Source organism: Crotalus tigris, unplaced genomic scaffold (assembly GCF_016545835.1).
Source record: "Crotalus tigris isolate CLP2741 ecotype Arizona unplaced genomic scaffold, ASM1654583v1 scf7180000018958.179846, whole genome shotgun sequence".
Lineage (NCBI taxonomy): Eukaryota > Metazoa > Chordata > Lepidosauria > Squamata > Viperidae > Crotalus > Crotalus tigris.
The window spans coordinates 4125-147549 of NW_024097297.1; the positions used below are offsets into that span (position 1 = coordinate 4125).

Below are 143425 nucleotides of genomic sequence, written 5' to 3' on the forward strand. Positions count from 1 at the left end.
TCCTGCGGCCACTTCGCAGCAGTGCTCCATGGACTCCCCTCCCTCCCCCCGCCACTGACCCTCTGTCTCCGGCTCTGCTGCTGCTTGGCCAACGGTCGCAGTGGCTGGGCCTCGGAGGGGCTGCTCTCCCTGGGGCCGCGGTTTGTTGAAGGGCTGGCTCGCTCAGCGGAGGCTCGGCAGGCCGCTCCCAGAGGGGATCTTGGAGCTTCCCTGCACGGCTCCCCAGCCACATGCGCCTCAGATGGGGCCAGCCTGGGAAAGGGACTTCCTGGCCGCCCTTCTCCCAGGGGATGGGGCACCCAGGCGCAGGGCCAATCAGGAGCTCTGCGTGGGGGTAAGTCCACATGAGAGAGAGAAAGAGAGAGAGAGAGAAAGTGCCTCTCTCTCCTTGTCTCTCTCTGAAATGGCAGGGGAAGGCTCCGGAGCTGCAGGGGATGGCTCAAAGAGCCGCATGCGGCTCCGGAGCCACGGGTTGCCGACCCGTGTACTAGGGTTAGGTCCTCCTCTAGGCACCAAAAGAATATCAACAGCATCATTTGGTTGGCCACGGGTGTAACTGATTACCTCCAGCACACTGACTTAAGCTTGTCCTAGCAGATGATCTCTCCCAGTGATTTTAGCTCCAGGGAATAAAGAATGAAAATGGAGAAGGTGGGGGGGTGTTCCTTCTTCTCTACATTGTGCAAGGATGTGTTCGTTTCACTGGTCTTTCAATATCGAAAAAATGATTTTCTTGCTATTGATCGGTTTGCAGACTGGAGAAACTGACTGTATAATCCTGATTGTGTTTTTAGTTAATCAAGTGAAGCTTGTCAGGGTTATGCTCAGACAGTTTATAGTCTGACTGTTTTGGGGGGGTCTTCTGGAATGTTTTTGACCCAGATATGAAAAACTTCATGCAGAATAATCGTGTCCATGTTTACTCTAACGTAAATGTCAGTTTTCCATATGACTTATTCCAAGGCAGATATGCATGGAATTACAACAGTGCTATTTAAGCCTGAAAAGGAAGACTGAAACAGAAATCAAACACAGTTGCAACTTTTGGAGTGAGGGGGTGGGGGGGACAACACTTCAGTCCCATTGTTGAAAGGAAGGAATTATTCCAGAGCTTCTGCTGTCAAGAAATGTGATTGGGCAATTAAGAGACAGGACTTCTCCACACTCCTGGGTCCGTTTTCAAGCAGCAAAGCTGTTCTGCGGGTAGCTGTGATTATCAGTTGTGGAAAAGGTGCAGGACCTCTTGCCTTGGGACAGGGACCTTTGGACTCCAGTCGATGAACCACCCATCAGCCAGTCTGTGTGTGTGTGTGTGTGTGTGGGAATGGACAATCTGGCACACACACACAGCCAGAAAATCTATACCACCCTAAAATGTATTCATTGTGTCACAATTTGTGCTGTCTATTATTATTTTTCTTAAAACAAAGTATGAGAGCAGAGATCTACAAGCATACAGGTAGACGTGCACACTCTTCTTCTGCAGATTGTACATATTTTCTTAATATCCTTCTCTTACTCCTGCAAAGTTTTATACATCTGTGTATATTTATTATGGCTTTGCTAGTCACAAGGAAGGCCTGGATTTCTTCAGGTTGTTCCAGTTTGCTTCCTGTCCTTTTGAAATCTTGGGTGTGGTCAGCACTGGCCTTTCAACCAGAGGTTCACATCCCTTTGGAGCAGAACTTTCAGAAGAGGCAGGACGACAAGGAGCATTTGGTCCATTCCACTAGAAAGTACCAACAAGTTCACCACTGGCTGGAGATACACTTGTGTGAAGTAACAGTGTTGTGCCTGTATCAACACTGTTCAGCACAGTGACTGATAGAGTGCTACAGCATCCCGACCAGAAATTGACTAGCTTCCCCAAAGGAGAAAGAGAGAGGGCCATACCACGGGAAAACACCACTGGTGTAAAGGCGCTACAAGCTACCCCTTCCCATATCTAATGTATAAACCAGTGAAGTGAGAGGGCCTTAAAGAAAGGGAAGAGGAAGGAGGTGCACCCTGAAGGCACCAGGGCTGTCTTTTGATGCATGCCTCTGCCTCCTCCTCCCCCTCCCCCCTCCTCCTCCTTCATAGCTAGGGATCAGGGCTAGTTGACTGAAGGCCAGCTATCTCTCCTGGAGCCTTTAAGCAGAACTTCCCATGACGGGCAAATCATTTCATGACATGAAGCCACTTGGTGTAATGACCGATTTTTATTCAGGGACTGGACAGAATTGAATTTACTTCCTAAGATGAGCACTTTTCTCAGCTAAAGTTCTTTCTCAGAAATGGTTGAATGGTTAAAACAGACCATCCTCCAGCTCTCAGCAATATACTTTATGGGCATAGAGAGGGACTCCTCCCTCTGCTCTATTCAGAACTTCAGAAGTTGTGGGTGCTCTACCCCTGGAGGTTTTCAAGAAGAGACTGGACAGCCACTTACCTGAAATGATATAAGATCTCCTGCTTGTGCATGGGGTTGGTATAGAAGACCTCCAGGGTCCCTTTCAACTCTGTTATTCTGTTATTTCTAATGATATTATTTCTAATGATAATAGAGCTGGTCTGGACCAAGAGGATTACATGCATCCAACTGGAAGGGAGTGAGCATGTCTTTGGGATAGATCATAAAGGAATCATTATGTGAAGTGGCATCACAGCATGAAATCAACTGTATTTGGCATATAATAGACAAATCAGCTTACAGGGATGTGTTTGTATAAATGGAACTGTTTCTGCTTGTGGGTATTTTTATCCCATTCTCTCTATTTCTAGACAGTGGAAGCTCTGCCAATAACCGGGCTGGGAATTCTGCTTGGGGAACAGGACAGGTAGGTTTTATTACAAACAAACGATCCAAAACCCTATTTTTTAAAGCATAACAATGTGGAAGTATCTTCCCAAATTCAAACTTTGTGACCCAAACCTTTCTCTCTCTGAAATTGGCTGTGCCAGAAAAGCTCTCTGCTTCATTGAGGCATCTTGTTCTTTAGGAACCGGCTGAAGCTCTTCCGGAAGGGCCAGAATGTGAGCCCAGCCGACATGTACCGGTGGAAGCTCTCCTCCCATGAACCTTGCAGTTCCACTTGCACCACAGGTGAGCAGCCCCTGAAGGGCTTGCATGGGGAGCCCTTGGCCAATCTGCTTGGGAAGGGAAGCAGGTCAGGCTAGCCTTTCCCCATGAAGGGGGGGGCTGATTTCATCCTTCGCCTTTAGTTGCGCAGGCTTTCAAGGAGAGCAGGTGCACCATGGCAGATTCCAAGCATGGAAGCAGCCACTTCTGCGTAGAGCTTGCGACAGGACAAAGGCAGGCAAAAGTTCTTGTGGCCCTATTGCCCAAGGCGGTACACATACACAATTGCATTTTTCTATTAAAAGCCAAAGCATCCATTGTATCTATAACATTATATAGGCCAGTGGCCCAGAACATGTCTATATACTGGAAATGGATCCAACACAGCCACTTGATCTGAAATAATTCACTGTATAAGGAACAGTACTTGGGTCATGCTTAGAGGCAATATTTTCTCAAGTTGTAGCAGCTTGAGTGAGTTTTTATCAATTATCTTAAGAGATGTTAGATTTAAGAAATCATTGTCAATTTCAAAAAAGGCAGGCACAACCACACACCTCTGTATGGTAATGATTCACCTGTGAAGGTGGTTAGCAGCTTCAAGTTTCTGTTGTGCAGCTAGCATGGTCACTCAACAGGGAGATACTGATGAAGTGTGCACAGCAGTAACTGCATTTTCTGCATGAGAAAAGCACATCTTCCTTCCCCTGTCCTGACCACTTTCCATAGAGGGACGATCGAGAGCATCCTATCATATTGCATTACTGTCTGGGTTGGAAGCATCACTGCTTCAGACAGGAAGGCGGTGCAGAGAGTGGTGAGTGTCTGAAGTAAAGTCTTCATCCTGATTCATCCAAGCCGGGAATAAATAAGCAACATGGCGGCTGCTTTGGAAAGAAGATTGCAGTTTATTGAAGAGGCAGAAGGATGGTTCTTACAAGAAAGAGCAGAGGAAAGAAGAAAGGCTGAGCACATGGGTAGTAGGTTTTTATACCGCCTCTAGCCTTTTGTTTGGAATAGTTTCCTGTTCCTGTGGCATGAACTTTGAGGCTATTTCTGAGTGTTTTTCTAGGCCTTGATATCTGTGGTTTAATCCTAGTATCATATCCTGCTTCCCTGGTGATGGGGCTAATGACTCCTAGAGTTTGGGTGGGGTATGCAGATTTTCTCTTTGTCTTCTTGAGTTCTTTGGCTCCAACTTTCTGATGGTTTTACATCTGCATTTGTATAGGGCTGTCTCCTGCTTGGGGCAAAGAGATTTGAGGCCAGGATTGGTTTCTGGTTTTAAAAATCCTTTTGAGGAAAAATATATTTTTCTGCCCTTTTAATATTTCCTTCTCTGGGCTAACTTCCCTCATGACGATGGCAGAAAAGATGATTGACAATTCCCTCCCTTCTATCCAGGACATGGCATTATATGGTGATGCTTGAGCAGGGTCTGCAGGATTGTCTGGGATGCTACACATCCTCTTCACGACCTGTTTTCCTGGTTACCTTATCCTGCCTTATCTTATCTTACCTTACCTTACCTTACCTTACCTTATCTTACGTTGTTTTCAGACAGAACTGAGGTCTGTGAATAATTCTACAGATCAGAAATGGTGAATAAATTTGGTTAGAGTACAAACCCAGCCTCAGAATTGTTTTCAATGAAGAATTTCTGTTTCCTGTTCTTAAGAACCTCAAGAACAGCCCACCTGAGCCGGCTAAGACCCAGACTGTTGTCTGGGAACTACCAGATGCCTCAGGAGCAGGAAACAAGCCCCCCTCTTTCTGACTTTCCTTGCAACCACGATTTAAAGACAAACAGCCTTTAACTCAGAAGTCCCATGGAGTCTTTCAGACAAACAGCTTGTGGAAGATGTCCCTTTCTTTAATTCTACCAGCCCCCTTTTAAACCTCCAAGTTAGTGGCCATCATCATAGAATGTGGGTTAGTTAATGCTGGTCTTCTGTTCTATGCCATCCGCAGGCCCAGAGAGGACACAGCTTCTATCTATCTGCATTCGCCATGTCATGCCATAGAAGATTTAAACAACTCAGCTTTTGCCCAGGCTGGAGTCTCAAATACCCTCCCTCCCTCTTCCTCTCTTCCCTATGCTGGAGCTGTCAAGGTTCTGACTAATGAAACACTTCAAAGAACTTCCAGGCATTGTTTATCCTAAAAAGTCTTTAATTGTATAACAGAATGTCGACACAGCATGGAGGAATGCCAAGATCTGAATTTCCCTCCCCTGAGCACATATTTTGCTAGCATATTTCCTTCCCTTAATTTGCTGTTCTAAATCACATTCTCCAATCAGTTTGAAGGGCAAAGGTTCCCTTCCATTTCTGTAGCAGGGCTTCTTATCTAAAGTAATCCCCACAGACATTCTTTCTCCTCCCAGCATCATTTAAATTAACTCTAAAAATACCACACAGCTCTGCATTTTTTGTCAAAGCAAGAACATCCAATGTTTGGCAGTGTTGACAGGAGCAATGTGGACCAAAGCAGGCTGTTTGCTTCTAAGGGGCTTTGATCCTTGGCAGGTTTAATGGATGAGGGAATGGCATCCTCCTCTACCTTTACCTGTGCAGTAGCCTAGCTTAGTGGTTAAGATGCTGGGCTTGTCAGCTGGAAAGCCACAGCCTGGGTTTGAGACCTGAGTGTTGCATAATGGGGTGGATTCATGCGATCCATATAGTGACAGAAATGTCTCTTGGGTAGCAAGAATCAGAGACGAGTACCGTCCCTCTGAGTCAGTCACCACTCCCAGTGGGATAACATAGACAGGCCTCGGAAGACTTGAGAGGGAATGTTGCGAGGGAACACTTTGGCAGGACAAGACTCTGGCAAAGAAGGCTCGCCCCCCCCCCCGGAACCCCAGATAGCATGAATTCTCTTGGCAGATGGGACCCACAGCAAGCCTTCTCTACCAAGCCTGATGTAATTAGGGAGAGGCAGTCCCTCAGAAAACCTGGTCCCAATGCCACGAAGGGCTTTAAAAGTCAAAATCAACACTATAAATTAGACCTGGAAGCAAACTGGCCTAGTGGTGAAGATGCTGGCCTAGTAACTAGGAGTTACTAGGCCTAGGTTCTCCTTAGGACTCATAGAGTATAATCTGGGCTTCAGGAGTTTTGCCCCAGGCTTGAATTCTATGGCACAATCCATGGGTCAGTGAGGGGGGGAGCTCATCTGACTCTCCTCACTGAAAACTTCAGCAAGGTCTCGGTATTCCTCTGGTATTTTGGGTAGCCCCTTTTCTTCTCCCATGGATGCCTTTTCTGTTCTCAATTTTGGTAGGATTCCTTTGGGATTTAAGTCCGTAGGGTCCCCCTTTGGGAAATTGATTTCTGGCATTCTCCAATTTACCCAGGGGTTCCATTTATTTAACCATTCCAACCCTAGGATCACTAGGTATTCACTACAAATGTTATGTCTTTCTCATGGTTCCCCAGGGATAGGTGGACTGGTAAAGTGGCTAGGGTAGCTGGCACCCCCCCTGCGATGGACCCATTTAACTGGCCAGATGAGATTGGTTGTTTCAGCTCCTTACTGGAATGCCCAAGTTCCCCACTAGCATCAGGCTAATGAGGCATGAGTGCAGCCAGAGTCTATTAAGGCTTTCACTTTGACAGCTTCCGAGAGATTCCACCACTGCCTTAATTAGAGGGGCTGAGTGTATTCATGCCAGGTGATAAAAGGAGACAGAAGGTGCCTTGACTTTTATTGATGCTGCAGTTCAGAGAGTGCAGCGATGGATAACATCTGTGCAGGCAAACAGTCGTGGCAGTAAAGGACTGATTGTATTGGTCTTTCTGAATGCAGGAGTGATGTCCACATATGCCATGTGCATCCGCTACGATGGCACGGAGGTGGAGGAGCCTTTCTGTGATGCAGCCACGCGGCCAGAGCCCATCCATGAGTTCTGTGCGGGAAGAGAATGCCAGCCCAGGTTTGTCTTCTCTGCTGCTTGGAGAACCAAAGCCCAGAGGCAGCTGGGTAGCTTATATTCCCAGGAGCACTCTTTCTGCACTTGGAATATTGCCATAGTGCCCATCCCATTCGGTGAACGGAAAGGGGACTGCTGGAATGCCGGCTTCCTGCCTGCCACCCTAGTGAGAATCTAGAGATGGGCCACTGGCAGGAACAGTGAATCAGGGCAGAAGCTCTTTATAGGGACCTCTTGGCAATAGAGGCAGGACTCACGGAGGAGGACACAACCTAGTTGGTGGCTAAGACTGACTTTCCTGCGTGAAGGCAAGAGGCTCTCCCTCTGCAGTCTCAGTGGAGGCTCCGGTGCTGGACAGCCACAGCGCCACCATGAAAAGGAGGGGGGAGGGAGGGAGAGTTATTATAGTCCATGAGTGCAAAGCAAAGGTAATTAGAAAAATAAAATGCCATCCCAACTCCCAAATTATATCCTTTTGTTAGTAATACATTTTACTAATACATTATACACAATTTTATGTAATCCATCTCATGGATGAATGCAACAAATTAAAAAAATAATTAAATTAAATTAAATTAATTAATTTAATTAAATTAAATTAATTAAATGTAAAAATGCCAAGGTTTAAAATTTGCTCCTAGGCTTCAAAGCAGACTTTGGCAAATTACTTTACTGTTAAAATGGGCAAGAGAACTGACATATAGACTTTACTGAAAGGATAATGTATAATAAAGTTAGTAACCTAGCCCAGATGAGCCGCAATTCAACTGTTTGCAAAGGCTAGGAATGAAAATTCTTTGCAAAGAGAATAACTGCCATTCCAATAAAGTTGGAGGCAAAGCATTGAAAGGAGCTAGGGCAGACATGTCAAACAAAAGGCCGGCGGGCTGGATCCAGCCTGGGGAGGGCCCAGATTTGCCCCCCGGGGCTGTCCCAGAAATGGCAAGGGACTGGCCCCCGCTGCCCCAGCCCCAGCCCTGGCCCACCCCAACCCAACTGGGCGCCCTGGCCCATGCACAGAAAACAGTGAGCACTCAGTGGCTGGTGGTGTGCAGCAGCAGCTGCAGCTCATTTGCCTCAGCCTGCCCTGCCCTTCCCAGCTTAACCCCGTCACGCCCAGCTATGCCCCACTTTGCCGGGCTTCTTGTGTGGCTCTGCTTTGCCACACTGTGCCACGCCTTTCCTCACTTGGGCCATGGCGTTCTGTAAGCCTAGCACCCCAGGGCATGCCCAGCCTGTGGGATGAAAGGCGCGGAGATGTGAGTGTGCGGTGGCACAAGCCGAGCATCGGCCAGCTCCCAGTTGCCCTCTCCGCCACGTGGTAGGGCCAGAGAGGGGAACGCAACAGTCATGCAGAGCCGCAGCCTCGAACTGCCTGCAGCTAGCAACGTGAAACTCTGTGGTGGCTGGAGAGAAAGGGTGAGAAGAAGGAGAAAGCAGGAAGGGGGTATGTGTGTATGTATGTATGTATGTGTATGAGAGACAGACAGACAGATAGACAGGGAGCCAGGAGGGGAAGAGGAGGAGGAAACTGAGGTGTTACAAAAAGGAAGAGCTTCCCCCGTTATTCCACCCCTTTTCTCTTTTTTTAAACCTCCTCCCGCTCCATTCAGGTGCAGTTGGAGGAAAAGGACAAGAAAGCAGGAAGGGTTTCTGTGTGTGTGTGTTTCTGTTTAAACCTTTAATAAAGAGTTGTTTGTTCACCTGCTGCCTCGTCGATGCCTCAGAGAACACCAAACATAACAGTGGTGACGAAGGTGGGATGTGCTGCCAAACTTGAAGAGCTGAATCACTAAGGGGGAAGCCAAGTGACGATGCCTTGGTTGGGACCACGTTCCCCCCCATTCCTGCCAGTACGAAAACGCTGGAGGAAGAGCGCTCCCAAGGAATCGTCCCTGGGAGATTAGAAGAAGCTTTGGCAGCACAAGGCATCGCGAGGCCGAAAACAATGAAAGCAACTCACCACGGCCAAACTCGGAAAACTCTCAGAATTCGACATCGCACATCCAGAGAGGTGGAGCTCATACATTGCGAGAGTTGAGAATTACTTTAGAGTCAACCAGGTTCGTGAGGACAGCTTGAAGGCCACAGCACTGCTGTGCATTTGTGGCCAGGCGATGTTCGAGATCATCAAAAATGTAATAGCTCCGGCGCTGCTTGAATCTGTTACTTATTCCAAACTTAAGAGAATGCTTAAAGAACACTTTGAGCCGAAGCTAGCAGTCATTGCCTGGAGGCACACCTTCAAAAGAAGAGACCAACGACCGGGTGAATCAGCTGCTGAATTCATTGCTGCCCTTCGTCAAGCGGCCCAACCCTGCGAGTTCCAAGATCTTGAAGAGAGGCTGCGAGACCGCTTAGTGTGCAGGTTAAGAAGCAGGGATCTCCAACAGAAATTGTTCACCAAAGAGACTATTTCATTTCAAGATGTCCTAAGAGAAATCACAGCCAAAGAAGCCTCCGGGGGAGCTGTCAAGGCCTTACGGATCTCCAGGAACGTTCCCTGCGCAGAGGCGGTCCACCAGAAGGGCGCTGAGAGGGTTGAAGACTCTGAATTGGATCGAGAGATCGATCAGTTATAGTGGCCACCAGAAAGGCCACAACGCCCAGTTGACTAGGCAGTTCCCTTCTCTCGATGTGCGGGGTGTGGAGGCCAACACAAGTACACGGACTGCAGTTTCTGTACAGCAACGTGTCAGGTGTGTGGCAAGCAAGGCTACATCGCCGCAGTCTGTCAGGTCGTCAGAGAGAGAGTCCACCAGAAGAGTTTCCCCAGAAAGATACCGGGGCCCCAGGGCAACACAGGGTGGGCTATTGCACCACTAGGAGGAGCGTACTTAGAACAGGTGCCCATCACCCTCTTAAGGAAAAACTGTGGCTCAAAGTCAAGCTGCAAGGAGTTCCATGCAACATGGAACTAGATACGGGGTCCGCATTATCCATAATTTTCCAGGGGACTTTCAAACACATTTGCAGTTGCAGCAGCAAAAGAGTTCAAAGCTCAAGCCTTTGAACCTCGTATTAACCGATTTCCAAAACTCCTGAGTAACAGTCAAGGGGGAAGCTACACTCAGGGTGCACTTCAAGGGATTTGAGGCCCCCCTGGAAGTCGTAGTAGTTGAGGGCAACCGCACAAGCCTCAGGGGCTTGATTGGTTTGATGCATTGGGAATCAATGTAACTGGAATAAACAGCACACAAGCAGTGGACTTAGTGGCAGTTTGCCAAGAGTTTACTGATGTTTTTAGCCCTCACTTAAGGAAATATAAGGGTCCTCCCATAGCTGTTCGGCTTGATCCTGCCATAACTCCAATATGGATCAAGCCACATAGAATGCCCTTCACCCTAAAGCAGAAGATCGATGCAGAGCTGGACAAGCTGGTGCAGCAAGGCATCTTGCAGCCAGTTGATAGCAGTCAATGGGAAACCCCCATAGTTACGCCACTTAAGGCCAATGGAGCGGTGCAAATATGTGCAAATTACAAGTGCACTATCAATAGAGCACTCCAACAACACACATATCTGGTGCCTGTAGTCAGCCACATTTTGGCATCACTATAGGGAGGTCACATCTTTGCCAAGTTAGATTTGGCTCAAGCCTATCAGCAATTGCCAGTGGATGATGCCATGGCAGAAGCTCAAACCATAGTTACAGACGAGCTTTCAAGGTTAAGCACCTATAATTGGGGGTCAGTGTTGTCCCAGGCCTCTTCCAGGGAGTGATAGAGCGCACACTTAAGGGTATTCCAGGCATATGCCCATATTTCAATGATGTCCTCATAGCTGGGGAATCAGTCAAAAAATTGACAGAACGGCTCAAGGCCGTCCATCAGCGCTTCCGCGAAGTGGGGCTGAAGCTGAAGCAGGAGAAATGTAAGATTGGGGTAGCTTCAACTGAGTTCCTCGGGTTCCCAAGGCATTCATCCTGCTGAATCCAAGCTCAAAGCAATTCAGCAGGCCCCAGTCCAAAATCAAAGGGGGAGCTCCAAGCGTTTCTTGGACTGCTCAATTTTTATCATGCCTTCCTACCTCACAAGGTCGCAGTGGCAGAGCCGTTACACCGGCTCTTGGACAAACATGCACAGTGGAAGTGGACCAGCATCCACGATAGGAGCTTCTCAGCAGTCAAATCACTGCTGTCTTCAAATTCAGTTTTGATGCATTTTAACAAAAAGCTGCCTATCTGCATTGCTTGTGATGCATCTCCATATGGGGTTGGGGCTGTGTTGAGTCATTTAATGGCTGACGGAAGGCAAATTCCAATAGCCTAGTACTCGAGGACCTTGTCCTCTGCAGAACGTAATTATGCTAAAATAGATAAAGATCCCTTTTTGGCAGGGATCAAAAAGTTTCATGACTATGTATACAGTAGGCCCTTCATGGTCTTCACAGACCATAAGCCACTCCCGAGGTTGTTCACAACGAACAAGCAAACACCCCAGATCACATCCCCTAGGATGTTGAGATGGTCAATTTTCCTGTCAGCGTATGATTATAGTTTGATTCATAAACCAGGTAGAGAAATGGGCCACGCAGACGGCCTTAGCAGACTGCCCCTGCCGCAGTTAGAGCCCAACCCTGCTCCAGCCATGCGCATCCTAGCTGTTCGGGACCTGCCTGTGTCTCCCCTTAACGCAGGGGACGTGGCTGCAGAGACAGCTTCAGACACGACGCTGAGCTATATGCTGAACTGGGTACTCACAGGATGGCCGGAAAATAGTCCTGGTCCTAATTTTCAGAGTTTCAGCAGGAGGAAGGACAAGTTGTCAGCCCACAGGGGCACATCTTGTGGGGTAGTCAGGTGGTAGTCCCGAACTCACTGACTAGAATCTTGGAGTCTCTGCATGAGGGACATCTGGGAATAGTCTGGATGAAGGCACTCGCGCGAAACTACCTTTGATGGCCTGGGCTGGACAAAGATACTGAGGCTCGGGTACACAGCTGCCATATTTGCCAGCAATCTAGGCCAGAGATGCCCCATGCCCCTGTCCACCAATGGGAAACCACACACGCCCCCTGGTTCAGGATCCACATCAATTATGCAGGGCCTTTCTAGGGACACCTCTTCCTCATTGTGGTGGACAGTCACTCCAAGTGGTTAGAGGTCGCACCTCTCCCCACCATGACTGCTGCCAGGACCATACAAGAACTGTGCAGGATTTTTGCCACACATGGATTACCCGGTGTGATAGTTTCTGACAATGGGGCCAAGTTTACTGCTTCAGAATTTCAATCCTTTTTAAAGGCAAATATGATCAGACAAGCCACATCAGCCCCTTTTCACCCGGCTTCAAACGGCCAAGTGAAGCGCATGGTTCGAACAATGAAGGAATCCTTAAAGCAGATAGTCTCAGGTAACTGGCAACACAGACTGGCAGATTTTCTACTCTGCCAACGTACAACCCCATGCACTTCTATGGGCAGAAGCCCAGAAGAATTAAGATTGGGCCGGCGTTTGATCACAAAGCTGGATCGCCTACATCCAGATAGAGTTGCCTCACAAGCAACACAGCCAAAGGCACCACGGTACTTGCAAGTTGGCAACCTGGTCTGGGCAAGGGGCACTGTGGGTGGTAGCTGTGGTTTGCAAGGTGACTGGACCACTTTCTTACGGTGGTCCTGGAAGATGGTCGTGTGCACATTGACCAACTGCGGCAAAGGTTAGCAAACCAGCCAATAACTCATGACTCTAGTGACAGTCAAACTCAGGAGCAGCACGATGGCAGTAGTGCATCAGACTAGTGACGGTGGAGCTCTCCGACTAAGGGACGAGACTCAAGCGTCTGGTGAGTCAGTCCCAACCACTGATACCACAACCAATGGACAATGCCAGCTGACTGCTCCATTTTCAGGATTGGTGAACTCTGTTCCACCTGTGGACACTGGCTTGGGCCTACCAGGACAGCCCAGCCACAGAGACTTGAGTCTACCTGTGATAGATGGGTCCCATACCCTGGTCTTCCAAGCCTGGCAGGTGAGCTGACAGACCAGGCGACTCCAACAGTTTCGAGGCGTTCAGAATGGGCAAAAAGGCCACCAACGTATTTAAGAGACCATGTTCAACATATGACCTTATGAACTATCTAGGGGAAAGTATTGAGGTGAATTACTTGGAATTGTTGAAAAAACGGTCATAAGACTCTCTCAGTTAAGAGCCAGACTTGCTGTCTACATGCTAATTATCTTGTGTTAAAGCAGGAACTAATACTTGAATCCTATTGGCTGCCATCTAGTGGTTGAGTGTATAAATAGGGGTGAAGCTGCAGTTATTCAGGCTTCTGTTTAAACCAGTGGTTCTCAACCTGTGGGTCGGGACCCCATTTGGGGTCGAATGACCATTTCACGGGGATCGCCAAACAACGCAGTCAGCCATTTTTTCCCCCCTTTCCTTAGCTGTGCTACTCCCTTTTATTCTATTGGCTTTTGAAAGCCAATAGAATAGACTCTCTTGAATAGAGTCTAATTCTATTGGCTTTCAAAAGCCAATAAGAATTGTCCAGGCTGTCTCTGCCCTGCTGAGCCCGCCAAAAGTCCCATTCTGCAAACGGTGCTGCACCAGTTGAGTAGTCCTCAACTTACGACTGGTTGGGGGTCGCGGCATTAAAAAGGTTGAGAACCACTGGTTTAAACCTTTAATAAAGAGATGTTTGTTTACTTGTTGCCTCGTTGATGCCTCACAGAACACCAGACATAACAGTAACTATTAACCATCTTTATAACAGTAATCTATCTTTCACGCAGAAAGTCCAAAGTGGTTTCCAAGTAACCATAAAACTATTTACATTCTTGGTCCCTCATTAGTGCAGTCAACTTCGCCATCTCCACCAGTTCCATCATCTTTTCAATCCATTCCTCCATTATGGGGATTAAGGCTTCTTTCCATTTCTGCACATATAGAATTCTTGCAGCTGCCAATATGTATAGCAACAAAGTTCCTTTTTTATCTAATAGTATTGGAATAAAAGTTTCCATTGTAAATCTATTTTTAAAATCTTCTGAATTAAAACATGAATCTGTTTCCAATATTTCTTTGCCTTATCACATATCCACTACACTTCCATTTCCAAGGAACATTTGAAACAACCTTATGCTTCTTTGGTAACTTATCTGGCATTAAATACCAGTCATACATCATTTTATGAAAATTCTATTTAAGGTAATAATTCAGTGTGAATTTCAGTCCTTTAGTTCATATATTTTCCCATTGCTCTAACATCATATTATAACCAAATTTTCTTGCCTATTGAATCATATAATGTTTAACATATTTGCTTTTTAGGTTTAATTATAGAATCTCCATAGATATTTAACTATAATAGCATTTTTTAAACTTTAGCTATAAGATATTCATTTCAATTCATTTTTAGTATCTTCAAAAGCACAATTTGTCTATCCAAAATAAACCTTTCTTTCAATTGTGGACAGGTAAACTAATGACTGTATGACCTTTTACTTCCAAGTCTTCTTTTGTGACTCACTGGAATCTCCTTTCTAAAAAAAGGCTTCTTGGGCAACACCCCCCCCCCCCCAAAAAAACCCTTTGCATTTAGTCCAAACTCTATAAATTTGCACAATCTTACAAAATGATTCTTGAAATCTGCCTGTATTTTAGCTTTCTCATACCATAGGCCAGTGTTTCCCAAACTTGACAATTTTAAGGCATGTGGACTTCAACTCCCAGAATTCAACAGCCAGCAATGCTGGCTGTGGAATTCTGGGAGTTGAAGTCCACATGCCTTAAAATTGTCAAGTTTGGGAAACACTGCCATAGACTACGGTATAGTGCTATCCAAATCCAGTAACCTCTTAGTCTTCGGGGTCACCCATTCCAGAGGAGCCAGGCTCCTTGGAGCAGGTTGCCAGTTTAAAGCAGGAAGCTGTCTTGTCTGGGTCTGCCACTGAAAGAGACCCTGTCCCAAATAAAATACGACATTGGGGACCCAATGAGAGACCACAGAGGTAGCCCTCAGAAACCTCTACTGGGTTGCCTCTGAGAGGATGGAGAGTGAGTCTGGGCATGGAGTCTGGTCAAAAGGCAGCTTTGGCAACTGATACCAAATCTCTACACTTTGCAACAGAAGCAGGCAAATCTGAATACTGCCAACATTCTCTGAAGCTGGAGGTCCTGGATATTTTTTAAAAACACCTTTTGATTGAAATGTCATTTTGAGCCAACCTCACTTAAAGGGGCCAAGGTGCTGCCGTCCCTTTTGGGAGATGAAGAATAGCAAAACCAAACCTGATCACAGTCCTGGTCATCCCTGGAGGGCCTGGCCTAGCTGTCCTCCCCCACTGTTCCTCATCCTGAAACACCACCTTGCTTTGGACAGGTGGGAGACCAGCAGCTGGAGCGAGTGTTCCAGGACCTGTGGAGAAGGTCATCAGTTCCGCATTGTTCGCTGCTGGAAGATGCTCTCACCAGGCCTGGACAGCTCTGTTTACAGCAACCTGTGCGAATCGGCCGACATCACTCGGCCAGAAGAGCAGAAAGTCTGCAAGAACCCAACCTGCGGGCCACAGTGGGAAATGTCTGAGTGGTCTGAGGTAAATTCTGGCTGAGGGGTCTCTGGGCTTTGATCCCAGCAAGCTCTGTGGATTGCCTAGCTGCAGGGGCAAGCTTTGTGGGAGAGTTGGCAGGAGCAGGGGCCAATGTCTGGGAGCCTTTTCCAGCAGCTGTTCCCACAAGTGGTTCCGAATTCAGGTGGCCAAGCAACCTTTTGCTCAGGTGTGCTGGCCATGGCTCACAGGATGCCTCCTGAGTTGAGTTCCTAAAACAGTGGTGGCGAACCTATGGCACGCGTGCCAGAGGTGGCACTCAGAGCCCTCTCTGGGGGAACACGTGCTGTTGCCCCAGCCTCATCTCCCCCCGTGACTCCTTCCTCACCAGCAGCCCCCCTGGAGGAGTCACCCCTGGAGGCAGTGAGTGACCCTGCGGGCAGGTAGAGCGAGGGACGGGGGGGGGCGGAGCAGGGGCGGGGCCAGTTTTTGGGCACTCGGTCTCTAAAAGGTTCGCCATCACTGTCCTAAAAAGTTCTAGATTTACTCCAGGCAGGGCTAACACTAACCAGCAGATCCCTCTGGCTTTTGCCTTCTCTCTTGTCCTTTGTGGAAGGCCCTTCCCCCTCTGAGGAACAGAGGCTATTTACCATGATTCCCAAAAATAAAGCCTAGTCTGATTTTTTGGTGTGCTCCTAATATAAGCCCTACCCCCAAAATAAGCCCAGCATGGGGGCATGTCCAGCACAGGAGGTGGAAAGTTCGTGGGGGCCGATGGTATCCGGCAAGTGCCGCAGCCTGCGTAGCCCAGGTAAGTCCTAGCACAGAGGCAGAGGCAGGGCGGAGGCAGGTGATCCAGATCCGCTGCGCAGCCGCCTGGCTCACAGAAGGCTCATGGGAGGCTCACTCAGCAGCACTGGCAGCAGACAGGGGCAGAGGCATGGGGGGAGGCAAGCTATCCGGACACGCTGTGTGGCTGCCTGGCTCGTGGAAGACTTACACAGTGGCACTGGCAGCAGGCAGAGGCAGAACCACAGAGAGGAGGCAAGTGATCCTGATGCACCACCCACTCCATCCCACTGTCTCTCAACTTGCCCTTGGCTGCCTTTGCTTGCTGCTGATGCTGCCGTGTGAGCCTCTCGCGAGCCAGGTGGCTGCACAGCACGTCCGGATCACTTGCCTTCCCCCCTGCCTCTGCCTCCACGCTCAGACTTACCTGTGCTGTGCCAAGGGGCCGGCAGACTGGGGCTGCTGCTGGACACCATTGACCCCCAAGCGCTCGCCACCTCTTTGCTTAGATTTCATTCCAAATCATTTCCTCAGTTTTATGTTCACTTCCCTTTCTGCTGCTGGAGACTTGTTAAAACCTCTTCACTCACTTCCTAAACATGTCAAATGTCTCTCCCAGGCAATAGCACCCATTCCCACTGGAATTAACTCCTGGCACCCCTGCTATTGCCAATGGCCACCCAGGAGCCAAGAAGCAATAGGCAGATGAAAAACCAGAAAGGATTTATTGAATAAGTATTCAGAGGGTTCCCAGAAAAAGGTCTGATTCCTGTCCTTCAGCTTGCAAAGAACCCCAAAGCGAAAGGCCCCCTTGGAGGTGAACTGGGCCTTCAGGTCGATCCTGGGATTCAGCTTCTGGGGGAGTTGCTTTTTTACGCTTCTTCTTAGGGGCAGAGGTCAAGCCTCTCCGGCCTGCCATATACCTGACTCTCCCTACCCTTCCCCCTCCAGTGCACAGCCAAGTGTGGTGAGAGGAGTATGGTGAGCCGAGACATCCGCTGTTCTGAAGAAGAGAGGCTGTGTGACACCAGAACCAAGCCAGTGACCGATAAGAACTGCACAGGGCCACCCTGTGACCGGCAATGGACAGTCTCTGACTGGGGACCGGTAAATCTTTTGAGTAGAAAAGGAACTTGCTGACCAGGAGACAGGCCTGGGATATTTGCAGGAGCTGCGAGGGGGAGGCTGGTGTGGGTCACAACATGTGGAACGGGCCTGCCTTCTGGATCAGAGCAGGGGCTGGTTAATTAGCATCCGGTTTGCAGCCCCAAAGTGCTTCCTTCCTTTTTCCACAAAACAAAGTCATTTGAATTTTGGCTTTGGGGCCAGGCAGTCTCCATGCATCAAAATAACTCTGAGGGCCTCAAACATCCTGATCTTCTAGCATTTTTTATAGCATCCCTTTTGAAACATTGGCATTTCTTCCCACAGGAAAGCAGATTCCCAGCAGGCCAGGAGTTTGGCAGTGAAGCCAAGAAGCCAACAAATGGGGGAGGGGGGGCAGCTGTCCTGTGATAAAGCAGATGGTCCTGGATTCCTGCCCCGAGGGGTGCACTGGATAGCCTCAAGTGTCCCTTGCAGCACTAGGATTTTATGATTCAGCCCTGCTACTTCAATGTGCTGCATGCAGCTGCCTGGGTAGCACTTATCTTAGCTCAGGAGTCCCCAACACCTGGGCTACAGAGCAATACTGGTCCATGGCCTGTTGGGAACTGTGCTGTGCAAGCGGCAGGAAAGCGGGTGAAGCTTCGTCTGCACATGCACAGGATTTAGGTTCCATGCGAAAACACACACACACACACACACACACATCCCTCCATGGAAGACAGTTTTTCTTCCAAAACCAGTCCCTGGTGTCCGAAAGGTTGGGGTCTGGTGTCCTATGTATCCAAGTTTCTCTGAATAGCTTTTTTCTTTCATCCCATTTATCTTTTTCATTCTGCGCAGGCACGCAGACACAGAGAAAGCTTGGGGAAACTTACAAAACTGTAAAATCACCTTTTCAGTGGCCAAGAGGGCCTTGAGTTGTTTCTCTTGCTTCTCTGCCAGGGCAGGGCCGGTGGTGGCTGCCCAGCTGGCTGCCCTCACAAGACACGTGCCTAAGTATGCCTCTGCCCTTCTCTCTCCCTTACAGTGCAGTGGGGGCTGCGGGCCAGGCCGAATGATCCGGCAGGTCTACTGCAAGAGCAGCGACGGGCGCGTGGTGCCAGAGTCCCAGTGCAACCCTGAAGCCAAGCCGCTCGCCATTCACCCCTGCGGGGAGAAGAGCTGCCCTGCTGGCTGGCTGGCCCAGGACTGGGAACGGGTAAGAGATCCCTGGAGAGGGTTCTTGGGGCTTTCGGCTGCCCAGGCCAGGTCTGGATCCTTCCTTCTTCCGGCAGTGCAACGCCACCTGTGGCCGAGGGGTGAAGAAGCGGACGGTTCTTTGCCTGGAAATTGTCAGTGGGAAGATCAAAACCCGCCCACCTACCGCATGTGACACCACCAAGAAGGAGGCTGAGGAGGCCACCTGCTTTGAGCGCCCCTGCTTCAAGTGGTACACCACCCCTTGGTCTGAGGTGAGAGCCTGGAGGCTTCTGGTTCTGGTAACACTAGCCTCCTCCTCTAGAGGATTGTGAAAATACCTCCGTGGCACACAGGACCCTAATGTGAGATAAGAATGCCATCAGCAACCAGGAGGTGGTGGCCCTTTGGCCGAAAGAGGATCAACCTGTCCTGGGGTGACTCAATTTGTGGGATACAAAGCCAAAGGAAAGGGTGGCTGCGATTGATCTGCTGTGGCCAAACCAGCCAACTGGATTCTGGTTCTCCCCCCCCCGGATCCCCCTCCCCCAGCGAACCATACTTCTTCAGAATGCCTCTACGGGGTTCTGCTGTCCTGTGCAGGGCAGAGCTAAGTGGGGGGCTTTTTAGTAGCCATGGGAATTTAAGAACCAGGAAAGTTTGCAACTGGCCACCCCAATGCCCCTCATGTTTCAAGACTAATGAACCCCTGGACAGTTCCCTGCCCGGAACCTGATGTCCACTCCCACCCTCAAGGATCTCACATCTCCGGGGTTTCCAAGAAAGCACAGCTGGTTTTATGCCTAATGCTCCAGACTGTGAGAGGCTCACCTTGGCCCAGCGGCTGCAGTGGCTCACTTGGTCACTGGCAGGCGCTCCCGCAGCTCTCGCCAGGCTGCCCAGAGGCAGGGAGGCTTCTTGACAGCAGAGATGCCCCCAGCACATCCCTCTCCCCCGGGTCTCCTCTGCCGCAAATGCTCCTGTGAAAGCAGGGCAGGCCTTGCTGTCAGGGCCCACTTCAAAACCTCATCCTAAGAAAGCAAGACTCGTGACAGCAGTTTCTTCCCAAAGGAACTTTTATTAGGAGAAACTGATAGCAGGCATAATAGGCAGGATCTGGGGGTTTCCCGCTCAGACCAATAGGTTAAAAGAGTCCCAAGCAAACCCCACCCCAACAGTTCATCCAGTCAGTTTGAAGGAGCCAATTCTCAGGTGTTAAGTCCGTTGTGAGAAAGGAGGTGATAACACAGGTCTTTCCCAGGCTCGCAGCATTGTTGTTGGGTCTTCGCACCTTCCCTTCCAAAACGGGAGATAAGCCAGATGGCCAGAGGCATATTCCTTTCTCCCCCCCTCCGCAAGGTAACATCAAGGGAGAGACAGTTCAAAGAGTAAATATGCAGAAGCACCGGGAGAGAGACATTGTAGTGAAACAGAGACAGCCCACAGCGTCTTCCCCCTTCCCCTTCAGGAGCATGGCAGAACCCGTAGTAAGAAAATAGGAAGAAATAGAAGAGAGTCCCCCACCTCAGTAATATGGGTTCTGACATTTGCTATAAATAGGTAGCGCAAAGGGGCAGATGGTCCCTGTTGTCACTCACGACTGTCGCCCCTCCTCCTCACTGCAGCATAGAGGAGGAAGCTGTGGGGTGCTGAGTCAAGAACATTGAGAGCAGCGAGCAAATTTCTTAGATTCCCATAAAATAAATGAAACTCCTGAGAGATGAAATGTGGAGATGCACCTCCCCTCCCCCAGGTGGTTTGGGTGGGGCTAGGGGTGGGATTTTTCTCCTGGGCTCTCTGCATTAGGACACTGCCGATTTGAAACCAGCGCCCATTGACTGCAGCCAAGAACTCAGGAGATGGGATGTTGGCTCAACTGCAGCATATTTTAAACAGCTGCAAAACTACTAGTTTCCTCCTCCTCTTTCCTTGGTCTGCCAGCTTTTCTGAAGGGCTGGAACTCCTTTTGAATAGTTCTGGTTGGCTTAAATGGCTAAAAGAGCTTTTGTTCCCACCTCCCAGTGCACAAAAACCTGTGGAATTGGCCTGAGGATGCGGGACGTCAAGTGTTACCAAGGGGAGGATCTTGTGCGTGGGTGTGACCCACTCCTGAAACCAGTTGCAAAGCAGACCTGTGACCTCCATCCCTGCCCAACCGAACCACCAGGTTAGCTGGGATGCCTGGCAGACAAGGGGGAGGGGGAGAGCTTAAATGCCGTGAGAGAGCCATGCCCGGTGATGTTAGAGCCCCAGTGCTGGGAAGCCCCATGTCTGTCTTTCCTGGTCCTCACGCTGATCTGACTGCACCACAACCTTCCATGAGTCTCTCCTTTCCAGAAGAGGATCCAGAAGTCTGGCTGGCCCCCTCCAGAAGGCCTTCCTGGAAATTTGTGGTGGAGAGGGATTTCTGAGGGGCCAAGTCGCCTGAGGGGGAGGGAGGGCACCCTCCTTTCTCCCTGAGGAGAGAGCAGCTGAAAGGAGGCAGACAGCCAGGAGCAAAAGCAGACTAAAGCTGACCTCAACTGGAGGAAGCGGGGACACCCAGCTCCTCCGTGGAACTTGGAATTCTTTGGGCAACCTCAGTAGGAGGGTTGCTAAGAGCTTTTCTTTTTCAGGAAGAAAATGCACCTTCCCCTCAAGGAATGTTATTTTAGCGGAAATATTTTGTTTGCATCATTTTGTCAGTGTGGGTGCAAATCAAAGGTTCAGGAAAGCCTCCAGTTCTTTGCCCCATCCCACCCTTCAAGCAATGTGGTGGGGTTGATTCTGTGTGGGTGATTAAGGTTGATGCGGCTGCACTTGGGCAGACAGGGTGGAGGCTGGCTCTGGGGCAGGACTGGGGCTCGGCGCGGCTCTCCCTCTTGCCTTGGATGACCTCCCTGATCTTGTGGTCCTCCCACAGATGACAGTTGCCAGGACCAGGTGGGGACCAACTGTGCTCTAGCAATTAAGGTGAACCTCTGTGGCCACTGGTACTACAGCAAGGCCTGCTGTCGATCCTGCCGAGTGCCCCGTTCCTAGGGGGCGTAATGGCGTGGGGGTCCCGTGCCCGAGGAGCAACTGGAGCTCAGCACCATTAGGTATCACCTCGTGGTCCTCGCTTCTCATCTTCCTCCAGCCGCGATGGGTTGGACCACCAACATCGCCTGCAGAATTCTGGATTTTTCTTTTAATTCATTTAGCAAATTCTTGATCTACCTATACATGACTCCCCTCCTGCCAGTGATTTTGTCCTCCCCACTGTTCCTCGCACTTGCCTCCTCTGCTTGCCAGTTCAAATCTTGCCTCCTCTGCTCAGTTCAAAGCTTGCCAGAATGGCTGAGGGAGGGGCAAAACTCTCGCTTTCCTGTTAATGATCACATCGCTCATTGCAGGACTGGGCCTAAATCAGAATGCCCCCCCCCCCACAGCCTTGGCTCTTTCCTTCTGCCTCTCTCCATTAAAAGTCTCATTGTCCCCTCAAGGCAGAGAGATACCCCAAATAAAAGGTATGCTGAACCCTTCTCTCCAGCTGCAGTTAATAATTGCCACAGGTATTACAATGAAGAATATTTGAGGAGGAGACACATCCATTTTACACTTTATTGAAATAAATGAAAATTGGTGGGAATGAAGTCTGCATCAGTTTTAAATACCAAAATGACAATAAAATCATTAAAGGCAGAAAAACCCTATCATTTCAAGCTTAGGCACTGTATGTTTATTCTCACTCAGCAGTAAATATAAATTAACAAAGGACAGGTAATAAAGTCTACTAAATATAACATGTAAGTGCACATCTGGCAGAAGTGTTTTATCTCATAATCAAACTCTTAAATACATAATGCCAGCATATTGTATAGGATAATGAAAACATAACTGCACTTTATAACCCAAAAGGGCCCTGGGCTCTTTTTTAATGTATTTGTTTACAAAATAATAAACTTTATCCCTTTTACTGTTGAATGGTACTTGTAAGTGTCTGTTAAATAAGTTTTCTGATATTTATGGTGACAGCTCAATCCTTGTTAAGTTTTTTCCATTTGTTTTGGCAAATGGGAACTATTCTCTGACTTTATTTGACAGCACAGTATCAGCAGTAGAGTCCTTCAAGTTTTTGGGTTCTATAATCTCCCAGGACTTGAAATGGACACCTAAAATTAGAACCATCATTAAAAAGGCACAACAAAGAATGTTCTTCCTGCATCAGCTCAGATACACATTTACAGAGGAATTATCACTTGTACTTCTATAAGTGTCTGGTTTGGTACAGCAACCAAACAGGACAGGCACAGACTCCAATGGATAGTTAGGACTGCAGAAAAAAACAATTGCAACCAGCTTGCCTCCCATAGAAGACTTGTATATGTCAGAAGAAGGGCTGAGAAAATATTTACAGATTCCTCACATACTGGACAGAAACTGGTTTAACTCCTCCTCTTGGGATGGTGCTATAGGGCATTGCATGCCAAAACAACTAGACACAGTTTTTTTCTTTCATGACATTATTCTGCTGAACATCTAATTCTCAGTACTGTCTAATGTCCATGTAGAAGTATTACTATTCTTATTATTGAAGGAGAACTCATCAAATTTCCAGATGACCCCAAGCTGTCAGGAGTAGCCAAACACCCCAGAGGACAAACTCAGCATGCAAAAAGATGGGCATTTCTCCACATTGAAATGAATTTCAATGTGGAGAAAAGCAAAGTCTTACACTTAGGCAGGAAAAATCAAAGGCACGAATACAGATTGGGCGAGACCTGGCTCAAAAATAGCAACTGTGAGGGGGATCTTGGACTCCTGGTGGATGATCACTTGATTATGAGCCAGCAATGTACAGCAGCAACCAAAAAAGCTAATACAATCCTGGGTTGTATAACAGAGGCATAGAATCAAGATCATGCAAAGTACTAGTACCGCTTTGGAAAGCCCCAGTAAGACCACAACTGGAATACTGCAGCCAATTTTGGTCACCGTATCACAAAAAAGATGTTGAAGTTTTGAAAAAATTCAGAGAATGGCAACTATGCCACAAAGAAGAGGGGGTCAAGTTGTTCACTAGAGCACTAGAGGGAAAGACGAGAAACAATGGCTGGAGACTGATCAAGGAGAGAAGCAACCTGGAATTAAGGAGAAACTTCCTGACAGTCAACCAGTGGAACAGCTGACCACCAGAAATCGTGGGTGCTCCATCATTGGAGATCTTTAAGAAAAGACTAGACAATCACCTGTCCGAGATGGTGTAGGTTCTCCTGCTTGAGCAGGGGGCTGGATTAGATGACCTCCGGGGTCCCTTCCAGCTCTATTTCTATCTTCTTTACCACCCCCTCTTATTGGTATCATTAAGATTATTATTATTCTGTTTTGCATGCACACTGAAAGCTTCTGCACCGGAGACAAATTCCTTGTGTGTATAATCACACTTGGTCAAATAGAGTGTCAGAATCCAATTATATTTCATCTTTAATCATCAAATATAGAAAACCCCAATTCTGCCTTCTCTGGCTTCTGCCATAAGAGGGAGAGAAGGGGGAGAACAAAGGGGCTTTATGGCCCTCACTTCCTTCAGTATACTTCTAAGGAATTGAATGTGTTTATTGCAACCTCAAATAGTTTGAATGTAAATAGCACCAAAGAACCTTACCATAACAAAGGGGGCTATTTACCTTTCATGTAGTTTATCTGAAGTCTCCATCCAGAAGGAATAAAGGGGTGGAATTGTGATGCCTGAAACTATCACTGGAAGGGGGGGTGATTGGGTGGGACTGCTGGGGAACCCCTTAAAACCTTGAATGGGAGAGCTTGGACCCCAAGTCCTGTCTAGCATGCCTGCAACCACTTCTTCTTAATAAAGGATTCCTGTTGGAAGAATTATTCCAAGAGTTCTGTCTTCTTAAGATGCAAAGTGGGGTGGGTCCTTACATAGAGTATTCAATTCAATTCAAAAGGAAACCATCCTGAGAAGGTGCCACAGAAAGGGGCTCCACACTGGGCAGGCTGTGGCATCTCAAGGCCACGTTCCAAAGGAGGGCCAGGCTGGGTGGGAGAGACAGGAATTTTAAGAGGAGAAATTGGTGCCCCCATTCCTTAAATCCCCAGCTTTAAAAATCCCGCTTTTGCCCCCTTCGTGTTTGTGGGCCATAAAAAGGACAGAGCACCCGCTTTTTCTTAAAGGTGTTAAAAATTTTTCTTAAATACCATGAAAGAAACACTCCTTTTGGTAACAAGTCAGGTAAGTTTTTTTTTTTATTTTCGTAATCCAGAAGTCCTATACATGTTTATCACAAGTAAAGGTAAATGAAAATTCATGAAATAGTTTGAATTTATTTCAAATATATATAAAGGGGAAAATAAATAGCATACTTAAAAGCAACAAATTGTAGCATTTTTAAGAGTGCCACTGAAACCAATACAAATTTTAAGAATTATACAAAATAGTTTTGTGGAAGCAGCAACTAGTACAGATCACTGAAGACCAACATGAATGCATTTTATTGGATGCAGCCAGAGCAAGACATGAAAATTAATCTCCAATTAGATGGAAGAAGTCCACCTGGATCCCATTTCATGGGACAGGCTGAGCCATGATGCTACTGGCTCGTCTCTGCTCCTTTGCCTCCTGGGCTCTCATGCCCTGTGCCCGCTCCAGAGGAGTTTGAATAGGTTGAACCCAAACTTGCCACAGGTCTGTTTTCCCTTCATCCCCAGTACGTGACTTGGGAATGCCAGTTTTACAAGCTGCCTGAACACACTGTCAGATCCTACAGGGGAATCATTTTCCTTTGGGCACCATGGGTGGTCTCCATCCCTCTGCTGCCTCCAGATCCAAAAGCCTGGGGGAGCAGTGGGGTGGACTAGCCTCCTCCATCTCTGAAGGCCGTCCAACCTGCTGTCTTTTAAGTCTGTCTCCCAGCTGATATCCCATCTAGCCAGACTTTCCAATTTTGAGGAAGCTGCCTTCCCTAATAGGTCACCATTATGAACGTCGCTCCACTAAATTTTAATTCTGAGAGCTCCAAGCTGCAGCCTGTCTGTCCCAAAGAAAAGGAACGCCTCTGGGCCCGCAGGAGCCTACCCTCCCCATGCATCTGCCTCCTGGACACTCGGGGGGGAAGCTGGAATAGAAGAAAGCACAAGAGGCCTGGGGCCCAGAGCACTGCAGTCGTCTTCAGTTTGGTTGGCAAAAACACTGATGCTTTTGGTTGCAGGTGAGATAAAGGAAGTCCTGCAGCAGGCAACGTCATGTTCAAAAATGGGAAAGTCCTCCCCCCCCCTCACAGATGCCACCCAAACACTTTCATGGTCCTCAGTTGAGCAACAAAAAGTAGGCTAGGACCAGCACGGCAGAGGCAAGCAAGAATCAAACTAAAGCTGAGCTCATCTCAGCTGAACCTAGTGGACAGCAGTCCTTGCCACATTTCTGGTACGTTTCTTCTGTCATATTAAAAAATACCTCTTCGACAGCAAGCGGGGAAAGGAAGGCCTCGGGGTGGATTTCATAGACTAGACTGAATGGATGGTGGGGACACTGCAGAAAAGAGGGGAATAGTTGGATTTGCACTAAGCAATTTGCAAAGACACATCTGGCTCTGGCTCAGTTCCAGCCTCCTACACCCCCACCCCCACCCCAATCAGGGAAAGCAGAGGCAACACCTTGCACAGGCTGAAAAGTGGCAAACCAGTTTGCACATTCATACAAAAGGATGTCCTGTATCAAAAAACCCACCTACAGGAAGAAAGGAAGAGCTGCTTTTACCGGGGTTTAGAAAACTGATATCTCTACTAAGACAGCCGTGCTCCTGGCCCCATTTATACAAGACTAGAGAGGAAGAGGCTGGGAAGCAGAAGTACCTTCAGCCTTTGGCCAAGCCTGGAGCTGAGGGGGCCAGGCCGATCAGACATCCGTGCTGATGCTGCGGCTGCGGGAAAAGGCTTCACGCATGGCGGAGAGTCGGTTGGGGTTGAGGGCCTGGAGGCCGCCGCTCAAGCCGATGGGCAGCTCCAGGTCTTCTTGGCTGATGGCCTTGTAATTGACCAGGTCGCCCCCATTGCGGACCTCCTCTTCGGGCTCCTGCAGGAAGAACGTTGGAGGCTCATACTGGGAGCAGTTGGGGCAGCCAGTCCGGGACTGGGAGGGCTCCTTGTAGGGGGAGCGGTACAAGGAAGGGCCGTTGGTCAGAGCCACGTTGCGGTTGCAGTGCAGGGGGGGGATATGCGAATCTGCAGGGAAGTCGGGCTCGTCGCCGTCCTCTTCCGACTCATCCTTCTTGCAACAATAGTACTGGAAGAGAAACAATTTATGTGGGCCGCCACTCCTTCCCCAGGCCAAGATGTGCTTCTCCACGACATTCACAGAAACCCTTCCCAGGGAACTGGTTCACACACGGTACTTACCCAGAAGGCAGTGGGTTTGGACTGGGCTTGCTACAATGGGCAACTCAGACACTGGCATTTGCAAACTGCAGTTTCTACCGTGTGTGAACTTGGCCTGCTCATGTTGGATAAGCAAACTCTGGATTAGTTTGTGGAAATCCGCAATCATTGTCACTCTCACACATTGACACCATGACAAAGACATTTTAAACAATCGCAGCACATTATAAAGCACAAAACAATTTTTCTGCTCCCAACAAATTAAATGTAAGTGCCTTTTTTAAAAAAAGAGCAGACTAAAGAAAAAAAAGGGACAGTATCTTCAAAAATAAAGTGGTTGCACAAAAACTCTGACCAATGAGCTGAAAATGAGAAGCCATCAATCTAACCAGAAGGAAAGAGAAGTTTAAATCCCTCTTAGGACACCAGCAGGACAGTTAAGTGCCAAAAGCCATAAAAGGTTTTTTTTCAGCCACTTTCTAAGTCAGCGAAAGAGAAGGAGGTCTCTCATCCCAGGGATGAGCATAGGAAGGCGTCTTGCTTGCCTAGTGCAGCAGGAGCCAGAGAAACGGGGGGGGGCGCTTAGGCAAGGTGGGGGATTGCAAAAGGGGACATCTGCTCCTTTTTCTTGCTGTTTGGGTTCTGTGGCACAAACACCCCCTCCAAGCATTCACCAAGGACAAAAGTGCCCGTGCTCTGCTTCAATGGGCTGTTTCCTCACTCCTTCCACGGTCTGTCTTGAATAATTTCAAATTATGCTGGGTCAGGACTCAACTGCCTCTTTCTACTAAGTGGCGCAGTGCAGGATTTGGGTCTGGCTAGTCTAAAGGAAAGAAGAAATAGGGGCGACATGATAGCAGTATTCCAGTATTTGAGGGGCTGCCACAAAGAAGAGGAGGTCAGGTTATTCTCCAAAGCACCAGAGGGAAAGACAATTGTTGGAAACTGATCAAGGAGAGAAGCAACCTGGAATTAAGGAGAAAGTTCCTAACAGTGAGGACAATTAACCAGGGGAACTGCTTGCTTTCAGAAATCATGGGCGCTCCATCACCGGAGGTGTTTAAGAAGAGACTGGATGGCCACTTGTCTGAGATGGTATAGGTTCTCCTGCTCGAACAGGGGGCTGGACTAGAAGACCTCCAAGGTCTCTTCCAGCTCTATTCTATTCTATTCTAAATCTGAGGGAGATGCTGGGTTCAAAAATGTAAAAAATAAACAAATCAAATAAATAACTGCTCACAATCACCTGCTTAATAACACATCCCAGAAGGGTGTTTAGGGTCTGCGTCAAGAGGACTAGTCTGCAGTGGCCCCCTCCTCTTTTCCCAGGAGGCCCGGCCTGGCAACCTCCCTAAGACTCTCCCCTGTAGCCTCCTCCCTTGGGGCAGCCAAGGCCCTCAGGGTCCTCCCTCGGCTACAATTCTTGCATGCAGCCTCCATACCACCTTCCTCCTCAGCTAGGCCTTTTACACCTAGTAGACCAGGGTCACTTTGAGCTTTCATCCCATCAGGTTTCAGTCATGCCCATTAGACCCCATCCCTGTACCTTCCTACACTGAGACCTCTCACCTTGGGGTCCTTGGGGCTCTCTGGGACCTGTCGGACTCTCTTGCAGCCATTTCATTACCAAACTAGGTAACATCATCTCCCTTTTTGGGTTGGAAAATTCCTGTGGATAATTTTCAGTTGATTCCAGAAGATCCAGATCAGAGCAACGTCAGGTCCCACATTGTGCAGCCAGTAGAAATAGAGCTCTATCTATCTATCTATCTATCTATCTATCTATCTATCTATCTATCTATCTATCTATCTATCTATCTAACCGCAGCAGGCAACCCAAATTGGCAAAAGCAGGTCTTCCTGGACCCACCGGGGCTAATTTGCAGGGCAGCAGCCCTTGGTTTTCCAACTTAAATCTGTTGGCCATCTCAGGGCAGCTAACAGCATGGGAGAGGAGGGAGGAGGGCTTTACAGGGAGCCTCCTCAGTCCTTCACCGTAAAGCTCACGGTGGATAGGCTGAGGGATCTCAGTCTTACCCACTTGCTCCAGGAATTTGCCCTGCAATTGAACCCTGTTCCTTTTTCTCTTCTCCCCAGTTTTTGTCATGCTCTTTTCCAAGCATGAGCCTCCTGATTGCAGCTTTCAGCTGAACAACCTGCAGACCGAGACTGCTTCCAAAGCAGTTCTCCTGGCCAGGTCTAGCCAGGAGGTCCTCCTTGCAGCAATGGGGCACACAATTAGACCTTACGTCACTGGCACCCCAGCCCTGCCAGTAGAGGACCTTGGGGTTCTTCTTATCCAACCCCCTGCTCAAGCGAGAGGGAAGGGGAAAACAGTCAACTCATTTATGACGGTTGCAGTGTCCCAGGATCACCTGCCTTTCTGACAACTCGCACAGCCAACTTACTACAGCCAATTCACCACGGCCAACTTGCCATGGGACAATTCACTGCAGAACAATTTAATTCTATGTAATTATTTTAAAATAAACAAAAAATATTTTAATTTTTGTCAATCACATTTCATTCTATCCCTCCTTTTGCATTCCCTTTTTAATGATTCTACTCCACCATTTATTTGATATTAGTGTAACTTTTGTCCAGCAACTAGTTGTCCTGTGATGTGTTGACCATGGCGAGTTGTCCCACGGCAAGTTAGCCAAGGCAAGTTGGAAACCCTAGTGAATTCTTACATTGGCAAAAGGTGGAATCCCATCAGATTGTAGGATCAAGTTGAAATCAATCAAAGCTGCAATCTTAGCAATTCTTAACTAGAAGACAGTTGAAGGCTGTATTTATGCAATGCGCTAAAGCAGAGTTAATTTAAATGTCATAAGGAGCTGTTATTTGATGCACAAAGATTTTATGTTTCACTGTATTTAGCAAAACCACAAAATAGGCTAATTCAGTCACTCTACCATGAGTTTTTAGAAATTTTTCATGGGATTATGTTGTCAATTAACCATATTCTTTCAATATTTAGTATTCAGTATTTATTCAGCCAGCATTCCATCTAATTGCTTTTAGTAATTAAACACATGTTTTTTACCTTTTTTTAACTGAACATCTTTGCATGCAGGTGATATTGCTGGTGTTTCCCCCCCCCCAACACACACACACACAAACCAGCTGATGGGTTTCCTGACCCTAAGAATCTCAACCTGCTTAGTTTATACATCTGTACATGAATAAACTTCCTGACAGTGAGGACAATTAACCAGTGGAACAGCTTGCCTCCAGAACTCATAGGCGCTCCATCACTGGAGGTTTTTAAGGAAGCTAGACAGTCACTTGTCTGAGATGGTATAGGTTCTCCTGCTTGAGTAGGTACCTGGACTAGAAGACCTCCAAGGTCCCTTCCAATTCTATTCTACTCTACTCTATTCTACTCTATTCTATGCTATTCAATTCTGCTCTGCTCTGCTCTACTATTATATTATATTATATTACATTACATTACATTATTATATTATTACATTACATTACTATATTATATTATATTATATTATATTATATATTATTATATTCTTGAAGCCACTGAGCTATATTATATATTCTAAATGCAAGCATTACACATCAGTTCCTGTACTGTGGATACGCCTAGGCTTTAATTTAGCGGTTCAGAATGTTCTAGATATTTTACTGCCATTTTACTGCCTTGATCTCTTTTTTTTCACTTTTGAGGATAGGAAATGAATGAGCAAATGAGGAATTCTCTACCTCAAGAAGATGAACCTCAGGAATCCTCCCTAGAAAGGTTCCAACTTGGAATATTTGCTCTTTTTGTATTTTGCCTTTCCTGTTGGGTGCCCATTTTTCTGCCCTCCAATATTTGGACTTCCCTGCAGTTGATCCATTGCTTCCTCCCTCCCCTCAAACTTGGTAAACTTCTGCATTATGCATAGCACATCAATAGATTTTCTTTAGTGCTAAATGTTTGCTTTCTGCTTTTTTCTATATGTTTTCAATCTTTTGTAGTTTCATTCCTAATTTTCCCCATTTGGAATTTGCCCATGCTCAGAGACTACTTCATGAAAGGTTGTAAGACTCTGACATAGAATAACAGGATTGAAAGGGACCTTGGAGGTCTTCTAATCCAGCTCCTTGCTCAATCTGGACACCCTATACCATTCTGGACAAATGGCTGTCCAGTCTCTTCTTGAAAACCTCCAGTGATAGAGCACGCACAACTTCTGAAAGCAATAAACTTGCCATAAAACCACAAATGCCATGGCCCAAGTGTGTGAAGAAATTACAGTTTATATGGCTTGATCTGACTCCAATCCCAGATTTAAATGCGTTTAGTGCAAGGTCCTTGGTGCCAGCCATGTTCCCAGCCTGTCCAGTCCTGAAGACCAAGCCTGGCAAGGCAAGACCTCCAGTGAAGCACCTAGACGGAGGTTCTCTGGCTTCTGCAGTTGTGGATAAAAGCCTCACGTGTCCTATTTGGGGATCATGGCTGACCCCAGCACATCCCAACTTTCCAGGATCCACCCCTGTTCTTAAATTCTAATCTGGAAGATCAAATCTCCTGAAGTGTCTGCCCAGAAGTGGCCTGAGCAGCATCTCTCTGGGGTGGAGTGGTAGTCCTCTTACTGCTGGAGGCCCCCACTCACCATGGGACAAATCTTGCTGGTTTGGGCATCAACATGATTTCCACACAGAGAGCTTCTTCTGATTGCTGGCTTCTAACTTATCATTGCCGGAGGATGTTCCTTGCACATGACAAATTTGCGTCTCAGGCAGTCAGGGCACAAAAAGCACCATGGAAGAGAAGGAGGCCCAAGGTGCATCAGATGTGCTGAGAGGCCCAGGGAGCACTGCAGGATGCTTGGAGACCTCTTCCAGACTCAAAACAGCTGACTAATTCTAGAGCAGTGTTTCTCAACCTTGACAATTTTAAGGCATGTGGACTTCAACTCCCAGAATTCCACAGCCAGCAATGCTGGCTGTGGAATTCTAGGAGTTGAAGTCCACGTGCCTTAAAATGGTCAAGGTTGAGAAACACTGTTCTAGAGGATGAGAATCCTCTGTTGGAGCTGGATCCTGGTGAATTCTCCTCTCCTCATCTGGGAGCCAAATATTCTCCACCAGCACACAGTTCTTGCTTCTTCCTCCTCTCCCCTCCCTTCTTGACTGAGCTGGCCCAAGCTATTTATATTATTGAGCAGGGCACCAAATGTCCTTTTTGCCCAACACAAAGACTGGTTTTCATAGTAACACAGGATTCTCTATTCCATGCCCTTCTCTGAGATTTGCTATTAACTGCCGACTGCATTCTGTGGTCTTCCCAGGGATTGTACTGGGCCTTCTGGTCTCTTCGCTAAGGTCAGAGTTTGCTTGGGAAGCATCTTTTTTTGATCTCTCGCCTAAGCCTAGTCATCTGGATTGCTCGGCAGAAACAAGCCACATCTTTGGGCCCTATCATCATATGCCTTCAGCTTTATCCAAAAGACTCCTGCTCTGCCTCAGATGTGAGATGCAAAGGCCACAAGGAACAGCAAGGATCTGATTATTCCAAGTCATTTGTCCTTCTCTCTGAAGGTATCTGACCCCAGCAGAAGAAACTTAATCAAAGAAGCACTTTGAGGGTGATGTAGTGGGCCTTCTTAGCTCCAGATTATTCTGGAAAACTATTTTGCCCAGCTGTAAACCATAAGTACAAATGCAGTTTCAAAAACTACCAAGGTTGACCAGTTTGTCTTCCATTTCTAAGTCTACCCTCCAGGGTCAAGGATTTGGCGATCGTCCTTCCCCCGTCACATCCACTGGCCTGAGGGACTCTCTTTTTGTGTATTCTGAGAAGCAGGCAAATTATGTGGCTGCATAATTGTAATGATAAAAGGAACTCCCCAACTGACCTGCCTCAACAGAGTCTTCTAAAGGTAGCACCTTGTACAAGATCAGAAGAGACCACTGGAAGAGAAGCATCTGCCTTGCACCAGCCGCTCAGGGGCAGCTCCTCCATCGGATTGTGCAAATGAAAGAGGGAGCAGGGAGGCGACCTGGGATGCTCTGCACAAAAAGGGTTTGATTTTTTTCTGATGTGGTCATTTGACTGTGAGCGGCAGCAGCAAATGCCAATTTTCGCATTCCTTAGACTGCCAGAAGTGCTCCAAAACAAGTCTCACTGTCAAAATCTTGGCTTTTGGCAAGTGTGCAAGACCTTTTGGCAGCTGGCAAGTGAAGCACATGGGCAGACGGTTCCACAGGGAAAGAGCAACTCTTACGATACAATAAATGTATGAAATCACATTCCTCAGCAGCCCCCACTCTCTCAGACACACATCCACTACACAAACATAGTTTCTGACCATGCAAAATCGTGGCCAAATGGACCAGTCTCCCCCAAATCCCAAGAAAAACAGAGAGAGCATGTTTGTAACACAACAGCTCCTCCCTATCCCAGGCACAGAAGTGTAATAAAAAATAATTTAAAAAACTCATGTTATGAAGTAAACCCAGTACCTGGAGCCTGCAGTAGCAGAGAACAGCTATAATGCACAGTAGTATGACAGTTGCTAATATTCCGCCGGTGATGACCACAGTCCCCGCGGTCATCCGACCTCTTCCCCATCAACACCTGGAAGGAAAGCAGAAAAAAGCATGACAAAGTCTGTTGGGGGGGGGGAGGCAAGGGTTGCAAGAGCTCCAGACTGCTCCTCCAATCGCTGGAATCGCATTTCAGCAATCGCCTGAGTTCGCATCCAGTTGGTCACTTACGATGTCTCGGCAACCTTGTGAAAGGTCTTGCAAACTTGCAGGCACTGTGTGTGAAATCTCACTTCTGTGATTGCTTGCAAGAATCTGGGCATCCAAACTGTGATCCGTTGACCTTTTAAACCCGAGCTTGGAAAGTGGCCCACTTGCAGAGTGGGGTGGATCCCTGCCTGCCTGAAGCACTTCAGTTCCAGTGAAGATAAATCTGGCAACAGACCAGGTTGCCTCAAAATTGGCTGCCAAAGAGAATTAGGGCTAAAGTTAAATTAACACCCTTTCAACAGTTAGTTTAAAATTTGCTCTTTTAATATTGATTTTTTTCAAAATCTATCACACCACTAGAATTTTTACTTTGTGAACAAGCACAAAAGGATATTACGAGTTTGGGTTCAACCTCACAGAATTGCAATGCAATTATCACGATAAAGCTATATGTTTTGATGGAACCGAAGGATACCTAGGAAATCTACACAAGATGTGTGTTAAAACACAGCTGAGACTGAAATGATATGTTTGCCAAAAGAGATGTGCAAAGAGGATGCCCATTTGTCTCCATGGGAAAACTAACTTCCATCTGCCAATTGCAGCGTCTACCTGTTAAGCCACTTGTGGAACTGACCACCTGCTGGACAGTGAAGAGCTTTGCGTTCCCTGCACCGAGAGCTTTTCAGACATGGAGAAGAGGAATGTCTTCTAGGAATGTCACTAGCCCCACTGGGGTTGGGGACACAATGGGTCAAGCAACGTGTGGGGTATCAGGGACCTTAAAGCAACAGGGCTCCCTGCAGCTGCTCAGTATGGTATGGAAGGAGCAGCTAAGGGACGGGAGGAAAGGTCAAACCCAAAGATTGCCTTTGACGTGCAAGGTGCCACAGACCTCAACTTACTCGTTCTCGCCTTCTTCTGCTAAGGGAAGAGGTTTCTTGACATAGGGTCACTTATCCTCAGTAAGCGGATGAAACTCAACCTTGATCCCTAGTTCACCAAGTGAGACAGTCATGGCCTTGTCGCCAATCGATAGGAGGCTGAATGGGAAGAACTGGCTTGAGCCAAACCCAGACAGCCCTGGGTCTGCCAGTGACCGAGATTCTTCAATGGGGTGGCCTTGGGGCATGATTGGGGGCCTTCCTGGTCTCAGCTTCTGTCCAAAGAGCACAGGAAGACTGTTGCCCAGATCCATCTAGTGCATCAACTGTACCCTTTCCTGGAGCAATGGTCTCTTCTCAGAGTTGCCTGCAGGTAAGCAGTGAGCTCTACGACATGATGCAGCCTTGGAAAACCATTCGGAAGCTACAACTGGACCAGAAGGCAATGGCAGAGTTACAGATATGCCTCAGTACAACACCCTGTAACAAACCTGCTAAATGGGCTACAGTGTTTATCAGTGAGTTTCCAGATGAAATTCAAAGTGTTGGTTATCCCGTATCAAATTCTTCATGGGTTTGGTGATCAAAAGGTCCACCTTTTTCTCGTTGTTTCTATCCATCCAATAAATCCAACGGAGGGGGTTGCTCTGATTGATCCCATTGAATGATGTAGATTAGCTGATAAAGTGCTTGATTTCCCCACTTGGTTATCTTTTTTTCTGATTTAATAAGTTCTATATTCTATAATATATTCTAGCTTTGATTTTAAATAAAGCTGCTGTTCAGACGGGTAGCCTTAAAATCTTATAAATAATCTATTTCTGAACAACCTTCTGCTTGACCAAATTATGCCAACTTGATGACAAGTGAGGGCCAATTAACAGCTAAAACTAGGACTTCAATTTTCCAAGAATTATTTGCCACCACTGAGAAACTGGATGGGCTTTCTTCCTCCCTGGATCGCTTGACCAAGCTGATGAGTCTGTGACAATTCACCAAGGCCCCCTTGCTACGGTCAACTTGCTGTGGTCAGTTTGCTGTAGGATAACTCTGTGGCAACCAGCTCACCACAGGACTAATATCAAAGAAATAATGGAATAACTGAAGAAAGAATGCAAAATGATAGACAGAATGAAATGTGAATGGCAAAAATCAAAATATTTTTTATTTATTTTAAATAATTAAATAGAATTGTTAAATTCTCCCACAGCGAGTGTCCTATGGCAAGTTGTCCGGCAATGAGTTGGCTGTGGTGAGTTGGCTGTGGCAAGTTGTCCGCAAGCTGACTAGGGGGAACGTTTCCACCAGCAAGAGGAAGCCTCCCCAATTACCCCATGGATTCCCGGATCAAATCTGAGGGTCAAAGCTCCAGGAAGAGCTTTGGTTTTGTGACCAATTTAATAAAGCTGTCCATTAAACCCTCACATGTAAAGGCTGCTGGGCATCACAGGAGCCTTGCCGATCTTTGCAGCACAAAATGGCTTAGCAATAGCAAGAACAGTTACTTATAAAGCACTTCATAGTGCTTTACAGCCCTCTCTGAGCTGTTTACAGAGTCAGCATCTTGCCCTCAACAATCTGGGTCCTCATTTTACCCACTTTGGAAGGATGGAAGGCTGAGTCAACCTTAAGCCCGTGAAACTCAAATTGCTGAACTGCTGGCAGCCGGCAGTCAGCAGAAGTAGCCTGTAATACTTCATTCTTACCGCTGCACCACCACAGCTCTTAGCAGGGAAAGGGTTGGGCATTGCATTCTGCTCAATTTGAAGCCTGTTCCTGACCTCTTTTGAACTCTACCCAAGCCATGTTGCTTAAGACCTGAAGTTAAGTCACTCATTACTGCCTGACCACTCCAGAAAGCAAACAGTTTGACTCTCAGCACAGCAACTGATAAAGCAACCCTGTAGAACAAAAGGGAAGAATGTATTAATGGCCCCAAAGAAGAATTTGATTAATACTTCGCAGCGAGAAGGTCAACCAAAGGACTCTTTCAAAATGCTGCCAATTGAAGAAAAAGTGGAACTCCTCAGATCTGAAGCAATGTCTGAAGCCACAGCCCAGTTGGCAAGAGCAGTGGTCTAGGTGGGATGATCTGACTGAGGCAAGATTAGATGCTACAACTATTTTTCATCCTGTTGTCCAAGCTGAGAAGCTGGAATGGGAGAGAGCATTCAGCCCTGCTAGACCCACATCCATCCAAGATGCAGCCGAGGAAATTAGTTTCATAATGAGTCGGCCCCAAATTCCCTTACTGACCAGCCAGTGTGATGGCGTGGAGCTCTTCCACTCTTTGCTACTGATGAATACCATGTACCAACAAGCAGACACAATGACAACCCTGATCTCTCTGCCCACATTCAGAACACAGATCAAGATCAACCCCCAATCATAGGGAGAGCCTAATAAGGGTTCAAAACAACGTTCATAAGACAAACATCTCCATAAAAGGCTCAGCTTCTTGATGTGCTACTGAAAAGCTAGGGAAAGTAGCCATGTTTTCTTCTGCTCCCACCAAGCTGACTGTCAGAATCCAATTATATTTCATCTCTAGTTATCAACTATGGAAAACCCCATTCCTGCCTTCTCTGGATTCTGTCATACGATGAAGGGAAGGGGGTGAACAAAGGGGCTTTATGGCCCTCACTTCCTTCAGTACACTTCAAAGAGACTGGATGTGGATACCACCAAAAGGACTAACCATAAGAATGGGGCTATTACCTTTCATGTACTCCTCTCTGAAGTCTACCTCCTGTCAGCAGTGAGAGAAAGGGGGTGGGAATGTAATGCCTGGGACTGTCACTGGAAGAAGGGGATGATGGGGTGGGCTACTGGGGAAACCCTTAAAACCTTGAATGGGAGAACTTGGACCCCAAGTCCTGTCTAGAATGCCTGCAACCAGTTTCTCAGAATTGTGATGGGAACTTTAACTCAAGAAAGAAGTAATATCTTCTCCATTTATTACTTTAAAAAAAAAAAGAAGGGAGGAAAAAAATGGCGGAGGAATCTTTTCACTTTCACTTTCACTTTCATCTGGCAACAATGTTTAAACTTGTAACAGACTTTACTTATTTAAAGAGTTAGTTTCTCTTTTCTTATGTATGGGGGATTTGTTTTTATTATCCCCTTATTTTATTTTGCTATAAGAAGTGGCTTTTTTTTTAAAAGAAAAGTTGGAAAATGGCTTCAAAACGCCATGGAATTTCTTCTCTTCCTAAAAGCTCAATCTCTTCTCCAGTTATCCAGACTGTTCAGCAATCAAAGCCTAAGTCACCTCCACCCTCCCCCCATCTCAGGCTCTCACACTTAAAGATATATAGGATGTTTTACAGGATGCTTTGGAGAAAACTGCACAAAAGAATAAACATGAGACAGCAGAGCTTTTGGAGCAGAAAAATAATGAGATGAGAGAAGATATTGTGCTGGCTCTCCAGGGACTTGCAGCTCATGTAGAACGCCTCAACGACCGTATGGATGAGGTGGTGGGAAGTGTTGAAAGATTAGAGGACAGAGTTGAAAAAGTTGATGCACCACAGAATGAAATTATAATGTCACAATACAGAGATATGGAATATGCTTTGAGAATAAGAGGGTTGAAGGATAATGTGCAAGATAATTTGAAAGAAGAAATTGCAGCAGAATTAGCCTCCATTTTGGGATGTGAATTTGAAGAAATGTTGAAAGAGATAGAAATTTTTTTTAGAGTTAATTCATGGATTGTGAGGCAGAGGAATTTACCAAGAGATGTGGTTATTTATTTTTCCAGAAGATCACTTCGTAATGAAATTATACAGGCTTTTTATAAGCAAAGATTTCAAATTGCAGCTCAAGATGTTATAATTCTAAAAGAAATACCTCTAAAAATTCTTAGAAAAAGAAAGGATTTTGCTTTTTTGGCTGAGGAGCTTAAGAAACGACAGATCCAATTCAGATGGGATGTACCTGTTGGAATAGTGGTGAATTATGTTGGTACACGTTATATACTTAACACAATTTTAAAAGCAAGAGATTTTTATGTTTCTGTTTTGAAGGCAGGTGCACCACAGTCTCCACGATCTAAAAGAAATGAAGGCAAGTCTGAAGGACAGTTGGCTGTAGGAGCAATGTCATTAGTAGGAGAAGAATTGTTGGTTGAATCTATGCAGCAGAGTTTGGAGATAAAAGAAGACCGAAGGGAACAGAGAATGACTCGTGCAGCCCATAAACGTAGAGAAAAAGAACAACAAAAGGTAGAGGTTGGAGTTACAACACAAGTGGCTACCTCTGAGCCAGTGGAAGGAACAAGACCAAAAAGGTCATCGACTGCAGACTTACATGCAGTGTTCCGAAGGCTTCAAGTTACTAAAGATGGCAAAGTTCCTGACATGGAATGTTAATGGTTTGAATTCACCACAGAAAGAAAGAAAGTATTTCATTATTTGAAACAACACAAGAATGATGTTATATGTTTGCAAGAGACTCATATTGCATTAAAGGACCAAAAGTATTTGATCAATTCTCGACTGGGAATACATTTTGCAGCCTCTGCTCCGCAGAAAAAAGGAGGGGTAGTTGTTTATGTGAGGAAATATTTTTTTCCGAAGTTAATTAACTCTGACCCACAAGGAAGATATGTTATTATTGATTTATTATTAAATGGTAAGAGATGTCTTATCATTGGATTATATGCTCCTAATCAACAACAAAAACATTTCTATAAGATTATATATCAGAAACTAACTCAATTGGATTATAAATCAGTTATTATGATGGGAGATTGGAATGGTGTTTTAGATTCAAATAAGGACAAGAAGGGTTCTTTCAAATCTTCCAATCATGCAAAACTATCTCAATCTTTTTTTGATTTGAAGGATGATCTGGAACTTAGAGATATTTGGCGAGAACGGAATATTGAAGAAAGAGACTTCACTTTTTTTTCAGACAGGCATTAATCGTATTCCAGAATTGACTTTTTTTAAATTACTAATGGTCTTTTTTCTAGGGTGAAGAATGCCAAGATATTTCCTAGAATATTCTCAGATCATAGTCCTGTATGGTTGGAGTTATCTATTGGAATAGAAGGACTTGGAGATTTAATGAAAATTTATTTAGATATGAGGAGAATTTAAAGAAATATAGAAATTATTTAAAGGAATTTTTTCTTTTAAATATGCATAAGGGTACTTCGATGCCAATGGTGTGGGATGCAAGTAAAGCATACATGAGAGGTGTTTTGATTTATATGAACAATGCGTATAAGCGCAAACAGATGCAGAAACGTAAAGACCTGGAAGAAGAGATTAAATGTAAGGAGAAGGCTCTTGTTTTAAATCCACTGGACAATAATTTAAAGGTTTCTATAACTATGCTTAAGGAGCAATTTAATATGTTAATAACTGATCAGATTGCAATTAATTTGCGGTATATGAAACATAATACATTTTGTAATGCAAATAAATCTGGTAGGTGGTTGGCTTACCAACTACGAAAGAAACAGAAATTAAGGATTATAGAGAAAATAAATTACAAATGTAAAGAAGTATATCAACAAAATGTGATTAAAAGGAGTTTTTTAGATTTTTATTTAAAGTTATATGCCAGCGAAGGTATACAAGTTTCAGATATAGAAAAGTATTTACAGGAAGCACATTTTTCTAGACTTTCAAATGATCAACGAGATGAGATGAATGGTTTAATTACTTCTGAAGAGATCATTTGGTCAATTAAGCAATTAAAGGTTGGTAAGGCTCCAGGTACAGATGGATTAACAGCAATTTATTATAAAATGTTATCTGAAGAAATGATAGAACCATTGAAGGAACTTTTAAATAATATTCTGTTAGGAGCAGAGGTACCTCCAATTGGAGAAGGGCATTTATATCATTGATCCCATTATCAACAACAATCTGCACAAATTATAGTTAATGGGGGATTAACAGATGCATTTAATATTGAAAAGGGTACTAGACAGGGATGTCCTTTATCCCCATTGTTATTTGTTTTAACTATGGAGATTTTACTTATTAAAATTCGAGAATCATCTAGAATTAAGGGAATAAAAATAAATAAGAATGATTATAAGTTGAGAGCTTTCACTGATGATTTGGTTGTGACATTATCTCAACTGACAAGATTCGGTTAGGGACTTGGTTGAAATTTTAACTCAGTACGGCAAGGTTTCTGGCATTAAGGTAAATAATACTAAGACTAAAATATTATCGAAAAATATGTCTATGAAGGAAAAGGATATTTTGGCTAAATTAACAGGTTTTGAAATAGTGAGAAAGGTTAAATATTTAGGAGTATATATTACAGCTTCTAGTGTTAAATTGTATAAAAATAATTATGAGACATTATGGGCAAAAGTTCAAAAGGATTTAAATGATTGGAAAAAACTACAGTTATCTTTGTTGGGAAGAATTTCAGCAGTTAAAATGAATATTCTTCCAAAGTTTCTTTTTTTGTTTCAAATGATACCTATTTTGAAAAAAGATGCTAACTTGGAGGAATGGCAGAAGGGGATTAATAAGTTTATATGGGCAGGGAAAAAACCAAGAGTTAAGTTTAAGATTATACAAGATATACGGGAAAGAGGAGGACTTAAGGCGCCTAATTTAAAACTGTAGTATGATGCGGTGGCTTTAACGTTGACTAGAGATTGGCTCAATTTAACAAATAAAAATATCCTTTCTCTTGAGGGATGGGATTTAGTATATGGATGGCATGCTTATCTAATTTATGATAAAAAGTGGACCAGGTTTTTAAATCCCATATCTTGAGAAGTGCTTTGTTGCATGTCTGGAAGAAGCATTATTATAGGTTAAATTATAAAATTCCAATTTGGGGAGTTCCTGGACACGGGATAGAGGGAATATCTAGGGGTGTGAATTTGGACAGGATTTCTTATAAGGAATTGCTTAGTTTGGTAGGGAAGGATTGGAAATTAAAGTCTTTAACTGAGCTGAAGCAAGAAAATATTGTATACTCTTGGTTTCAGTATAATCAATAGTTAGGGAGGTGGACTCTAGATCAAAAGGTTGGAATTACTTTAGAGGATGTGAATTTGGTAAAACCGATTAAAGATCAAACTCGAGCCCAAATAAAGAGAATTTATAATGTTTTAATAGAATTAGATTCTGAAACGGAGTTAGTTAAAGATTGTATGGTTAAATGGGCTCAAGATATTCAAGAACCAATTTTATTGGATACATGGGAGACAATTTGGGTTAGAAATGTAAATTTTACTCAAGCGCAAAATTTAAGAGAAAATTTTTATAAAACGTTTTATAGATGGCATTTGGAGCCCCAAAAGTTGTCCCGCATGTATCCTAATTTACAGCCCAAATGTTGGAGATTCAGATGCAACTCAGCTCAGATGCAACCTATTTTCATATTTGGTGGACTTGTAGAGATATAAAAGCTTTTTGGATTAAGATTTGGTGGAATATTCAAAAGATTTTTAAGAGAAAGATAAAGTTTACTCCACAATTGTTTTTGTTGGGTATTACGGTTGATTTTGATGTTAAAGAAATTAACTTGATGTTGAAGAAGAATGGATACTTAAGGCGTCTAACTTAGCAGAAATGGCAAAAATTTCCGCTTATTTGAAGGACCATTCACAAGAAAAATACATTTTGGTCTGGAGAAGATGGATTAATTATATTCAAAAAAAATATGAGACTGAAAAGTATTATTTTGCTTACGAGTAGATTTTAGGTTATTATTAATAGTTTAATATGATTGAATTTATACTATGTTTAGCTTTGGTTTAACTGTATCATTATTTTTATTTTTAATTTGTTAATATTTGTTTTGAAAAAGGAGTTAAAGTATGTTATGGATTTGATTGTTAGTAGAGTTGGGTAATGTTAGTTAGATTATGATTGTTTATTTGTAACCCTGTAATCAGCTCTGGGAAGTGGGGGAGGGGGGAGGGATGGGAGGGTTTTGGGTTATATATTGTAAAAAATTTCTAAAACTTTTAATAATAAAAAAAAGAAAGGTGACCCTGAGACGGGGGGGCCAAGCAACCAGAATGGAAGTAGGAGATGGAGAAATCCCTGCACGCAAGTGAAGAGGAAGGGAGCTGGGCACCGTACTCGCACTGGATCCTAGAGAAAGCTATTGACCTGATGAAGAGAACTCTCAGCTCCCTAGGAGAGGAGAATCCTGAGCCCTACGTCTGCCCCAGCTCCTGGAGCCGCAAAGGGAGAGACACCGAGGGGGACGTGGAACCTGCAACCCCGGGGACATCTGCTGATCCAGTAGTCCCCACCCCCTACCGGACCACAGATGGCAATCTGGACGGAAGACACTACCACCAACAACGGAGGCACCGATCCATTCCAAGACGTCCACCGTTGGAGGTGAAATTCAAAGGGGAGCCAACACGCTTGGGGTTTTTCCTAACCCAAGTCCTCAGCTACATGGAGAAACAGGCAGGACATTCCCAGCGACAGAGCCCGCATCCGGATCGTGCAATCTGCCCTGGACGGACCGGCTGTAGATTGGGTGGTCAACTTGCATGACTCCAATGCCCCAGAACTCAGTAACTTCAACCGTTTCATGTCCTCTCTGAGAAAACGATTTGAAGACCCCCTGGCTGATCGCAAAGCCTGTGAAAGGATAAAAACGATGAGGCAAGGCAAACGCCCGGTGGCTGAATATACACAAGAATTCCGGGCCATTGCCAGCAAACTGAATTGGCCAGAAGACATCCTCCTTGGCCATTTCAAAGACGGACTAAACTATGATCTATATGACGCTTGCCTGCCCCGAGGGGACCCACATCGACTTGAGGAATGGTACGTCTTGGCAGAGGAAGCAGAGATCGACATATTGAAGAGGCATCGCTGAGGAAAACAATGGAACCGTTCCCCGCCTGAGTTGACACACGAACCAGTGAAACCATTGGCTACAGCCAAGAAGCAAATGGGGTGTTTCAAGTGCGGAAGAGAAGAGCATCGAGCTGTAGAATGCCGCTCAAAGGCCCCCCAGCACAACTCAGACAGATTCCCAATCAGCAAATCCGGAAAGTCTCCAGCTAAGCCAAAAGAAACGGCCATGAGAATGATGGAGGTTGTGGAACCCCCCACCTCTGCTCATCAGGGGGAAAGAACTCCAGCCTACACCGCAGGGCCGGTGGACACCTCAGACGACAGCTCGGAGGGCGAACCCCTGGTAAATGGACGCATCGCATCCATCCTCAAGACAGTGACTATATTAATTCCCCCCATGCCCGAAGCCGTGAAGGTGAAAGCCTTAATAGACTCTGGCTGCACCCGCTGCCTCATTAGCCCAACACTAGTGGGGAATCTGGGCATCTCATCCAGGAGACTGGAACAACCAATCTCATTTGGCCAGCTAGATGGATCCATAGCAGGGGGGGTGCCAGCTACCCTAGCCACTTTACCAATACACCTCTCCCTGGACAACCATGAAGAGGACATAACGTTTGTGGTGACCTCAGGTATGGAATGCCCAATGATCTTAGGGATGAAATGGTTTAAAAAATGGAACCCCTGGGTGAATTGGAGGATGGCAGAAATCAAATTCCCTAAGGGGGACCCTATGGACTTAAAACCCCAAAGGGGACTACCAGAACCAAGAACTGAAAAAGCATCCATGGGGGAGGAAAAGGGACCACCAAAAATATCAGAGGAATACAGAGACTTTGCTGAAGTTTTAAGTGAGGAGAGGGAGAATGAGCTCTCCCCCCCACCGACCCACAGACTGTGCCATTGAATTCAAGCCTGGGGCAAAAGCCCAGAAGCCCAGATTATACTCCATGTGCCCAAAGGAGAAGGAGGAAATGGAAAGATTCATAAAAAAAAATCTAGAGTGGCTGCCCCGGTCCTCTTTAGAGAGAAGAAGGATGGCTCTTTATGTTTATGCGTGGATTATAGGGCCCTGAATACAATCAGTGAAAGCAACCTATACCCTCTGCCCCTCATGAAAGGCTGTCACACCTATCGAAAGGGAAATTTTTTTCTAAACTAGACCTAAGGCAGGGGTAGGCAACCCAAAACACTCAAAGAGCCACTTGGACCCGTTTCCCACCAAAAACAAAACACTGGGAGCCGCAAAAACCTTTTTATATCTAAAATGAAGATAACACTGCATATATCCTTTTTTACCTTTATTATAGGTGTGTGTATGTGTATGTGTGTGTGTGTGTGTGTGTGTGTATGTGTATACACACACACACACACACATACAGACACACACACACATATACACATTAAAAATAAAAGTAAAAATATGACTCTTGGGAATATCCATACTATTAAAACAATGATCACCAAGAGAATGCTTTAAGAGAATAAAATTACATACACACACAGGTAAAAAAAGGATATATGCAGTGTTATCTTCATTTTAGATGTCAAAAGGGTCTCTCTCCCTCCCTCTCTCTCTATCTGCCCTTGGTCTGCCACTCCTCTTCCCCCACTCTCTCTCTCTCCCTCTCTCTCTCTTTCTCTCTCTCTCTCTCTCTCCCCCCCCCTCCTATCTGCTGCTCACCTGGCAAGCCTCAAGCTGTTGTCCAACAACCTCCGGGGTAGGCAACCTCATCTCTTTTATGACTCATGGACTTCAACTCCCAGAATTCCTGAGTCAGCCTAGCTGGGCTAGCTAGCTCTCTCCTGCCCTTCCTGCTTCCTGCTTCCTTCAGAGACGCAGCAAAGGGAGGAGCTCCGCCCAGAAAGCTTTTCAGCTCCTCGGAGAACACTGTGAGTGCACTCTCTTTTACACACACACAAAACACACACACACACACACACACACAAAACACACACACCCAGACACACACACACACACACACACACACACAGAAGCAGGGAAGTGCAATTGCCTCTCTCTGTCTCTGTCTCTCTCTGCAAAGGCAGAGGAGGCTGGGAGCCACAGGGGAAAGCTCAAAGAGCCGCATGCGGCTCCGGAGCCGCAGGTTGCCGACCTGTGACCTAAGGGAAGCTTATTATCGCATGAGAATTAAGGAAGGGGATGAATGGAAGACCACATTTAATTGCCCCATGGGGTGCTGCCAATTCAAAGTCTTGCCATTTGGATTACAAGGAGGCCCCGCAGTATTTATTTTATTTTTAAAATTTATAAACCGCCCCACTCCTGCAGGACTCTGGGTGGCTAACAATAAAAAACACATAAAACATAACAAACAACAATACAAAAACAATCATCCAGGGGTCAGATTTTATAAACCCCAGGCCTGCCGGAAAAGCCAGGTCTTAAGCAGCTTACGGAAGACCAACAGGGTGGGAGCGGTCCTAATCTCCGGGGGGAGCTGGTTCCAAGACGTGGGCGCCATCACAGAGAAGGTCCTCCCCCGCAGCCCCGCCAAATGGCACTGCTTGGCTGACAGGACCTGAAGGAGGCCCAGCCTGTGGGATCTAACCGGACGAAGGGAACTATGAGGTAGTAGGCGGTCTCGCAAATAGCCTGGCCCTGAGCCATATAGAGCTTTAAAGGTAATAACCAACACCTTGAATTGGACCCAGAGACCAATAGGCAACCAGTGCAGCTCACGGAGGATAAGTGTAACGTGGGTGTACCGAGGAGCACCCACTATCACTCGCGGAGCTGCATTCTGGACCAACTGTAGTCGCCGAATACTTTTCAAGGGTAGCCCCATGTAGAGCGCATTGCAGTAGTCCAGACGTGAGGTGACAAGGGCATGAGTGACTGTAAGGAGAGCCTCCCGGTCCAGGTAGGGTCGCAACTGGTGCAACAGACGAACTTGTGCAAAGATCCTCCCAGCCACAGCTGTCAATGATGTTCCAATTTCAGCTGTGGATCAAGGAGGACACCCAAGTTGCGAACCCGCTTCGAAGGGGATATATTTTCCCCTGCTAGAGTCAACACTGGACAGTTAACATGATCCTGTGAGACAACATCCAAAGCCACTCGGTCTACAACCTTCCCCAAAAAGGGGAGATTGGAGACTGGACGGAAGTTATTTAAGTCAGCCGGGTCCAGGGTAGGCTTCTTGAGAAGGGGCCTCACAACCGCTTCCTTCAAGGATTGCGGGAAAGACCCCTCCCTCAACGAAGCGTTGATCAACACCTGGAGCCAGCCTCGTGTCACCTCCTTAGTGGCCGAGACCAACCAGGAAGGACACGGGTCCAATAAACAAGTGGAGGCGCTCATCGCTCCCACCGCTCTGTCAACATCCTCAGTGGTCACAGACTCAAATTCATCCCATAAAACTGGGCTAAGACCTGCCCCGGTCATCTCAGAAGGCCCTGCCCAATCGGAGTCTAGGTCTGTCTGAATCCGAGCGATTTTGTCTGATAGGAACTGCACAAATTCTTCCGCCCTACCCTGTAAGGGCTCCCCGGCTTCCCGAACATTAAGTAGGGAACGGGTCACCCTAAACAGGGCGGCGGGGCGAGATTCTGCAGACGCAATAAGTGCGGAAAAATGCGAACATTTTGCCGCTCATATCGCCACTAAATAAGTCCTAATATAGGCTCTTAAAAGTGTCCGGTTGGATTCAGAGTTACTAGCCTTCCAGCGTCGCTCTAGACGTCTCTTCTGATGCTTCATCTCCCGTAGCTCCTCGGTAAACCAAGGTGCCCTCCGGGATCCACAATCACGGAGAGGTCGCAAAGGCGCGATCCGGTCTAACGCCCCTGATGCCAGCTTATTCCAAGCAGCAACCAAGGACTCAGCTGGTTCGTGGAGGAGGGAATCAGGAAAACCCCCAAGCACTATTTGGAACCCCTCCGGGTCCATTAAACGCCTGGGGCGGAACCACCTAATCGGTTCCGCCTCCTTGCGGTGGGGGAGTAGGACCAAGAAATCTAACCCCAACAGGAAGTGATCCGACCATGACAAGGGAGAAGTAACTATACCTCTTAAATCGAAATCACATCTCCACTGCCCCGAGAGGAATACCAAGTCGAGCGTGTGTCCTCCCCTATGGGTCGGACCCTGAATTATCTGGGTCAGGTCCATGGTTGTCATGGAAGCCATGAACTCCTGACCCACACCGGAGGATTCACCGAGTGACGGCAGATTGAAATCCCTCAGCACCATAAGCCTGGGGAATTCCACTGCCAACCCGGCTACCCCCTCCAGCACCTCGGGCAGGGCTGTTGTCACATAGCTGGGAGGCAGGTATGTCAACAACAAGCCCAACTGAACCCTTGAATCCAACCTCAAGAGAAGGGACTCACACCCAACAACCTCTGGGGCAGGGATCCTGCGAGGTCTATTTATGCAATTAATCAATGACATTCTAAGGGAGCACCTGTTTAAGTGGGTCCTTGTTTACTTAGATGACATTCTTATCTTCACCGAAACAAAAGAGGAACGTGTCAACCTAGTTAGAGTGGTTTTAAAGAAATTGCGAGCCGCCCACCTATATGCCAAATTCTCGAAATGCAAATTCCACCAGGAAAGGATAGACTACCTAGGTTATCGCATATCCCCCCAGGGCATTGAAATGGACCCTGAGAAAGTCAGAACAGTATTAGATTGGGCACCACCCCGCACAAGAAAGCAACTACAAAGTTTCCTGGGCTTTGCAAACTTTTACCGCCAATTCATCCCCTCATTTGCCCCTCACTAACTTACTAAAAACAAAGGGAGCATCCTCAGTAAAACCTAGCCAGCCACTAACATGGACAATGGAGTGCCAAGCAGCGTTTGAGAGATTAAAGAGACTTTTTTCTGCCGAACCAGTACTGAGGCACCCAGACATGGATAGGCCCTTCGTAATACAGGCGGATGCAAGTGATGTGGCAGTGGGGGCTGTTCTATTACAAGAAAACGATGAAGGGGTATTGCAACCCTGTGCATATACATCCAAGAAACTCACGGAAACAGAACAGCGCTGGCCCGTATGGGAGAAAGAGGCATACGGGTTATGTTGGTCATTACTCACGTGGTGACAGTTCCTGGAAGGCAACAAAATGCCCTTCCAGGTGTGGACTGATCACAAAAATTTGGAAGCCCTGAAAGCACCCAGGAAGCTCAATCCCAAACAAGCCCGCTGGTCCCAGCATTTTCACCAGTTCCAATTTAAGCTCAAACATTTACTGGGGATAAAGAACTTCCTCGCATGCCCCAATATAACAGCACGTGAGCCACAGACTCTAAACCAATGATGGCAGAGTCACAACTGGCAGCACCAGTAACCACCAGAACCCAAGCTAAATTAAAATCACAACTGGACAGCCAAACTGGAATTGAATTCCGGAAAAGTTTGGAAACAGATGAATGGTTCCAGAAAAACAAAAATGTGTGCACAATGAGAAACAGGTTACCTTGGGTAGGGGAAAAGTTATATATACCAACAACCCAAAGAGTCACATTCATGCAGCTTTGCCATGACACAAAATCAGCAGGGCATTTTGGATTTGTAAAAACTTTACACTTAATTAAATGGCAATTTTGGTGGCCATCCATAAAAAAGGACATAGAAAGCTACGTGGCCAGCTGTCCAAAATGTGCAACTGCAAAGAGGTTGCAAGGGAAATCGCCAGGACTATTACAAACAGTGGCAAATCCCTCAGCTCCCTGGAGGGAAATAGCCATGGATTTTATAGTGGAATTGCCAGAAAGCAATGGGAATGGATGGTCACGGAGTTGTTTTCCAAAGAGGTGCACTTTATCCCTTGCCAAAAGATTCCCTCCACAAAAGCCTTAGCGAAACTTTTTGTCCAGCACATTTACAGATTGCATGGGGCACCCCAACGCATCATCTCTGATAGGTCAGTGCAATTTACATCTGCATTTTGGAAGGAATTTTTATCCCTCTTAGGAACCACTCAGGGACTGCCATCACCCATAAGGAAATGGGGGGGCTGAAAAAATGAACTCAGTACTTGAGCAATATTTAAGATGTTTTCTTAATTTCCAACAGAAAGGGACTTACTCCCTTTTGCAGAAGTTGCCTACAATAATGCAATCCACTCCAGCACAGGTTACACTCCTTTTCAAATAGCCACCAGTCAAAGTTTCAACCCCATGCCAGAATTAACTCCAAACGAACCGGCGATCCCATCACTGAAAGAATGGATGGAACAATTACAAAACACCTGGCCAATAGTTAGAAAAGCACTAGATGAAGCTGGGCAGGCATACAAAGCACAAGCCGATAAAAAAGGGTTGACTTGGTGGTTACTTTGTCGCAACCTACTTATTCTGTAGTAAAGTTATTACAGTTGATTTATCATTATGGTTTGGTTTCGGGTTTTAAGATTAATGTTAATAAGACTAAAATCCTACCTAAAAATATGACTATTCGGGAGAAGCAGATTTTGGTTAATTTGACGGGTTTTGAAATTGTTAATAAGCTAAAATATTTGGGAGTGATTTTATCTGTTTCTAATGCAAAATTGTTTAAGAATAATTATGAAAGGTTGTGGGTTAGAGTACAGAAAGACTTGAGGAATTGGGAGAAGTTGCAATTATCTCTCATGGGAAGAATTGCAGTGATAAAAATGAATGTTCTACCCAAGTTTCTTTTTTTGTTTCAAATGTTACCGATTTTGAAGAATGAGATTAATTTAAGTGAATGGCAGAAAGGTATTAACAAATTTATCTGGGCAGGGAAAAAACCAAGGGTAAAGTTTAAAATCATGCAAGACTCCCGTGAGAGAGGTGGACTCAAGGTACCGAATTTGAAATTATATTATGATGCGGTGGTTTTAACATTAATTAGTGATTGGGTAAATTTAACAAATTTGGAGATACTCCATTTGGAGGGATGGGATTTACTTTTTGGTTGGCATGCCTATTTAATATTTAATAAAAAAGTGGACCGGGCTTTTAAATCTCATATTATAAGAATCTCTTTACTTAGGGTTTGGAAAAAATATTATAAAAGTGATTTTAAAATACCACTATGGGCTATACCTTGGCATGCGATAGAGGGGATGAAAAGAGGTGTCAAAATGGATACGGTGTCTTATACACAGTTACTTAGATGGGATGGACAAAACTGGCAGTTAAACTATTGGAAGAGCTAGCACATGAAAATATTATTTATTCTTGGTTTCAATATAGGCAATTAGTAGATAGATGGAAGATGGACCATAAGGTGGGTTTCCTCAGAGAAGATGAAAATCTTATTAAGCAAGCGAAGGATCAAAGACAAACTCATATTAAGAGAATTTATGGGGTTCTAGTGGAATTGGATTCAGAAACAGAATTAATTAAGGATTGTATGATTAAATGGGCGCAGAATTTTGGTGAACCAGTTCTACTGGATACCTGGGAAACTATCTGGGTGAGAAATGTTAAATTTACACAAGCACAGAATTTAAGGGAGAATTTTTATAAAATGTTTTATAGATGGCACCTTGATCCACAAAAAATGTCTTTTATGTACCCTGACCTACAGCCTAAATGTTGGAGATGTGGTTGTTTGGATGCCACCTATTATCATATCTGGTGGTCGCGCAGAAATATAAAAGCTTTTTGGATTAAGATATGGTGGAATATTCAGAGAATTTTTAGAAGGAGGGTAAAATTTACTCCACAATTATTTTTATTAGATATAGTTACTGATTGTGATACAAAGGAGGTTATATTGATGTTGAACTTGATCACAGCCGCAAGGCTGTTAGTAGGACAATATTGGAAGAAGGAATCTTTGCCTACTTTGCAGGAATGGTTTCTTAAAGTGTCTTATTTGGCGGAAATGGCAAAGATTTCGGCTTTCTTAAAAGAACAATCGCAAGAGAAATTTCTTGCTGTTTGGGATAAATGGATAAAGTTTATACAATTTAAATTGGATATAAAAAAATATCATCTAGCCTTTTTATAACTTTTATTTTTATATATACACATATATTTTAGTGTTATATTCTTTTTTTTCATATAATTTTTTTAACTTTTTTTAATTAAACCTATATTCTGCTCTGGGAAGCTCCAGGGGGGGAGGGAGTGGGGGTTTTGGGGAGGGTTGGGGAAGGGTTGTTTTGTTTTGTTTTGCTTTGTTTTTGTATTGTATTGTATTGTGTTTTTTTTGTCTTTTTGTAAAAATTTATAAAAATTTTTAATAAAAAAAGGGGGGGTTGAGCCTACACATTCATTATAGGAGAAATGGTGTACTACAAAATACTTAAAGTCCCTACAACCCTGTAAAAAGCTTGGACCAAAATATATAGGGCCTTTTCCAATTAAAAGAATCATAAACCCAGTAACAGTAGAATTAGAATTACCAAAAACTCTCAGGCAAATACACCCAATTTTTCATTGCAGCTTGCTGAAAAGCGAGCATCAGTCATCTTTACGGCCAAAAATCCCTCCCACCACCACCTCCAATCATGGTGGAGGGCGAACAACACTTCGAAATAAAGGAAATCCTTGACTCTAGGAGATATCATGGAGCGACTCAGTACCTAGTTGCATGGAAACATCTCAACTAGACAACTGCCTCACAAAACGAATGGGTCCATAAATGTCATGTCAGAGCCCCGAAGCTATTAAAGAAGTTTCACACAGAGTATCCTAACAAGCCCGACTAACTTTTATACCTGTTTTGTTTTCTTTCAGGTGGATCTATCTTATTTTTAAGGGGGCAGGATGTCAGAATCCAATTATATTTCATCTCTAGTTATCAACTATGGAAAACCCCATTCCTGCCTTCTCTGGATTCTGTCATACGATGAAGGGAAGGGGGTGAACAAAGGGGCTTTATGCCCCTCACTTCCTTCAGTACACTTCAAAGAGACTGGATGTGGATACCACCAAAAGGACTAACCATAACAATGGGGCTATTACCTTTCATGTACTCCTCTCTGAAGTCTACCTCCTGTCGACAGTGAGAGAAAGGGGGTGGGAATGTAATGCCTGGGACTGTCGCTGGAAGGGGATGATGGGGTGGGCTACTGGGGAAATCCTTAAAACCTTGACTGGGAGAACTTGGACCCCAAGTCCTGTCTAGAATGCCTGCAACCAGTTTCTCTTAATAAAGATGCCTGTTGGAAGAAAGATTCCAAGTGTTCTGTCTTCTTAAGATGCAAAGTGGGGTGGGTCCTTACACTGACATTTCAGTTTCACAACAGGGAATTTAGTTCTTCCTTTCCCTTTAATTATTTCATGTGCCCCAAAGACTGATGGGGGGGGGATAGACAGAATCACCTGTTCAAATTCCAGGGATACTTTTATGAGTAACACAACACAAAATCGTGGATTATTCCACCCCACCCCCCCATGCCCACTAATCTTGGGTTGCACCATGTCCCAGATGTGGATGGCAGAGCAATGTGACCAGAAGGCCCACCAGGCCCTTCCTGGCTCTTTGCTTGATGTTCGTTATGGCTTCAGCTCAGCTCAGAACCTGCTAGGTAGCCACAAGCACCCTTGCCCACTCACGCTTTCTCCCTAATCCACCACACCTCCTACCAACTTTTTCTCTCCCCACCCCCCAGAGCCAGAGATTATTCTCATCACAGAAACACATTTCACACATGCACAGAATTCAGCTGGGAACATCTTTTTATTTTCTTCCTAACAGATTCAGAGTCCACCTTTTTCAGATCAACCAAGTGTTTATCCATTGGCTGCAACAGGAATTTACACTTGGGCTGAGTGAGAGAGACTGGTACAAAGTTACCAACCATTTAAGGCAGGACTAGAACTCACCTTCTCCTGGTTTTTAGCCAGGAGTCTTAATCCCTAGAGCAGTGGTTCTCAACCTGTGGGTCGGGACCCCATTTGGGGTCGAACGACCATTTCATGGGGGTCGCCAAACAACGCAGTCCGCCATTTTTGTCCCCTTTTCCTTAGCTGTGCTACTCCCTTTTATTCTATTGGCTTTTGAAAGCCAATAGAATAAACTCTCTTGAATAGAGTCTAATTCTATTGGCTTTCAAAAACAATAGGAATTGTCCAGGCTGTCTCTGCCCTGCTGAGCCCGTCAAAAGTCCCATTCTGCAAACGGGGCTGCACCAGTTGAGTCGTCCTCGACTTACGACCAGTTGAGTAGTCCTCGACTTACGACCAGTTGGGGGTCGCGGCATTAAAAAGGTTGAGAACCACTGCCCTAGAGCAAACTTGCTCTCTACTGGGAACATCTCTGCTTGGCAGAAGTTCAAAAACAGAACTTCCTGTCTAGACTTTTGGAGGGGGGGGAAGGCGCTTTATTTGGGACTCTGCAAGCTTCCAGAGCGATTGTGCACTTCATTGGACATTTGTTCACTGGACCTCACCAAGACCTTTGAGGCATATGATAATACACCAGACAGGAAAATAAGTTGAAATAGAATCCCTTCTACGGATCTCTGATTGCCTTATGCATCCAAAGAAGTGAGTTCTGTCCAATCAGAGCAAAATGTATTCTGTTACATCTCAGCTTCACTACCTCACAAAGTGTGTCTGAAGTCTTGCCAACTGTTGGGCTCTTGCAGAGGTGGTGGTTGCAGTTTTCCAAAGCTCTCCAAACAGGCCAGCCTGGAACCCGTTGCAGGGAACCCGGGGACTGTGCTCAGGGCTCCCCCTTCTGGGGCTGCCGGGATTTGTTTGGCCTGAAATCCAGAACAACCACCAGGTGGGTGGGGTTCAAGGCTTGGTCTCTGCTAAGGTCAAGCTCTTGGTTTGAGCCAAAAGCTCTTCTCTTTCCATGGAAGGATTCCTTCAAAAGATGAAGACTAGAGAAGAGCAGCTTCTCTTCCTCCGCAATCCCCCTCTCCTCCTCACAAGACGCTCCAGTCGAGATAATGGGGGGAGAGAAATAAGTCTTTTTTCAGTTAAACACAGCAAAAGAACACACTGCAAACAGGGAAGAGAATTTACAGTAACATTTCCTGCATTAACTCTGTAGACCTAGAAACTTGAAACTCTAAAGCCCAAGGGGAGAAATTCAAAACAGGAGACGTTCCACATGGAGAAATTCAAAAACAGAATTTCCTGTCTAGACTTTTTTTTGGGGGGGGGGGAAGCTCTTAATTTGGGGCTCTGTAAACTTCCAGAGCGATTGTGCACATCATTGGACATTCGCTCGCTGGATTTTGTTTTGGCTCCTTAGCTCTGCACCCACATTTTCTCACACTGTGTCATCCCTTATTGCTCCAAACCAGATTTCATGGTTAGTTTGGTTAGTTTTCATGTTGTGTCTAAAATTACAGGTGAACAATTTAGAGTCGTGTGAAAAAGTCAGAACACCTGATGTAAAGTGTTTTCCTTAACATATGTGGACATATCGATATTTTATCCTCAAACAGCACAGAAAGATAAAGGTGATGTAATTGAACAACAACAAAAACCCTTTGGAAAATTGCCTTTGCAACCATTCATTTAACAAAAAACTGACAGGCATACCACTTCCTTCTGTGGAAAAAGCAAGTAGCATCCCCTTGACTGCCCTGCCTGGTATCGTGTCCCCCCCCCACACACACACAGACATCTTCTCCAAGAGCGCTGCTGCTGCTGCTTGTAAGGGCCAGTCTGGGAAGGCCTTTCCCCCCTCCCCCAGGCAGAGGGTTTTCCACTGGGTGATGGCTGGGGGGGGGGCTTCCTGTACACACAGCCCCTTTCCCACCTGCCCCCAAGCATCTCCATGGAATTGAGACCTGGATTCTTCCCAAACCCTCTGGTTCTTTTCCTTCCTAGGAGGATTTACTGGCACATTTAGAAGGCCTTCACTGGGTTGTAAGGTCTGCCCTCAACAAAGCCTTTGAAGCTGATGCCCTGAGGATGAACTGCCAGGTGTTGGGGGGGGGCAGCCTCATGAGCTTCTTCCAGCGAAACGCTGCCTTTAGTTAAAAGGTTTGTCTCCTCATCCATCTTAACACAAATTCTGGGCAGCTTTCAGGCAAGAATAAAATCATCTTTGCACAATAAAAACTAAAGGTAAAAAAAAAAAAACAAAATTAAGGAAAAGCTGAAAAATCTGACAGCACAGCCACACTCCCAGTCTAACCGCCCCATCCCAGGGTTTGGGGGAAAAGCCAGGGCAGGTTAAAGGAGGGAGGGCTGCCAGATCCCTGGGGGGAGAGTTTTTGGTCTTAGCCAAACATGATTCCTAATACCATCTCTGCCTCATCTGCCAGAGCACCCGGATGCCTTTTGTGGGCAGCCGAGGCTGCCTCCCTGCTGATTTTATTTGTGCAACTCCTTTCTTAATGGCAGACTCCAGTGCTTGGATAACAGTAATGGCCACCAGACATCACAGGGTGGCATTCTGGGACTCTTAGAGACTTGGGTCAGCATCTGCCTCCACTCCTCAAGCTGAACTGACTGCAAGGGCCTGTCCTGGGACAAATTGGCACTTGTTTCAACTCTTGTCCTCTTTAGACAATGATGATGATAATAATAACAGTGGTGGTGGTGGTGATAAAAAGTTGGAAGGTACCTTGGAGGTGATCTAGTTCAACCCCCTGCTCAGGCAGGAAACCCTATACCATTTCAGACAAATAGCTGTCCAATCTATTCTTAAAAACTTCCCGTTGGAGCATTCACAGCTTCTGGAGGCAGGTTGTTTCAATTATTAATTGTTCTGACTATCAGGAAATTTCTCCTTGGTTATTGGTTGCTTCTCTCTTTGGTTAGTTTCCATCTGTTGCTTCTTGTCCTGCCTTCTGGTGCTTTGGAGAATAGCTTGACTCCCTCTTCTTTGTGGCAGCCCCTGAGATATTGGAAGGCTGCTATCATGTCCCCCCTCATCCTTCTCTTCGTTAAACTAGACACATCCAATTCCAGCAACCGTTCTTCATATGTTTTAGCCTCCAGTCCCCTGATCATCTTTGTTGCTCTTCTGTACACTCTTTCTAGAGTCTCAACATCTTTTTTACATCGTGGTGACCAAAACTGGATGCAGTATTCCAAGTGTGGCCTTACCAAGGCATTGTAAATTGATATTAACACTTCATGTGATCTTGATTCTATCCCTGTTAATGCAGCCTACCTGTGTTGGCTTTTTTGGCAGCTGCAGCACACAGCAGCTCCCTCTCACAGTTATTACTATTGAGCAAGGTACCACCTATACTATACCTGTGCATTTGGTTTTTCATCAAATCACTGATGAAGATGTTGAACAGCACTGGGCCCAGAACAGAGCCCTGGGGCACCCCACTACACACTTCCCTCCATGTAGTTGCGGTTCCATTGAGGACCACATGCTGAGTACAGCCGGTCAGCCAGCTACGAATCCATCTGGTGGTGATGCTGTCTAACCCACATTTTTCTATCTTGTCAAGTAGTAGGTTGTGATCTACTTTATCAAATGCCTTACTGAAGTCCAAGTAAATTATATCTACAGCATTCCTCTAATCCACTAATTTTGTCACCTAGTCAAAGAATGCAGTAAGATTTGTCTGGCATAGCTTCTGATTCCGGTTTGCAGCACTAGCAGATGCATAGGGACAGTCTGCTCTCCACCGTCCGGTTTTCCTTCGCCAAAAGACCCTGGAAAGGGTCGAAAGTCGCCCTGGAGGGGTGAACACTGCTGAGGAGAACCCTCACATGAGCGTGGAAGGGTGGCAGCCCTCCCACTCGAGCTGAGGCAGCTCCTTTGGATCGACATGGAAAAGACTGGCCATCAACATCTAGCTGCGCCAGCTGAAAGCCAAAAGCACTATTAAGCACAACGAAGCACCGTGGAAGATCTGGTGAGACCCTTCCTTTCCTCTCTTCTACCCTCACTACCTTCCTGTAAAAGTCGCTGAAATTTTCCCCCCACTCTTAATACAGCGGCGTTTATATGTTTTGGGAATTTAAGCTTGGAAACTAAAGAAAAGAATAACTATTTTTTTTTTAACCAAATAACTGTTTTTTTACATTTTGGATACTTTGGGGTCCTAAATGTTTTTACTATAGAGACTGAGCATTTTATCTATCTTAATTCCGAAAAATACCCTCCTTGCTTTTTCTTTTTTAAACTATATAAAAGCATAATTGCTGTTGTGGAAAAAACTTTACAGCCTACTGGGGACATCTTGTGGTGAAACTTGGTACAGCAATTGAATTTCTCTGTTAAGCTTGTTGGCTCTCATGATTTGTCCTTCATACTATCAGAAAAGATAACTGGAAACAACTGAGTGGTGAGAACAACTTCTAGAAACTGTGGAGATGGAAATTGGCTGATTTTTTCTAAACATACCCTCCTCTAAAAGACTATCCTTAATTACTATAGAAATGGAGGAATCCTACCCACAGCTTAACTACAAACTTATACTTGAAAAAATTCTTGAAGCCACTGAGTTAATGAGTTCTACAGTAAAAGCCAAAGGTGTTATCCCCAAACCACAAAGTGATCTTCAGACTCCAATTGACCAACTTGTAACCAAAAAAACAACAGAAGAGGAACAACCCATCATTAAAGAGGACTTTGTGCAACAACATATACAACCTATTGAGAACCTTGATGACCAAATACTGACTCTAACCAAAGCACCAGCAATTCTCAAAGCAACAGGATCTGAACAATAACTACAATATACTGAGAACCTTGACAATCTAGATAAGCAAACAACAATGACAACACTGGATATGACTTTTCACTTTACTCAGAGTAAACTGGAAGAAGAAGAACAAGAAGACCAGACTGAACTGAATATAAACACTCTAAACCAAACATGGAAATTTTTTTTATAAGAAATTTTATTGTTTTTTTTTTCATTTTTACATCAAAGTGCTTAAGAAACAACATGGTGATGGGGATATCAATTGTTCAAAGACAAAATCATACATATATAGCTCAGGTTAGTTCATTAGAAGTTCCCTCTGTATTTCCCACATATAATATTATATATTCATATTAATACATTTCTAAATTGAGTTCAATTAATCAAATCAATCATCAATCACATTTCAGTTATAAAAATCCAAGTCCTGTTTTTAAGCTTTACTAATTTACAATTACCATTGCTTGAGCTAGGAGTTGGACTAGAAGACCTCCAGGGTGCCTTCCAGCTCTATTCTGATTGAATGGCTGATCTCTGAGGGTTTGGCAATTTTCTTAAATCACTCTCCAGGCTCACAGGCACCCACAAACTCTCTGAGGCCTCAGCATTGCTGATCCAGGCCTGGTGATACTACCTGCTTCAACCATAAAGAGCCAATCAGACTAAATGTCTGACTTTTCAATAAAACAGCCTCCTCACTGATAATAAATGTTCTGATCGTTTTCTGGTTTCCCTGATTCTAATTTTAGGTTTTTGAGGTAGTGATAAATATAAGAGAATACTTACTTTTTCTACATACAAAATTTGCATTTATGTTTAGAGAGTGTAAAGCACGATGAAGCGGTATATAAGTGCTATTGCTATTTAAATTATAAAATGAAGCAAATGTAAATGGTGGGTCAAATTTGTTATATTAAGGTCAACTATCCCTGAGAAGTTAATCTCACCTGGATTCATTTCACCCCTTGGCGCCAGCTTTCAAAACTGGGGGTTTTGGTGGAGGCCGAGGGCAAAGACAGAAGATCCAAAACAGCTCCAGCCCTGATGCCCTGATTACCTTATGTGTATTTGCAGATACACAATAATGGTGATGCACTAGAATGATTGTGCACCACTTAGAGCTTAGCAGACTCCAGATCAGCAGGACCACCATGAAGACGGGACCTTCTCACAACAGACCACCCTCCAGTTATCCCAACATGCACCAAGTTTAGCTGAGCATCTGAAACCAAAGCTCTAGTTATGCATTATCTAAATTGTTACTTTTTCAAAATTCCCTAATAATTGGCTAACCATAGTACAGATACACAACATAACCTACATACACACACCACCTGATTCAAAGAAATTCTTCATGGCTTACTTCCATCCTGCTCCTACTTCAGACTTTTATTGTGTTTTAAAGCCACAGAATAATTTTCCTTTTTACAGAATTTTATTTGTTAGGCTGTTGTGCACACAAGCAGCTCAAATTTTTGTCCCAAACTTTTCATCTGAGGCTGAAGAGTTTGGGAATTTTGTTCTGAAAGACAACACAGAATGCAAAAAGTTGCTGATTTGCCCACCAGTCCTGATGCTTTCAGAACATCCCTTCAATGACCTTCCATCTGCTCTGGAAGATAACCCAGGTATCATGCTGCTGCCAAGGAGCACATTTGCGCTCAACAGAAACCGCTTACCAATGTTTTATTAATGCCTCCAACTATGTCTTCTCAGCCAATTCCCACCTTCTCTAGATGTGACTGAAGGTCACTATATTTTATCAGTCAGACACCAGCTGCCAACTAATTGGTGAACCATTTAATCTAGCCAGGCACTTAGAGGGACTTCTATAATGTAGTTTCATAATTGGTGCAATCACCACATTGTGAGGGCCAGCATCCACATTGGTGCTGGTTTTGCTCCCGCTCCCTACAGCCTGGAGAGAATCATGTTTTATCTCCAAAAAATAAATGTAACATTTTCACTTTGCAGTTGGTTTGCTAAGCAGCCAAAGGACTGTTCTCTAACTAGTGTGTGCATCACCGTTTTCTCCATGGACTCAGAGGACCAAGGCAAGAGAGAAGTCTAGCTTTTGTCTATCCACTGCATGATGAAGGCCTCTTCTGCATGTTTCCAACCAAGACAGTCCCGAGCTTTCTTTTGCCAACTGGGCCCACAAAACTTGCTGATGTCATCAAAGGGGCTTAAAAGCTGCTATTTCTAAGACAAAGCACTGACTTTTGGAGGGAACCCTTGCAGGAACTCCCAGTCATGGCACAGAAGTCCCCTCTGCCACAGGGCACCAATGCTCCAAAGTCTGAGCTGCAGCAGGACCCCAGGAGAACTTCCTGCAATGGCACATTTGGTAGATTGGTAATAGGTAAGTTGGGATGATTATTTTTTAAATTTTGTTACTAGTCAAATAAGGAAGAATTACACCAGTTCTGAATAGTTGACCTATTTATTTATTTATTTATGAGACTTATATACCGCTTTAAGTGCAAGCACTCTCTAAGCGGTGTACACCAGTAAGCAATGTGTATATATATATATATTTACACATACTCGGCTCTTACACATACACCTCTTTTTTAACAATCAAAAATTGACTGGTTTGATTTATCCAACCATTCCGAAATACCGTTGCTGCTGCTTCATGCAAGGCCTATCTACAATAAGGCCTACCATGTCAATGATTTAATTATGGTTATGAGGCTGACCTGGGAGGGGGCATGGCACAGGAGGGCCATGAAGAGACCCTCTTGGAAATGTTACCACTAGGGTTTATGTGGCATCAGCTGCAACTCCAGGCAGGAGCAGTGGAGCAACTCCATTTGCACAAGCAGCAGGCACAGATGGCAGTGGGACAATGGCAGTCGAGCCCTTCATGATCGTCTGGACAAAGAAGTCCCCATGCCTCTGCAGCTATACTTCTCTTCACACTATTAAAAGGCAGATTATGGGAATATGTTTGACTCATCTGGGTTAAGCCAAGAAATGCTTCCTCTGAAAATACTGGGCAGTGGCGGTGGCAGCAGCAAACTGCTCACAATGAGTAAAAAAAGTTGCATCTATCAAGCAGGAGCACCTGACTTCTCTAAATGGCTTTTGAGATGTTTAGGCACAGCCCTGCAAGATCAAGATGGTCATTGCACAGCGCTTTAGGCGGTGCCATTTAGGCTGGGATTATGGCAAGAGGATGGTGAGTGCAGTGGAAAACACACCTCCATAGGACAGCTGAATTCCACCCAGCACAACCGTTTCCCTCAATCCCCCTCCCAAATTATGGCACCCTCATCAGTGACAGACATACAATTGAAAAGCAGTAGAGATTCCATCATCTCTAAATATAACTTAAAATTAACTATAATAATAATAATAATAATAATAATAATAATAATAACCCCTGCTCGGGCAGGAAACCCTACACCATTTCGGACAAATGGCTGTCCAGTCTCTTCTTAAAAACTTCCAGTGTTGGAGCATTTACTGCTTCTGGAGGCAAGCTGTTCCACTGATTAATTGTTCTCACTGTCAGGAAGTTTCTCCTTAGTTCTAGGTTGCTTCTCTCCTTGATTAGTTTCCACCCGTTGCTTCTTGTCCTGCCTTCAGGTGCTTTGGAAAATAGCTTAATTCCCTCTTCTTTATGGCAGCCCCTGAGATATTGGAATACTGCTATCATGTCCCCCCTTGTCCTTCTCTTCGTTAAACTAGACATACCCAATTCTCGCAACGTTCCTTATATGTTTTAGCCTCCAGTCCCCTAATCATCTTTGTTGCTCTTCTCTGTACTCTTTCTAGAGTCTCAACATCTTTTTTACATCGTGGTGACCAAAACTGGATGCAGTATTCCAAGTGTGGCCTTACCAAGGCATTGAAGAGTGGTATTAATACTTCACGTGATCTTGATTCTATCCCTCTGTTAATGCAGCCTAGCACTGTGTTGGCCTTTTTGGCAGCTGCAGCACACTGCTGGCTCATATTTAAGTGATTGTCTACTAGGACTCCGAGGTCCCTCTCACAGTTACTACTATTGAGCATGGTGCCACCTATGCTGTACTTGTGCATTTGGTTTTTCTTGCCTAAATGTAGAACCTTGCTTTTTTCACCATTGAATTTCATTTTGTTAGTTAGTGCCCAGTGTTCAAGTCTGTCCAGATCCTTCTGTACCTGAAGCCTGTCTTCTGGAGTGTTGGCTATTCCTGCCAGCTTGGTGTCATCTGCAAATTTGATGAGTTCCCCATCTATCCCTTCATCCAAATCGTTGATGAAGATGTTGAAGAGTACTGGGCCCAGAACAGAGCCCTGGGGCACCCCACTACACACTTCCCTCCATATAGATGCAGTTCCATTGAGGACCACTCGCTGAGTACGGCCGGTCAGCCAGCTACGGATCCATCTGGTGGTGGTTCTGTCTACCCCACATTTTTCTATCTTGTCAAGTAGTAGGTTGTGATCTACTTTATCAAATGCCTTACTGAAGTCCAAGTAAATTATGTCCACAGCATTCCTCTGATCCACTAATTTTGTCACTTGGTCAAAGAATGCAATAAGATTTGTCTGGCATGATCTATTTTTGACAAACCCATGTTGGCTTTTAGTAATGACTTTGTTTGCCTCTAGGTGTTCGTTGATTCGTTGTTTGATTATCTTTTCCAGGATCTTCCCAGGTATTGAGGTCAGGCTGATAGGTCTGTAATTTCCTGGATCCATTTTTTTTCCTTTTTTGAGGATGGGAACTACATCAGCTCTTTTCCAGTCCTCTGGTAGTTCCCCTGTGTTCCAGGATCTTTGAAAAATATAGTTCAGTGGCTCCGATATCACATCTGCCAGTTCCTTGAGAACTCTGGGGTGTAATCCATCTGGTCCTGGCGATTTGAACTCATCTAGGCTGGACAGGTGCTCCCTAACCATTTTCTTGCCTATCTTAACTTGTGTTTCTGTTTTGTTTTTTATGGCACTATTTTTGATAGGTTGGTCTGTTTTTTCCCTTTGTGTAAAGACAGATGCAAAAAATGAGTTAAATAGTTCTGCTTTCTCCCTGTTGCTTGTCACCTTCTTGCCACTTCCACCCACTAATGGACCAATCATTTCCTTCACTTTTTTCTTGTTTTTTACATGTTGAAAGAAGCTTTTTTTTTTTTTTTTTTTTTGAATCCTAGAGATCCTGAGGGGGGGGGAAGTGCGTGTATATTGTATTAACAACTGAATAAGCTACAACCATTGCTAAAATCGGTAAACAAAATTCAAAAGTGAAAACAATGGTTGTTGCTTCTTAATTTCATGTGCCCAGCTTTCCCTGGTTTGGGCACTGGCCACTGAGTACGTCAAGGTTGAAAAAACGTTATCCTGAAAAAGCACAAAAGGCAGAAATGCAGACTTAATGAGATGGAAGCTCTCCCTTGGATCTTTTTTTACCCAGGGAAAGGGCACCATTCTAGCTGCCTGCTGGGCCTCATGGGGAATGTAGTCTTCAGAAGTACACATCCAATGTTGGTTATTCAATTACATGAAGCCAGACGAGAGTGTGACTGAGAAGAAGCAAAGGGAGACACCATGTTTTTTACAATGAGAAGGGAGACCCAGAATCACAAGGCAGGAGGTCTTCTGCTCTTGCCCAAGGCAGAAGCTCTTATATCATCCCGGCCATATGGGATTTCTTGCCTCCAATGAGGCTACCTCTGTCCCACTGCTTACTTATTCTCACAGTCAGAGTATTCCTCCTTAGTTCCAGGTTGGGTCTCCCTTTAATGAGCTTCTACCCATCGCTTCTTGTCCTGCTCTCCGGCACTTTGGAGACTAAATTGATCCCCTCCTACCTCTGAGAGCTCTTCAAGGATTGGACGATGGCGATCATGTTTCCCCCTTAAGTCTTCTCTTAGTTAGGCTAGACAAACCTGGTTTTGTTAGCTATTCATCATAGAGTGTGCTTTAGCCTCCAGTCCTCTGATCATTTTTGCTGTTCTCTCTGCACTCTTTCCAGAGTCTTGGCATATTTTTTTGTATTATGGCGAACCAGAATTGAATGCAGTATTCCAAGTAGAGGCCACACTAATGTAGCATAGAGCAGTACTATCACTTCTCATGATCTTTTATTTTGACTTATTTTGCTAAACCCTGGATCAGATTTCCGGTTTGTTTTCCTGCTAGGCTGTCTTGCCAAGGAAGCCGAGCATCACCAGAATTTCAATCTTTGCAATGCTGAGTCACAGAATCTCAGATTTAAATGCATCTCCTCCAGCTGCACGCTCTGTCTTCCCCATCCATGCACTCTGCAGCCAGGAATCAGGTCAGTGCTGGGGCGGAGGGGCAGGCTATAATACGGAGTGGAGATTCCTGCCAGGCACCACCAGAGAGAAGGGAGACATCCGAGAGGTAGGCTAGCTTGGGGTCCTCAGAGAATCACCAGCTGCAGCTGTGTTACAGCCCACCCACCCCCCGAGATTTTTATTTATTTATAGTGACTTTTAGAAATAAATTAAGGTACACATACAAGCACTCCCTTCGTCCACATACAGCCATGGAGGAAATGAAAAATTAAGATGGAAGAAGGCATGCTGACTGAAATAAGATTCAACAGTAGCAGCAAACAGATCAAAATGGGTTGATTTCATAGGAATTAAGTATTTTTCTGCCAATGACCTTTAGAGATAAAAAAAATGGGTCGGAGATGCAAAGTGCTCCTCTGTTAATGTGATTGCTGATTTTGGGAATTCAGGGAATTCTTCTTAGCCAGGTTTAAACACCCAAAAACGCTGTCCCTGCCTTCAGAAAGAAGCTGCAGCATCTCTTCCCACTGAGGGTAGCTGATAGGCTTCTCTAATTTGGAACAGCTGCAACTTCTGGGCCCTTCTCAAAGGAAACTAGTTAAAGATGACATGGAATCATCAGGATGGGTTCAGCAATGGTGTCACCTTTGCCTCGACCTGACTATGACTCCATTTTATGAGAAAGAGTCTTTACTAAAAGTCAAGTGCAGCGTGCAGTACAGTAAGGCCTTTAAAGCCAGATCTAAGGTACATGCGCCAAATTTCCAAGCATAATTTCCCTTTCCAAGGACCCTCCACCCATTAGTCCTTGACTGTCCAATCATATTCAAACTAGATGTTGTTGGAACTTCTTGGTATACAGCTACATTCCTTTCTGAGCAGTTGTCCTTGAATTTGAGTCCCGCCGATACAGTAAAGTATGGGCGTCTCCTTCCCTCCCCTCTTAGTTGACTGGCACCGAAGCAAAGGTGTAAGGTGAATGTGAGGTGGCAGTTCTGATGAAAGGGACACAAAGAAAGTGGGTCCTCTGAAGACAGATCAAAATAGATGAGTATCCTGAGCCCCAAGAAGAGATGACTCCAGGAAGACTGGTTGGTTTCTAATCAGACACCTGCTGGAAAACTCAGCTGACCAGGACCATAAGTCCCAACATTTGGTCAGATGTTTTGCAGAAAACCTGAAGAAAAAACCAGGGATCAGCTCTCCTAGATCTTTACAAGGGCTGCTTAAAAAGATCAAAGCACTGGAATCTTTGGGAAGAAGTAATCACGTTACCTTCCGATTCGTGTTGTTAAACAAACAACACTCAGAAACAATGGATTTCAGGAGAGGCAATTTCAACAAGGGCTACTCAGGATCTCACGGGCAGAATAAAGGCAGTGTCATAGTTCCATTAGATGAAACCCATCAAAAGAACTTCAAGGCAAAATTCTTCCTTAAAGAACATCTATTCAGGAAACAAAATATTGACACTGCATAGTTGCACATTCAAGGGCTGTTGCCACCCCCTCTGCTGCTGCACTCCCAACTGGTGGCTGTGGCATCCCCAGTTGCTGCAGGCCTCCCAGCGGTCCCGGCGGTGGTTGCTGCAGCCTCCCCAGTTGCTGCAGGCCCCCCAGCGGTTCCTGCCAGCCCCACTGTTGCTACATTCCCACCTGTAGCTGGCCTCCCGTCGGTGGCTGCAGCATCCCCAGTTGATGCAGGCCTCCCAGCAGTTGTTGCACATTCAGGGGCTGGTACCAGCCCCATGCTGTGGCATTCCCACCTGTGATTGACCTCCCAGCGGTGGTGGCTGCAGCATCCCCAATTGTTGCAGGGCCCCCAACAGTTGCGTTGCTCTCACCTGTTGCTGCCCCGCCAATAGATCGCACAGCTTTTGCATTATATTATGTTGAACGCTCACATCTGAGTCTTCCCCCTGTGCAGGCTTGGGCTTGGATGGTGCCAACAGTGAAGCTCTGGGCTGTGGGACCGAAGGTAGCGACAGTCAGGGCTTTCATGGTACCTGTGGCAATCTGGGCTTCTAGAGGAGCAACAACGTCTCGGGCCACCGTGTTCAGATTGGCAGCCGGGACTGTCCCTGCTTGTAGGGCTGGAGGTTAATGTTGGTGGCTTCAAAGACGGGGAAGCTTGCTTGTGCTCCATAGGTGGGGCTGGGGCTCCTTTTAGGCACAGATTGGTGTCTGCTCCACCAATCATCATGATCACTTGCATGGGAAGAGTGAGAGATTTGTTCTCCACTCTTCATCTCTAGCCCCTCGAACCTCTCCACCAACTTCTCCACCGATGGGCTACAGGCTGCAGACAGGTACTTCCTCTCTCCTGAGTTCTCAGTAGTTGTTGATTTCCTGACTCTCCAGCGCTCCGGGGAACACGATTCTTGAGAGGTCCCCTCTTGCAAATCAACTTCGGTCACTTTCGAAGAACTTGATTTTGGTAGGATCGTCTCGAGGGGCTTGGAGTCTCCACTGGGCAAGATCCACTCCGATGACCAGATCAGCTCCCACATTTTGGGTCTCTCCCCCAGCTGTAAAGTCTGAGAAGGTTCCTTCTCCACCAGTGTGCTGGCTTGCGCTCCCTCCGCTGAGGCGGCAGCCATGGCTGGGGTGCTGGATCCAGGCACTCCTTCCTTCTCCGTGTTGAGATCTTCCCCGAGTCTTTGACAGCTTATCTCTCGACTTAGGGACGGTGACTAGAGCTCAGGACCCAAGGTGGTTAAGGTAGAAAATGTTAGTTTTGGGGTTAATCTCTGTAGTGCCGATACTTTGTTTCCCAAATAAATGTTCTTTAAGGAAGAATTTTGCCTCAAAGTTTTTTGATGGGTTTCATGACAGGCAGTGCAGGATGGTTGGCTTCTTCTCCAAAGCCCACACAGCCACCAACCCCGAGAGGCAGCACTTATGCAGGGACAGCTCTCCACTGAGCTAAGGCACATATATGCAAAAGGAGTATTACCTGCAGAGAGGAGTTCCAGCAAGTAACAAATACCTGCAGGGGGGGGGGAAATAAGTGAAAGTGCAATTCAGCAAATAACCTAAAGGCAACAAAACACAGCTTTTTGGGCTCCATCAGTAGAAAATCAAAAGAAAGGAAGGAGAGGAGAGGAGGTAACAGGCAGACTTTACCTCATTTGCTTTGATCTTGTCCTCAAAGGGAAGCTTGTTCAAAAGGATCTACTGTAAGCAGGGCAACTGATAAAAAGGAGAGGGCAAAAAAGCTAATTGGGAGATGGTGATGTTCCAGGGGTATCTTAACTCACAGTTATATTGCAAAAGCTTGAAGGAGCTGTCACCTCAGAAGCTGTAATGATATGTGGGAATGGCTGGACCCAGAGAAGCTGCCCAAGGAACAGCCAGAGAGTCTGCAGCTGCCCAGTGGGCACAGCCAGAGGCTCAGCAGGGACCCTCTCAGTGTATAAAGGAGACCACAGCAGGAGAATTGTGCTTCCAGGCTTGCACATTTCTGCTAACATAAGCCTTACAATTGGCAATCTGGTAAGGTTGACAGAACCTCTTTTTGTGGCAATGAAAGCACCAGTGAACAAGAAAAGGGCAAATGATGTTGCTCTCCTCAAAAAGGAAAAGAATTTGGATAATTAAAGACCAGTCAGTCTGACATCAACATTAGGCAAAGTTCTGAACAAATTATTAAGCAGCAGATTTATCAGCATTTAGAAAAGGGACAAGTCATGAAAAGAAACCTCACCCCTTTTAAATACAGCGATCTGCTTAATTGACCATCAGAAGGCAGTGAACATAATGTACCTTGATTTCAGCAAACCATTTAAAAAAAGCCTCTCATGAAATTCTGATACAAAAGAGGAGAGGATGTGGGTTCAACAGTGTTACTACTCATAGTAACTCAAAGAGACCTATCTGATCAATGAACAAGAATTAGCAAGTGGCAAGCGGCAGCCCCACACCCTCACCCTGAGGACTGTGTGCTAAGACCTGTGCTTAGGAAGGCTTTGCTGAGGTCCAAAACGTTGCGTCTAGCATTGCCCTGATCTACAAGGGTAGTACTAGGTCAGAGAGGGTAGGTTTTTTCCATGAGATTTGTTCCTATCAAAGACATATTAGCTGCAGCATATCTGTCCAAGTCCTCCTAAATAGGTTGACTGTTAATCTGCTCCAACACCCTGCCCAGTGCAGACATCAAACTTCTTTTCACTCTTGAAAAAGGGATGTTATCTTTCCTTCTCCCAATAGATTAACAATAGAATAGAATAGAATAGAATAGAATAGAATAGAATAGAATAGAATAGAATAGAATAGAATAGAATAGAATAGAATAGAATAGAATAGAATAGAATATTTTTTATGGGAGAGACACTCTTTGTCTGACTCCTCTGATGAGACCTGTCTAGTATGGTTGAACCTCTGGCATAGCTCTCATCTTCCTCAGAGTACACAAGCCCCACAACCACGTCAAGGTAGTGCCTCACTACTACTACTATTATTATTATTATTATTATTATTATTATTATTATTATTATTACTATTACTATTACTATTACTATTATTATGGATTATCGCACAGTCAGCCAGATGTTCAGACTGGATTTGGCATTTTGTCTACTTATCGAGTCCTTACTCAGGACCTGGGATAGGCAGATGTGGATGTTTGATGGTATTACAGATATCGTCGCAGGATGGAAGCAGTTCCTAGTAAGGCCGCCTTTTGCAATTGACTAATATAGAATAGAATAGAGGACTGGGGGGAGATGGAGGAAACTGCAGCAGGAAAGAAACAGCAGGTAGAGGGTCTTTGGGCATGCTGGAAGCTGGTTTTTGTGACCCTATTCAAATGGGGGGGGGGAGCAAAACAGAAAGTCCAAGAGGGGAGTGACAAGAGACCTTGGGAGACGATGCTGAAGGAGGAGGAGATCTGCTCGGCTTCCAGGGATGAGATGCCACACCTCCCTTCTGTTTGAGACGCTTAATGTGCCAATTTCCTAAAATGACTTTCAAAAGTGGCACCTTCCAGGTGCTGGATCAGCACAGCCTCTTCCCCCAGTTTTGCAACCTGGCAAAGTGAAGCAGCTCCAAGATCAACACAGTGCCAGCCAATCGGATGACCTCACAGTCCCCAGGTTCCCAGTGTGGCTGCGACAGAGTGGAGTCCACCAGGGCTTCTCGACAGCCTGGTGGCTCTGCTTCTGCAGCTGGCCTTCCAGAAAGGAAGAACTCCTGCTGCAACTCCTCCCCCCACTGTCCTCTTGTGCCGTATGGCCTCCCCCCCCCAGGAGGTAGGCAGCAATAATTGCAGATGGCTGACTGACTCTTATGAAAGAGCAGAAACTGTCCAGCCAAGTTGTCAGAATCCCCTTCAATGTTTCTTTTTGGGGGTCTGCCATTCTAATGGGAGGGGGAGACTTTTCTCTGCTGGGAGGGGAGCTTGTGGATGCATTTAATCGACTTTGTTCTTTCTCAACTTTGATGTATCTCTTTGGGTGCGAAAAGGGGAAAAGAGTGTTGTCTCCACTCAGTTGTGAAATCTAGTGAAGCACCTGGGAAACGTCCCTTATCAGCTCCGGTTCTTTCTTTCTTTTTCAATAAATATTTTATTAGGTTTTACAAGGTAAGGAAAGGATGAGATCAGTATAGGTATTAGGTAGGGTTCAGGGGTGGGGCTAGGGTAAAGGTCAGTACAAAAATGGGGTTGCCCCCAAGGATAATTCCACACGTTGGCAAGCAGATTGTTGTCTGGATACAAATATTAAGTAACAGTAATTAATATAATGGTAACTAACTATAATCAATAACAATAGCGATAATCCTAAAAATAATAACTAGTCAATAGGTATCATTCATCCTATTAATTTTCATAATCCTTTCTCACTAGATCGTGTTGCTAACCATTGATAAAAAAATTTCCCATGTTTTAAAATAAACTGATTCTTCTTTCTCTTTGATCTCTAAAATTAAATCTATCCATTTCTTCACATTTTAAAATTTTTGTAATTATAATCTGATCAGATGGTAAATTTTCATTTTTTCAAAATTGGGCAAATGCTATTCTCGCTGTTGTCAATACATGTAATTTTTTTTTTTAATTTATAAGCCGCCCCACTCCCGAAGGACTCTGGGTGGCTAACAATAAAAAACACATAAAACATAACAAACAACAATACAAAAACAATCATCCAGGGGTAAGGTTTTATAAACCCCAGGCCTGCCGGAAAAGCCAGGTCTTAAGTAGCTTACGGAAGACCAACAGGGTGGGAGCGGTCCTAATCTCCGGGGGGAGCTGATTCCAAAGCGTAGGCACCATCACAGAGAAGGCCCTCCTCCGCGGCCCCGCCAAATGGCACTGCTTGGTCGACGGGGCCCGAAGGAGGCCCAGCCTGTGGGATCTAACCGGACGTAGGGAACTATGAGGTAGTAGGCGGTCTCGCAAATAGCCTGGCCCTGAGCCATATAGGGCTTTAAATGTAATGACCAACACCTTGAATTGGACCCGGAGACCAATAGGCAACCAGTGCAGCTCACGGAGGATAGGTGTAACGTGGGTGTATCGAGGAGCACCCACTATCACTCGCGCGGCTGCATTCTGGACCAACTGTAGTCTCCGAATACTTTTCAAGGGTAGCCCCATTTAGAGCGCATTGCAGTAGTCCAAACGTGAGGTGACAAGGGCGTGAGTGACTGTAAGGAGAGCCTCCCGGTCCAGATAGGGTCGCAACTGGTGCAACAGGCGAACTTGTGCAAAGGTCCTCCCGGCCACAGCCGTCAAATGATGTTCCAAGTAATATTAAATATTCATTCTCTTTTCCATAGTTAAGTCTTAGTATTCGATTCTCATAACAACCTCACACCTGTGAATTGGCTGGACACAAACTGGACAGTTGGACTCTGGGATGTGGTTTTGTGAACCAAAGGTTTAATGTAGCAATTCGCATGGGAAATCTTTAGATCTTGCTTTGCTCTCCTGCTATCACTAACTAACTCTCAATAAAAGTTCCTGTTTGAGACAATGCCAATTTGTTCTACTTTCTTGGGAGAATTAGCTGAGGCAGGTCCTTACATGTATCAGTACTTAATTGAAACAAATTTAAAAGAAAAACTAACATAAACACAAAGCGCAACTTTGAGAGTGTAAATACTAGAATGAATTGTAACTGAGATTGAATAATTATTGGGATAATTTTCAGTCTGGGATTCATAGCTGCTATTAGATACCTATGTTAATGGTCATATTTTTCTTGGTTCCTTGTAGAGCGAGACAGATTTTGAAATTAAAAGCCAGAATGAATTAAGATGTGCAAATGTATGGATTCATCAGTATGTTAATCCACTGCAAACACAATTGGAGGTGGAAAAATTCCTCTGTAATGCAGCAGCAGCAGCAGCAGCTTCCACAAGCATATCTTACAAAGATGATTTCGAAGACAAATCAAGTTAAAGGGTTCCAAAAATGCAACAGACCCTGCCTCTATTGCCCAGTGCCACTCTCCAATGTGAAGACAGTCCAGAAATTCTGACTGCCCCACTCCATTTCTATGACTGGCTTCCCTTCTTGTCAGCACTGCCATATCTACAGTAGGCTACAAAAATCCATACTTCTGTTGCTATCCAGGTGCTCTTCCTTGCCCAGAAAGCCAGCATAGTGTAGTGCTTAAGGCCTCATGCTAGAAACCAGGAGACAAAGCCAACTTGGGGGGGGGGAGGAAGAGGAGGAAGAGGAGGAGGAAAATTTCAGACCAGCCTATTGATCCTGGTCTGGTTGAAGGCTCCCATCCTTTGGAGGCAGGTTCCCAAACTGACTCCTCAAGAGGCAGACTGGCGCTGGCTGTATTCAGAGCTGAATGAAGAGAATCCATAAAGCCTCAAAAAGAAACCCAACGTCTCAGAAAAGAAGGCTAAGATAGGCTTCACCCCCGACCACCTGGAGAGCCCCCTCCACTCACATCACCCTTAACCTCTCTCCTGAGGATGTGGTGGTGAGTGGTCTTGGGATGTCCGTGAGTGGACAGAGGCTTTGGTCGGCTTTCCAGCTGTCCTGAATGACCATTCACCAACCAATGCAGAAGTTCTCCAGTCCAGGGGGGTCACCTGGGCTTTTTCTGAACACTCGTCTATTGTTCTTCAGAAAGAGTGCTAAACCTATGCCCCAAAATAGCCTCAATGGCAGGCCCAGGGAGGAGAGGTACTAGATGAGGGAAGGGCTATGCTTCCTAGAAGGCTGAGCACCAATGTGGTGCTTTTCAAAAGCATGGAAGACTCATGCTGGGAGAGAGGAAAGTGCCCCCCCCCCTGGAATAGCTCAGAAGTTAAGCTGCCTCCAGATTAATGGTTCTGCGAGGCTGCCTCACTGTGCCAGGTCAGCGCAGGAAGAACACAGCAGCAGGAGGCACCAAGAGCAACAGACTCCCAGAAGGGCCCCCCGAAGGGGTGAAGGTCATCCCAGCTGCCCAGCAAACCCAGCAGGCGCCTCGGTTGAGCAGCAGCCATGGAGGAGCATGCTGGGGGCAGAGGCTTTCTTTAGGGACAGGGGCAAAGGTGTCCGTGCGCATGCTGGACTTCTCCAAGAGAGCCACACAGAGAGAAGGTTTATATCTCTACTGATGGAGCATAGACTGTCAGACGATGGCACTCAACCTGTGAATGAGAAAGGCCGAGGACCCCTCAGAGCACTAATGGCGTTCACAACATGGCTACCTGAAAGTCTTCTGGAGGTCTGGGTGCTGATGACCAATTGACGTAGTCTAGGATCAGGCATTTCCAGCCAGAAAATCACAGGGTTTATTACTAAGGGCATGAAAACAGGCCCCTCAAAGGAGCAACGTTGCTTCCAGAGGAAAAACAGCACAATGCAATCACTGACCAGATAATAGCAATTAGACTTCACGGACAGCCCTTTAATAGGACAATGATTCAAATTTATGTTCCAACCATGGAAGCAGAACGGGAGGAGGTCGAGAGTTTTATCATCAGGTTCAATCTGAAATCAGCCAACCATGAAGGGAAGAGAGGCCACTTGTTGCTCGAGATTGGAACGCCAAAGTTGGAAACATTATGGAAGAAAACCTCAGCCAGGGCGAGGTGGGAATCCAGCAGATGCTCTGGGATGGTTGCTCTGGGGGGCAACGCAAGGTGCAGTTTGCTGGCCAGCACTAGTGTTTGTTTTTATGCTGTGAGCTGCCCAGGGTTCCTATATGTAAAATGGGTAGGCATATAAGTCTCTTATAGAAATAAAAAAGTAATAATTTAAATTGGATTACACGCTACAGGAAAGCAAGATACAGCAGGAGAATGATTTTTATTTTTGCACATCCCACGATTCCTTCCTGGTTAACCATTGTCCGAAAGTATTTCCTGGCCACCTTGTGACTTGACTACTGCAATGCGCTCTGCATGGAGTTACCTGGAAGCCTCAGCCGGCCCAGAATGCAATGGGACCAGCAGTGCTCAGGATGCTCATCTCTGCTCCATGAGCCGTACTGGCTGCTAGCTTTCTTCCAGATGCAATTCAAGGTACCAATCGTTACCCTTCATGGCATGGGGTCTGAATACCCAAGGGACTGCTTGTGCCCTGTAGTATCTTCCTAGCCAATTGGATCTGGCAGGGCTGGTGCACTCTAGGTTCCTTTGATTAGGTAATACTATCTGTCTGTTGGGCCCCCAGAAGTGGTCCTTCCCTCTGGTAGCGCTGTCTACCCTCTAGCTTTCTCCCCACCCCACATGCCTCAAAGGGGCCTAAAGACCCGGCTCTCCTGAGCAGTGCAGGTTGCTTATTGTTGTTTCCTGGTTTTCAACATCTTTTGCCTTTTGCTTTTATTGTTTTATTGTGCTCTGAAATTGCAAATTGCCCCAATCAATCAATCAATCAGAACAACACTGAAAGGGACCCTACCTTGGGGGGTCTTCTAGTCTAACCCCCTGCTCAAAACAGGAGGCCCTATACCATTTCAGACAAGCAGCTGTCCAGTCTCTTTTTAACTGTCCAGTGATGAAGCACCCACAACGTCTTAAGGCAAACCGTTCCACTGGTTAATTGTCCTCATTGTTAGGAAGTTTCTCCTTAATTCCAGGTGGCTTCTCTCCTTGATTAGTTTCCATCTGAATCATGCAGTGTAAACATTTAATTATAAAGAAAATTAAAAACAAAAACAAGCTCTATATGTTATGAATGCTACTGGCCAGTAGGAGGCACTATGCGACTGGTTTTGTCTTTATTGAAACTTAACAGGCATAGGTTCAAACTTGTTTTCCAGGATTTGCCATGGTGGCGCAATGGTTGGAAGGCAGTATTGCTGGCAAACTCTGCCCACAGCCACAAGTTCAGTCCAGATGGGCTCAGGGTTGACTCAGCCTTCCATCCTTCCAAGGTTGGAAAAATGACCCAGACCATTGGAGTAAATATGCAGAGAATGCTGTAAAGCAGTGTTTCCCAATCTTGACAATTTTAAGGCATGTGGACTTCAACTCCCAGAATTCCACAGCCAGCTTTGCTGGCTGTGGAATTCTGGGAGTTGAAGTCCACATGCCTTAAAGTTGTCAAGATTGGGAAACACTGCTGTAAAGCACTGTGGAGCAGTATAAAAGTCTAAGTGCTATTTGGACTCTAGGCTCTCAGTGACTCCACAGTGTATCAAGTTTTTATCCTGTGTCGGCTGTGAAGTTGGGGCTGGGACATACACAAGGTCTCAAAAGCCCATGAATTACTGGTCACAAATGAGCTCCTACTAGTCAGGAGCAATTATAATACCTGTAAAAGCTAAATAAAAACCTCTTAAGGGGAAAGATTTTAAAGCTTCCAGCACAATCTGACAGCATGTAATAAATAAAAAAAAAAGACCGTAAGAAGCCTGTGTACGTGGACTTCACCAAATGGAGCACCCAGAAATTGCATTAACCATATTATTGGGACACAGAGATGGAAAAGCTCAGTTATATTAGCAAAGACATGCCTTGAGGCTGCCTGTGGACCAGACCACACACTGCACGTGTGCAGTTCCAAGTGAAGCTAACGTGTCTACAATTTGATCTTGAACAAATGTTATCAGTGAGGAATAGTTGTGAAGTCCTGAACCTCCCTGTTAAGGAACCAGAGAAACTGTGGAATAAAATCAAGACGTGGACAAGGAAGGAACCTGAACAAAACATTTGAAAGACTGTTAGAAGCCTCAAGAAGCAATCTTAGAACAAGGCTTACAAAGACAGCTGAGATGGAAACGGATGCATACAAACCAGGATAACTTTCCAAAGCTCTCCAAACTCGGAAGGAGGCTGCACACTCAAACTGGTGTGCTAAAAGACACCAATCTATAGGTGGAAACCACTTCAAAGAATATCAAGCAAAATTGAAAGATGAAATTCTGTACAGTAGAGATATCAACATCCAAGAAACCTCAGAGGATCTTCCCTGTTTACAAGAAAGTTTAGAAGACAAAGTTAGATCAATATTCTGGTCATTACAAAGTCAGAAGCCCACAGGAATTGAGGGAATAGGGACAGAAATTCAAGGTGCAACAGAAGAATAAAAAAAGGTGCTAACTAAACCAGGGGTCCCCAACCCCCGGTCTGTGGACCAGTACCGGGTCATACATGCCAGCAACTGGACCGCACAAACAAGCAAAGCCCCATCCGCGGGATGCAGGCAGCACACAAAACCACGCACCCTCCTGTCTGCAGAAAAACCTCTCTCCACGGAACTGGTCCCTGGTGCCCAAAAGGTTGGGGACCTCTGAACTAAACTATGAGGGGTCCTTGCTGCTCTCTGAGCTCGGTTGTTTCCTCACAGAAGTTTCATTACTCAAACTAGTTAACATTATCAGTGACTCGCATTGATGATGTTGCATAGTTTGGTAATGAAACGACTGTAAGAAAACCAAACTCAGAAAGCACCAAAGGCCCTTCATTTCGACCCTGAGCTACAAATGTTCTCCTTTATTGGTAACTAAAGTATGCTAGCAAATCTGTAGAACAACTCACTGGGCAACAGTTGAGGAACTCAGATACTTATCAATGCCAACAACAAAAGAAGCAGCAGTCAAAAAGTATGCCAAAGACTTGGTAGGATAACTTTGGAAAGATATTCAGATTTTTTTTTAATTTATTCAATTAGGCACCGCCTATTTCCAAACTGACTCAAGTGCATTGTTCAATAAAATCAAATAGATAAGCTCTATGGAAGCCAAAATTGGTCTTTGAAGAAGCAAGATAGAATGCTGATGCTTTTAAACCTTGCTGATAAAGAAAATTCCTGAGAATATCACGAATAGCCAAGAAAACAATGAATGGATCAGTCCAAAAAAACTTATTTGAAGCATAAATTACAAGGGTCAAATTATCAATATGCAAACATCCAGGAGAGACTGGGGGGAGGATTTGATATTGTGGTTAAGGCACAAAGCTAGAAGGGTTTGAGTTCTAGTTCTGCCTTAGGTACAAAGCCAGTTGTATTAGGAAGAAAGGAAGGAAAGCCACTTCCAAAAATGTTGCCAAGGAAACTGCTGTGACTTGTCCAGGCAATACCCAGGAATCAACACTGACTTGAAGGGGCAAAAAAAAAAAAGCAAAGACTCAGCTCCCTTGAGGACCAATCATAATGCTGGTCTCAACTGCAACAGCGATGGGTGCACATTGGAAGAGCCCAAAGGCCAGTCTGGAAATCGATGATACTAAACATGGTTAAGGGTTGGCACTGACACAATAAACACGCAACACAGTCCATCATAAATGAGGCCAAGGCAAAGTCTGGACTGGGAGTGTTTCCCCAGAAGCCTCATGGGCAAAGTTGGTGAGGTCTCCCCACTGCACTGTAATTCTCCAAGTCCAGGTAGCAAGTGGCTGCGGTCTTGAAAGATGCTCCCTCTGAGTCCTGGGCCTTTGTACTCTTTGGAGGTACAGCCTATGGATATACCTGTGCAATCTGGGCTGCCTGCAGGACTGATGCCCAAGCTCCTGGCTCTTATCTCACCGTCAAGTTGGAAAGAATAAAAAGTGTTGACTAAGAGCTGAGTGGGGGGAAAAATGCAATTGAATAGACTTGAGAGGTTATCGCAGCATAACCTGCACAAAGCTCTGGTGAAACAGCTTGATCTGCAAGTGAGCAGAATGATGAATCTGCTCCCTTCGGAGTAAAGCAGCCACGGGGGCTCCACCTGCAAAAGGCAAAGGGCTGCTTCTCCTGGGAGTTCATTTTTAGGACTCTCCCCCAAACCCAACCTGTTCTGTGCGCATTCATGCCCCCCCCCCGGGGGGGGCAGGCAACATGCCCCTCCCATCTCAGTGCCAGCACACGGTGCCTCTCTTTTGCCAGATTTTGGACTGTTTTCTGATTGTTTTTCTCATTTCATATTTGACTGTTGGCTCCCCTGAGGGCTCAAACTGAGTAGCTCTGAGGGCTGCAAATGACACAAAGAGAACCAGATAAGTCAAGGCAATGGCCTCGTCTATTTTTTCTTTTCCTCTCCAACATGAGATCTGATTTAGCCGGCATTGCTCAGAGAAAGAGGCAAACTAAACAGGGGAAACCAATACTCGGAAAACATTTTGATCTGAAACTCAGAACAACTTTAAAAATTGTGACATTTGGATTACATTAAATATGTTTGCTTTATTTCCCCCCAACACACACTATGTTTCATTAAAGCGGTTTTCAATACTGAAACACAAACAACTGAAATATGACAGCAATGGAGTAGGGAATACAGGGACTGTAACCTGAACATTACATTCAAACACGCTCAAAATTTTATCAGAAGATTCTGATTGAACAAGCTTGTCAATATTTTAGTTCTGTAAGACATCACATTTGCATTTGATAGTATATTCTATCCTATGAGGAGTTTGTGGGATTTTATTTTGGGGACCAAAACCAAACTATCTAAGAGACCAAATTTTTCCAGGCTGTTGCAGGGAACGAAGGCTGGTCTCCTTTACTCCGGTTGCCAGCTAACCAAAGAAATCTTGGTATCAAGAGGAGCCCTATAAAGAAATTTCTGCTTTTTAATGCAGAATATCGCAGGTGTTGCTGGTACTAACTGGCATGAAATGTGATAGAACCTGACTCTTGGCAGAATACACACACACACACACACACACACACACACACACAAAGAGCCCATCAAACTGGCTGGAAAAGGCCTTCAGGAGATGACCCCTCAGGCTGAAGGACAGGTGGGAAGGAGCCTGCTTTGGTCCCCCCCCCCTCAGAAACCCACACATTTAGGAAACTATTTTGGCAGGAGGGATCTTTGGGCCTCTTTGAGTCTCTTGGGATTTAGAAACGTGGTAACCTATTTCTCTTTCACCAAGCTCTTAAGGGCTAGTTGCTTTAACAAGGATTCTGGGGATTAATGTGTATAGCTTTAATATTGTTATGCTTCATGCTTTTTATTGTTGTTAGTCAACTCGGAAGATAGAAAAAGCAAAAAATTAGGCACAGGTAAGCAACAACAATTTGTGTTTTAGCCTGAAACTTAGCTTGTTTGGGTCCAGTGGAATAGTGGAAATGCCGTACATGCACTGGATTGGCCACCATCTTGCCACTGCTGGGCTGGCATGGGTCATGGCTCTGGCTGCAGCATGGCTGTGGACCCCAAAACTGGATGTGCTCCGGTGCCAGGAAATAGTTCTGGAATGGATGCTCAAAAGAGGTGGATGCCAGAGAAGCACGAGTTCAAAACAGCCTACTAAATAACAAGGCTGATTTCATCCAGCTGTGACCTTGGTTGCCGCTTCTAGGACTTACTTTCTGGGTGAATGGGAAGAAAATCCCCTGGTTTATGATCTGAAGAGACTTCAAAAAGGTCTACCTGAATTTAAGGGCCAAAGGGATTTTATGCTCATGCTTTTTTCCAACTTCCCCGATGTTTAGTTTGAGCACTGCAATATATACACATTTATTGTGCTGTCACTTTGTTTGATTAGGGGACTGGAGGCTAAAATATATAAGGAACGGTTGCTAGAATTGGGTATGTCTAGTTTAACGAAGAGAAGGACAAGGGGGGACAGGATAGCAGTATTCCAATATCTCAGGGGCTGCCATAAAGAAGAGGGAATTAAGCTATTTTCCAAAGCACCTGAAGGCAGGACAAGAAGCAACGGGTGGAAACTAATCAAGGAGAGAAGCAACCTAGAACTAAGGAGAAACTTCCTGACAGTGAGAACAATTAATCAGTGGAACAGCCTGCCTCCAGAAGCAGTAAATGCTCCAACACTGGAAGTTTTTAAGAAGAGACTGGACAGCCATTTGTCCGAAATGGTGTAGGGTTTCCTGCCCGAGCAGGGGGTTGGACTAGATGACCTCCAAGGTCCCTTCCAACTTTACTACTATTATTATTATTATTTAACAAATGCACAGTTGAATGTATTTATGGAACCAAACAATGGACTAGCAACCAAACTACTTGCCTGTGACAGTCCAGCCAGCCAGGCCTGTCACAGGCAAGTAGTTTGACAGGGTCCATGGAAACAGAAGTAAAAGCTCAGTTCCCCCCCCCCCCCCCAACAGACAAGCTCATGAGGGACCTCGAAATTCCCAGGATGAATAAAGGAGGAGCTGCAGCTGTAACAAGCACAGCAACACAAAACCTAACCTCATAGCGACTCTCCTCCTCCTCCACACTTTGCATAGTCTGGAGAGCAGGCACCAAACACGCAGTCCATGTTTTGTGGGCAGCCATTAAAATGCAGATGCAGAAACAAATGAGCGAATCATCGTCAGACTCTGGTGCTTATTGACACCCAACCCTATAACAGTGTTTCTCAACCTTGACCATTTTAAGGCATGAGGACTTCAACTCCCAGAATTCCACAGCCAGCATTGCTGGCTGTGGAATTCTGGGAGTTGAAGTCCACATGCCTTAAAATGGTCAAGGTTGAGAAACACTGCCCTAAAAGGACCAATTTGGGAGACTCTTCCCCCTCCCCAGCAGAGGAGGGCTACTGCTTTCCCTGTGTCCGGCTCCTTTGTTTTGTTTGATCAAAACATTTTCTGACCTCCTATTCCCCCCCCCCCAAATAAAGTTGTTCACCTTCCCATCCAGACAGAAACACACAAACCGGCTGTGAGCTCTGGTCAATTCCTACTCCCCTTCTGTCCTGAGAGGCTGCCTGGTCAGTCTCTGCATTGCCCTGTGGAGAATCTGCCCTCCTTTCCTGGAGCTGCAGAGACGGGCCAGGGCTGTTCCCCACAGAAGGCCCACAGGTGAACCGCTTGCCAAAATGGCAGGGAGGGGGCTCTAAGCCCTTCTCTCACCAGGATTGAGGCACAAGCCCTTCAGGCCACAAACGGGAGCCCACCTCTTCGCCTCCTGTCAGCCCTGAGGGCCACTGCAGTTCTCCTTGAGGGCTTCAGGTTTGGGGCTTCCTGCTCACCCAGAGTGCTGCTGCTGCCCTCCTTGCTTCTCACCAGCAGGCAGACCAGGGGTAGTCAACCTTGGCTCTTTTATGACTCGTGGACTTCAATTCCCAGAATTCCTGAGCCAGCTTTGCTGGCTCAGGAATTCTGGGAGTTGAAGTCCACGAGTCATAAAAGAGCCAAGGTTGACTACCCCTGAGGCAGACCAAGGGAAGCCGGACTAGGAAGCGCCTGCTGGGCCAGGTCAAGGCGAGCCGAACCCCTCCCCGCCCTCTTGCAAGGGGCCCCCTCCAACCCAGCAAATGTCCTCAACACACCTGTCCTGCAGGTACCCGTCAGACACCCCTGTAAAGCCACCCAGGCACGCTCCCGTCCCCACACCTGCGGCAACAGATCGTGGCCCAATGCTGCTGGGCCTCTCCTGCAACGGCTCCAACCGGCTTCCTCAGGGCATAGCAGGGCGCTTTGTCCGGCCTGGCCTGATTTTAGAGGCAGCCTTTTCCTTTCTCTTCAGACCCGGAGAGCTCCGCGGGGAGGAGGAAGCGACTTCAGGGCGATTTCCCGCTCCTCCCAAGAGGCGCCCGTCTGGAGGGCGGAGGTTGAGTCGCTCACAGGCAGAGAAGCAGCGGACAGCCTCCCTCCGAGGAGCCTGGCGGTTGCCTCTCGGCCTGGGCCACGTTCCGGGCTGCTCTCTGCCTAGCTCCGGAACAAACCGAGGCTCCGGAGAACCGGGCCGGCCTCAAAAGAGAAGCGGCGGGCGAAGCTCCGCAACCCGAACTTCTCTGCTGCTCTGCCCGGCGCCGTAGAGGCCGCCCGGCTCCGGCTCCCCACGGCAGCGCAGCCCGGAACGGTCAGGCCCGGGCCGGGCAACGGCTCGCCCCCCGGCGCCCTCCGGGAAGCGGCTCTCGCGGCTGCGGCTGCTGCTGCTCCGGCTTGCAACGCACGAGCGGGTCTGCCGCACCGGGGCTCCCCCCGGCCCTCTCTCGGCCGCGTTTCGGGCAGCGGCGCTGGCCGCGTCTGGCGGCAGGGAGCCCCGCAGCCTGGGCGTCCGACGTGCCCCCCCCCGCGCCTCCCCCGGCGTCCCCGCCCTCCCGTGCGGCGGACCCCGAATCCCGCGGCAGGAGCGCCGGGACGCGAGGCCGGGCTAGGAGGCGGACGGCGCAGCGGAACCTCCGCTCCGGAGCTGGCGGGGGGGGGGGCGGCCAGGGGCGCCGCCGTCCATTTCTTACCTCCGATGCCTGGAAGATGAGCGGGACTCGCCGGCGCAGCTGCCCGCCTCGTTCAGGCGCGCACCGCGGCTGGCCGGGGCTTCCGCCGGGGGCGCATCCGGGCGCGGGGAGCGAGGGAGGCGGCCGGCACGACGCCCCGCGAATTGGCGGCCCTTGGCCGGAGCTGCTTTCCCGCTCGCTGCGCCGCCGGGACCCTCCCGGGAAGAACCGCCCGCCAGTCGCGGCCGAGCCTGGAGTCGCGCCACCGCGCACCTGCTGCCCCGGGAGAGCTCGGCTAGCAAGGGAGGCTCGCGCGGCACCTCCGGCCGCGGCTAACGGGCTGAGCGAAGCGGCGGGCTCGGACGCTGCCGACGGCGGGAGCGGAAGGTGCGCGCCTCCGCTCTCTGCGATTGGAGGAGGAGGAGGGGGCGCGCACGCGCGAGGCGGCCCCGCGGGAGCGCCGTCGCTCCTCTGATCCCCCCCCCCGCCGCGGCCGGACACGCCCCCTCAGCCGCGTGCGCCGGGCCGCAGGGCCGCCTCCCTCGGCGGGTGCCGCTCTGGCGCGGAGAGGGGGAGCCCCGGGAGAGCCCCGCGCGAGCGCCTCGCCGGCCGCCGAAGCCTGGCTTTCGAGCAGGAGCGGCCTTGCCCTGCTTGTCCTTGGCCGGCGCCGGGAGCAGCAGCCGCCGCCGGCCGCCCCGCTTCTCGCAAGCCGCCTGCGCCGCTTGCCGCAGCCTTCCATCAGCGGGAGGCTCCGGGACGAGCCGGGGCTGCTCCGGCGGGCCGCTTCTCTGGCCGTGGGGCCTGCTGGTGTCCTGCGCTGCGCTCCCTCGGCGGGGGCCGCCCTGGGAAAGGTGGAAGCGCCGCTCTGGTCCGGGACGGTCAGCCGCGACGGCCCCAACAGGGCTCCGAGCCCTGCCTGGCCGGCTTTGTGCCTCCGTCCGCCAAGAGCAGCCGGCTGCGAGTTGCTGCCGTGCGCTGCCCCGAGTGCGCCTCGGCCCCGGATCCCCCCCCCCCGGGACTCCGGCCGCGTCCGCAGAAGACGAACGGGGCGAAGGGCGCTTTGGCGCGCCTTCCATCCCTCCCGTCTGAAGGGCGCCTTCCTGCCCCGCGGTCCCCCGGCCCACAGCAGCATTGGTGGTGCGCGTGGATCGACTCTGAGCGAATGCGAGGTGTTTCTGTTGCTGGATAAAGCTTATTAAATCAGCTGGCAACCTCCGAGTATCGTTGGTAGATCATCCCCAACTTTCCTCCGGTGCTTCATAAAGAGATCTCCTGCAACCTAAGTTGCAAGTTAAGCCTCCCAGAATCGTTGATCATGTACAAGTTTAATAAATGATGGTTCGTCCCACAGTCAACTGGATGGTTAGATTGGACTTGGCATTTTTATCCTCCTATCAAGTCCTTCCCAAAGACCTGGGATAGGAGATGTTATTTGATAATGTCAAAGGCATTGTTGCAAGATGTAAGCTGTTCCAAGCACAGTTGATTTTTACAACTGAGTGATGGGGATTTTGTCAATGCCATCAGTCAATTGCAAAAGATTTTTTTTAAGTATAAAAGTAAATTGCAAAATTATTATATTATTATTGTTATTACTACACCCTAAGCCTATTGTTTAAGGCTCCAGGTTACAAACCAAGAGACTGGGAGTTCAAGTCTTGCCTTAGACATGAAAACTGGCTGGGGGAGTGTGTGTGTGGAAGCAGACTCTGTACTTGCAGGAAAATGCTAGGAAGAAAAAGAAACAGAATTATTATTGCACCTGAGAGCAAGTTGAGACAAAGACATTTGTACACACATCCACTAAGAGTTGGAGCACACTGTTTAACATTAAATTATTACTGATGGATTATTTGTTACATTGCCTGCACTTTGGAACAAGTCTTTTCAGGCATCTGCAAATGCCTGAAGATAAATCTGTAAGTAAACCACAGATCTAACTGCTGTTAAGTTGTCTTTTTTTGTATGAAAATGGAAAGCAGAAGAGGGATTTGTGTGGATGGACAAGAACAAAAAAGGTCTTACACATTTGAACCATCCTGTAGTAATAGTGGAGGATGAGACTGAGGGAGCAGGGTATATCTAGCTAGCCCACAGGTCGGCAACCTGCGGCTCCGGAGCCGCATGCGGCTCTTTGAGCCTTCCCCTGTGGCTCCCAGCCTCCTCTGCCTTTGCAGAGAGAGACAGAGACAGACAGAGGCAATTGCGCTTCCCTGCTTCTCTCTCTCTCTGAGGTGTGTGTGTGTGTGTGTGTGTGTGTGTGTGTGTGTGTGTGTGTGTGTGTGTGTGTGTAAAAGAGAGTGTACTCACAGTATTCTCCAAGGAGCTGAAAAGCTTACTGGGCGGACCTCCTCCCTTTGCTGCGTCTCTGCAGGAAGCAGGAAGGGCAGGAGAGAGCTAGCTAGCCCAGCTAGGCTGACTCAGGAATTCTGGGAGTTGAAGTCCATGAGTCTTAAAAGAGACTAGGTTGTCTACCCCTGAGTTTGTTGGACAACAGCTTGAAACTTGCCAGGTGAGCAGCAGATAGGAGAGGGGGGAAGAGAGAGAGAGAGGGAGGGAGGGAGAGAGAGAGAGAGAGAGAGAGGAAAGAGAGAGAGAGAAAGAAAGAGAGTGGGGGAAGAGGAGTGGCAGACCAAGGGCAGATAGAGAGAGAGGGAGGGAGAGAGAGAGACAGAGAGAGAGAGACCCTTTTGACATCTAAAATGAAGATAACACTGCATATATCCTTTTTTTAACCTCTGTGTGTATGTGTGTGTGTGTGTGTGTGTGTGTGTATACACACACACATATACATACACACACACACACACACACACACACACACACACCTATAATAAAGGTAAAAAAGGATATATGCAGTGTTATCTTCATTTTAGATGTCAAAAGGGTTTTGCAGCTCCCGGTGTTTTGTTTTTGGTGGGAAACGGGTCCAAGTGGCTCTTTGAGTGTTTTGGGTTGCCTACCCCTGGGCTAGCCTATCAAGGAGAAGAATTAGGAGGATCATGATAACTATCTTCCGTACTTGAGGGCCCATCATAGAGAAGAGAGGGTTGACTTTTTCTCTAAGCACCAGAGGGCAGGATAAGAAACAAGGGGTCGAAGCTTGTTAAAGAGAGATCTGACCTGGAAGTAAGGAGAAATTTCCTGATGGTGAGAACAATTAATGGCATTGTTCTCCAAGCTTCTTTGGAGTTATCCTAAAGATGCTTTTTCACGAGTTGGAACTTCCTTGGAGTTGTGAATGCTCCATTGCTGGAGGTTTTCAAAAATAGACTGAACAACCATTTAATCGGTTGAGCAGGGGTTGGATGAGAATACTTCTAAGGTCCCTATGATTCTGTGATTACTTGAAGGAAGATGCGGAAGGCATATTTGTCGCTTCTGGAGTGTTGAGAGCAAAGGTCTAAAAATAATAGAATAAAATTTAATAGAGATGGATTTAGCTCTTTGTTTATGTAACTGAAATCAAATGTTAAAGCAATCCTGGCTTGCCACTAATACTTTCTCAAAAGATCTTGGAATGCTGGCTGATGGCACCAGCAGAGTGCAGGCAGCAGTTGGGACCTTCAGGCACCCTTCAGCTGCATGCTAAATCCTGTGGCAGGTCAGCTGCAAAGAGGCAAAGAAAGGGGGAAAGAGGAAGTAATTCACCACCACAGGTACATTTGTGTAGGCAAACTTCTTCATCACTAGCCAGAGCATAGAACAACTCAAAGAAGTAATGCAAGATCAGAAGTTATGGAGAAGACTGGCGCATAGAATCGCCAAGAGTCAGACATGACTGAATGGCTAACATCATCCTAACCAAAATAATTAGGCCCACAGATTACTACCCTTTTTTCCTCCTCCACATAAGGGCAAATGACACAACAAAGAACCTGAGTACAATGTTGAGAGACTATGAGCAACTAGGCACAATAAAGTTAAGGATTTAGGTGCACAAATAATGTTCTCATCAGTACTCCCAACAAAAGGTCAATTCCTTTTTGGAAAAAGGGAAAAAAGAATTCTAGAAATAAACCACTGGCTAAAGGGTTGGTGTCACCAAGAGGACCGTGGACTGCATTACCTACATGAAGGACTTTGACAAATCCTTTATGGTTCTGCTTCAGCGGGGGGATTAGAGTAGAAGACCTCCAAGGGCCCTTCCAGCTCTATTCTATTAAGGTTCTACATTTAGGCAAGAAAAACCAAATGCATGGGTACAATATAGGTGGTATCTTGCCCAATAATAGTAACTGTGAGAGGGATCTCGGAATCCTAGTGGACAATCACTTAAATATGAGCCAGCAGTGTGCTGTAGCTGCCAAAAATGCCAACACAATAATAGGCTGCATTAATAGAGGTTAATAATCAAGATCATGTAAAATGTTAATACCACTTTATAATGTCTTGGTAAGGCCACGCTTGGAATACTGCATACAGTTTTGGTCACCACGATGTAAAAAAGATGTTGAGACTCTAGAAAGAGTACAGAGAAGAGCAACAAAGATAATTAGGGGACTGGAGGCTAAAACATATAAGGAACGGTTGCTGAAATTGGGTATGCCTAGTTTAATGAAGAGAAGGATGAGTCAAGCTATTTATTCTCCAAAGCACCTGAGGGCAGGACAGGAAGCAATAGATGGAAACTAATCAGGTAGAGAAGCAACCTAGATCTAAGGACAAATTTCCTGACAGAACAATCTGTGGGACAACCTGAAAAACTAGAAGGTTTTAAGAAGAGACTGGACAACGATTTGTCTGAAATGGTATAGGGTTTCCTGCTGAGCAGGGGGTTGGACTAGAAGTCCTCCAAGGTCCCTTCCAACTCTATTATTATTAATTGTTATTGTTATTGTTGTTGTTATTGCTGGTAGAAAGGGTCTTTTTGGGTCTTTTTGTTCCTTTCTGGGCTGGCTAGACTTTTGAATAGTCAGGAGATGTTGTTAGTGTCTGTGTGCCTATTGATGGCTGATTTTTCAGAGTGCTAGGCTTCTAGAAATTCCCTGGCATTTTTGGACTTGGCTTGGTCTAGGATGGTTACATTTTCCCAATTGAAACTATGGTTAAATCTGCCTACATGTTGTGCAATTAAAGAATTTTCATCATGTCTTCTGACTGCTAGTTGGTGTTCATGGATGCCTTCTGCCAGTCCTCTGCCTGTTTGTCCTACATAGAGGTTGTTGCAGTCCTTACATTGCATGTTGTAGATCCTGTTTTTTCATCTAGGGTTGTTGGGTTTTTTGGTAGGCTTAGGATGTTTTGAAGGGCTTTAGTTGGCTTGTGTGCTATGCTGATTCCATGTGGTTGGTGATTTCTGTGATATTCGTGATGTATGGCAGTGTAATTCTTTTTAGGGTTTGAATTGGTTGTGTTTGTATTGAGTTATATTGTCAGGGACTTTTTGATAAAGTTGCATGGGTATCCATTTTGTTGGAATGTGTTGTATAGATACTCCATTTCCTCTTTCTGCTGTTCCGGGTTGCTGCAGTGTGTTTGGGCCCCTCTAAATAACATCTTTCCGCAACTTCTCTTGTGGGAGGCTGGGCTGCTGCTTTGGTATGGGAGCACCTGGCTGGGATGGGCAGTTTTTCTGCAGACTTTGTGTTTCTGGTTTGCACTGAGGGCCCCTCAGGTCATCCCTGAGCTACAAATATCCTGCTTTACTTACAGTAGTCCTCGACCTATGCCCACAATTGAGCCCAACATTTTTGTTGCTAAGTGAGATAGCTGTTAAGTGAATTTTACTCCATTTTATGACCACTTTTGCCACAGTTGTTAAGTGAATCACTGCAGTTACGTTAGTAGTACGGTTGTTAGGCAAAACTGGCTCCCCCATTGACTTTGCTTGTCAGAAGTTTGCAAACACATGACCATAGGACACTGCGCCCATTGTGAATGTGAGTCAGTGGCCAAGTGTACTTTGATCACGTGACCAGAAAAGGCTGAAATGGTTAAGTGTGAAAAACAGTCATGTCACTTTTTCAAACAGGCACTAACTGAACTGTTGTAAATCAAGGACTATGTGTACTTTCTCATGATTTTTAATTTGTAATGGATGCTTGAAAAGCAATAAATTAAACACAGTTTAAACTGAAGAGGTTCTGAAACAGAAGTATTTTTTTACTTGAAGCTTTAAAAAAAAATATTACACAAATAAGTCCATGCCAATTTGCAACATTGGATAAAATCCAAAAAGGAGGGAAGAACTATGGAAACCCATCCTCGGCTCAAGTTATGGAGGATGTGAATCAAAAAAAAATCTCTGACACTTAGGACTGCCCTTCCACCAGAAAAGAGGAGGGTGAGGGTCACAGAGAGCCTGACCTCTCACCTGCAGCTGGTCCCTCTGTGTCTTGCATCTCAGTTCCCTCCCCCCCCCAGCCTCATGCTCTGAATCAGGGTGGCTAACTTGATCAGCATCCCATAAATTGGATCAAACCATTCATGGAAGGAGATGGAGCTCTGTCTGGTGGTAAATGACAAAGGCCTCCGGGCACTGGGCCCACTTTGTTTTCCTCCACAGCAGCATTTCTCTTTGTCTCCTCCTTCAATTTGAGTCAGATTGTAATGCCACCAGCCATCTCTGTGACGGTAGCTCTGAGGAAAACTGCCTGTTTTAATCCCTCATTTAGTGCATCAGTGACACTTTAAAAAATCCACTTCTAAGTCTCCTTTTTCTACGTGGCTTTTGACTTTGCAGCAATCATTTTGCTTCTCACCAGAGCCAGATGTTGAAGGATCCAACATTTTCCCAGGCTCCCACGTCTGAGGGAAAGGGTTGTAAGCTCTAGGGAGGCCATTTTTGCCTCTGCCTAAAGCAGTCAGGATAAAGTCTGCCTCCCCAAACACCCCAAAAGGCTCAATGGAATAGAACAATCTCAGTTCCTTTGTCAGGCAGAAGAGGTTCCACATGTTAAGTCCTCGAGTTAATGGCGAAAGAAGAACACGCATTCTGTAGCCAACAACTGTTTATTCTTCTTCTGCTCACTCCAACACAACTCAGAGACTCGCAGGCCTCTCTCACATTAAATAGAATCCCCGGGCAAAAAGGTTACAAGAAAAAATAGTGCGCTTTCGCACCTTGCGCATGTCTGGGATATCTGCGGTACCCCAATACCCTATTGCCCCCCATTCTGTGCTGGAGGTACCAGAATCAGGATTTGCCTCTCTGACTACCCCCTTTTTTACTGATTTCCTTCTGGGAGCAATTACAGCATTTGGCCAGTTTCTTTGAGTGGATGCCAGTTCTCTTGTAGGGTTTGGATTGTTTGGATGCTCCCGATTATTCTCCCTGTCTGGAGTGCTGTATTAAGTTTGTGAATAGTGCGGGTACCCCCTGGGTGGCTCCCTGGCTGGAGTAAGTAGTGGTGTGTGCATTGTTCCTTGTCCCCATGAATTCCTGTTGGGCACACTTGCGGAACCTTGGGAGGGGCCTTCCCCTGCCTCTTCATTTGCCCTTGACTGCTGAGAGCGACCTTCCCTCTGCACACTATAACCCTCCTCCCCCCCAGAGAAAAACCAGGAGTGGAAGAGGAAGAGTCCAGTCTCATATGCAGCTGATCTATGTGCCGCCGGAGAACGCGGCCATCATCCAAGGACACCTCGTAGGACAAGGGACCAGTGACCTTGCAGACCACAGCTGGAATCCACAGATGACCAGGCCTGTAGTTCTGGGTCCAAACTGGAGCACCCACTTGCAAACACCTTGGTGCCCTTGGCTGTGAAACCAGAGGTGCCACCCTGTCAGGGTGCAACCTGTCAAGTTTAGTTATCAGTCTGAGACCCCAGCGGAGTTCTGCTGGGCTCTTCCCAGTGGAAGTACAATGTGTGGTGCGGTGTGCAAGAAGAAAATCTGCCAGTCATCGTAAGTCAGTTTCTTGAGGGCGTCCTTGGTGATGCACACCATTCGTTCAGCCATACCGTTGGTGGAAGGGTGGAAAGGGGCTGAAGTTGCATGATGGATCATGTTGGCCTGCAGGAAAGCCTGGAACTCAGAAGAAGTGATTTGAGGACCGTTATCTGAAACCAGAACATCTGGAAGGCCGTGTGCTGCAAAAATTCCTCTCAACACCTGGATGGTCCTGGCAGTAGTAGTGGAGGAAATAGGAACAACCTCTAGCCACTTTGAATGGCTATCAACAAGGACCAAGAAGAATTGCCCCTGAAAGGGCCCAGCGTAATCTATATGCACTCTGGACCAAGGTGATTGTGTTTCCTCCCACCTATGCACAGGGGCATTTCTGGCATTTCTGGTCGTGAATGCCGGCACAAGTGACACCCTGCACCTGGGCCTCTATAGCCTTGTCTAGCCCAGGCCACCATAGATGGCTGCGCGCAAGCGCTTTCATCCTGACAATGCCAGGATGACCCTCATGGAGAGAGACCAAGATTCTCGGTCTCAATGAGGTAGGAATAACTACCTTGCTGCCCCACAACAGGCAACCCTTAAAGGTGGATAACTCATGCTTCTTGAGCCAGAAGCTTTGGAACTCAGTACCTGGATTTCTGTCAGGCCATCCAGACAAACCCATGAAAGCACACGTGTAAGTGTGAAATCAGTGGCTGTTTCTGCAGCCACATCCCTGGCATTGAGGGGAGATTCAGGCAACTCCTGAATGGAGAGAATATTGATGGCAGGAGCAGGGTCTGCTTCTACCAGCTTCAGAGATAGTCTGCTTAGGCCATCAGCATGACCCATTTCCTTACCAGGTTTGTGAATTAAAGAATAATCATATGCTGACAAAAAATAGACCACCTCAGCATTCTAGGAGAAATAATATGAGGGGTTTGTTTGTTAGTTTAAACAACCCCAGCAGAGGCTTATGGTCTGTGTAGACCGTGAAATGTCGGCCATATAAAAAATCATGGAATTTCTTAATTCCTGCTACTAAGTGGCTAAGTACAGCTCCCACCCCATAAGGAGATGCATCACAAGCGATGCAGACAGGTAGTTTTTCATTGAAATGTGCAAGCACATCATTGGACGTAAGCAAGGTCTTGACCTCATTGAAGCTCTTTTCGTGGATTTTGGACCACTGCCAAACTGCCTGCTTGTCTAAAAGCCTATGTAGTAGTTCTGCTACAGCAGCTTTGTGAGGTAGGAAAGCGTTGTAAAAATTCAAGAGACCTAGGAAAGCCTGCAGTTCACTTTTAGACTTAGGGCTAGGAGCCTGCTGTATAGCCTTTAATTTAGATTCAGCAGGGTGAATACCTTGGGCATCTATTTTGAATCCCAAGAAATCTGTAGAAGTGACTCCTATCTTACACTTGTCTTTTTTTAGTTTTAGGCCTGCTCTTCGGAAACGAAGCAAAACAGCCCTCAATCTCTCTGCTAAATTCTGAGTAGATTCTCCAGCAATAAGGACATCATCAAAATAGGGGCAAACTCCAGTACACCTCTAAGTGTACTCTCCATGACACTTTGGAATATTCCAGGGGCTACATTTACTCCAAATTGCAGTCTCTTGACCTTGAATGCACCCCTATGAGTTACAATGGTCTGTGCTTCAGCAGCTGCTTCATCAACAGGTAACTGTTGATATGCCTGTGCCAGATCGAGCTTTGCAAAAACTCACCCCCCTTTGAGGGAGGCCAAAATATGGCTGACTACTGGTACGGGGTACGTGTGCTGTTGCAGTGCCTTGTTTAGTGTGCACTTGTAGTCTGCACATATGCGTATGTCCCTGTTAGCCTTGAGAGGCGTGACTATAGGGATTTCCCATGGACTTGAATCTACAGGTTCTAAAATACCTTGCTGGATCAATTTATCCAGCTCAGCATCAATTTTACCTTTTAGTGCAAAAGGTACTCTCCTAGCTTTAACCCTAATGAGTGTGATGGTAGGGTCAAGCCTCAAAGAAACTGGAGGCCCCTTGTAGGACCCAAGCTGTGGACTAAACACATCTGCAAACTCCTCCCAGACTTCTGCTAGGCCCAACGTTTGCAAATTTTGCAGCCCAGTAACCTGGATTCCCAAGGCCTCAAACCAATCGAGTCCTATAAGACTCGTTCATTTACCCCCAAGAACCAACACATCCAATGGACCTTCAAAATCCTTGTGCTGCACTGTAAGGGTGGCCTCCCCCTTTACACACACCTTGGAATTTTGAAAATCTGTTAAGATTATGTTGGATGGCCTAAGTTTGGCCTGGAACCCACTGCTGTTGCAAATCTTCCTAAATGTTAAGGTGACCAATCGTCCTCCTTTAGGGAGGACAGTCCTCCTTTTGTAAGTTCTGTCCTCCCTCGAAAAGTGTCCTCCTACATGTCCTCCTTTTTAATATTTGAAGATTAATCTACAGGGCTTTTTTTTTTCATAGAATGCCCAGAACGGCGTTCCGGCACCTTTTTTGAGTTGTGCTACTCCCCCTATTGGCTTTCAAAAGCCAATAGGAATTTCTGCTGAGCATGCCAAACACCCGGCTCACTCCAACACAACTCAGAGACTCGCAGGCCTCTCTCACATTAAATAGAATCCCCGGGCAAAAAGGTTACAAAAGAAAATGGCATGCTTTCATGCCTTGCGCATGCGCGCAGGCTGGCACTGCTTAGTCTGGTCCCAGGCACCTTGCAACAGCCCAGGACCATAGCAATGTCCCGAGCCTGCTTTTGCAGGCTCAGGACACGACACCACAGGTGAGGTTTCCTTTGGCACCAAAATAGGCAAAGACACAAGGATCTTTCCTTGGCCTCGTACAGCTACAACCTTTACAATCCTAACCCTTCTTTAAAATATTTGAGCCATATTTAAAGACAAAAATCACATTGGTATTAACAAAATACTGAAATAATTAAACATGGTGGTAATTTAAAAAAGCTACTCTAAATATGTCAACAATTAGTATGAGATTATAGCTAAAATGAACCAGTGCACTTCATGGAAAGTCCCCCAAAGCCGAAACTGTGTGAAGAGTTTCCAAGGTCAGAAAGCAAACCTTACAAAGATGCTTCCTATTTCAGGGAACAATCTGTTAACAATTTTGAAGCAACCTTCATCTTGTGGAGATTCCTCAGAGGTTGAGAAGAAGAGTAGAAAGACTTGATTTGAAGTGAGAAGGATGCTGTGTTGCAAATTCATTTAAATGCATTTTGCTGCTTGGACTTTCAAAGTGAAGGGCAGTATTAATTAATTAATACTTAACTTTGTATGGTCACCATTTATTTATTTGAACTTATTACTCTAATGGATCCACTGCAACTCTTGGCAGCTATAAGTACAAAGTAGATAAAAAGTCTTTAATTGAATTGATTTATTAAATTTATATGTTGCCCATCTTGCTATCCAAAGCAACCCTGGGTGGCTTACAATGTAATATCTGAATAACGTAAATGTTACTTTTTCTTATGATTCTCAACTGATTGCTAATTTCTCTCATCAAAATTACTCAAAATTATTATTTTCCCCCCATAAAAATGACAAAATCCTTAGTTTCATATTTATTAGTAAAAATGAGTGTGTGGAAGGGACTGTCGTATGTGTGTGGGATAACTGGGTTTTACTCGGCAGCTGCTTTTAAAAAAAAACACCAGACGGGATTTTTTGCAATCTGGCTAAGAAGAACAGCAGATGAACAAAAGCTACCAAGTCTATTTCTGCAACAACTGTTGATGGAAAAAAACCTACCAGATCCATCCTACAGTTTCAGCCTAGTCCTTTCCAAAGATCATCCAGTAATAACAACAAATTAAGGAGAAATTTATAAAAAGCAAGAAGGTTCTATACTAGACGATCCAGGATTCCTCCCAATTCTAGGTTTATGTTGTTAGTGCACGCCAGCACTCATGTGGCAATCACAACTCATAGCTTGACAAGAAAAGGATATGTTTAATTTTAAAACAACACTTTTTAAGCAACAACATAAAACAACAAATTTATGTTGTTTGTGCATGCTAGCATTTTCTGTGGCAACAAGAATTTAACTACTGAGCAAATTCAATTTTTTTTAACTAAGGAAGACAAACAAAGCTTCAAAGTGAATAGATCTGTTTGCAGCCATGTTGAGCCATCAGAATAAAGAACACCGTCTTTACCATTACCTAAGCAATCATGTATTTTTGGAGTCAATCCCCAAACAATATAAGGGTCACTAAGTTTTATAATTCTTCTTTTGGGTTAGGCGATTAATTTATATGGCCATCCAACTCAACAGTGACCCTGGGCAGCAAATCATAATTAAAAACAACATATTAGCCTAAAACAAATACACACCTAGTGGCAAAGGTAAACAGCAAACAGCCTCAGTATGACCTATTCATGGAGTGTAACTGACATTCGGACCCTCATGGCCTGGCACACATCCATGTCTCCAAGGCCTTGAAAAGGGCCAGGCAGATTGGGGTTGACCTAATCTTGGGGGTGGGGGAGAGCAAGTGGAAAGATAGAAAAAGGTAAAGATGGCAAAAGGCAGAGAAGATTGGAAGTAGGAGGGCAAAATGTGTAACAGAGGGTTAGAATTATAGTTATAAAATGGGAGTACTCTTTGTTGCAGTATCTCAATAAACCAGCTATATTATGAAAACAAAATAAAAATGCACCTTGCTTTGTCTTGGAAATAAGCTTTGCTCGGGGCAGGGAGGAGGGGATCTTGCAATAACTACCCGTGTAGCTGTGTGATGTACAAGGAGGCCCTGCTGGGAATTCTCTAGGCAGCAGGATGAAAACCGTGTTGCAGGGGACATTTCAATTTTTGCTCTAGACAACATTCAAGATGGAGTTGGAGGCTGAACTACATCATAGCAGAACTACATCCAAGGATTTTTCAGAGATCAAAAAATATTGTTCCATATTTTCCAGAGACGCGGAGACATCAACACTGAAGAACTGGAGACCCAAAAGACACCTTGGGCATCTTGAAAACTGAGTATAAGTCTGCTATTTTTGGTAAATGATTAAAGCAATGTTTATTTACAGCTATTCTGTCACTTAACTTCCACAGCAACCAGTAGAGCCCCATTAACAGGAAAAAAATCCCTCTGAGACAATCTGATTTTCCTGGATATATTTGGAGCAATGCTCAGCAACTTAACCTGGATACAGAATCAAGGAAAGGTTTGGGTGAGAGAAAACCCAGCTCTCAGACACCAACACAACAAATGTTTTTCTCATTGCCCTGTGTCAGCTTGCAGTTGCTTTCTACAGGGACAACCCAGCGCTGGCATGAAGGCTGTGCCAAGACAATGGCATGCAGGGCATTCTTGCTCAGTGATGATCATAAAGCCAGATCTGGAGTTGCTATCCTGCCTGGGGCTCCTCTCAACTTTCACCTTTTTCATCATGCCTTGGTTCTTATCCCAAACCAAAGCTTTTCCTGAGGATGATGATCGGAACAGAATATAGAATAGAGTAGAGTAGAGTGTCAGAACCCCTATGCATTTTTCCTTTCTTTCCTATCCTTTCATGGGGAAAGGGGGATCTATGGGTATTCTCCAGTGTACTTCCTTTGCTTTGTTTTATTCTCTTTAAAGTATCTTTCTTGAGGCAAGAATGGAATGTGCATCCGGCCATCAACTTATCTCCAGGTGGAGGGAAGAAGCCACAGAGAGACCTGATAGCCTTGAAAACGGCACCTTATTGGTTCTTTCTCACAATAATTTGACACTATGGATTGGCTTTGTTTGAACCAGCCGGTTGGACAATTGAGGTAGGGTTTGAAAGGCTTATTTTAATCTAACGTTTCACATGGAAAATCCTCAGATCCTGCCTTACTTTCCTACTGTCAATACCTTCCAATAAAAATTCCTGTTGAAACAATGCAAGTTTCAAGAGTTCTGTTTTCTTGGGAGGATTAATTGAGGCAGGTCCTTACATTAGGCAGGATCTGCAAAGTAATCAACCTGGAGGGAAGAAAACCTCTACTGTGAGGATTGTGCAAGCGATGTCTAATCACTGCGGTGAGAGCATGAGCGATGGGTGGAGGCCCCCCCAAAGGCTTGCCCAAGTGATAGCGGCTTTGACTCCGTCAGCTCAGTTGACAGAGAACTTCGTAAAGCTGAGATGGTTGATTGGTGTGGGGAAAAAAGAAGACTGGGAAGGAAGATCCCGGAAAGTAACCATCCACCACGGCAGTCACCAGGGTGGAAACATGAGATGGAATGGTCTCCCTGTCAAGAATGCCACAATATAACAGCCTAAAAGCCAAAGTGGTTAAATCATTGCTGTCCATGAAACAACTAGATGCCCCCGTCACCACGAGGGTGAAAGCAAAGAACCTACCCACCCTAGACAGCACAGCAGGCACTGAATTCTGACAAGCTCTGGAGAAGGATGAGTGGTTCCTTAGCCACAAAAATCTCTGTTCAATGAACAATGGACTGCCGTGGGTAGGGAGGAAATTATACGTCCCCACAACCCAGAGATTAAAGTTCATGCAATTCTGCCATGACTCAAAGCTAACTGGACATTTTGGGTTCATGAAGACTCTCCGCCTAGTAAATAGAGAAATCTGGTGGCCATCCTAAAGAAGTAGCTCGTTGCCCCATTTGTGCAGCAGCGAAATGGAGGCAAGGAAAAATGCCTGGCCTTTTACAGGCAGTAGTGAGCCCTTCAGCACCATGGAGAGAGATTTTTATGGACGTCTACTGGAGAGTGCTGGAAATACTGTCATTTGGGTAATGATAGATTTATTCTCTAAACAAGTTCACCTTACCAAAAAATCCCAACTGCTAAAGCCTTGGCAAAAATGTTTGTGCACCACATCTATCAGCTGCATGGAGTCCCACAACACATATCAGATAGGGGGGTTCAGTTCACTTCAGAGTTCTGGAGACCCTCATCCAGTCATCCACAAACGAATGGGGAGATAGAATAGAATAGAATAGAATAGAATAGAATAGAATAGAATAGAAATGGAAGGGACCTTGGAGATCTTCTAGTCCAGCCCCCTGCTCAAGCAGGAGAACCTATACCACCTCAGACAAGTGGCTGTCTAGCCTCTTCTTAAAAATCTCCAGTGATGGAGTGCCCATGATTTCTGGAGGCAAGCTGTTCCACTGGTTAATTGTCCTTACTGTCAGGAAGTTTCTCCTTAATTCCAGGTTGCTTCTCACTTTGATCAGTTTCCAACTATTGTTTCTTGTCCTGCCCTCTGGTGCTTTGGTGAATAACATGACCCCCTCTTCTTTGTGGCAGCCCCTCAAATACTGGAACGCTGCTATCATGTCTCCCCTATTTCTTCTTTTCTTTAGACTAGCCAAATCCAAGTCCTGCAGCCATTCTTTGCATGTTTTAGTCTCCAGGCATTTGATCATCTTAGTTGCTCTTCTCTGGATTTTTTCCAGACTCTCAACATCTTTTTTGTGATATGGTGACCAAAATTGGCTGCAGTATTCCAGGCGTGGTCTTACTAGGGTTTTATAAAGCGGTACTAATACTTCGTGTGATCTTGATTCTATGCCTCTGTTTATACAACCCAGGATTGTATTAGCTTTTTGGGCTAATAGTCGTGATGGTCCACCAGGACTCCAAGCTCCCTCTCACAGTTGCTGTTTTTGAGCCAGGTTTTGCCCAATCTGTACTTGTACCTTTGATTTTTCTTGCCTAAATGTAGGACTTTTCTCCACACTGAAACTCATTTTGTTGGATAGGGCTCAGTGTTGAAGTTTGTCAAGAACTTTTTGGATCCTGAGTTTGTCTTCAGGGGTTTTGGCTACTTCTGTCATCTGCAAATTTGATGAGATCCCCTTCAATTCCCTCATCTAAGTAATTTATGAAGATATTGATGAGTAGTGGGCCTAAGATGGGACCTTATGGTACCCCACTGCTTACTTCTCTCCACTCTCCAAGTGCCCGCCAACATGTAGAGGGGGAGGGCCCCTTCCTCCAATCACTAGAGAGGGTCCACATCAGGAGCTTGCTTCTGATGTGGGAAAGAAGGCCACAGGGTGGCCAATTGCCTGGCCCCCCAATTTGTGCCTATGCCAAGGACCCCGAGCCAAGCCAAGCCAAAGAAAACTCCGAAGAAGACAAAGAAGAAAACATGAACAGCTGTCAGAACCCATATCGATAGATCCCCAAATCCTTTTCTTTCACCTCCCCATTTACTATTTCTTCCTTCTCCAGCCTGACCCGAATCTCACTCTCCTCTCATCCTGGGTTCTGCCATACTCCCAGGAGGAGGGGGAGTGCTTGAGGGTTATTGCCTTGACTTCCTCTATCACTACAAAGTACTTTGATTTCCTAAAATATTTCTTCTGAACTTTCCCATCCCTTACTGTCAGCTAGCAAAGGGAGGGGAAGAATGGAATGCAACCTCTGGGGACTGTGTTATCTCCGCACTTCCAGAGAAGGTGCGAAAAACTGCCTAAACATTGCAGTTAAAACCAGAGACGGACTGATGTTATCTCCCTGTTCCCACGGAGAACCTAACACCTGGGGATTGTACCATTTGAACTGACTGAATGAACTATGGGTGGGGTTTTGCTTGGGACACTTTTACCTACCATTCTGAACAGGAAACCCTCAGATCCTCTCTAGTATGCCTGCTAATTTCTCCTAATAAAGGTTCCTTTTGGAAGAAACTGCTTCCATGTGTTCTGCTTTCTTGGGATGAGGTATTGAAGTGGGCCCTGACATTAGACAGGATCTGCAGTAACAGCCCGGAAGGAAGACCCTTACCGGGGACTTTGCAAAATTATCCATGTCGGATACATGAGCAGGGAAGGAAGAATCCACTGTGAAGGGGGAACCCTCCTGCCAGTCGGAGACCTACCAATCGTCCAGCTCCAAAACTTCCTATACATCGGAAGCCTCGGTGGTCGATGGGCATTGGGAAGAAGGACAACTGCAAGAAAAAGTTAAGGAAGGTGAGCCATCAACCAGGGTAGCCATCAACCAGGGTGGAAGCTGGAAATGGAGAAGTCCCTCCACCTCAGTGAAGATGAGGGAGATCATCCAGGACATCTGAGCTGGATGGTGGAGCAAGCGATTGACATGATGAAGATGGCTTTCAACTCCCTCAAGGAGGAGAGGCCCGACCCGTGCACCCAACCCGTGCACCGGAACCATTCGAGTGGGTTGCAGCAAAAAGGATACCGAGGGTGAGTCCAAAGCTGAGGTCCTAGGCAAAACAACCGAACCCGCTGTGGTCGCTACGGCAGCCCCTACCCCCTCCCACCCAGCTAGGGACTGAGAGACAAGGTGCCACAGAAGGAAGAAAAGGCAGCGGTCCATCCAGAAGTTCCCACCACTGGATGTGAAGTTTCGTGGGGAGCCGCGATGCCTGGGATTTCAGCCCAGGTCCTGAATTATATGGAGGAATATGGCCAGGACATCCCCACTGACCGCGCCAGAATCCGCATCGTGCAGGCAGCTTTAGACGGCATCGCCACTGGCTGGGTAGTGGACCTGTACAATTCTGATGCACCGGAGCTGCTGAACTTCAACCAGTTCATGTTCTCCCTCAGACACAGGTTAGAGGATCTGTTGGCAGATCGGAAGGCCCAGGAGAGAATAAAAACAGTGAAGCAAGGCAGACGCCTGATGGCTGAATACACCCAGGAATTCCGAACCATTGCTAGCAAGCTGAACTGGCCAGAAGACATCTTGCTCAACCATTTCAAGGATGGCCTGAACTATGATCTCTATGATGCTTGCCTTCCTCGAGGAGACCCACACCGACTGCATGATTGGTATGTCCTGGCCAAAGAAGCTGAAATCGACCTGCAAAGAGACACCGCAGAGGGAAGCCCTGGGGAAAGCCACCACCTGAACAACCCTGTCAGACTGTGAAGCAACAACCCAACGCAAAGAAACCCACTGGCTGTTTCAGATGTGGAAAGGAAGGGCACTGTATCGCAGACTGCCATTCACGCACTCCATTCGAGAAGCCAGATTGGGGCTCAATTGGGAAGTCCAGAAGATCACCAACCAAGCCCCGAGAACCTGCCATGAAGGGTACTGAGACCGTTGAGTTGCCCCCTATCGCCCAACAAGGGAAAGGAACTCCAGCCTACGCCACTGGAGCGTCCAACTTGTCAGACAACAACTCTGAGGATGAACCCCTGGTAAATGGACCCATCGCATCCCTCACCCAGACAGTAACCATACTAGCCCCCTCCATGCCGGAAGCTGTAGAAATAAGGGCACTATAATAATAATAATAAAGTTGGAAGGGACTTTGGAGGTCAACTAGTCCAACCCCCTGCTCAGGCAGGAAACCCTATACCATTTCAGACAAATGGCTGTCAGTCTCTTCTTAAAAACTTCCAGTGTTAGAGCATTCACCGCTTCTGGAGGCAGGTTGTTCCACTGGTTAATTGTTATAACTGTCAGGAAGTTTCTCCTTAGTTCTAGGTTGCTTCTCTCCTTGATTGGTTTCCATCCGTTGCTTCTTGTCCTGCCTTCAGGCGCTTTGGAGAATAGCTTGACTCCCTCTTCTTTGTGGCAGCCCCTGAGATATTGGAACAGTGCTATCATGTCACCCCTCGTCTTTCTCTTCATTAAACTAGACATACCCAATTCCAGCAGCCTTTCCTTATATGCTTTAGCCTCCAGTCCCCTAATCATCTTTGTTGCTCTTCTCTGTACTCTTTCTAGAGTCACAACATCTTTTTTACATCGTGGTGACCAAAACTGGATGCAGTATTCCAAGTGTGGCCTTACCAAGGCATTGTAAAGTGGTATTAATACTTCACTGATTGACTCTGGGTGCACGCGTTGCCTCATCAGCCCCACGCTAGTAGGAAACTTGGGCATTCCAGTGAGGAGACTGAAAAAACCGATTTCTTTCAGTCAATTAGATGGGTCCATAGCAGAGGGAATGCCGGCTACCCTAGCCACGTTACCAGTTCAACTCACATTGGAGGACCACATAGAAACTATAATATTTGTGGTAACCGCAGGCATGGAATGCCCCATAATTCTGGGCATGGCATGGCTAGCAAAATGGAATCCTAGGGTGGACTGGCGGACAGCGGGGCTCAGATTCCCAAAGGGAGAACAGCAACCCCCACCACTCCAGAGGGCCCCGCCTGAACCCTTGGGCGAGAAAGCAGCGGGGGGAGAGGAAAAGGAATTACCCAAGATACTCGAAGAATACAGGGGCCTTGCTGAAGTGTTCAGTGAGGAAAGATCGGACAAATTACCTCCCCACCGATCCACAGACTGTGCAATGGAGATTAAACCTGGGGCAAAGCTCCCAAAACCCAGACTGTACTCCATGACCCCAGCAGAGCTAAAAGATATGCAGAAGTTCATAGATAAAAACCTAGAGAGAGATTTCATCCAACCCACATTGCCAAAAGTGGCTGCGCCAGTCCTGTTTAGAGAAAAGAAGGATGGGACTCTTCGTCTGAGCATGGATTATAGGGCCCTGAATGGTATAAGCGAAAGCAATCTGTACCCCCTGCCACTAATGAAAGACATGTTATCCCACTTCTCAAAAGGGAAGATCTTCACTAAACTAGACTTGTCAGAGGCTTACTACCGTAATAGAATCAAAGAAGGAGACGAATGGAAAACTGCATTTAATTGCTCCATGGATGCTACCAATTCAGGGTCCTACCCTTCGGATTGCACAGAGCACCAGCAGTTTTCATGCAGTTGATTAATGATGTACTACGGGAGCACCTGTACAAGGGGTCCTGGTTTACCTAGATGACATCCTCATTTTCACGGAAACCAAGGACGAACACATGAAACTAGTTAGAGCCATCCTCAAGAAATTGCAGACCGCTCACCTCTATGCCAAACTATCAAAGTGTGAATTCCACAAAGAAAAGATAAACTCCCTAGGATATCGAATCTCTCCCGAGGGCATAGAAATGGACCCTGAAAAGGTTCAGGCGGTGCTCGAATGGACATCACCCCGTGTAAGAAAGCAACTACAAAGCTTCCTGGGGTTCGCTAACTTCTACCACCAATTCATCCCCTCATTTGCCCAAATAGCTCTGCCAATCCCGAATCTACTAAAAACCAAAGAGGTAGATAAATCAAAACCCAGCCAACAGCTAAAATGGACGGTGGAATATCAAGCCGCTTTTAAGAGACTAAAAAGACTTTTTTTGGCTGAATCCGTCCTGCAGCACCTCAACCCAGATAAGTCCTTTGTAATACAAGTGGATGCCAGAGATGTATCTGTAGGGGCTGTACTGTTGCAAGTGAATGAACAAGGGGCATTACAACCCTGTGCATACATCTCCCGAAAGCTCACTGAGACAGAACAACTGTGGGCAGTATGGGAGAAGAAGGCGTACGTGGTGAGGTGGGGGCGCCTCACCTGGCGACACTTCCTTGAAGAGAATAAGATCCCCTCCCAGGATCTGGAAGCATTAAAAGCACCCAGTAAACTCATCCCTAAGCAAGCCCAGTGGTCGCAAGACTTCCACTGGTTTAATTTCACAATCAAACATCTGCCATGCGGGGGGAAGAATTTTCTAGCTGATGCACTTTCCCATATGCCCCAGTATAACAGCACCAAACCTAGCATTACAAAACCTCTCATGCCTGAAAAGCAACTAGCAGCACAAGTGACTACCTGGGCGCAAGCAAAACTGAAAAAACCATTAGCCAGCCAAGCAGCGATTGAATTCAGAAAAGCCTTAGAAACCGATGAGTGGTTCCTAAGTCACAAAAACCTATGCACCATCACCGATGGATTACCCTGGTGGGGGAAAAATTATACATACCAAAAAGCCAAAGACTCACATTTATGCAGCTATGCCATGATACAAAATCAGCAGGCCATTTTGGGTTTGTGAAAACATTACATCTAGTCAAAAGACAATTTTGGTGGCCATCTCTGAAAAAGGACATTGTGCAGTGGCAAAAAGACTACAAGGAAAGTCCCCAGGGCTGCTGCAGCCAGTAGCAAGCCCCTCAGCACCATGAAAGGAAATTTCCATGGATTTTATAATGGAGTTACCAGAAAGCAGTGGGAATACAGTTATTTGGGTGGTGACCAACCTGTTTTCCAAATAAGTACATTTCATACCCTGCTTGAAAATCCCAATCGCAAAAACCTTAGCAAAGCTGTTCGTTCAACATATCTACCGACTACACGGGGCACCTCAGCGCATGATATTAGACGGGGGTGCAATTCATGTCAGAATTTTGGAAGGGGTTCCTGTCCCTTTTGGGTACCGCCCAGGGACTGTCATCTAACCATCACCCGCAAACAAATGGTCGGATGGAACATTCAAATTCAGTACTTGAACAATATTTAAGATGCTTTATTAATTACCAACAAACAAACTGGACTGACCTACTTCCATTTGCCGAAGTTGCCTACAACAATGCCGTTCACTCCAATACTGGCTACACCCTTTTCCAAGTAGCCACCAGCCAAAGTTTCAACCCAGAACGAACCAGCCATCCCTTCTCTGAAGGAGTTGTGGCTGAAAAGATGGAACCCATCAATTGACTAGGGAAGTAACATGGTGACTGAGGAGCAAAGCCAAGAAAGGGCTGGGAATGGAGAAACTACTGAAAGTTAGGTGAATGCTGTGAAAGTGAAAGCAGAGCCAGTTAATATGCTAGCAGAGAGCTGCCCAGCAGAGCCAAGTATCCCAAAATCCTTAACTCATGCACACACGGGGGGACCACTAAGTACCTAGTAGTGTGGATAGATTTCCCTGGGCTCAAAATGAGTGGCTACACAAGAAGCACATTAAGGCCCCTAGACCAGGGCTTTTCAACTGGTGGTTCATGTACCACTGGTGGTACATTGGCACCTGGCAGGTGGTACACAGTCCTGGCAGGTGGTACACAGTCCTGCCCAGCCTAGCCAGGTGCAGTGTCCCAGCCCCCTGAATGAGCTAAAGCGGCACAGCGTAGGACTTGCTGTGAGAGAGTCCTCGAGAGCTGCAGGGCTGCTGGGGTGAGACAAAAGCCCAGGGATTGGCACTTCTGGCACACCTGGAAGAGAAAGGGGGGTGGAGACAGGAGAGTCTATAAAAGGAGGCAGTTTTGGCAGGGGAGGGAGAGAAAAAAAGACACTAGAGAAAGAGGCAGAAGAGAAAGGTCTTTTCTCAGAGAAGCAGTGAGAAGAGAGAGGAAAGGCTTTTGGGGAGGTGTGTGTGCATGAGAATGGGGAGGATTTTGGAGGGACATGCTTAATGTTTCATGCTGAAACTTCAGGTTTAATTGTGCTTACTGTTCTCCTATGTTTACACTTTTTTCAGGGGGCTGGCATGTCAAGGTTGAATTGCTATGATGCCTGTTAACTTCAACTTGCCATAGAAATGGGGGAGGGGTAGAAAGCATAGGGATGAAATGAGATTCTAAGAAGCCGTCCATGGACCGTGAAAGCCTACAAGAATGCCAAGGTGTCTGGCAGAGAAATGGACCATTCCCGTAAAGACAGATGCAAAAAACAAGTTAAGTAGTTCTGCTTTCTCCCTGTTGCTTGTCACCTTCTTGTCACTTTCTCCCACTAATGGACCAATAATTTCCTTAACCATTTTCTTGTTTTTTACATGTTGAAAGAAGCTTTTTTGTTATTTTTGATTTTTGTTGCAAGCCTTAGTTCATTTTCAGCTTTAGCTTTCCTTACTTCATCTTTGCAGGCTCGGGCTATTTACTGATATTCTACCTTAGTTATGTGCCCCTCTTTCCACTTTTTATACTTGTCCTTTTTGTCTTTCAGTGTATCAGCAGCAGAGATTAACTGCAAGGTTAACATCAGACCAGCAATCAAGTAAACAATACCCCACTCAAAAAACTGCCAAAGAAGCCAACAGTAAACAGCCAAACTAAAGAATCTCTAAGACCACCCCCACCAACACTGACAGGTAAGCCACTAAAATATAAACTGACAACAAATAGCACTCCTTACTAGCACTGATGATGTTACCTAGTTTGGGTAATGAAATGTGTGCAAGAAAACAAGCCAGCTCAGAGAGCACCAAGCACCAAGGACCCCTCACTGTAAAGGATCAGCAGACCAAGGGCTCCTGCATGTGAAAAACTGCCCAAGTGGCCTTAGTGCTCTTTGATCCACCAAGTACCAAGGACCTCACAGTTCAACCCTGAGCTGCAAATGTTCTCTTCCATGGGTGGCATTATTTGCAGGCTGACTTATTTCGGCTCTTGATCAGTCATATCTGAAGATTGCAGGTCACTTGCAAAGTTCCCGTTTCAGTAAGTAAGACTATATAAAACACTGTATAAAAGAAAATGCAATTATATTTATTTATTGGATTTTTATGCCATTCATCTACCCTACAAGGTGACTCCCAGTCAAAAATAGTTAAAAGATTAAAATATTAAAACAACACACATTAAGAGAGCTAAGAGCCAGACAGGATGAGGATGCTCACATATTGTGAGCCAGATGTTTACACTGGATTTGGCATTTTTGTCCACCAATCAAGTCCTTCTCAAGGATTTGGGAGAGGCAGATGTTGTATTAAAGGTATTGTTGCAGGATGTGAGCTGTTCTGAGTCAAGCTGTCTTTTGCAATTTACTGATGATGGTTTTGTCAATACTGATGGTGCTCAAATGGTACTCCAGATGTTTTGGGATTGCACCCAAAGTGGCCATTACTATTGGTATTACCCTTGCTTGCTTCTGCCACAGTCTTTCTAATTCTATTTGTAGATCTTTGTATTTTGTTATCTTCTTCAGTTCTTCCTCTTCTGCTCTCTCCAGGTACTTCCCCATCCACTAACCCAGTGGTTCTCAACCTGTGGGTCGGGACCCCATTTGGGGTCGAACGACCATTTCACGGGGGTCGCCAAACAAGGCTGTCCGCCATTTTTTCCCCTTTTCTTTGGCCACACCCCTGGCACCCGGTGATGTATAAGTGGTTGGGGGTCACCACAACATGGGGAACTGTATTATGGGGTCGCGGCATTAGAAAGGTTGAGAACCACTGCACTAACCAGATATTTGTCTATCTTATCGATAATTGTTATGTCTGCAGTGCCATGTGTCAGACACCGTCTATTTGAATTCTAAAATCCCAAAGCACCTTAGTGTCACAGCTGAAGCTTGGCTCACTTTGCGAACCCTGTTCACAGCCAGAACAAGAAGTAAGGGTGGGGGAATGCAAGGGAGGGAATGGGAGAGCACTTAAAGCCACGATATACCAGGGTACCAAGGTCACCTGCTGGGAAAGTCCACTAGTCAAAGAGTCTGTTCCCAAAACAAAATGAATATAATTGATTGGAGGGAATAAAGTGACAATGGGAGGGCCAGGGAAAAGGAGAATGTTTAACTATGCTATTTGCATGCAAAAATGTTAGAATTGGCTTTGCTAATTCCGTATCCATGTCAGCTCAGTAAATTGTACTCTTGGCAACAGAAAAATGTCTCAGGAGTCTTTGTTTGCTATATGACCTGCGTGGGATACTTGACATTTGGCTTCTTTTTTTTTTTACTTTGTCTATTTTGGGGTCCCACCAATTCTTGCTTGCAGGCAAATGGTATTTCTTGCAGATCTTCCCATGAAACACCGGAGCACATCCACCTGGTTGCATCCACTGGGATAGTCACTCCATCTTGTCCTGTGCTATTCAGAGAGTTAAAGGTGATAAGCAGCCCGTTCCATAACCATCTGTGACAGAGATGAACTTTGGGCATTCAGTACTAGACCCTGAACTGGCTTCCCACTGAAGCTTCCAAAGACAGCCCCATTTAGAACTCATTGCAGTAATCCAGGCAGGAAATGGCTAAATCATTAGAATCTGCTGGTCTAGAAATAGTGCATGGATTTGTGCAAAAGCCGTCCTTGCCTCCTCAGGCAATAGTTGTGAGTCTAGGATGATTCCCACTGACTCTGTCCAGGAAGCACTAAGGATGGAAAATCTTCAGATCCAGGAGGCCCAAATGCCCATTGACGTCATTTCTGCTATGGATGAGTCACAGTCAGTTCTTCCCCATCCACTGCCTCACTGCTTCCAGTCACAGGTAACAGTCACAGTGGCACAGCCTCACCCATGCTGGTGAATTACCTCCCCCAGTGGTTTCATATAAATGTTAAATAGGAGCGGGGATAGAGTTGAGCCCTGTGGCTGCCCTTTCAGGGCCAACCCGTTAAGATGGTCCAGAAGCATCAGGAAAACCCCTGAAAGATTCAGGAAGGGTAAGGAAAGATATAACTGGCACATCTCACCAGCTCCAGGTATCACATCAGCAATCTTCTAAAAGGCATCCTCCCTACCCACAGGCTGATAACCCTTCAGTAAAGGAGAATATTTATAGCTCAAGGTTGAAGTGAGGGGTCTTGGTGTTCTCTGTTTTCTTACAGATATTTCATTACCCAAACATCACCAGTACTAGGATGATAACACTTCCACAAACTCACAACAACATCCACCAGTTAAGAACTTCAGGACACCAGTGATCTGTCCTGAAACAAGCCTCAACCTCAGCCCCAGCAACATTATTATCATCATCAGCATAAACACAGACACAGACATAAACACAGACACAGACACACAGACACACACACACAGACACACAGACACACACACACACAATATATATCTCCTGCAGTACCAGGTTTCCCAGAGCTTTGAGAAGTATGGACTGATCTATTCGGGCTTCAGCTGAGCAAACCACACAATACCCAGTGATTATGTAATATTGGTTTCTTCTCCTACACAGAGATGCTTTCGGAGGAGGTGGTTTCACTAACATCAAAATAATAATAATTTTAAAAAATCTCCAGAGTCTAGAAAGTCAGCAAAAGAACATGCTGCAACTGAAGCAAACATAGCAATCAAAGGGAGCAGAAGCAAATTATTCGGTTTCGCTCAGCAAGGCGAACAGTCCCAGGCTGTTGTTTTACTCTAGAGGAAACTCTACTCCACAGTGCAGAGTCTTGCTATGGAGAAAGGATGATTCGAAAGGGCTTCAGTCCCAGTAAAATTGTACTCATAACTTACATGTCACCTTGGGTTAGGGTTGTTGTTGTCATTGTTCTTTGATGGCTTTGTTGCAACAAGTTTTAAACTGAGGTACCTCACATGGGCTAACTTAGGTGCTGAGCCCTCTTTCAAGGACCCAGAAGGGAGCGATGGCTAGGGCTGGATGGCCACCAAGAGACACTGTGGCCTAAAGTGTCATGTTGGGATGGTGAAGTCAGAGAAGATCCAGCTTTAGTTTCCCTCAGTGAGAAATGAATGCTTCCAGCAACTACCCTTTTTGTGCAATTGAAGTCAAGAAGCTGTAACGGCTCCTTTGAACTCTGGGCTAGGCGCACACCTTTCCTCTTGGCGGATTCTCCCTCCAGATGCATGTATTCCAGAAGTGTGATAAGCATGTCATGCAGGATCAAGAACTGAAGGAATTTAATGCTGAAGGCAGTCAGAAATTTGCTTCTGCATGGACACAACATATTTTGTAGCTGCTGCCTTTCATGTCCGCCTGCATCCGAGAGGGGCAATTGCGAATCCTGGGGCATTGGGGCTTAGCACAAGGGTGGGTCTCTGGGCTTTGGGAAGAGACCCCAACCTTTTTTTTTTCCTGTTGGTACACCTGGGTGAGATTTTCTGGCCACTCAGCAGTTCCCACAAAGTCTCATCTCTGGCTCCATTTTGGAGGAGGGAAGAGAACAGCAGAAAAAAAGAGAAACAAAATGCATGCCGGATTGGGAGACAAATCAACTTCCAGGCCAGCCTTTCAAAAAGCATTAAAAGGACATTAAAAAAGGAAAAAAAAACCTATCCAGTCCAGTTAAATTCCCACTAACGATGTCCACAAACAATTAAAGGCAATTAGAGAGAAGCAGAGAGCGACAAGCGCCTGGGCCAGGTGGGGGGAGGAGGAGGGGGAGGACACAGGCAGGGCTGCTCAGTGGCACAATCTGATTTTCCACCCACCAAATGTAATTAAGGGGAATTACCGAGCCAGTTGCTAGGAAGGTCTCTTTATAAATGGGAAGAGCCGATGGCCGCATGACTCTTGCTGGCCAGAATGCCAAGCTCTGGGAGGAGGCCAAAGGGAGCAGCCTGTCTGGTGCTCAGGGTCCGGGAAGCGGCATCCATGTACTTCTCGCTGCTTGCCGTCTTCCTGGTCCTCCTGGTGGTGGCCCTCCAAGGCACAGAGCCAAGAGAGAACTTCCCATTCAAGGTACCCCTGGACCCTCAAGGCCTCCTGGAGCTCTCCTGGAACATCAGCTACCACCTGGAAGAGGTGCATTTCCAGATCATGGCCAAGGAGGTGAAATATGGCTTTCTCTTTGGCATGTCAGACCGTGGAGGATTTCAGGAGGCAGATCTGGCTGTCCTATGGAGCGATGGGCTCCAGTTCTATTTTGCGGTGGGTAAGCAGGGAAACGGTTCCTCTGCCAAACTCAGACCCAGGGGCTTCCTTCTGGTATTGGGATCTCTGTCGGTACTGATGAGAAATGGTTTTTGGGTTCCAAGAAGAGTGTCCAAGGAAGATGGAGCCTTGCTTCTGTATCTCCAGGGCTAGTTCCTTCATTGGTCACTGGCTGGATGAACTTGGGGGGGGGGATCAGATCAGATCAGGAAACAGGCATTGAGAAGATCTAGCTATAGATGAGGGGATAGAAAGGTTACTTATCAAATGTGCAGATGACAACAAGCCGACATTTTGGAAGATATTCAAGATTCTGAAGGAGCTTGACAGATGAAAGAAAGGGCCCTATCCAGTCCTGTAGTGTGAAAAGTAAGGTCCTACAATTGGGCACCTCACTGGAGGTTTTCAAGAAAAGATTGGGCAGCCATTTGTCTCGTATCTTGGGCAGGGGGTTGGAGTAGAAGACCTGCAAGGTCCCTTCCAGCCCTAGGACTCTATGATTCTAAGTCCGCTATGTCTGAAGCCATGAGCCAAGGAACAGTCTGTGTTTGAGTAGGCTAATATTAAAACTTCACTGAATGTATCTGATGTTAATATCTGTTATTATTTTAGGTTTGGTTTAGCTAATTTTTATTTTTTTTAACCATAATTGAAACCAGATTTTTGGGTTTTTATCTTTTAGCATGAATTTGGCATTCTTGATTCCTTTGCCTCTTATTCTAGCTAGATCATTTTGGTTGCACATTGAAGAGCTAAACTATAGGCCATGCAAGCTTGGGAAAAGCCCTTTGGGGGGGATGTTTCCCAGGTGCCCCTGCAGGCTCACCTGTCCCTCCCTCTGAGGGGAACCCCTGAACCCCATAATGTGAGATGCCCCAGGTGAGCCTGGGCGCTTCCCTAGCAAAAATGAGGCCCAATTGCCCTACTGAAAGGGCCTTTTTCTGACCAGCTGTTGTCATGACTGTTGTCATGACAATATCCCAAGGTTAGGAAGGTGGGACACCATCAGAAGGACAACAAGGCAGCAAAAATCCCCACCCAGAACAAATTCAAAAGGTCGGGGAAATTGCATGATGGGCTGGAGAAGTGTCAGATTCAAAGATCATAGTACACACACACACACACACACACACACACACACACACACACACACACACACACACGACCACAAGAGCCCACTCTTAATTTAAAACCTGGGGTCTTTGGTAGATGAGCCTCACAACAAGGAGGCTTACTTCACCTGAGACACCAACTCGGAGATCCAATGAGTGGGGCTGCTGGTGGTTTCAGTGTGGCAGGACTCAGAACCCCTGCTAAAATATGCTTTGGAAACAGAGTTGTTTAAAAGAAAAAGAGAACATTTACTTCAAAAAAATCAAATATTGAGGTATGAAAAATTGCTAAAAGAAGACCTTGATGTCTACTACTGATGCCTAAATACTAAGCTTCTCTAGGCTAAGAGTAACCCCACAGCAGTGTGGGTCATGCCCAGATGAGTCCCACAGCAGAGTTTTTGCAGAAGCGTGCTTCCCTTGCCTCTCTTGGGCTTCCTTGAGTGTCTTTCTGAGTGACACCTGTCATTAGCAAGAAAGGGGGGGGTGATTCACACCAGCAGCAGTAGAGGCATGTGTTCATCCTGGAGACTTTCATCTTATTTCATGATGCACGTAGAAGCTCCAGATTGCAAGCAGGGATGCTTAGAGATTGTTCAGCCATGTTTGAGCTCTGCTGATGCAACTGAGGTGGGTTGCTGGTCTTTTTGCCTCCATCCCTCATGCCTGATTCTACTGGATGAATTGTCCCATCTCATAAATAGCCTATTAGGCCTGATCTCAGAACAGATTCTAGCCTTCTTTGGCTTCAGCCTCAACCCCAACTTGATGTATGTAAAGAAATGCTTCAGAATTCTTGCAGAAAAACAGAGGGATGACTCAACCCCATTCGAACATTGAGGAGCATAGCTCCTCTCTAGCTGCCATCTGTTGTCGCTTCTAACTTGGTGCTTACAAGGAAAACCTCCATGGGATTCCCGCTGGCCCCACAGCCCAAGAAATGCCAAGCGAGCCTGGTCCAGGCCCAGCCAGCCCCAGGGCCAGAAGCTTGGCTCTGGTATTTATTTGAGCCTGGTCTTGAATTGGCATTCTGTATGAAATGTGTTCCTTGTATGTATAGAGACATCCCAAAGACATATTTTGCTCATCTTGTTAATACCCAAAAAAGGAATGAGGCGATTCCAAGCTAAGTAGGGAAGGTGGAACCTGCTCGCCAAAAGCAATATTCAGCCCTGGATTTAGGGCTAAATCTCAATAAGGGTTAAAGAAGCTACAACTTAGAACCTCACAAAATTTCAGAATATCCATATTCCAATTTGGCAAACAAGTTCATTGTTACTTATATTCTTAATTTTGAAATTTTTAACAAGGGCACTCCAAGCTTTCTTTAGCTTAGGGCCTCACCAAGTGTAAATCCAAGGCTGGATGCTTCAACTGGGTCACAATGCCCTTTCGATCTCTGTTCTCTGAAACACAAACGTTGTTTTGCTTCACCTGTAGGACACCTGGAGTGACCAAGACACACAGCTGCACATGGACACCCAGCAGAACTACCAGCTTCTGGGGGCACAGAGAATTGGTGGGGGGCTGTCCCTCCTCTTCAAGAGGCCCTTTGTCACCTGTGATCCAAAGGATTATCTGATTGAGGTAGAATCTTCTGCTTCAGAAACAATTTTGAGAAAGAACTGTTCTAAATCTGAAGAGAATAATGTAGGGAGGGAAGCAGAATATCCTGAAAATGCTTTGTTTTGCACAATCTAGTTTTATGTTTTGAAAATGGAAATCAAAACCTCAAGTCTGTATTGCTGAACATTAGTTTTAAACCTCCCTTTTCCTATTTTTTTAAAAAACCAGTTTCTTGGCTTTCCCAGAATGGCTTACGTGGGTGTCTCTTGTATGTTGACCTTCCAAACTATTGACCCTTCGCGTCCACCTAACGGGGCTCCTGGCAGCCAAAAGCAGCCCAGATCTTGTAATATTGGGGAGAAAGATGCTGTAGTCCTGAATTCTGTGGCATTGTTCACACAATGCTTTGTTAGGGCTTGGAGAGGGAATAGACTTTTTTAATAGTGGCCCCTCTTTAAGGAATACCTCCCCCACCTCCAGATATGGATGGCCCCAACAAAACAGATAGTCCTGTTACAGTTCGGATAAGCAAAGCAGTTGCTAAGCAAAACCACAACTGTGAGAACTGGTTGCAGTTATTTCTTCATCACCATTGAAACTATGAAGAGTCAGTAAACAAGGCAGTTGCTAAACTAGAAATATCTGTAGAGCAAAGCAGCACAGGTTGCGTGAATGATGCCTTTGATGTACTGGATTTTTCTGTGATATGTTTTAGTGAGGGGGGGTTTGTTTGAGGATTGAGTAAGCTATAAATATTGTAAAAATATTAAATATTAAATAATTCAATATATAAGCAACTGATATTATGCCATCAAAACACCAATAACAGCCTAAATCTAGAAAGGTCCCCCATGTTGAGACCAAGCAAGCTAATGGATCTCAAGCCCAACTGACCTAAAATTTTAGAAAAATCTGAAGAGCGATGCTGCTAGAATTTTCTTAAAGTTAAGAACATTGTTGAAAGTTTACAATTTAAGTTGTAATTTCTATGTGCTCATATGGCTTCAGTATTTTAATTTCAGTTAAGAGAAACTGTTGGACTCAAATGTAAGGGTATTCTACGGCAAACATACAGTCAGAATAATAATAGAAATCTGTCGTTTAAGAGATTCATCCTTATGGAGCTGTGTGGTCAAAAGCAGACCGATGGATTGTGCTGTGGCTTAATTGGCAGCTACTACCTCGCCTTGCCTGTTGTAAGATGTAGTCTTAAGGTGTCTGTCTAGACTCTGCTGGGAATTATTTTCAGTGATGTGCTCTTTCCACGATGGCATCTCTTACAGAGAATGCTGCTCCCTTTTTAAATTAGCCCTTCTGTCAGCCTTAGGGTCTGATCATCCTCAAACCCAGTGTTTCTCAACCTTGACCATTTTAAGGCATGTGGACTTCAACTCCCAGAATTCCACAGCCAGCAATGCTGGCTGTGGAATTCTGGGAGTTGAAGTCCACATGCCTTAAAATGGTCAAGGTTGAGAAACACTGCTCTAACCCAAGGAAGCCATTTCAGAGTCCCACACATGGTGCCCACTGCTTGCTTTCTAATCAAATCAAGTCAAGTCAACCTTTATTGTCAAAGTACAACATGTGTACAATGAGATTGGCTAAGCCTCCTTTCGTGCACCCCCCAACACAATTCACAGTGACAACAACACACCATCTTATTACACCACATGAACTTATTGCACAACGCGTTGGCCCCGCAAGCCTATCATACATGGAGTTATTTCCCATTCAGGAGTCTGACAGCCCAGGGGTAGAAACTGTTCTTCAGCCTGTTGGTGCGGCTGGCTATGCTTCTATATCTCCTGCCCGATGGTGGGAGAGTAAAGAAGTGCCAACCAGGGTGTGAGTCGTCCCTAAGGATTTTCCTCACTCTTCTAAGGCAGCGGGCCCTGGTGATGTCATCTAGTGGTGTCAGGGAACAGCCCACGATGTTTTGTGCTGTGCTCACCACCCTCTGAGTCGCTGCTGGTCAGCAATGAAGCCCACCTAAATCAGGGCAGCCAGCCTTATCCTTGGTGGCACCGAGATAAAGGGCTTGGTGACTTCCCTTCCAGGACGGAACTGTGCATCTCATTTACGGCATTTTGGAGAAACCATCTCCATCTCTCCAAGCCATCAACGTTTCTGCTCTGCTCCGGAAGGGAGTGCAGCGGGTGCAACTTCTGAAGCCCAAAATCAAAGTTCCCCCACTGCCTGGGGACCTAAAGACCATGGAGATCCGAGTCCCAGATGTGACCATTCCCCACCAGGAGACCACGTACTGGTGTTTCATGACTGAACTTCCAGATGGTTTTGAAAAGCATCACATTGTCATGGTGAGTAGAAGGACTGGCCCCCGCCTCCCCCTTTTCTTCCTCCCTCACAGATTCGAGTTAAAGTCCTCCCAATGTGCTTTGCAGGGGACCGATTCTTCCTGAATCCAGGCCATCTCATGCAAAATATCCACTAATTAGGATTGCAATCATCCCCATTGACTCCCATCTGTACAGCCAGCATCACACTCAATCAAGATTGTAAGGTCCAAAAAATATGGTGGTATCATTTCCCCTTTTTCCAGCTTTCAGCAAAGATGTCTTCCACCTGTTAATCAGTGTTTCTCAACCTTGACACTTTTAAGGCATGTGGACTTCAACTCTCAGAATTCCACAGCCAGCAATGCTGGCTGTGGAATTCTGGGAGTTGAAGTCCACATGCCTTAAAAGTGTCAAGGTTGAGAAACACTGTGTTAGATTAAATGAGAGCTTTGCAAAGCCCGTTTCAAATGTAGTGAACTTCTCCCCTGGTTGAAGTACTAATCATCGTCGTCGTCATCATCATCATCATCATCATCACCACCACCACCACCACCATCACCACCATCATCATCTGGCGATTTAGCTCCAAAAGTATTCTTCTGTGTTGTGCAAAGGAAGGACAGGTGGATCCCGGCTTGTCCCTCTGTTCCTTCAGCCTTGAGGAGGGGGAGGGGCATCTGCCTCTGCAGGGGGAGAGGGCACTTCCCTTGCCTGGGATTCCACATTGTCCCAGCATGCTGAGTGAACTGGACCATTTTAGTTTGGGCATCACATATCATGGGAATGGAGGATTTTGCCTGAGTTTAATTCTGACTGGGGGTTCTGAGAATCTAGCTAGCGTATTGTGTGAACTCAGGAGATAGGGCTAACTCAGTCAACTGTGGTATTTCTTCACATCTAGCTGGAGGGAAGAGCAGGTTCCCCTCATCACAGTCAGTGGAAGACCATTTTCCATTTTCAGAGCAAGAGAGCAATGCTAACACTCCACCTGGTTCAGTTTGAGATTAAGGAGAACCCTCTTTGCAGAGGACCCCAATGGGGGTCCTTTTATCGATCCCAAATCGTCTGCCTTTAAAGAGACAAAGTAGAGAGTTTGCTTCTTCCATCAATAGCAGATGCAAAGCTGCAGGGCTTGGGGGTCACCACCTCTCCCCTTCCCCCTCAGTATGAACCGGTGGTCACAGGCGGGAACGAAGCCCTGGTCCACCACATGGAGGTCTTCCAGTGCAGCCCCCGCTTCCCGACCTTCCCACACTACAGTGGCCCCTGCCATTCCAAGATGAAGCCGCAGCACCTGGATTTCTGTCGACATGTCTTGGCTGCCTGGGCGATGGGTGCACAGGTGAGCCTCGTGTCCCCCCCCCCCCGTCATGATAGACAGGAGGGCTTAACCAAGAGCTGGGGGGCATATGGAGAAGGATCTGGATGGGAAGCCCCCCTAGTTCCTCTGTTCTCAGACAATGCTTCAGGAGATGTCAGGGCTGTTTTCTGCCCCAAATCAGCCATCCTGGCCTCCAGGAACATTTTGAATTAAGAAGATGTGATCTGCCTCTCCCACCAGGAGTCACCAGGACTGCTTGCCCCCTTGTCTCTGGAAAATAGCTTTGCTTGCTCCCTTGTTCCAGGGGGGTTCTGTGGGGTCGGGGTTTGGGTCAATGGAGAGCGGTCCAAGCATTGGCAAAGTCCTATTTCAAAATACCCTAGCTGGCTTTCAGGGCAGGAGGCTCTTGGAATGGGGCCATTGGGTCTCCGTTCTAAAACAGCCTCTTCTGGGCTCCTTAGATTCTCTGAGCCCTGGAGCTCCTTTCTGGAGGTTTGGAGGGTCTGAGCGAGGTGGTAAAGCAGCAGCCCGGGGGGGGGGGCAAGGGCTTGAACCCCAAATGCTGTTGCAAACCATCCCACCCTTTGATAATAGCCTGGCTAGAAATATTGGGGGACCTTTGGTCTGATGTCCCCAGAGAAGGACCAGGCTGAGCTGATGAAGAGAACCAGTTCCACCAAGGATAACCGTGATACCTTCCTCTCTCTTCGTCCAGGCCTTTTACTATCCTGAAGACGCAGGGCTAGCCTTTGGGGGTTCCAGCTCCTCCAAATATTTGCGCCTGGAAGTCCACTACCATAATCCCCTGCAGTTTGAAGGTGAGCGAGACACAGCAGACGTGGGCTGGCCACTGGAGGCTTTGGGGATCAGAAAGAGAACGGAGGGGAGGGAGGGAGGGAGGGGGGTCTTGGAGAGGACCAGCAGAGGCTTTCTTTGGGACTGGTCTTGATCAGGAGGAACAAGGCAGCCTTCTCACCATTCGTGTTTTGGGCTGCCTCTTCCCCTGCCAGGGCTTGCCTGATGGGCCTTGTACCCAGGATCGCCCCCTCCTGCCTCCCCCAAAGAGAATGAAAGAGCATCTGGCCAGCTTGCAGCTGAGAAAGGGCCACACCAGTCACTCTGCAGATGAGTCCAGACCTCCAGAGGGGCCCCTGCTACCCCCTCCCCCTTGAGAAAGCTCCCCCGTCCCTGCTGCCTTTCACTGGCTTGGGAAGGAGCCCCCCCAGCTAACTCAGCACCCTTGTTTGCACTGCCTTGTTTTGACAGCTGGCAGGTTTAAAAAAGGAAGCAAGGAGGGGCTGCATTTACATAAACTCAGAGTTCTGTTCCTTGGCTCTTCAAGGGTAATTTTAGACAAGTACAGCATCTGTGCGGCGCTTCAGTCGTATTTCGTACCAAGGGCTGGGAGGCAAGCCAGCTTTGGAGAATGGGGGGCTTTCCTTTCCATCCATAAGGTCCCCTGTCATTCTTGGACCTTGATGTGCTGAAGGGCAACCCAGGAGGTGGGCTTCAGAAGAAGAAGCCAGCCAGGAGCTGTCTCTGGCTGCAGCCCCAGGGCCTCCTGGGACGATAGTGCTGCTCTGATAGCCACCAGCAATGTGGCCGGTAGAAGAGGACAGCAACCTCCACTTTCCCAGCCTCCAAATCAAGGTTTGCTTGCCTGGCCATAGCAACCCTCTCCATTGGATGCCATGAGGTCTCCCCACAGCTGGCTGCTCCTAAGAGCTCCCAGCGGATTCCTGCCCCCCCCCCCAGTTTATGGGCAGCTGCCTGGATCAGAACTGGAAGCTCCCTCCTCCTCCCCCCCCCATGCTGTAAAGCCAAAGCAGTGCATCTTGAGGTAGTTGATTCCACTGGTGGATGGCCTTTTACCCTTTCCTCTTCTGGGGAAATCTGGGGTGAAACCCCCAAGTGATCTGAACTCCCCGTTTAGGTTGGATGCAGAGGAGTGCTCTTCTCCTGTGTGAGAGATGAAGGAAACCAATGTGGCTCTGGAAGGCTGAGCTGCTGATCGGATCTGGCAGTTTCCATCAGCCTCATCGGAACTCACCTTCCACTCACCCCTTCTGGTTGCCTACCTCTGACAAGCAGGCAAGGGGTGATGCAGCTGGATGGCAGTAGGGTAGCCATGGTGAGGAGGACTTGGGGTCCTCATGGAGCATTCCCTGCCAAAGGCCCATCCTGGAACCAGACCCTCCTCTGATCTGAAGGGACTGCTAGCTGTCTCGTTGCAGAACCGGCTGATCTTTCAGGGCAGAACCTGCAGGGGGGGGGGCTGTCTTTCCCTCTCCTTTCTAGTACCCTGCTCACCCTGGGGTGGTTTGAAGAAGGCGTTTCAGGCTTCAAGGAGACCTCTGCGCTTATCTTCCCCCAGCCCTTGTTTCCCAAGTTGGTGCAGGATGGGACTTTCTCATGGGGGCACCCCCTGAAAACCAGGAGGGAACCCATTTCCCTTCAAACTGAACAAGCACCCTGCCTTTGCTTATTTCTCAGGCAAGAGGTGTGGATGGAGGCCCTTTGCAAGGAGGTCAGAGCATGCCAGAAGTTGGCAGGGGGACCATCTATCCACCCCACCCTTGGAGAAGGCCCACAAAAAGTCCCTTGCCTTCGGCGCTGGCCTTGCTTCCACCCTGGGAGTCCCACGCTTCTCATGGGACAGTGCAGTCACCAAAGGACTGGAGGGACAGATTGCTTGGCGTATAGGATCAGCCATTGGGCACTGCCAGGGCCCAGAAGGGTGCATGCTCCCGGGGCAAAAGGGCTGCTGTAATTTCCAGGCCCCGGACAAGAGACTCAAGGAGAGGAAAAGCAGGGCAGCCTCTCCCAGCTCCAGATACCATGCGAGGTAGATGGCAAACGGGAGTCGGAGGTTGCATGGCATCTTTAGGATTATTTATGAGTAATTTGGGGGAGGTCTTCAGCAGCTCTCCATGCGCTCCTGCTGAGCATCAGCAATGGGCTGGGGGGGGGGCTCGGGATTGTGCCCAAAATGTAACTGGGACCTGCTGGATTCTCTGGGGCCTTCCTTGGGATGAAGGGGGTGCCCATTCCTGAGCAGAAAAGGGCTTTGTGCAACCCCCCCTCCCTTGCCTCTTCCCAGGCCGCCATGACTCGTCCGGGATCCGACTCCATTACACGGCCTCCCTCCGACAGTATGACGCGGGAATCATGGAGCTGGGCCTGGTCTACACGCCGGTGATGGCGATTCCCCCTGGCGAAAGCCATTTCTCCCTCACCGGCTACTGCTCGGACAAGTGCACCCAGCTGGTGAGGCCTCTGCCACTCTCTTAGGCTGCTTTCCTAACCCTGGAGATCTTGGGCTGAGGGAGCCATCCTTTCTCTTTTCTTTTACAGTGGAGAAGCTACTGTTTTTTGGGGGGGGAGGGGAGACGTGGCCTGCAGCTCTTCCCCACCTCCTTCCTTCCTTCCCTCCTTCCCTCCCTCCCTCCCTCCCTCCTTCCCTCCCTCCCTCCCTCCCGCCTGCCTTCCTTCCTTCCTTCCCTCCCTCCCTCCCTCCCTCCTTCCTTCCTTCCTTCCTTCCTTCCTTCCTTCCTTCCCTCCCTCCCTCCCTCCCTCCCTCCCGCCCGCCTTCCTTCCTTCCTTCTTTCCTCTTTCCTTTCTCAATCATCACCTCTTCAGTCAGACTGACTCTGAATGGCATCCAAATTCCCCAATACAGGAATTGGGTTAAAAAGACCGATTGACATGGAAACGCTGGTCAACAGCAGAGGAGACCTCCACTGCATTCCCATCCACACAGGCAGCAGTGACATCCCCCCCCACCACCAGCAAAGCTTCCCATTTGGGGAAAGGGAGGAGCTGGGAATCTCTAAAGGGGGACCCATCTCTGCCCACCCCATAGCAGAGCCTGGTGGGAGCCCCATTCGAGTGTCCCATCCTCAGCTTATGGCTGCCCTAAAAGTACAGGGCTCTACTTGCCTGTCAGTTCCCGCTGGCCTGGCCTGGCCTGCCATTATTGCTGGAGGATTGACAGGCCTCCTAGGAAGCCGTGGCTGCTTCATGAAGGAGCTGAAGCAATGCGGGGGCTCCAGAGCACAAACTTTGCTTCTGATCCTGGATGACATTCAGCAGAGGACAAGCAGAGCCAGCCTAACGCTTTCCCCAAAGGGCACACTGAGAAGCAGCAGCGGTGCCTTTCCACGCAGCCCACCCTGGGCCCATCAGGCAGGGTCCCCACCTCCCATGCCCCTTTCTCAGAGGGTCCCAGGGTTGGCTTCCTGCCCACTCCCCCCCCCCCCAGGGCAGGGTTCTCACTTCCTCCGCCTCCTCTCTGCAGGCTTTGCCACCTGCTGGGATTCACATCTTTGCTTCTCAGCTCCACACCCACCTGGCCGGGAGGAGCGTGGTGACCATGCTGTCCCGCGAAGGGAGAGACTGGGAGATTGTCAGCAGGGACAGGCACTACAGCCCCCACTTCCAGGTAAATGGGGGGGGGGGTGCCAAGAAAGCATCGTAGCCTTCCCTCTCACTGGAGGATGTGTCTCTGCTGCAGGCAGAAGAGAAACTCCCTCCCCTCCTGAAAGTAGCCGTGGGAAGGCCCAGCCCACCCCAAGAAAAAGCAGCCTTGGCCCAGAGAGCCCCCAGGGAGTCGGGACAGGGTCGAAGGATGGTTGAGGCCGCAAAGGGGCTGCTGCCGTGTAGCTGAGTTCTCTTGTGACTTTTCTGAAGGGGCTGATATGCTTCCTCCTTCTTTGCTTCCTCCAGCGGGGGGGTTGGGGGGGGGCAAAGGTGGAAATGAGGGGCAGCAGGCTGGGGAGCCAGGCAGCAAAGGAGGGTTGCAGAAAGAAATGTAATTGCATCAGGACAGCCATGGTGAGGCCCCCTCCCCAACGATATTTGTTATAAACCGAAATTATAAAGGAACCTCAAAAGCCAAAGGCCATTTTTGCAGCTGCTTTGCAAGCAGCTCCTGATCCATTAGAGCCCCCTCTTGTGCCAGGACCTCCGTGCTGGCCGTACCGATGCCAAAACCCCATGACCTGCTGCAGGGTCCCTCAGAGGCCAGGAGATCTGGCTCCCCCCTGATAGGTTGGGGTCTTTCTCCAAAGCGAAGTCTCCTCCATTGCTCTGGCTTTGGGGCAGGAGACAAGCCGCTTGGAGGTTGACCTGGTGCCTCAGGGGCAGATGCTTTGGGCTGAGGTTGGAGCTGCATTTGAGAGCTGTGATGGCTTCTTTCTGCAAGGGCTCCCCTCACTCTTGCTGCCTCCCAGCCAGAAGCATTTTTCCATGGGGGGAGACAGCACTGTGGAATGGCCTCCCGTTGGCACCCCCCCCCCCATCTCCAATGTGATCTGGCCTCCAGTGAAAGAAAGAGAGGAAGCAGAGCTTTTGGGGGGGGGACTTTTGGGGGATGCAATGCCCTGCATTGGGATAACAGCTTGTTTGATTGGTGCTTGTCAACTGCTGAGCATCTTTTAGGATTGTGACGGGATACCAATCTGATTAATACATCGAGAACTAACCAAGGGGAGAGGTACATTTGAAGGCAACAGCGTCTTATTTCCTGCTTTCCCCATTGCCCCTTTTTTTGCCAATGCCCCCAACCTTTCCTGCCCCTCCCTCTTTCTTCAGGAGATCCGCATGCTGAAGAAGGTGGTCTCTGTCTACCCGGTAAGCAAGCGCTTCTCCGCTTTGGAAAAGCACCCTCGGAATCGCCCTTCTTTCCCGGAGAAAAAGTAGCCTAACTAGAAACCAAAATGGGCTGCCTTCTTACGCTGATGTGAAACTCAGCCATCCCTGGGCAGGAGGGGTGGATGTGGGGAAGGAGGTGCTGGGTGGGACACCAGGCCAGCAGACAGGAGTGGGGCTATCTGGGCCTGGAGGCTCTCCCAGGGCTGTCAGGGTTCTCCACAGGGCAGATGGGCTCTCTTGGTCTTCAGCGCCCATGGCCCTCACCTCTTGCCCTGGATCTTCATTTATGGGCTGATGCATTGTGAGGAAGGGGGGCATTGGCCAGAGCAGCCGGAGGGAAAGGCTGCTGCTCTAGGTGCCCTTTCTTCCTCCCCAGCCCACTTAATGCCTGCATTGGGCCCTGTGGGAGATTGAGATGAGTGCACCAAGCGCAGGGCCTGGGCTCTTGCAGACTGGCCCTTCCTCTATGCTCTGAGGTCCAATGGCCAGTATACCCTTCCCTTGGGGACAGAGCTTCTGCAGCTGGGCACCCCTGGAGCAGACCCACAAGGGCAGCCCCATTAGCAGCAGCAGCAGCAGCAGCAACACACATCTGGTAGTGCAGAATAGAGGCCCTGCTTTCTTTAGATGCCCTCCTGTATCTGAACAAGCCTGCCTGCTTGCTGTCATAGGGCGATGTGCTGAGGACCACCTGCATGTACAACACTGAAGACAGGAGTGAGGCAACGGTGGTGAGTTGGGCTGGAAGCTGGAGGCAGTCTCAAATGCGTATTTTGCCCTTTTCTGATCAGAGGCTGTGGAACTCCCTTCCAGTAATCAGCTTTCATGAATTTTGTGCTAAGCTACTTCTGAAATGCTGTCCTGAGACTAAAGTCAGAAGCCACCGATTGAGAGAAGCCTTTAGGCCAGTGGTTCTCAACCTTTCTAATGCCGTGACCCCATAATACAGTTCCCCATGTTGTGGTGACCCCCAAGTGGGTGTGGCCACCAATAAGAGGGAGTAGGACAGCTAGGGAAAAAGGAAAAAAATGGCGGACAGCGTTGTTTGGCGACCCCCATGAAATGGTCATTCGACCCCAAATGGGGTCCCGACCCACAGGTTGAGAACCACTGCTTTAGGCTCACCTGCAGGAGCTCAGAAGGATGGTCGTCCGGTCCACTAGAACCCCCCCCCCAACTCCTCAACTGATCTTCCTGTTAGCCTCCAGAGCCTTAAAACTGTTATTCCAAGTAACCATTCCTGTAAGGACCCACCCCACTTTGCATCTTAAGAAGACAGAACTCTTGGAATAATTCTTCCAACAGGAATCCTTTATTAAGAGAAAATGGTTGCAGGCATGCTAGACAGGACTTGGGGTCCAAGCTCTCCCATTCAAGGTTTTAAGGGGTTCCCCAGTAGTCCCACCCAATCAACCCCCCTTCCAGTGATAGTTTCAAGTATCACAATTCCACCCCCTTTCTTCTTTCTTCCGTCTGGATGGAGACTTCAGATAACTACCTGAAAGGCAAATACCCTTCTTTGTAAGGTCCTCTAGTGCTAACGCTTTGATGTTACAATAAACACACATTCAGCATTCAGCTCCTTAGAAGTCTACTGAAGGAAGTGAGGGCCATAAAGCCCCTTTGTTCTCCCCCTTCTCTCCCTCTGATGGCAGAATCCAGAGAAGGCAGAATTGGGAGTTTCTATATTTGATAATTAAAGATGAAATATAATTGGATTCTGACAATTCCAGAATGATAGTTACAGATGGTCCTAGCATAATGACCACTCACTCCTCAACAGTTCAATAATGCTGAATAGTGGAAGTTAAAACCGGCCCATGTGCTTCCATCCTTGGCAGATTCCCTCACGGTCACTTGATTGCGACCCAGGCACCTGTGCCCGGCTCACAGTTAGGACATTCCGAGTGATTGTAATCTTCCCTGCTGGATTCCAACTGGCAAAGTCAATGGAAAAGCTGTCACTAGTCATGACAACGTATGTCACAACGTCCCTGCTTAATAACTCCTGCAGTCCTCACTTGACGACAATCACATGGTTTTCAACTTATGACTGCATCACTTAGTGACAGTTTCCAGTCCCACTTAGCATTATTAAGCAAGGATTGCCTATATTCCTTTCCTTCCTCTCTCCTCTGCTCTATGCCTTTGGCCTTTCTGTTCCTCTCACGGTCCTTATCTGGTCATCCATGAATTAATTTGAGTGCTTCTGGTATTCAGGTTGTTCTACCATGGGCTCTCTTTCCCAGCAGGGTGAGGTTGGAACAGATGATCTCCTTTGCAGCCCTTTACATTTTATGATTTGTAAAATATGGACATGCAGGCATAAAGCAGAATTCAGAAATAGTACCTCAGATTGCACTGGCTCTTTGCTAGTCCTGTCATGGTGTTAGCTCATATTAGAGTGTTATTAGATTGAAGCAGCATAGGAAACACTCCCTTTGCATTAGCTCCCCAACACCATTCCCCGGCCTCCCGACAGCCAGGGCTGAAGAGGGCCTGGAAAAGAGCCCCTGAGGGTCTCCTCTGCACCCGGCCGCCCTTGGAGCAGAGCAGACAAAAGAGGTCTCAGGGTCAGCAGCTAGCTCAGCGCCTGATGCCCCTGGAGTTTGCAGGAAGGCAGGAGTGTCCTTACCTGCCTCGATGAAGCCTCCCAAGAAAGCAGAACTCTTGAAATGGGCATCATTTCAAAAGGAACTTTTATTGGAAGGTGTTGACAGGCAGGATCTGAGGGTTTCCTGTGCGAATCAATAGTCAAAAGTGTCAATGGAAACCCCACCTAACTGTCCATCTGGAGGGATCAAATATGCCAATCCATAGGTGTGAAAATGTTGGGGGAATGGAGCAATAAGGCACTGTTTCCAAGACTCTTCTTCCATGCCCAGATATAAGGTAGGTGGCCAGAGGCACATCCCATTCTCACCCCAAGGAAGAAACATCAAAGAGAACAGAGCAAGGAAACAAGCAAAGGAAATACACCGTAGCTCCCTTCCCCCAGAAGAATGGCAGAACCCGAGAGAGAACAGGAGGTAGTTTTGATCCTTTTGTCCAAGATCCCTCAGACACAGCCACCTCTGTGTCTGCTGCCGTCTGCCAAACTCGGTTGCTTTTCTGGGAATGCACGGAAGGAGCCTGGCAGCTTAAAGCCAAGGGGAAGGCAGCACTGCCAGAGATTGGGAGTGGGCTTCCATTCTCCAGGTGGCCAATACTGGCCAAACTAGGAAAATAAATCACTATGCAAGCAGGGAATTTGCATCAGCATTGATTTGCACCCATAGTCCCGGCTGTGGGCTGAAAGATGGAGCAGGCAAAATGGAGGCAAAGGAGATGAGTGAGAGGGACATGGGGGGGGGGGTTTCTGTGTGTGGGAACTGCTGAGGAGCTTCACTTCCCTTTTATGCAGGGAGGATTTGGAATCATGGAAGAGATGTGTGTGAACTACGTCCATTACTACCCCCAGACACAGCTGGAGCTGTGCAAAAGTGCTATTGACCCGGGATACCTGCACCGCTATTTTCAGCTTCTGGACAGGTAATGCGATGCAGGGACTGGCATGGACTGCCCTGTTGCCCCTAAATCCACCTCAGGGGCAGCAGCAGCAGCAGCACTCGGACATCCCAGGTAGGGGATAATAATGTTTTTAAGATGCTGCCGCCACTGCGGCTTTTGCCAAGGAAAGAAGGAAGTTGGGGGGGTTCCTAAGGATGTCTCTGACCGCAGACCGAGGAGGGAATGAGGGCTTCCTGGAGGGGCAGCTGATCTGGAACGGGGCTAGGAGGGGGGGGGGCTGGGGACCTTCCTCGTCCCTCTGGCAGCTTGGCCGGCAGAGCCTGCCTGCTTGGCCGGTTCTCTCCTGCTGGAGATGGTGACGGCTGCAGAGAGGCTCACTGGGAAATCCTGACCTCTGCGGGGCAGACACTGCTGGACCTCGGCATTATGAGACCCTCTTTGTGATCTATGAATACGAACACCATTAAAAGCAGGTGTAAGGACCCGCCCCAGTTTGCATCTTAAGAAGACAGAACTCTTGGAATAATTCTTCCAACAGGCATCCTTTATTCTTAAGAAAATGGTTGCAGGCGTTCTAGACAGGACTTGGGGTCCAAGCTCTCCCATTCAAGGTTTTAAGGGGTTCCCCAGTAGCCCCACCCAATCAACCCCCTCTTTCAGCGACAGTCTCAGGCATTACACTTCCACCCCCTTTTCATTACTGCCTGGCTGGATGGAGACTTCAAAGAAACTACATGAAAGGAAAACGGCCCCATTCTTATGGTTAGTTCTTTTGCAATACACACATTCAGTTCCTTAGAAGTCTACTGAAGGAAGTCAGGGCCATAAAGCCCCTTTGTTCTCCCCCTTCTCTCCCTCTAATGGCAGAATCCAGAGAAGGCAGAATTGGGGTTTTCTATGTTTGACAACTAAAGATGAAATATAATTGGATTCTGACAGCAGGGCTGATTACAAACTAGTAGATGCTGTCCCGGCAGGGCAAAGAACGGCAGGTCTTCTGCGTGGTCCCCAACCCGCGTGGCTCCCTCCTTGAGCCCCAGAGGACGTGAGGGTGTGTGAGGGCTTGTCTGGAGAAACCAGGAGAGGGTAGCCTCTTCTGAGGCCCAGCTTCCTCTGCCCCTCTGGCTCTGCCGGGTACAGGCCTGGGGGTGGGGGGGGTCCCAATGCTTCCAACTGTGGCCCAGGGGTGCCGGAGGAAAATCTGCAGAATGATTGCACTGGAAATAACAGCCAGAGGAGGAATACTTGAAAACTCCCTGTAGACGAATGAGGATGCCACGCAACCCTGGGATTGGCTTACTCTGCCTTAGATGTACCTCTTCCTCCCCCTCATCTTCTTTGCACATTACAGGGAATTTTATAAATAGGTCCTTTGAAATTTATAAATAGGTTCCTTATCTCCCCCATACCATTGAGAAACACACAGACCAAAACACACTAAAAACTGCAGACCCTTTTTAAAATGCTCCTGTATTCTTTGCTCTTGCAGTTGGGAACCTCTCCCCCCCCCTCTCCATTTTCCCATTCCTGATGCACAGCATTTCTCCTCTGGTAGATTCAATGATGAAGACATCTGCACGTGCCCAGAGGCCTCAGTCACAAGGCAGTTTTCTTCAGTCTCTTGGAACTCATTCAGCAGACAGGTTCTGAGAGCCCTTTACGACTCTGCTCCAATTTCCATGCACTGCAATAAATCCTCGGCTATCCGGTTTCCGGTAGGAACGCCTTCTGGGAAAACCTGGGGCATCTTGGGCAAGCATGGCTGGTGCTGGAGGGCTCTGCTGATCACTTGGCCGGGGGCTGAGTCTGGCCTCTCGTGGAGGAGCCTGGATGGACTCTTTTGACTGGGATGGGGCTGGTCCTGTATGGGCTCTTGCCTGCCCCTGCCTTGCCCACAAACGGGGAGTCTCTCAAGCTTGTGAGAGGTGGAGGCTGCTTAGGGGTGAAAGGAGAACTTTCAGAAGATTGAAATGAGGCTCCTTTAAATCTGGAATTTTTAGAATTCTTGTCACTCTGAGCAAAAGAAATTGTGTTCCTGTCTTGTGTGAGAGAGAGTTTCCACTGGAAACTTGTGAGCATCCTAGACCAAGCTAAGACCAAACCCACTAGGGCCTTTCTGGAAGCTGGGCATTCAGACAAATCACCATCTATAGAACACCATATTTACAAGCCATTCAAAAGAGACAATCAAAAAGCTAAGAGGGAAACAAAAAGATCAGAACAAGTTGTCTCCAGCAGCCTATACCCAGATAAGCAGGGATTGACACCAAACAATCAGGCAAAAAACAATGCCCTAACCAAGGAACTACCAAGGAGACAACCACACCCCTACTGTTGACAAGCCACATGACTGTACTAGTAGTCTAATGAAGAAAAAAAAACTAGAGGACGATATGACAGCAGTCTTCCAATATTTTGAGGGCTGCCACAAAGAAAAGGAGAATAGCCTATTCTCCAAAGCACCTGAGGGCAGGACAAGAAGCAATGGGTAGAACTTATCAAAGAGAGATCAGACTTAGAATTAAAGAGAAACTTCCTGACAGTGAGAACAATTAATGGGTGGAATAGCTTGCCTTCAGAAGTTGTGGGTGCTTCATCACTGGAGATTTTTAAGAAGAGGTTAGAGAGTCATTTGTCCAGAATGGTCTAGGGCAGTGGTTCTCAACCTGTGGGTCGGGACCCCATTTGGGGTCGAATGACCATTTCACGGGGGTCGCCAAATCATGCTGTCCGCCATTTTTTTCCCTTTTCCCTAGCTGTCCTATTCCCTCTTATTGGTGGCCACACCCACTTGGGGGTCACCACAACATGGGGAACTGTATTATGGGGTCACGGCATTAGAAAGGTTGAGAACCACTGGTCTAGGGTCTCCTGCTTGAGCAGGATGTTAGACTGGAAGACCTTCAAGGTCCCTTCCAACTTGGTTGTTCTGTATTCTGGACATAGTACTCTCATAGTATTCTCACCAGTGCAGAATAAAGCGATGCTATCCACTTCACATGAATTTGATGCTCTCTCTCTGTTAATGCAGCCTAGGACTGCATTGGCTTTTTTGGCAGCTGCAGCAGACTCTGGCTCATCCTTAAGTGGGAGGGGAAGTGTCTACTAGGACTCTCATTGAGTCAGGGACCACCTATTATTAAACCATATGCAAGATGCATTTCCCATGCATGTGATTCTCCTCACCAGTATTTGTGATTGTCTGTCAGGAGTTCTATCTATGTGGAGAGAGGAAGGGTTGCTGGGTCTCCAGAGCTCAGCCAGTGCCCAGCAGATATTCTACAGGTTCCAGGGATGGGGTTGGTGTGCTTTGCACCTGCAACTATATAAATCAATGCCTAGTTTATTCCATTCCTAGTGTTTTCCAAGTAGGGTGGGACATATTGCTAGCTGGCCTTATAGTAAGCACTTCCAGACCCTTATAATCTCCCTTTTCTCTCTAGGGTGAATGGGAAAAGCAGCCTTTACCAAAAATCACCCAAGTATTGCCCACGGCAGCTCCTGCTCACTGCGAAGACCATCGGCCCCTGGCCCCCATCCATGTCAAGTTAGCAAAGGCTCAGTGAGATGGAGGCTGCCCTTGGGCCTCTTTCATCCCTCCCTAGCTCTGCTCTGTTGGTACTTCAGACCTGGAAGGCTTTGCCTGGGGAGGAAAGGAAGTGCCATGGACAGCCAGCACCTGTGCTCTCTGAGGAGCAGACAGAAGCCCTGGCAGCTGAGGGAGGGCTCTGATCAGCAGTCAGCTGGATTTTGCCTGGAGGCTGGTGCACCCTGTCCTGGAAATCATTGGGAGGCCTGCAGCACCTTAGATGGAGTGGGAATTACAGCCTCTTTCAGCACAGATGCTGCAGATGGGCACTCGGCATCTTTCCCTCCGAGCCCAGGAGGGAACATTCCGGAAGGATGTTCTCAGGCAATCCCATCTGTGGCTCTGTGATGGAGCACGTTATCTCCCCTCCCCCCATTCCTGCTTGCTAGAATTCCTTCACGCACCTGCGGGTGCCTTGCCCAGGCTGTCTTCTGTTTCCCTGTTCCTCTGACACTTTGCTTTCTCCTCACAATGGACTCTAGAAGCACCTCCCAATAAAGGCAGTGATAAAAGGGTCTTCGACTGTTAAATGTCCATTATTTTAATAATTTGGATAACTGAAACCATGCGTAAACTGGCAAGCACCCTTGAAAGCAAGGAAATAAATTTCAAATGTGGCCCCTGGTAAGAGTTGTGGCTTTGGACCACCCTTCCCCCCACCCTCCAGAGGCCCCAGAGAGTCAGCCATGACTCTCACTCTGCCATGGTTGGTCCTTCCTGCCACCACTCTCTATCCTGAAGCTTTAATAGCCACTTCAAAATAAAGGGGAAGTTTGAGCTAGCCAAGATTTGTGTAGCAGGAGAATGCAGGAGAATGAGGGGGGCTGGCTCAGCAGTGTCAGTGTGGTACCTGATTCTGCACAAGCACCAGGAGATCTCACTTGTGTTCTGACAGAAAGTCTCACCTCCTCACATTGTGATAATTGCCTCTCAATGTGTACACACACACATGCATGCTCGCACACACACTTACACATGTGTCTGGGTGACATGCAGGCAGCCAGCCTTTCTCCTCCTTCCCCACATCCAGTTGTGGAATATGCCTGCTACTGTGAAGGAAGGAGCCACAGAAAAATGAGCACCATCTCCAGAGCAACTTGACAAGCGGCACTATAGTAAAGACATTAGGTAAGCAACCCAGTTCAAGTCATGGGGTGCAGAGGGCCAGAGGGAAATAGACCAGAGTAAGAGGAACTGTTAAGTCCAGAAGTGAGATAATCAAAACTCCACATAAATGAGATGGCTGCCTCTATATAACAGTATAAAATAGTGTTTTGGAAGCAGCTCAGGCAGAGGCATAAAGAGGGGAGGAGTCTCAGAGCTTTATTTTGAGCGCCTGTAAGGACCCGTTTCAAAACCTCATCCCAAGAAAGCAGGACTCTTGGAACACTTTCATTCCAAAAGGAACTTTTATTAGGAGAAGCTGACAGCAGGCATAGAAGGCAGGATCTGAGGGCTTCCCGCTCAGATCAATAGCAAAACATCAAGCAAAACCCCATCCCAATATTTCATCTGGTCAGTTCAAACGAGCCAATCCCAGGTGTTAGGTCTGCTGTGGGAACGGGGCTGATAACAGAGTCCATTCCCATGCCTGTGCAGACATTGTTGGGTCTTCGCACCTTTCCCATCCATAGCGAGAGATAAGCCAGATGGTGGGAGGCATATTCCTGACATCAAGGGGAAACAGTTCAAAGAGCAAGCAGACAGAAAAGGCAGAGAGGATACATTGTAGCTAAGCAAAAGGAGAAATAAACATCCCATAGGGCCTCCCTCCCCTCAGGAGAATGACAGAACCCATAGAAAGAAACTAGAAAGGGACAGAATCACACCACCCCCCCAACAAGGAAATGGGCCCATCTAGATCCAAGGAGTTCTTGCCTTCCCAAGGAGTTGGTGACCTGGTCTGCCGCCTCCCCTCCACCATGGGGCTGCCACAGAGGACTTCGGTCCAGGTCCCTCCCTGATTATTCATGGGGATGGGGGTTGTGAAAAAGGGGACAGGGGAGTGTTGTGTATCTGTAGTTTTGGAGGATATCTGGCTTGGTTGGTTGGTGCCTTTGAGTCTGTTGACTTCTGGCCTGGCCCAATCCCTGGAGTTTTCTTAGGAAAATTTTGGGAATAGTTTGCCCTGCCTACTTCTCCCAGGTCTGGAAGGGGCTGGCCAGGGCTCCCCAGCTGACTGCATGCCTCAGGTGGGACCCAAGCCCGGGTCTGCTGGCTTCTGGTCTGAGGCCTTCAATTATTATGCCAAATTGGTTCTCAGTGGGGGAAAAGTGAGCTATAAATACAATCCATCCATAAATAAAAACCTACCTATCCATTTGTCTCCCCATAGGAATGTGTTGTCCCCACCTAACCCACCTCACCTGCCATTTCCCAACAGGCTCAGTGAAGCTGTTGGGAGAAACAGCAAAGCCTCTGTCTCAAACACTCACCCTCCTCGACTTTTTCTCAGAGAAAGCAAAGGAGTGAAAACAGTTTGGTTATGCAGAAAGAAGGGAGGGATGCTGGAAGCTGAGCCCCCTCCCCAGCCTTTGCTCTGTCTCCTCCCCTTCCAATGGGGGGGATGGGGCGGAGGGAGGGCTTGCTGTTATCCTATGTGCCCCCAGCAAAACTTAGTAATCAGCTTCTTTTACATGTGAACTAACCGGCTGGTGTTTGGGAGGCTGTTATGATTGGCCGCTCTGCTTCCTAAATCATTGAGAACAATTAACGGAGCAACCTAAAAAGCAAACCCAAGTTGATGACCGCCCCCCCCCCCCAGTGGCTGCTAGAAGGAAAGGGGAATGGGGAATGTTCTGTTCCAGACAGAACACATTGCTTTGAGTTCAATCTAAAACAGACAGTTAACTCGATAGAAATGATTTTATAAGAAATATTTTATTGTCCAGGAATTCTAAGCAGAGACTTACTATGCTGTAGATGCTTCTGGTTTTTCATATCTGTTCATTCCTATAGGTAAATTGATATTGGATTTCCCCCTCTTCTTCTGATAAGCATCACATGTTGGCAAAGGATCTCCAAGCCGTGTGGCTAGGAGACATGAGTCTGGATGAACAAAGGATTCCCATCTGGCTAGTGTCCAGGAAGTCTCCCAATGACCAATGACCCTTTGAGACTCCTCCCACTGACCCATCAACATACCTAGCATTTAACCCAATAATTGCCAGATATTATACTGAGCATAACATGCTCTCTAGTTACATAGAGCTATGTGAGGTCCAGAACAGGGAGAGGGTTCTGCCCTTCAGATCTCTTGTAGATCGCCCCAGCTATGATTGGAACTCTTCAGCTGGCCTCTTCCTGGCAGGAGGTCTTTGGAGATCCCAAGGCCAGGCTGTCACGAGGCCCTCAGAGGTTGGTGGAGAAGCAGGACTGGAGATCATTCCTTTCTTCGGAGGCTGAGGTTTGGTCACAGGGATAGAATAAGCACAGAACTGAATTGGCTAAACAATCAGATTGTTCCTTCCTTCTGACTTAGTCTTAGTCTAGCAGCAGAAGAGCAACTGGACAAGCAGAAGATAAGATGATAAGATGAGATGAGATAAGATAACCTTTTTTTTTTTTACTATGAACACACTGGTCCACATTAAAAATGAAATTCTGTTGCCTGCTCTCAAAAGGAAGTACAAACACACACACACACACACACACACACACACACACACACACACATTCAAAATTTTGTAGCTGATGAAGAATTAAAGGGAGACTAGTATAACTATTTCGAGCTCTTTAGCTCTCATCAGTTAGTCATACCCTTCTGAGATTCAAACCTGGGCAGCTTGCATGTTAGGCAGCTGTATTAACTTTTAGGCCATAGGTTCCCCTCACTCCTGTCAGCAGAAACCAGGGAGGATATATTTATATGTTGGGTGAAGCACCCGGTCTACCAAATATAGAACAGAGCCATCTGCTACTGCGTTTCACTCCAGTCTAGGAGCATTTTTTTGCAGGCAGATATATACACACACACATACCTACACACATACATATATATATACACACACACACATATAAATATTAATCATTGTCCATTTTGAAGAGATAGCGGAAAGAGGAAACCTGAAAGTTCACAAGGTTGATGCTTTATGGAACAAATCTGTGATTGAATCTGGATGTGCTGCTTTGGATACCATGAAGCCCCTCCTCCCAGAAGGTAACCAGGAAAAAAGGTCATGGAGAGGATGTGTAAGCATCCCAGACAATCCTGTGGACCCTGTTCAAGCATCACCATATAATGCTTGTCCTGGATAGGAGGAAGTGAACTGCCAATAACCTTTTCTGCCATCCTCACCACTCTCTGCACCGCCTTCCTGTCTGAAGCAGTAATGCTTCCAAACCAAGTAATGCTCTCGATCGTTCCTTTATGAAAAGTGGTCAGGACAGGGGAAGGAAGATGTGCTTTTCTCATGCAATGCAGAAAAGGTAGGCGTTGCTATGCCTGCTTCACCAGATCTCACTGTTGAACAACCAAGCTAGTCTTCTCCTTAGTTGCACACCCAGAAACCTGATGCTGCTAACTACCATTACAGGAGAATTGTCAGAATCCAATTATATTTCATCTTTAAATTATCAAATATAGAAACTCCCAATTCTGCCTTCTCTGGATTCTGCCATAAGAGGGAGAGAAGGGGGAGAACAAAGGGGCTTTATGGCCCTCACTTCCTTCAGTAGACTTCAAAGAGCTGAATGCTGAATGTGTGTTTATTGTAACCTCGAAGCGTTAACATACCAAAGGAGGGAAGTTGCCATTCATGTAGTTATCTGAAGTCTCCATCCAGACGGAAGAAAGAAGAAAGGGAGTGGAATTGTGATACTTGAAACTATCACTGGAAGGGGGGTTGATTGGGTGGGACTACTGGGGAACCCCTTAAAACCTTGAATGGGAGAGCTTGGACCCCAAGTCCTGTCTAGCATGCCTGCAGCCATTTTCTCTTAATAAAGGATTCCTGTTGGAAGAATTATTCCAAGAGTTCTGTCTTCTTAAGATGCAAAGTGGGGTGGGTCCTTACATTAGACAGGACTTGCAAAATTAATCCACCTGGAAGGGAGACCCTTGCCGGGGGATTTTGCAAAAATTTACCATGTCAGACAATGGAGCAAGAGAGGGGGAAAACTCCCTGGAAAGAGAGCCGCTGACCCAGCTGGAACCTTGCCATATGTTGGGATCCGAGAGGCCAGATTCCTCAGGAGAAGAAGTGGTGGAGACACAGGACCACAAGCCTCGCTGGTCGATGGGCGTTGGAAAGAAAAGTGAGTGGGGAAAGGAATCAAGAAAGGTGACCCTGAGACGGGGGGAATACTGAGCCCTACGGCCGCCCCAGTTCCTGGAGCCGCAAAGGGAGAGACACCGAGGGGGACATGGAACCTGCAACCCCAGGGACATCTACTGATCCAGGAGCCCCCACCCCCTACCGGACCACAGATGGCAATCTGGACGGAAGACACTACCACCCACAACAGAGACACCGATCCATTCCAAGACGTCCACCGTTGGAAGTGAAATTCAAAGGGGAGCCAACACGCTTGGGGTTTTTCCTAACCCAAGTCCTCAGCTACATGGAGGAATATGGGCAGGATATTCCCAGCGACAAAGCCCGCATCCGGATTGTGCAATCTGCCCTGGATGGACCAGCTGCGGATTGGGTAGTGAACTTGCATGACTCCAATGCCCCAGAACTCAGTAACTTCAACCGTTTCATGTCCTCTTTGAGAACACGATTTGAAGACCCCCTGGCTGATCGCAAAGCCCGTGAAAGAATAACAACGATGAGGCAGGGCAAACGCCCAGTGGCTGAGTATACACAAGAATTCCGGGCCATTGCCAGCAAACTGAATTGGCCAGAAGACATCCTCCTTGGCCGTTTCAAAGACGGACTAAACTATGATCTATATGATGCTTGCCTGCCCCGAGGAGACCCACATCGACTTGAGGAATGGTACGTCTTGGCAGAGGAAGCAGAGATCGACATATTGAAGAGGCACCGCCGAGGAAAACAATGGAGCCGCCCCCCGCCTGAGCTGACACACCAACCGGTGAAATCATCGGATACAGCCAAGAAGCAAATGGGGTGTTTCAAGTGCGGAAGAGAAGGGCATCGAGCTGTAGAATGCCGCTCAAAGGCCCCCCAGCACAACCCAGACAGATCCCCAATCAACAAAACCGGAAAGTATTCAGCTAAGCCAAAAGAAACAGCCATGAGAATGATGGAAATTGCAGAAACCCCCACCTCTGCTCACCAAGGGGAAAGAACTCCAGCCTACACCACAGGGCCGGTGGATGCCTCAGATGACAGCTCGGAGGGCGAACCCCTGGTAAGTGGACGCATCACACCCATCTTCAAAACAGTGACTATATTAATCCCCCCCATGCCCGAAGCTGTGAAGGTGAAAGCCTTAATAGACTCTGGCTGCACCCGCTGCCTCATTAGCCCAACACTAGTGGGGAATCTGGGCATCCCATCCAGGAGACTGGAACAACCAATCTCATTTGGCCAGCTAGATGGATCCATAGCAGGGGGGGTGCCAGCTACCCTAGCCACTCTGCCAATACACCTCTCCCTGGGCAACCATGAAGAGGACTTAACGTTTGTGGTGACCCCAGGTATGGAATGCCCAATGATTCTAGGGATGGAATGGTTGAAAAAATGGAACCCCTGGGTAAATTGGAGGACGACAGAAATCAAATTCCCGAAGGGGGACCCTATGGACTTAAAACCCCAAGGGAGGCTACCAGAATCAAGAATAGAAAAAGCATCCATAGGAGAGGAAAAAAGATTAACAGAAATACCAGAGGAATATAGGGACCTTGCTGAAGTCTTCAGTGAGGAGAGGGCGAATGAGCTTCCCCCCCACCGACCCACAGACTGTACCATTGAATTCAAGCCTGGGGCAAAACTCCCGAAGCCCAGATTATACTCCATGAGCCCAAAGGAGAAGGAGGAAATGGAAAGATTTATAAAAAAAAACCTGGAGAGAGGTTTCATTGAACCAGCTAAGCCTAAAGTGGCTGCCCCGGTCCTTTTTAGAGAGAAGAAGGATGGCTCTTTACGTTTATGCGTGGATTATAGGGCCCTGAACACAATCAGTGAAAGCAACCTATACCCGCTGCCCCTCATGAAAGACATGCTGTCACACCTATCGAAAGGGAAAATTTTTTCTAAACTAGACTTAAGGGAAGCTTACTATCGCGTGAGAATCAAGGAAGGGGACGAATGGAAGACTGCATTTAACTGCCCCATGGGGTGCTATCAATTCAAAGTCTTGCCATTTGGATTACAAGGGGGCCCTGCAGTCTTTATGCAATTAATCAATGACGTTCTAAGGGAGCACCTGTTTAAGGGGGTCCTTGTTTACTTGGACGACATTCTTATCTTTACCGAAACAAAAGAAGAACACGTCAAACTTGTCAGAGCGGTTTTAAAGAAGCTGCGAGCCGCTCACCTATATGCCAAACTCTCAAAATGCGAATTCCACCAGGAAAGGATAGACTACCTAGGCTATCGCATATCCCCACAGGGCATTGAAATGGACCCAGAGAAGGTCAGAGCAGTATTAGAATGGGCACCACCCCGCACAAGAAAGCAACTACAAAGTTTCCTGGGCTTTGCAAATTTTTACCGCCAATTCATCCCCTCATTTGCACAGATAGCCTTGCCCCTCACTAACTTACTAAAAACGAAGGGAACATCCTCAGTAAAACCTAGCCAGCCACTAACATGGACAATGGAGTGCCAAGCAGCGTTTGAGAGACTAAAGAGACTTTTTTCTGCCGAACCAGTACTAAGGCACCCAGACATGGACAAACCCTTCATAATACAGGCAGATGCAAGTGATGTGGCAGTGGGGGCTGTGCTATTACAAGAAAATGATGATGCAGTATTGCAACCCTGTGCATATACATCCAAGAAACTCACGGAAACAGAACAGCGCTGGCCCGTATGGGAGAAGGAGGCTTATGGGATACGTTGGGCATTACTCACATGGCGACAGTTCCTGGAAGGCAACAAAATCCCCTTCCAGGTGTGGACTGATCACAAAAATTTGGAAGCCCTGAAAACTTCCAGGAAACTCAATCCCAAACAAGCCCGCTGGTCCCAGCATTTTCACCAATTCCAATTTAAGCTCAAACATTTACCAGGAAGAAAGAACTTCCTGGCAGATGCACTATCTCGCATGCCCCAATATAACAGCGCACGAACCACAGACTCTAGACCAATAATGGCAGAGTCACAACTGGCAGCACCAGTAACCACAAGAACCCAAGCCAAAATAAAACCACAACTGGACAGCCAAACTGGAATTGAATTCAGAAAAAGTTTGGAAACAGATGATTGGTTCCAGAAAAACAAAAATGTGTGCACAATGAAAGACGGGTTGCCTTGGATAGGGGAAAAGTTATATATACCAACAACTCAAAGAGTAACTTTCATGCACCTTTGCCATGACACAAAATCAGCAGGGCATTTTGGATTTGTAAAAACTTTACATTTAATTAAACGGCAATTTTGGTGGCCATCCATGAAAAAGGACACTGAAAGTTATATAGCCAGTTGTCCAAAATGTGCCACGGCAAAGAGGTTGCAAGGGAAAGTGCCAGGACTATTGCAAACAGTGGCAAGTCCCTCAGCCCCCTGGAGAGAAATAGCCATGGATTTTATAGTGGAATTGCCAGAAAGCAATGGGAATACTGTGGTCTGGACGGTCACGGACTTGTTTTCCAAACAGGTGCACTTTATCCCTTGCCAAAAGATTCCCACTGCAAAAGCCTTAGCAAAACTTTTCATCCAACACATTTACAGATTGCATGGGGCACCCCAACGCATCATCTCTGACAGGGGGGTGCAATTTACGTCTGCATTTTGGAAGGAATTTTTATCCCTCTTAGGAACCACTCAGGGACTGACATCTAGCCACCACCCTCAAGGAAATGGGGGGGCTGAAAAAATGAACTCAGTACTTAAGCAATATTTAAGATGTTTTCTTAGTTTCCAGCAGACCGAGTGGGCGGACTTACTCCCCTTTGCAGAAGTTGCCTACAATAATGCAGTCCACTCCAGCACAGGTTACACTCCTTTTCAAATAGCCACCGGTCAAAGTTTCAACCCCATACCAGAACTAACCCCAAACGAACCAGCGATTCCATCACTGAAAGAATGGATGGAAAAACTACAAAACACCTGGCCAATAGTTAGAAAAGCACTAGATGAAGCTAGGCAGGCATACAAAGCACAAGCCGATAAAAAAAGGGTTGAGCCTACAACATTCATTATAGGAGAAATGGTGTACTTATCTACAAAATACCTAAAATCCCTACAACACTGTAAAAACCTTGGACCGAAATATATAGGTCCTTTTCCAATTAAAAGAATTATAAACCCAATAACAGTAGAATTAGAATTACCCAAAAATGTTAGGCAAATACACCCAATTTTTCACTGCATGCTGAAAAGAGAACATCAGTCACCCTTACGGCCAAAAATCCCCCCACCCCCAATCATGGTGGAAGGAGAACAACACTTCGAGATAAAGGAAATCCTAGATTCTAGGAAATATCATGGGGCAAATCAATACCTAGTAGCATGGAAACACCTCCCTGCCTCACAAAACGAGTGTCTCCATAAACATCATGTCAGAGCCCCGAAGCTATTAAAGAAGTTTCACACAGAGTATCCTAACAAGCCAGACTAACTTTTATACCTGTTTTGTTTTCTTTACAGGTGGATCTCTCTTAGTTTTAAGGGGGACAGGATGTCAGAATCCAATTATATTTCATTTCTAGTTATCTACTCTGGAAAAAACCCATTTCTGTTCTCTCTGGATTCTGTCATACTACGAATGGGAAGGGGGATGAGCAGGATCTCTCGCTTCCTTCATTAAACTTCAAAAGGAGTGGATGTTGATTCTCACCAAGAGGACTGACCATAACAATATGGCCATCGCCTTTCATCTATTCGCTTTCTGAAGTCTCCCTTTTGCCGGCAGTAAGGGAAAAGGGGGGAGAACAAGGATCGTCACCCAGAAGAACTGTGCGGGGGGGGGCTGCTTGGGAACACTTAAAACATTGAAGGATGGGAGATAATTCCTCAGATCCTGTCTAGCACGCCTGCAATCATTTTCTCTTAATAAAGATGCCTGTTGGAAAAGATATTCCAAGAGTTCTGTCTTCTTAAGATGTAAAGTGAGATGAGTCCTTACACTAATATGTTAAAGTCCTTTAATTTTTAACTGCTCTGCATCTAAGAGCATCTATGCAGCTCATTTACATTATTATTTCTGGAAAAGTCAAATTTTTGTGTACCTTTTCAGGTATTAATGTTATATTAGCCTTGTTCCAGCTATCAAGAGTTTTTCCATAAAGATGATTTTGTTGTTTAACAACCAATTATCCTGATGCATGTTTGGGTTTTAACGTATCTTATTGTTATTTCTAGATTTTGTCTATCCTTCCTATATTATGACTTCCCGCAGTTTGTTTTTTATTCTTTTAAGGTGTCTGCTTTTTAATTTAATTTTAAAAATTTAATTTTCTTAATAATCAGAATATTTTGGACAAATTGATTTTCCCAATTTAACTTTTTTTTAACCTCTTTAAAAACTTAACCTTTTAAAAGACATTTTTGATTGAAAAAAACTGAAGCTCAACAGTTTCCCGTCACGACCCCTCCTCTGCTCCTGCCACCCAAGTCCTCTTCCTGTTTCACAACATGTGCTGCTTCCACACCAGCCTTCCTTTTTGCCCCTGGAATTAGTTGGGCTAAGGTTGGCCCAAAGAAGACTCCTACCCTGAGATATAAGGCAAGGCGGAAGGGCAAGAATCTGAATGGAAAAGCAAGTGTCAGAATCCAATTATATTTCATCTCTAGTTATCGACTATGGAAAACCCCATTTCTGCCCTCTCTGGATTCTGTCATACGATGAAGGGGAAGGAGGGTGCACAAAGGGGTTTTATGGCCCTCACTTCTTTTGGTACAACTTCAAAAGGGACTGAATGTGGATACCACCAAAAGGACTAACCATAACAATGGGGCCATAAGCTTTCATCTGCCCCTCTCTAAAGTCTCCCTTCCGCCGGAAGTGAGGAAAAAGGGGGTGGAAATGTAACGCCTGGAAGAATGGTGGGGTGGGGTAGGGTGGGGTTGCTGGGAACCCCTTAAAACCTTGAACCATAGGGCTTGGCCCCCAAGTCCTGTTTAGAACGCCTGCAACCATTTTCTCTTAATAAAAGATGCCTGTTGGAAGAAATATTCCAAGAGTTCTGTCTTCTTAAGATGCAAAGTGGGGTTGGTCCTTACAGCAGGTTTGTCTGCTGTGTTTTGAGGGTCTGGGCCATAAAATGCCTTTACCCTCAGAGAAAGTAGTACTGAAACATTCATTGTTGTTAATTGCGAAGTCATGTCCGACCCGTCGCGACCCCATGGACAATGTTCCTCCAGGTCTTCCTGTCCTCTACCATCTTCTGGAGTCCATTTAAATTCACACCTACTGCTTCAGTGACTCCATCCAGCCATCTCATTCTGTGTCGTCCCCTTCTTCTATTGCCCTCAATCTTTCCCAGCATTAGGCCCTTCTCCAGTGAATCCTTCCTTCTCATTAGGTGGCCAAAGTACTTGAGTTTCAACTTCAGGATCTGGCCTTCTAAAGAGCAGTCGGGGTTGATCTCTTCTAGGACTGACCGGTTTGAACGCCTTGCAGTCCAAGGGACTCGCAGGAGTCTTCTCCAGCACCATAGTTCAAAGGCCTCAATTCTTTGGCGCTCAGCCTTTCTTATGGTCCAACTTTCACAGCCATACATTGCAACTGGGAAAACCATGGCCTGGACTATACGCACTTTTGTTGGCAGGGTGATGTCTCTGCTTTTTAGTATGCTGTCTAGATTTGCCATAGCTTTCCTCCCCAGGAGCAAGCGTCTTTTAATTTCTTGGCTGCAGTCCCCATCTGAGGTGATCTTTGAGCCCAGAAAAATAAAATCTGTCACTACCTCCATTTCTTCCCCATCTATTTGCCAGGAATTGAGAGGGCCGGATGCCATGATTTTGGTTTTCTTAATGTTGAGTTTCAAGCCAACTTTTGCACTCTCCTTCTTCACCCGCATCAAGAGGCTCTTTAGTTCCTCTTCACTTTCTGCCATTAGAGTGGTATCATCTGCATATCTTAGGTTGTTGATATTTCTCCCGGCAATCTTAATTCCAACTTTTGATTCATCTAGCCCTGCCTTTCTCATGATGTGCTCTGCATATAAGTTAAATAGGCAGGGCGACAGTATACAGCCTTGCCGGACTCCTTTTCCAATTTTGAACCAATCAGTGGTTCCGTGTTCGGTTCTCACTGTTGCTTCTTGACCCGCATATAGGTTTCTCAGGAGACAAATGAGATGGTCTGGTACTCCCATCTCTTTAAGAACTTGCCACAATTTGTTGTGATCCACACAATCAAAGGCTTTTGCATAGTCAAAATACATAGGACCTTTTCCAATTAAAAGAATCATAAATCCAGTAACAGTAGAATTAGAATTACCCAAAAATCTCAGGCAAATACACCCAATTTTTCATTGCAGCTTGCTGAAAAGAGAGCATCAGTCACCTCTACGGCCAAAAATCCCCCCCCCCCACCACCTCCAATCATGGTGGAGGGTGAACAACACTTCGAAATAAAGGAAGTCCTTGACTCTAGGAGATATCATGGAGCAACTCAGTACCTAGTTGCCTGGAAACACCTCCCTCCCTCACAAAATGAGTGGGTCCATAAACGTCATGTCAGAGCCCCGAAGCTATTGAAGAAGTTTCACACAGAGTATCCTAACAAGCCTGACTAAATTTTATACTTGTGTTTTCTTTCAGGTGGATCTCTCTTATTGTTAAGAGGGGCCGGATGTCAGAATCCAATTATATTTCATCTTTAAATTATCAAATATAGAAACTCCCAATTCTGCCTTCTCTGGATTCTGCCATAAGAGGGAGAGAAGGGGGAGAACAAAGGGGCTTTATGGCCCTCACTTCCTTCTTTACACTTCAAAGAGCTGAATGCTGAATGTGTGTTTATTGTAACCTCGAAGCGTTAACATACCAAAGGAGGGAAGTTGCCTTTCATGTAGTTATCTGAAGTCTCCATCCAGACGGAAGAAAGAAGAAAGGGAGTGGAATTGTGATACTTGAAACTATCACTGGAAGGGGGGTTGATTGGGTGGGACTACTGGGGAACCCCTTAAAACCTTGAATGGGAGAGCTTGGACCCCAAGTCCTGTCTAGCATGCCTGCAGCCATTTTCTCTTAATAAAGGATTCCTGTTGGAAGAATTATTCCAAGAGTTCTGTCTTCTTAAGATGCAAAGTGGGGTGGGTCCTTACAAGAATCATTAATACAAAGAGGTATGTGGCTGATTCTGGACCTGAGGCTTTTTGTGAGAGCATAAACCAAACTGATGAATTGCACCAAGACATGAAGCTACACCCAGATTTTCTCCATATTGATGATTGCTTTCCGTCCCTTCACCATAAGTGAAGAGACATTCCTTCCATTCATCCCAGGTTCCTCATTTTGCCAGCACTTCTACTGCTCCAATTTCCTCTCATTGCCTCTAACAAATTCACCAAAGAGCAGATTCAGCAGTAGTTCAGAATACTTGAATACTACTAGAATATTGAACTACTAGAATACTACTAGAACACTAAAATACTGAACAGAAGAGCAATAAAGAAGATTAAGTGTTTGGGGGATAAACTGTATAATGAACAGTTGAGGGATCTGGATATGTCTAGTCTAAGGACAAGAAGGACTAAAGGTGACATAATAGCAGTGTTTCAATATTTAGAACAGAATATGGAATGGAATGGAATAGAATAGAATAGAATAGAATAGAAGCTGGAAGGGACCTTGGAGGTCTTCTAGTCCAGCCCCCTGCTCAAGCAGGAGAACCTATACCTCTCAGATGGGTGAATGTCTAGTCTCTTCTTAAAGATCTCCAGTGATGGAGTGCCCAGGATTTCTGGGGGCAAGCTATTCCACTGGTTAATTGTCCTCACTGTCAGGAAGTTTCTTCTTAATTCCAGGTTGCTTCTCTTTGATCAGTTTCCAACCATTGTTTCTTGTCCTGCCCTTTGATGCTTTGGTGAATAACGTGATCCCCTCTACTTTGAGGCAGCCCCTCAGATACTGGAACACTGCTATCATGTCTCCCCTATTTCTTCTTTTCTTTAGTCTAGCCAAACCCAAGTCCCATAGCCGTTTTTCGTACATTCTCCAGGTCTTTGTTGCTCTTCTCTGAATTTTCTCCAAACTCTCAACATCTTTTTTGGTTTCGTTTTTTATACATTTTTTATTAGTTTGTATAGCGTAGGAATAGGGTGGGGTCGGATTGGGGTTGGGATTTGGGTTAGGGTTGTCGTTAAGGCTTTTACAAATAACATTTTCAATATTTATTTTCTTTAAACGTTTTTTTAACAGAGTTCAATAATAATTATTCAACAAAAACTTGTTGTCTGAGTATCTAATTCACTAATACAAATTAAATTCCTAATCCCTAAATCTTTTCTCTAACCATTTGTAAACTAGGTCCCAAGTTTGAAAATATTCTGTTTCTTCTTTTTCTTTCAACCTTAAAGTAAGTCTGTCCATTTCCACACAGTCTAATATTTTTTATTATTTCTTCTTCTGGTGGTATTTCTTCGTTCTTACAATATTGTGCAAATATAATTCTTGCCGCTGTTATCACATGTAGAATCAAATATGTACTTTCTTAATCAAATTTTTCTGGCATTATACCTAGTTTAAAAAAATTCAGTTTTATAGTCTGTGTTTCTCTAATATTTTTTTCTAAGCAAGTGTGGATTATTGTCCAATATCTCCTTGCTTTAACACATGTCCACCACATATGATAATAAGTACCTGGTTTATGTTTACATTTATGTTTACATTTCTCTGACATGTTTTTAAACGTTTTTGCTAATCTTGTTGGTGGCAAATGCCATCTATAAAACATTTTATATAAGTTTTCTTTGTATGAAGCTGACATTGACAATTTATAGTTTCTTTCCCACAAACTTTGCCACTTTTCTAAATCTATATTATATCCAAAATTCTTTGCCCATACTATCATTGTCTTTTTTACTTGTTCATCTTCCATTTTGAAATTTAATAAGAAATTGTATATTTTTTAATTAACTTTTCATCAAAAGTTAATAATGTCTGACCAAACATAGTCTGTTCTTTGTAAAATCCATACTGTTTAATACCTTTATGATATTTGACTTGCATTTTTAAATGTGACCACCATCAATGCCCTGATTTTATGTTCCCTTCAGAATTTAGAATGTATGTCCATATTTTATTGAGACTGACTAGATTTGGATGTACGAATGCTTCTATTGTTGAAAGCCATCCTGGAATTTTCAAATAAATTTTACATTTTATTTTTTCCCAAGTTAATAATGCATTTCTAATGTAGTGGTTTTGGAAGTATTTACATATTTTATTTTTTCCATACCATAGAAAAGCATGCAAACCAAGTTACAGGTCATGTCCCTCCAGATACAGCAATCTTTTATTTCTAAGAGTTATTCATTCTTTGAT

General features: G+C 46.4%; 3 protein-coding genes across 5 annotated transcripts; 2 read left to right on the forward strand and 1 right to left on the reverse strand.

Moving 5' to 3' along the window:
- Nucleotides 1–2584: 2584 nt before the first annotated feature.
- Nucleotides 2585–23305, forward strand: LOC120314623 (ADAMTS-like protein 2). The gene is made up of 9 exons (XM_039357899.1): nt 2585–2819; nt 2982–3085; nt 6872–6998; nt 15325–15538; nt 17231–17386; nt 18414–18584; nt 18661–18837; nt 20585–20729; nt 21465–23305. Exons 2-9 carry the CDS (start codon nt 3031–3033, stop codon nt 21581–21583), a joined length of 1164 nt encoding a protein of 387 aa, XP_039213833.1. The 5' UTR covers nt 2585–2819; nt 2982–3030; the 3' UTR covers nt 21584–23305.
- Nucleotides 23306–25230: 1925 nt separating this feature from the next.
- On the reverse strand, nt 25231–82046 carry FAM163B (family with sequence similarity 163 member B). Its single transcript, XM_039357897.1, has 3 exons — nt 81643–82046; nt 33386–33500; nt 25231–26825 (listed from the first exon to the last, which is right to left on the reverse strand). The coding sequence occupies exons 2-3, from the start codon at nt 33476–33478 to the stop codon at nt 26439–26441; spliced, it is 480 nt and encodes a 159-aa protein (XP_039213831.1). The 5' UTR covers nt 33479–33500; nt 81643–82046; the 3' UTR covers nt 25231–26438.
- A 26381-nt stretch (nt 82047–108427) lies between these two features.
- Nucleotides 108428–128363, forward strand: DBH (dopamine beta-hydroxylase). 3 transcript variants are annotated; one of them, XM_039357902.1, is made up of 12 exons: nt 108428–108806; nt 111362–111508; nt 113545–113805; nt 114950–115126; nt 115821–115923; nt 118206–118372; nt 119403–119546; nt 120698–120736; nt 121429–121488; nt 124161–124288; nt 125823–125982; nt 127711–128363. In XM_039357902.1, exons 1-12 carry the CDS (start codon nt 108462–108464, stop codon nt 127831–127833), a joined length of 1854 nt encoding a protein of 617 aa, XP_039213836.1. In that variant the 5' UTR covers nt 108428–108461; the 3' UTR covers nt 127834–128363. The 3 variants fall into 3 exon arrangements, with proteins under 3 accessions (XP_039213836.1, XP_039213837.1, XP_039213838.1); XM_039357903.1 differs by having other exon boundaries at nt 108428–108680; XM_039357904.1 differs by lacking the exon at nt 119403–119546.
- Nucleotides 128364–143425: the final 15062 nt, after the last annotated feature.

What these genes read in the sequence shown, in the direction of transcription:
- LOC120314623 (XM_039357899.1), top strand. Translation starts at nt 3,031, where the DNA reads ATGTACCGGTGGAAGCTCTCCTCCCATGAACCTTGCAGTTCCACTTGC. An exon ending in CAGTCTCTGACTGGGGACCG is followed by an intron (nt 17,387 to 18,413) that starts GTAAATCTTTTG and finishes TCTCCCTTACAG; the next exon opens with TGCAGTGGGGGCTGCGGGCC. An exon ending in TGGCCCAGGACTGGGAACGG is followed by an intron (nt 18,585 to 18,660) that starts GTAAGAGATCCC and finishes TTCTTCCGGCAG; the next exon opens with TGCAACGCCACCTGTGGCCG.
- FAM163B (XM_039357897.1), bottom strand. Translation starts at nt 33,478, where the DNA reads ATGACCGCGGGGACTGTGGTCATCACCGGCGGAATATTAGCAACTGTC. An exon ending in TCTGCTACTGCAGGCTCCAG is followed by an intron (nt 26,826 to 33,385) that starts GTACTGGGTTTA and finishes TTTCTCTTCCAG; the next exon opens with TACTATTGTTGCAAGAAGGA.
- DBH (XM_039357902.1), top strand. Translation starts at nt 108,462, where the DNA reads ATGCCAAGCTCTGGGAGGAGGCCAAAGGGAGCAGCCTGTCTGGTGCTC. An exon ending in AAAAGCATCACATTGTCATG is followed by an intron (nt 113,806 to 114,949) that starts GTGAGTAGAAGG and finishes CTTCCCCCTCAG; the next exon opens with TATGAACCGGTGGTCACAGG. An exon ending in ACAGGAGTGAGGCAACGGTG is followed by an intron (nt 121,489 to 124,160) that starts GTGAGTTGGGCT and finishes CCTTTTATGCAG; the next exon opens with GGAGGATTTGGAATCATGGA.